General features: G+C 50.5%; 9 protein-coding genes and 1 non-coding gene across 11 annotated transcripts; 1 reads left to right on the top strand and 9 right to left on the bottom strand.

Moving 5' to 3' along the window:
• Nucleotides 1-8,477: 8,477 nt before the first annotated feature.
• LOC136323582 (keratin, type I cuticular Ha1) lies at nt 8,478-11,983 on the bottom strand. The gene is made up of 7 exons (XM_066255427.1): nt 11,636-11,983; nt 11,359-11,441; nt 10,838-10,994; nt 10,078-10,239; nt 9,859-9,984; nt 9,463-9,683; nt 8,478-8,825 (listed from the first exon to the last, which is right to left on the bottom strand). Exons 1-7 carry the CDS (start codon nt 11,981-11,983, stop codon nt 8,690-8,692), a joined length of 1,233 nt encoding a protein of 410 aa, XP_066111524.1. The 3' UTR covers nt 8,478-8,689.
• An 8,008-nt stretch (nt 11,984-19,991) lies between these two features.
• On the bottom strand, nt 19,992-24,832 carry LOC136323580 (keratin, type I cuticular Ha7-like). Its single transcript, XM_066255426.1, has 7 exons — nt 24,404-24,832; nt 23,260-23,342; nt 22,113-22,269; nt 21,662-21,823; nt 21,447-21,572; nt 20,858-21,078; nt 19,992-20,127 (listed from the first exon to the last, which is right to left on the bottom strand). The coding sequence occupies exons 1-7, from the start codon at nt 24,830-24,832 to the stop codon at nt 19,992-19,994; spliced, it is 1,314 nt and encodes a 437-aa protein (XP_066111523.1).
• A 15,545-nt stretch (nt 24,833-40,377) lies between these two features.
• Nucleotides 40,378-44,121, bottom strand: LOC136322668 (keratin, type I cuticular Ha7-like). Its single transcript, XM_066254570.1, has 7 exons — nt 43,633-44,121; nt 43,372-43,454; nt 42,370-42,526; nt 41,845-42,006; nt 41,627-41,752; nt 40,885-41,105; nt 40,378-40,492 (listed from the first exon to the last, which is right to left on the bottom strand). The coding sequence occupies exons 1-7, from the start codon at nt 44,119-44,121 to the stop codon at nt 40,378-40,380; spliced, it is 1,353 nt and encodes a 450-aa protein (XP_066110667.1).
• An 8,175-nt stretch (nt 44,122-52,296) lies between these two features.
• Nucleotides 52,297-52,422, top strand: LOC136327540 (small nucleolar RNA SNORA38). The gene has a single exon (XR_010729737.1). It is a non-coding gene; the product is annotated as a small nucleolar RNA SNORA38 (small nucleolar RNA).
• A 5,031-nt stretch (nt 52,423-57,453) lies between these two features.
• KRT32 (keratin 32) lies at nt 57,454-64,002 on the bottom strand. Its single transcript, XM_066263658.1, has 7 exons — nt 63,550-64,002; nt 62,784-62,866; nt 62,478-62,634; nt 61,048-61,209; nt 60,842-60,967; nt 59,862-60,082; nt 57,454-57,910 (listed from the first exon to the last, which is right to left on the bottom strand). The coding sequence occupies exons 1-7, from the start codon at nt 64,000-64,002 to the stop codon at nt 57,781-57,783; spliced, it is 1,332 nt and encodes a 443-aa protein (XP_066119755.1). The 3' UTR covers nt 57,454-57,780.
• Nucleotides 64,003-70,385: 6,383 nt separating this feature from the next.
• On the bottom strand, nt 70,386-74,677 carry KRT35 (keratin 35). 2 transcript variants are annotated; one of them, XM_066263657.1, is made up of 7 exons: nt 74,160-74,677; nt 73,229-73,311; nt 72,884-73,040; nt 72,436-72,597; nt 72,017-72,146; nt 71,317-71,533; nt 70,386-70,840 (listed from the first exon to the last, which is right to left on the bottom strand). In XM_066263657.1, the coding sequence occupies exons 1-7, from the start codon at nt 74,628-74,630 to the stop codon at nt 70,693-70,695; spliced, it is 1,368 nt and encodes a 455-aa protein (XP_066119754.1). In that variant the 5' UTR covers nt 74,631-74,677; the 3' UTR covers nt 70,386-70,692. The 2 variants fall into 2 exon arrangements, with proteins under 2 accessions (XP_066119754.1, XP_066119753.1); XM_066263656.1 differs by having other exon boundaries at nt 71,317-71,537; nt 72,021-72,146.
• A 5,463-nt stretch (nt 74,678-80,140) lies between these two features.
• KRT36 (keratin 36) lies at nt 80,141-83,939 on the bottom strand. The gene is made up of 7 exons (XM_066263659.1): nt 83,426-83,939; nt 82,678-82,760; nt 82,262-82,418; nt 81,539-81,700; nt 81,310-81,435; nt 80,907-81,127; nt 80,141-80,540 (listed from the first exon to the last, which is right to left on the bottom strand). The coding sequence occupies exons 1-7, from the start codon at nt 83,882-83,884 to the stop codon at nt 80,486-80,488; spliced, it is 1,263 nt and encodes a 420-aa protein (XP_066119756.1). The 5' UTR covers nt 83,885-83,939; the 3' UTR covers nt 80,141-80,485.
• Nucleotides 83,940-92,429: 8,490 nt separating this feature from the next.
• On the bottom strand, nt 92,430-96,624 carry LOC136326975 (keratin, type I cytoskeletal 13-like). The gene is made up of 8 exons (XM_066263655.1): nt 96,074-96,624; nt 94,949-95,031; nt 94,603-94,759; nt 94,260-94,421; nt 94,046-94,171; nt 93,736-93,956; nt 93,074-93,099; nt 92,430-92,783 (listed from the first exon to the last, which is right to left on the bottom strand). The coding sequence occupies exons 1-8, from the start codon at nt 96,548-96,550 to the stop codon at nt 92,707-92,709; spliced, it is 1,329 nt and encodes a 442-aa protein (XP_066119752.1). The 5' UTR covers nt 96,551-96,624; the 3' UTR covers nt 92,430-92,706.
• Nucleotides 96,625-104,801: 8,177 nt separating this feature from the next.
• Nucleotides 104,802-109,214, bottom strand: LOC136326974 (keratin, type I cytoskeletal 15). Its single transcript, XM_066263654.1, has 8 exons — nt 108,622-109,214; nt 107,620-107,702; nt 107,336-107,492; nt 106,744-106,905; nt 106,534-106,659; nt 106,132-106,352; nt 105,656-105,681; nt 104,802-105,145 (listed from the first exon to the last, which is right to left on the bottom strand). The coding sequence occupies exons 1-8, from the start codon at nt 109,096-109,098 to the stop codon at nt 105,051-105,053; spliced, it is 1,347 nt and encodes a 448-aa protein (XP_066119751.1). The 5' UTR covers nt 109,099-109,214; the 3' UTR covers nt 104,802-105,050.
• A 5,849-nt stretch (nt 109,215-115,063) lies between these two features.
• On the bottom strand, nt 115,064-119,834 carry KRT19 (keratin 19). Its single transcript, XM_066263653.1, has 6 exons — nt 119,309-119,834; nt 117,036-117,118; nt 116,685-116,841; nt 116,235-116,396; nt 116,001-116,126; nt 115,064-115,859 (listed from the first exon to the last, which is right to left on the bottom strand). Exons 1-6 carry the CDS (start codon nt 119,726-119,728, stop codon nt 115,605-115,607), a joined length of 1,203 nt encoding a protein of 400 aa, XP_066119750.1. The 5' UTR covers nt 119,729-119,834; the 3' UTR covers nt 115,064-115,604.
• Between the last annotated feature and the right edge of the window lie 17,038 nt (nt 119,835-136,872).

The following is a 136,872-nucleotide window of genomic DNA, read 5'->3' as shown; positions in this document are numbered from 1 at the left end:
ACCCAGCTACTATTTGTAAGGTCGGCTGAAGGAGGACACCTGAGTTCAGGCAAGAAAAGTTTATTAGGGGGTCATCGGCCAGGCTGACCTCTAAGGCGAGCAACCAGTTCTCTAACAGGTAGGGTTAAATAGAGGATTCAAGGGTGGGGGCTCATAGTTGTTACAGGGTGGGGGGAGGATTAACCATAAGTAAGCTAGGGGACCTTCCACACCCGGGTGAGTCAATCCGAATGTCTGGGGGGAGGTGATCTGGAATGTCCAGTTTTTTTAATGTCCTTTCATCTACTTAAGGGAGGAGTGGGTCATGGCCCCTGCCTGAAACTCTATCACTATCTACGGTACCATCCTGAACCAAGACCACTTAGTAGCTTTTCTCTACAGGGAAACGGCCGCCCTTTGTCATAATTGGTTGATATGTCCCGGTTGGAAATTAAATTGTGGGTTTTTTTGTGGTTTTTTAAGTATCTAAACAAATAAAAATGCACAATGGCACAACCTGAGGTGATTTAGAATCTAGGTGAAAACCTACCTGCCTTGCTATGAACGTTTAACCCTGTAAAAAGTTCACTTCATCAGTAAGTTCCATGTCCTAGAGTCATAAAATTCTTTTTTTTTTAGGTGAGAGGAGGGGAGATAAAGAGACAGACTCCCACATGCGCCCCAACCGAGATCCACCCGGCAGCCCCATCTGGGACTGATTCTTGAGTATCAAGCCATTTTCACCGCCTGAAACTAATGTGCTCCAATGGCTCTATCCTCAGTGCCCAGGACCGCACTCAAACCAACTAAGCTGCTGGTTGCAGAAGGGAAAAAGGGAGAGAAGGGGGAGAGGAAGAGGTTGCTTCTCCTGTGTGCCCTGACTGGGAATAAAACCCGGGATGTCCATTCGCCAGGCCAATGTTCTGTTCACTGAGCCACCAGCCAGGGCAAGTCAAAGAAGTCTATAGCTAGAAGGACTTGAGTTTATGGAAGAGAATACTGAGGCACAGTGAGATAGTAAGGAAATGAATATCAACAGGTATAATTATACTTTCTAGTCAAGTAATCTGTAGGACCCTTCACACATAGTGTTTCCATCTCACCCCAGAGTATGAATTCCATTATTGTCACCAATGTCAGAGATGAAGGACTTAGACAGTGGGATAAAAATCAACTTGTCCAAATGACACAGGCAGGTAGATCCAAGTCTGCGGAGCCATCACACCTTGTTGTGAATTAGACAAGATGCTGCCCAGGTCAGGGTGTGTCGAAGTGCATGGACTAGGAGAAAACACTGAAGCAAGATTACGAATTTAGATGCCAGCTCTGAGGACAGACAGCAGGACACACCTAGGCTTCCTGCATATTGCTTTGCTCCTTAGTAGAATGGGGGTTAAAAAGTGACATATCCCACAAGCTCGTGATGAGGTATGACTCCTGGAAGTAATGAAATGGGCTTTTATAGAGGAAAACGCCGAGGACTCCTGGGCAGCGCTGCCCTTCCTGTAGAAGCTCACACAGCCTCGGGCCTCAGAGAACTCAACAATGACTCGGAGCCCAGATACTAGGATGAGAAAGAAGTGCCTTAGCTCTATCCCATGACAAATGTAAAAATTTCAGGGAAACAGAAAGGAAAAGACAAAGTATTCAAGATGTAAGCCTGAGGAAAAGTTAAACATCTGGGAGTGCTATGCCCCAGTGGGCTAAAAGTTCAGACCAAGACAGCTCAGGAGTCAATAACACAGATCACCAAAGAGCATTGGACATGCCAACTGGGAAGGGCCCTGGGCCTCCGTCAGAAGAGGAGCCTGGGGCCAAAGAGTATCACACAGACCTGTGTTGAAGAGAGGCCTCCGTCAGAAGAGGAGCCTGAGACCAAAGAGTATCACACAGACCTGTGTTGAAGAGAGGCCTCTGTCAGAAGAGGAGGCTGGGACCAAAAAGTATCACACAGACCTGTGTTGAAGAGAGGCCTCCATCAGAAGAGGAGCCTGGGACCAAAGAGTATCACACAGACCTGTGTTGAAGAGAGATGCCTGGTGCATGCTAAGTGGGAGATGTAGAGATGAGAGAAACAACTGCAAGAAAGACAACAGGATGGCCACCTGACCAGGTGGTGATGCAGTGGCTAGAGCATTGGCCTGAGATGCTGAGGACCAAGGTTCAAAACCCCAAGGTTGCTGGCTTTTTTTTTTTTTTTTTTTTTTTTTTGTATTTTTCTGAAGTTGGAAACGGGGAGAGACAGTCAGACAGACTCCCGCATGTGCCCGACCGGGATCCACCTGGCATGCCCACCAGGGGCGACGCTCTGCCCACCAGAGGGCGATGCTCTGCCCCTCCGGGGCGTCGCTCTGCCACGACCAGAGCCACTCTAGCGCCTGGGGCAGAGGCCAACGAGCCATCCCCAGCGCCTGGGCCATCTTTGCTCCAATGGAGCCTTGGCTGCGGGAGGGGAAGAGAGAGAGAGAGAGGAAGGAGGGGGGGTGGAGAAGCAAATGGGTGCTTCTCCTATGTGCCCTGGCCGGGAATCGAACCCAGGTCCCCTGCACACCAGGCTGACGCTCTACCGCTGAGCCAACCAGCCAGGGCCAGGTTGCTGGCTTTAACGCAGGCTCATCTGGCTGGAGCGCTGGGTCACCAGCTTGAACGCAGGGTTGCCAGCTTGAGCAAGGGGTCACTGGCTCTACTGGAGCACATATGAGGAAGCAATCAATGAACAACTAAGGTGCTGCAATGAAGAATTGGTGCTTCTCATGTCTCTCCCTTGCTGTCTATCCCTCTCTCTGTCTCTTTCTTGCTAAAAACAAACAAAAAAAACACAAACAAACAAACAAAGAAACAGGATGGTGTATAAATTCTACTGTTGGCCATAAAACCAAAAATTTTTTTTCAAAAGAAACCATCTGCTTCTCCACCTCTCCCTCTCTCTCCCTTCTCTCTCTCTCTCTCTCTCTCTCTCTCTCTCTCTCTCTCTCTCTCCCCTTCTCGCAGCCATGGCTCAGTTGGAGTGAGTTGGCCTCAGGCACAGAGGATGGCTCCATGGCCTCTGCCACAGACACTAAAAAGAGCTTGGTTGCTGAGCAACAGAGCAATGCCCCAGATAGGCAGAACATCACCCCTTAGTGGGCTTTCCAGGTGGATCCTGGTCAAGGCACATGCAGGAGTCTGTCTCTGACTCCCCTCCTTTCACTGAATAAGAAAAATAAAAAAATTTAAAAAGCTTAACTATGTGTTTAAAGTCAGTGATCATTGGCCCTGGCCGGTTGGCTCAGCGGTAGAGCATCGGCCTGGCGTGCGGGGGACCCGGGTTCGATTCCCGGGTTCGATTCCCGGCCAGGGCACATAGGAGAAGCGCCCATTTGCTTCTCCACGCCCCCCCCCTTCTTCTCTGTCTCTCTCTTCCCCTCTCACAGCCAAGGCTCCATTGGAGCAAAGATGGCCTGGGCGCTGGGGATGGCTCCTTGGCCTCTGCCCCAGGCGCTAGAGTGTCTCTGGTCGAGGCAGAGCGACACCCTGGAGGGGCAGACCCTCACCCCTGGTGGGCGTGCGGGTGGATCCCGGTAGGGCGCATGCGGGAGTCTGTCTGACTGTCTCTCCCCATTTCCAGCTTCAGAAATATACAAAAAAAAAAAAAAGTCAGTGATCATCAAAATTATCAATAATCCTAATAGAAATATAGGTTTACAAAGTGTTTCCATAAACCTCTTGGCAAATGTATAAAGTGGGTAAGGAAGAGATTGTTACCTCCACTTTACCTTTGGGAAAACTGAGGCTTCAAGAAGCTCCTATCTTGCTCAAAGACCCCGCTGATGAGAGGATAAGTCAGAAATAAAGATGCAACCTGGCTCATTAGAATGACCTCTAGAGCTTCTAAAACTCCCGGTTGCCAGGCTGCACCCTATAGACCAGGAGTCCCCAAACTAGAGCCCGCTGGCCGCATGCGGCCCTCTGAGGCCATTTATCTGCCCCTCCGCACTTGCAGAAGGGGCTACTCTTTCACTGGTGGTCAGTGAGAGGAGCACATTGACCATCTCAGCCAAAGCAGGCCCATAGTTCCCATTGAAATACTGGTCAGTTTGTTGATTTAAATTTACTTGTTCTTTATTTTAAATATTGTATAAATATTTGTTCCATTTTGGTTTTTTACTTTAAAATAAGATATGTGTAGTGTCCATAGGGATTTGTTCATAGTTTTTGGGTGTTTTGTTGTTGTTGTTGTTCGGCCCTCCAATGGTCTGAGGGACAGTGAACTGGCCCCCTGTGTAAAAAGTTTGGGGACCCCGGCTATAGACCAATGAAATCAGACTCTCCAATGCCTCAACATTTTTTTAAGTTCCCCAGATGATTCCAAAGCACAACCAAGGTTAAAACCACTGTCCTTGGCTGTGAGTTTGATGATGATAACAGAGAACCTGGAAACAAGTAAAAAGCCACATGGAAATGTTTTAGAAAATGGAGAACACATTTACAAAATTAAGATTGCTAATTAAGATTTTTGTTTTTAAAAAAGCAAGGCAGAATTTACAGATCCTGAAAGCTTTCCCCCAGGTCAGCAGGCTCCTTCACTCCAGCAATGCTCTCTCTGCTCAAAGCATGCCTGGAGCTCTTTCTTTAGCCACATTCATACCTTTACAATATCCAGTTGGGGATAGTACACTTTTGTCTTTTAAGGATGGGTTTGATATTTTTGAAACCTTTCAAAGAGAAACCTTGTGAATAAGATAAACAATCGAGTTATTTTTTTTTAGTCTTGATTAATTGTGGCTTGTAATTGACTCGAAAGCCAAAAATTAGTTGGAAACTGTGTAGAGGACAATTCTGAACAAGGTCAGTGCCTGGATGTATTATTCTGCTCTGATTTTTAAATTGTTCTCCATACCTTGTAGTGGTGTCTTATGTGCAACTCTAGATAGACTCAGATTTAAATCCTATAATTGCTAATAACCAACTGTGATTTTGAGCAAAATCACAGTTTAAGCAATGGCTCAGTTTCCTCATCTGGAAAATGGGTCTCATTTGCATCGTTGACATAAAGATTAATTAATACAAGCTCCCAATATTTTGCTAGAGCCATACTTAATGTTCAATAGCTGTGAGCTGCACTGGTTTCCTATTGCTGCTGTCATAAATCACCACATTTTTAGTGGCTTAAAACAACATAGATTTATTATCTTAATGTTCTATCAGTAAGAGGTCCAACATGTGTCTAAAATCAAGGTTTTATTCTGGGTTCAAGAAATGTTTTTAAGTTGCATTTCTATGCACTAGCAATAAACAACCTGTAAAGCCAGTAGCCACGGCCACCATCACAACTGCCTGGCCCATGCATGTTCGCATTTGATTCAGACAGACGGTAATGAAACAATGGAGCCAAGAACTGGTGGATCATTAGCTTTAATCCTAGCTTGCACCCGGCGGGCAAGAAATATACACAGTGGGAAAACACTTCCCTTTCCATTCAGGGCTCCTAAAGCCATTGACTTATCCGAGTTTCCTAGAATCAAAGGTTTCTACCTCACCAGCCTTATTCCCCTCTGTTCCCCATCTCCTTCTCTCTGCACAAACTTTGCACAAACTGGCTTCTTTTTCACTCCACCATCTTGGCTGCTTTCCTTTCCTCCATGTGGCCTTTCTCTGCTCTTTTCCAGCATGGGCTCCTCTGCCCCATTTTATAGTGTAGAAATCAAAATCTTTAATCCAATATACAAACAAGGATGTCTCTGATACAAAGTCACTTATCTGAGGCATAATGAGAGTGCACCACCCCACATCATGCAACAGTCAAGGGTGTGGGAAAAAGCTTAGTTTTGAAGAGATCTTAGTATTAAAAGGGTGGGAAAGGCTTAGTCTTAAAACTAAGCCTTAGGCTATACCCACCCTGCCTGCTTACAGCCTGTCCCCTACGCCTAATGCAAACTATAAGTGAGCAAACATATGTATCACATTTACAAACTTATTTGACCAACACAACCCAAAAAGAGAACTAAGAAGAATTACATTTATAATAGCATCAAAGAAATTAAAATATTAAAAATGAACATAACCAAGGAGTCAAAAGGCTGGCACACTAAGAACTACTATAAAACATTTCAGAAAGAAATCTTAAAAGGCACAAATAAGTGAAAAGATATCTTGTGTTTGTGAATTGGAAGATTTTATTTGTTAAAATGACAATACTACCCAAGCCAACCTACAGATTTAATACAATTCCTATCAAAATCTAAGTTATGCCTTTTGCAGAAATAGAAAACCCACAGCAAAATTCAGATGAGATTTCAACGTACCCTTAAATATCCAAAATAATCTTAAATAGAAGAATAAAGTTAAAAAGGACACATATTATGAGAATACACCTGAAATAATCAAATTCATACAGACAGGTAGAATAGGGGTTGTCAGGGGCTTGGGGCAGGGGGATCAGGGAGTTTAATGAGTGCAGAGTTTCCCTTCGGGGTCATGGAAAAGTTCTGGAAATGGATAGTGGTGATAGCCACATAACAATGTGAATGCATTAAGTGGCCCTGAATTGTACACGAAACATGGTTAAAGTGGGAAAATTTATGTTTTGTGTATGTTACCATAATGAAAAAATAATCAAGATATGGGCAGGGCTGTGCTCCTCTCTGGAGGCTCCAGGGGAGAACCCATTCCCTTGCCTTCTTCAACAAGCAGACGCTGCCTGCATTCCTTGGCTTGGGGCCCCCTTGCTCCATCCTCAACTCTTGCAGTGATGGCTCAGGTCCTCATGTCGCATTGCTCTGGCCTGTGCCCACAGTCACATTGCCTTCTCACTCTCTCCTGCCTCCTCCTTCCACTTTTAAGAACCCTTGTGATTACCCTGGGCCTGTCAGATAATAGAAGATAATCTCCCATTTTAAGGTCAACTGATAAGCAATTTTACTTCCATCTACAGCTTAATTTCCCTCTGTGCATGAACTAACGTACTCTAGGTTCCAGGAATATGAGCCCCTTGGCAGGGGAGGGGAGCAATTATTCTGCCTCTCATAGAAGCTGTTAGACTTACTTCTGCATAATTGTAAAATAATATAAGTATGCAGGATGCGCAAGAACAGAACAGGTAAAATTAAGCTTGATCTCTGAAGCAAGCTTGACCTTGGATTTGGAGGAAATCACAGACATGGTGGCAAACCACATTTGAGAAGGAAGTCCAAGGGACGGACAAGCCAAGCAGCAAAATGTGCAAATCTGAATCCATCCTGGAATTTGAGCTTCAGAAATAAGGATCAAGGGGAAAGTTATTGTTGGGCAGATAAAATATATTATGCTCACTTTGTTAAAAATAGCGCTGCCCACATGAGGCCATCGCCCAGGTGATATTAATGTGTGTTGAGAATCCTTGTAGGCTGGGGCTTGGTGTTGGGATTAAGCCTTTCCCACCCTTTTTGATGTGAGGTGGTACAATCCAATCATGCCTCAGAGAAGTGACTTTGTATTAGAGACTTCCCTATTTTGTATATTGGATTAAAGGTTTGGAATCTACACTATAAAATAGGGGCAGAAAGGGAGCTTGCTCTTGGTTCCTGAGATTATCATTAGAGGAGAGAGCAGAGCAGAGAGCAGAAGGAGGCCACGTGGAGTAGGCCAGGAGAAGCAGCCAAGATGGCGGAGTGCTGAGTGAGATGCCAGTTTGTGCAGTTTGACACTGGAGAAGGAAGGAGATGGGGAACTGAGGAGAATAAGGCTGGTGAGCTAGAAACCTTTGATTCTAGGAAACTCGGATAAGTCAGTGGCTTTGTGAGCGGGTTTTGGAGCCCAGTGTATGTTTTTACTTGCCCGCCGGTGCTAGCTAGGATTAAAGAAAATGGCCTATCAGTGTTTGGCTCCATTGTTTCTTTACCGACTGTCCAAATCTAATGCGAACCTGCAAGAGCCGGGCGACCGTGATGGTAGCCCTGGCCATGGCCTACTGGCTTTACAGTTATAATAAAAGAATAAATAGTTTCTTTATCAAAAAATATATGTGCCACCTATGCAGGAAGAAGTCCTGAGTACAGAAGGCAAGTCAGTCCCTTCGCTAGCTGTTCCTGAGGCCGCCGGGACCACCGGTAACCCAGATGGTACAGTGCTGGATCCTGAAACTTCCTGCCTAGAAAAGACAGGCATTCCAGAGCCTCTCTCTGCCCCCAGCTCATGCCTCCTCACTTTGGATTAGGATACAAGCAGCTTTAGGAGATGTCCAGGTCAAGGGGGACAGTGGGAGGGGGGAGGGGGGCTGTGGCCTTGCGGCTGCCTTGCCCTCCTTCCTGCCACTCCCATGGGTCCAGGGGGCTAAGCCAGCCCTCCACCCACCAGGCACAGAATGGCTCTGTATCCAAGAGTCAGGTCATTATCTGGCCTGACTTTCAAGTGGCTTTTGATAGAGTGCTTGAGTGATGGGCGTGGCGAAACAAATGAATACCAATGAGAAAGGCCTCTGCTTTGCAGGGGAATCAAGTTTATTAGGAAGCTCCTTGAGGGAAGGCTGCCGGCACGTGGGAGGGTCCTCTGAACAAGCGAAGAGGAACAGACCCCAGCGAAGGAACAGGAAGAGGAGGCAGGGAATGGCCTGGTGAGTTTCTTGGCTGGCCCACTTGGGCAGCGCCAGCCTCACCAATTGTGTCTTTAGGCCCCTATGTTGAGAGATCCGGGGCCGGTTCGAAGCTCTGGAGCCCTGGGTCCTGCCATCTTCTTCCTCTGGCAGCCCTCGTCTCTAGCGCACAAAGGAGCTACAGGGTCCGCAGCGGGGGCGGGGGACACAAGGTGTGCAGGGGGCGCAGGGATTGGAGACGCAGGGCCCAATGGGCTTGCCACATGCATTGGTTGTAGCGCAGGGGTTACAGGGCAGCCTGGAGGAAGAGAATGATGTGGAAAGTGGATTGAGGGAGGCATATAATATATACCAGGGAAACCCCAAGAATGGAATGCCTGTCAGGACTGGGCCTGACCTATAAAAGACAAGTTACAGGCTCAGCTGATGCAAAGCTCACATTCAAATTTCTCACGGTCTCCCTATCATATAGGACCAACATTCTAGACAGAAACTCTGAAACTCTGGCTTTGACTCCCAACAGGCTGTATTCCTAGCTAGTGACCTTGGGAAAGTCCCTTAACCTATCTATGCCCCAGTCTCTTCACCTGCCTGGTCTTAACCGTATATAAGGCCAGATGTGGTAGTGTATAGAAATGTACTTTCTACAAAATACAGTGGCGTAAAATATAAGAAATATCACTGCTCTTGTATCAATATTATCAGAGTCGAATGCAAAGAATTGGCTGTACAATTTCAGTCTGTACGTCAAATAGTTCTTGCCATTTTATGTTTTTAACGATGGCTATATTGTGTTTTCTGAGTTCTGTTTGAGCATGTCTGGTGTGAAGGCATAATTTCCTTTCCAGAATATGCAATCTTTTCCTGGAGTCCAACTAAGAAGTATGCTTCTGTGTGTGCATGACTTCACCAAACACCTCCCGCCAGGTACTCACTTGCAGTCCTCGCTCTCCAGCAGGCCCCGGTACGTGCTGATCTCACACTCCAGCCGCGCCCGCACGTCCAGCAGCACCTGGTACTCCTGGTTCTGCCGCTCCAGGTCGCTCCTGATCTCCGCCAGCTGGGACTCCACGTTGGTGACCATACACTGCACCTGGGACAGCTGGGAGCTGTAGCGGGCCTCGGTCTCCGTCAGCGTGTTCTCCAGTGAGTCTCTCTGTGGGAAGACGGGGGATGTCACACAGCTGCTCCTTGACCAGGTGCCTCTACAGTCTTCCTTCCACAGAACTCACAAGCTTCAAGAGTCAAGGAGACTGGGACCTCAAGGGCATCTCTGTGACTCTGATTCCCCGACCTGACCCTTGTCACCTGGAGGTCTGAGCGACACCCACCAGGTTGTGCTGGGCCTGCAGCTCGATCTCCAGGGCGTTGACCGTGCGTCTCAGCTCGATGATCTCCGCCTGGCAGGTCTGCAGCTGCTCTGCGCTGGACACCACCTGCTTGTCCAGCTCCTGGGTCTGAAACACCGAAGGTGACACACAGGATCAGGCCCTGCCCTAAGGGCCGTAATGGGCCTTGGGTTCTGAGTGGCCATGCGCCGAGATGCCCACCTGGTTGGTATACCATTCCTCCACATCCCTGCGGTTGGTCTCCACCATGGCCTCATACTGACACCTGGTCTCGTTGAGCACGCGGTTCAAGTCCACGGTGGGGGCAGCGTCCACCTCCACGTTGAGGCGGTCTCCAATCTGGCAGCGCAGGGTGTTGACTTCCTGTGGATGCATAAAAGCAAGAGTGACTATCCTCAACGAACAGTAGGCTGAAAGAAATGGCATTTTGCTTATTGAAACCCTGTTATTCTGTTGTCTCAGAAAAGAAACTTAGTGGGACAATCCCTGACAGTTCAAGGCCAACTCATCTGTGCTCCATGTGGCCCAGCTCCCTCCTCCCCAGGACTGTGAGGATTCAGACACATTCCCAAGGATTTGTTTGGATACCACTGAAGGACAGACTTATGCCCCCCTTCCCCACTTTGTAGATTGGCTGAAGATGACCTCATAGTACAAAGACTAGGTTATATTATCAAATATTTCTTGCCATCAAGTAAGAGACTCAGTTCATGGCCCTCCCAGGACAGGGAAGGAACCCAAGAGTATTCTCCACCAAGGCTTTGAAAGAGCAGAGACTCTGACCTTCAAGGGTGAGAAATGACTTTGCACAACATGAATACGACAATGTAGGGTGTCATTCTGCAATTCAGCAACCAATCACAAACTGGTGAGGGTGTTCTGGGAAGCTCAGTTTTGAGCGAAAGAGACATCTTCTCTGGAAACAGGAATAGGTTTCTTCATTTTTCATTTCTGGTCTCACCTCCTCGTGGTTCCTCTTGAGGCAGAGCAGCTCCTCCTTCAGGGACTCCACCTGGGCCTCCAGGTCGGCCTTGCACAGGGTCAGCTCGTCCAGGATCCTGCGCAGGCCGTTTATGTCCGACTCCACCAGCTGCCGCAAGCCCAGCTCTGTATCGTACCTGCGCGAGGACAGGATCAGAGCAGTAACTGGCAAGACTCACAGGGATGATCTTTGGTAACTCCGCCCAGCTTGTCTTTCCACTTTCTGCAATGAGTGAAACCAGGAGACTGAGGATTCTAGAGGCTATCAAGACCCAATATTGGTCAAAAAAAATCAACAGATTGATTTGAGTGCTCATCTATTTTTGTGATTCCTTTGGGTTCACAATCAATCGATAGAGCTGGGTTCCCCTCAATCTCTGCAGAATCCTTCATGACTAATGGATGAAACCATTGTTCAGTAAAGCTACAGGAATCCCTTTTCTTTAACTGGAGATTAAACAAAAGATGTGGACCCCCAGCGTGCATCCTGAGCAAACTCACTTGGTCCTGAAGTCGTCCGCAGCCAGCTTGGCGTTGTCAATCTGCACCACCAGCCGGGCGTTCTCCGCCTTGCTGCACAGGATCTGAAGAATGAGAGGTTCCTTAGTGAGGACTGAAAATAAATGCAAAACCATCAACTTCTTTTAAAAGAAGCCGTTCTGAAAGTAAAAGAGAAAAGCAAGAGTCATGGCATAAAAACAAGAAACACACTTCTCGACCGCAGGCTGAGAACTGTGGCAAACCCCCCTTGCTCAGAGACGACCACAAGGCCCCGCACCTTCTGCTGGAGCTCCTCGATGGTCCGGAAGTAGGACTGGTAGCTGGGGCACAGCAGGGGCTCCTGCTGCTGGCAGCGCTCCTGGATGCGGCACTCCAGCTCCGCGTTCTCCCGCTCCAGCTGCCGCACCTTCTCCAGGTAGCTGGCCAGGCGGTCGTTCAGGATCTGCATGGTCTCCTTCTCGCTGCCATTGAAGGAGCCCTCGCAGAACCAGCCGCAGTTGCCCACGTTGGCGGGGATGTTGCAGGCCCCGGGCAGGGGGATGCTGTGGCAGCTGGGGGCCACGCAGGGCCGGGAGGGGCAGCCGGAGCGGCAGCTGAGGTTGGGCAGGCAGCAGTTGTAAGGCATGGTGCCGGGAGGGAGCGGAGCGCCCGGCTGAAGACACAGTCCCGGTTCTCCAGGGAGCTTGTGGGTCTCCTACTTCTGGGAGCATTTATACCCTCTCCAGGGAGGGTGTGGGCAGAGTGTGTGTGCAAAGTCTTTTTTCCCTTTTACATCTTCACTACTTTCAAATGCCTTCCCTTCAGTCTGTTATTTGCTTTCCTCAGAAGAGTCCTTGTCCCATAAAATTCTTTACTTGGGCGTCTTGCTAAGTCAGGACTCCTCTTCAGGCAGTATACCCATGAAATCAGAGTTTTGTGGTAGACCTTCAAAGAGGCCATGCAGGCTAGCCCAACTGACTGGCCTTGTGAATTTGGAGTCGGTCTGTCCAGTGACATTCTTTCGTGTCACGTGATCCGGTAAACCCATAATCAGACTCCTGGCCTGGCCTACCTGGCATCTCTAGGGAGGGGCTGGGACTGAGTCAGGGAAGAAGGTGTGAGAAGCGGCAGCAACAGACACCCTTTCCATTTGCCTTTGAGAAGAATCCTTCAGCACTGTAGCACCCAAGCCTTGGGCGCCTGGAGGGGGATGAGGACTGGCTGAGAAGGGTGGACAGCTGTGTAACACCTTCTGTGTATCACCTAAAAGGATTGTAGGGGAATTTTAAAGGCAGAGGCTTTGATAGTTAGTTTGAGATCAGGGAAGGTTCTGGAGGAAGAGATCATTTTGAAAAAGAGTTGGGAAAAAAATGCAAGCTGAGGGGTCCATATAAACACATTTCAGTTACGTGGGAGGCAGGTGAGAAAGGACTAAGGAGGAGCTTGTGGGACTTTTCCACAGGGCGCCCACAGCTTTAGGACAGGGTGGACAGGGAACTGCAAAAGCCAAGACCTACTCACCAGCCCAAAGGGACCGCAAGCACAAACCCTTGGAAGGCGATCTTAAAGCATCGCATGGATCGACTCCATATTCCATAGTATACCCATGTTGACTTTAACAGAAAAAACTGTTCCAAAACTGCTTAATGTTTTGCCTAGTTCTCTAAGTGAATCTGATACACCAGGGAGCTGCACTGACCCTGGGCCAGGCTTCCACCCCCAGCCTTACAGGGTTACTCGTAACCCAATTCTTTTAAGAACCGAGGGTTAAAAGATACCCTCTGTGGTCATGTAATGAATTCAAGGACCTGGCGACTGTAGAGAAAATCCTGAGACACAGCATAAGCAGAGGACTTACCAAAGCAGGATTGGAGTGTTTGGGGTTGATCTGAGGGATGAAGGACTGAGGAAGAGGCGGCCAGAGTTCTGAATATTTATATAAGTTGCATAATTATATGCATCACTGGGTACCACTTGTATCTTGGGTAGCAGCACCACCACCACCACCGTGACTCTGGCTGCCAGCCAGAGTGGCAGTTTTATTGACAACTCACTGGAGTCCTCCCCAGTGAGCTCTCATGATAATATTCTTGCGGCTCTCCATTTGCGTCACAGATAAAAGTCTCCATCTACCTCCACCAAGGCCATTATTGCCACTTATTTTAATGCCATTAAGATGCCCCACTGCACTACAAAGATGCCCCAGGCTTATAATAAAATCAAATTTTCTTTGTTTTCCTCCAAGGCAATTAAAAGAGGGAGACACAGATGGGTCCCACGGCAGGCATCACCGGGACCGTCCAGAGGAAGGAAGGACGCCGGGCTGGGCAGCGGCCGTCAGCAGGAAGCTTCCATCTCACTTCATCTGGGCTGAGGACAAACGGAAAGGCCCGCAGACCTGCCTGATGAGTGTTTGCCCGTAGAGAGCAGCTCGGACCTCCTGCCTCTGACGTGTCCGCCTGCTCTGCAGCACCGGCTCCCCAGTAAGGAGCCATTTCCTCAGTCGTGGCCTGCCTCTCTGCCACCTGGGGAGGTCTTCCCCGAGCACAGACTCAACATCAGCAGCACCCGCCAAGCTCTTTGGTCTTATCTACTGACGGGCCAGCTTTAGGCAAAGGAGGATGTGCAGGTTCTAAGTATGAGAAGATTCAAGGACTGGGTTGACCAGTAAGCCAAAACAGAATTTGTGTACAATGCAGAGAGATCAGAGAGATGGGGGGGGGGGGGGAGAAATGGAAATAGGGAGAGTTGTGTTTCATAAGAGAGGTAAGAATGTAAAGATGTAAAGGAGAAGGAGGGAGGAGACCTACAGGGAATCCTCAGAACCACACGGGGCCACGCATATCAGCAAAGCTACTCCGTCCTCACAGAGTGAACCTGGAGGTGCAGAACTGAGATGTAACCGTGACAACCTACATTGGTGGCTGGAAAAGTGGCCTGCCCTGCTGAGTGGCAATGTAAGTGGCGATGACTTGGAGATCTATGCCCACGAGACCACAGCTTCTGAGGCCTCTGCAAGAAGTGACGTTCCGAGGTGTCAGACCAGAGCATCACCTCCCTGATCCCGTCTGAGATTTGCCTGCAGCTGAAAAACACACTGTTGTTTGCACTCGGTAGCAGAAATCCAACGGGGGGCGAGGCTACCTGTTCCTGAACGAAAGAGGGGTGTGGAGAGGAGCAAGGAAGAAGAGAGCAGAGGAAGCCAGACCTGCCTGGGCTTCCGTTCACGGCTAATCAACAGCCACACAGAGGATGCGGAAAAGAACAAGTTACCCATGTTACCTGGAGATTCCTCTATCCCCTGCGGATGGGGAAATGGCACAAGAATTCTGGATGGAGAAGGCAGCTGGCCTGGCTGGTGAGTAAACCTAATGCTGCCATCCCTTGTAAACTTAGCCTCTTTCTTGCGGAGTTTCCAAAATATCCATAGGCTCGAGTGAAGGTGGCATCGTAAGGTCTCCACGACCTCCCACAGGTTAGGATCAGACTTCACCTACTCTTTGATTTCCTAATTGAAATAGGTAGCTGCAAATTTTATTCATTCCAAGAGAAATTGAGCAGTCAATGGACTATCAGAACCACGTTCCTTATTTAATATAATTTTGTTTAAAATGCATTAACTGAGCGGCTTCTTGGTGCCGGGCATGGGACTAAAGTGACAGAAGAACCATTGTCCCGGGAGAGGATGGTCTTCTGACAAGCAGTTCAGGCTAATATGGGTCCAAAAAATATGTGCAAGCAAATAGAAACATGAGAAGGTGCGATATTTAAAAGCTGAGAGATGGACATTTGGAAATATGTTTCATGTAATTAGAGGACTGTATGGGTGACATTAAGGCAAGCAGTCATTTGCTGAACATCTGCCAAGCACCTGGCACAGTCCCAGGGCTGGGGACAGGAGGACAGGGGGACAGTAGAGAGATGGCTTGCCCCTGCTCTCCATGAGCTCTCTGTTCTGTGGAACAGACAGTTCCACAACTAACTCTAATATAAGGTGATATAACTGGGCCCTTAACCCCCCAAAAAAGTTTCTTCTTTCCCCCTTCCTACTTCTTTCCACACCTGTTTCTACCCCAAACCCCAGTTAGGGATGTTCAACCCAGTTCACGATCCTCAGCCAGGGACTGAGGGATGAGGCCGTTTCAGATGGTTTACTTATATCCCGAAGGCGTAGTGGTGACCCACTCCAGGTGGGTGACTCGGGTAGGATTCAAACAACCGATCTCATTAGAATCCTAATCCCTTTAAGGATCTCTGCTTCAATCAGGCCTGGTAATTCAGTGTTTTGATATTTGATTCTTGTTGTTTTGGAGACAAGAGAGGGCAGCGGCGCTGACTAGCCAACGCTTCAGCCCTACAACGTGCCCATAGGAGTTGAGTTAGAAAGGCTTCCGGGATGTGGTATGGGGCAGAGGAAAGAAAAGCAGCAACGCTGAACCAGAGGTTAAAGAAGAACTAGGAAGGGGAACGAGGCCAGTGGAGAGAAATGGAGGTGACACCTGCTGGTGAGCAGACACAGCTCTGCCCCCCTCGGGATCAGACCCTCCTGTGGCTGGAGGCATTGTGGTGGAGAGCATCGGAAGCCAGTGTGAGTGACTGAGGCACATGCTGAGGACATCTGACAACCAGGGAAGGAGGAGGAGGAGGGGAGCCAAGGGAGATTTGGGTACAAAACCAGCATAAAGGGGGGGGGGGGTAGGGCTCAGCTGAAGGAGGCCAGAAGACAGCCAAAGACCAGAGACTTGGTCTGAATGTGATTGGGTGGGGAGCACATTGCAGGGTGGGGAAAAGCACCAGGAACATTATCCTTGGAGGACCCCAGGCCCTGCAGTACCTTTTCCAGGGACATGTATCTCAGCCACCCTTCCCCAGCACTGAGAGCGGGTCTGAATGGGAAGTGTTATGCAGACGTACCTCCAGCAAAGCCCTCGGTGGTTCAGTGCAGGAAAGGGCAATGGACCGGGAATATGAAGGCTTGGGCTTGAGTGAGACCAGCTGTGACACTTAGGGGTCATCTCACCTCCCTAACCCTGAACTCTTCCGGCTGCACAATGGCGATGATGATACCTGTTCTGTCTCTCTCAGGGTTTGGCAGGGGGCTCACAAACATTGAATAACACTTATGAAAGTGCTTTGTAAATGGTAAAATAATGAACATATATAAGGAGTCTGACTTTGTTTCCTTCTCCTCCTCTTCCTCGATAGACAAAGTGGTTTTAATAATGGCAGGGGGTGGCTGGACCTTCTTTGGTGATTCTCAGGCATTAAAATGGCCAGGGTCCTCCAGCTATTTTGAGATTGTATAGAAATTCTACTCCTTATACCACCTTTTGTGGCATAAATCCTCAGAAATGGATCCTCTAGCGTAAACTCTTCTGTTTCCTTGAAGAAGAAAACATTGGGGATAATTAAAGTTCAGCTGATACAATCTGAGGCTTAGCATCTGTACAGCGCAGAGGTTCAGAGAAGTTGTGAGAGGCAGACTGTCTGGATCTGAATCCTGGCTTCAAAACCTAGTAGCTGTGTAGTCTTGGGTGTGTTACCTAACCTCTCTGAGACTTGGTTCCTCATCTGAGAAGTGGGGCTAGCAAAAGCATTAGCTTCATAGAATTGCTGTAAGGATTAAATGAACTTATGTATATGTATATAAGCTTATCTGTAACTTGGTGCCTGGCTTATATGAAGAACTCAATGAATGTGAGCTTTGATTACAACGTGATAATGAAGATATGTGGTGATGGTGATGATGATGATGATGATAAAAAGAAAAGAAGAAGAGGAAGAGGAGGAGGAAGGAGAGGAAGGAGGAGGAGAAGGAGAAGAAGGAGGAAGAAGGAGAAGGAGAAAGAAGAAGAAGAGGAGGAGGAAAAGGAAGAAGATGAGGAAGAGGAAGAAGAAGAAGGAAGAGGAGAGGAAGAAGAAGAGGAAGAAGAAAAAGAGGAGGAGGAGGAGAAGAAGGAGAAGGAAAAGAAGAAGAAAAAGAGGAGGAGGAGGAAGAGGAAGAGGAAGAAGAAGAAGGAGGAGGAGGAAGAGGAAGAGGAGGAGGAGGAGGAGAAGAGGAAAAAGAAGAGGAAGAGGAAGAAGGAGGAGGAGGAGGAGAGGAAGAGGAAGAGGAAGAGGAAGAAGAAGAAGAAGAAGAAGAAGAGGAAGAGAAGAAGGAGAAGGAGGAAGAAAGAAGAAGAAAATGACTGTGGTGAGGTGATAGTGATGATGGTAATTATGGGCTGTTTGAATTTCAGGGATGCTCTTCACACCTCCCCAAGCATAATGGACCCCTCTTCCCCGCATTTCTTCTCAGGAAACAAAACCATTTCACACACGTGCACATACACAAACAATGTCTCATCAAAGCTAATCTTATTATTATAAATGACAGGGCACTGGATGTGAACTTAAGAAATACAGGTCAATGACCCTGGGGCCCTGTTGACTCATTACCTGTCTCCAGAAGAATCCCTCAACCACTGAATGACTCACCTTCTCTCCCTGTCCTTAAATGGGAAGAACAATGCTTGCCTACTCTGTCCTGTGCAAGACTGAGTGAGTTTATTTTGTTAGACAGCTTTGAACTTGTTGGATGAAAGGAGCTATTTAAGTACAAAGGAGGAGGTAAAGGTGTTTGGGCCAGGTGCTAAGTTAAGACTAATCAAAATTTCTCTTTCTTATTGGGAACTACTCTTGGGTAAGTGCCTCAGGGGTATGTCACCTGTGCCCAAATACCTCCACCACTTGGGGGAAAACATAGAGGCACAGTGGAGGGGAGAGGAAGGCATGACAGCTTCTGACCCTTACAAAGCTTCCTATGATAGGAGTCCTGATGCCTCCCAAGCAAATCAGTCCTGTCTACACAGACAGTAGCCAACAGGTAGGCTAAGAGCAGTTGGAGGCAGAGCAACCAGGTCCTGGCTTAGCTTTCTCCACCCCTGGGGCTTGGGACTATGGTCACTCCTCTACCAGGGTGAGCCAGATTCAGCAGCCATCAGCTAGACTCTATAAATGTCTCAGCAAGCAGCCTTATTCAAAGAGTTCACAGAGCAGAGGGCAGTCTGTTGGCTCCACTTTAACACTTATGGTTTCACTGATGAATGAGACCTAGAAAGCAGGGAGTCATAGAATTTGGGGACTCGAAGACTGTCTACAATCGCCTCATCCAGACACATCAGATACCTGAGTCCCCACCTCAACATCCCACCAGATGTTTGCAAAGGCTCTGCTTGAATGTCTTCAATGATGGGGAACTCACTGCCTCCCATATTTGGCCAGTTGCAATGATGCTTTCAAGAGACATGCTGTTCTCGGCCATGGCTGCCTAAATATGGAGCCTCTAGTCCGTGTGTCTAGTGCCTACAAGTTACAAGCTCAGCCGCTGCCAGAAGAACCTGCTAGTGGAGCCTGTTGAGGAGCTTGAGCAGGTCAGTTTTATTGACCCTTTCTAGACGATAGTCTGACAGGCTCAGCTATCACCATCATTTAACATGTCCAGAGTTTCGTGATGTGCAAAGGAAACGCATTATCTCAATGGTCTGAGGGGTTCCTCGCCCATGGGACTTACCAGGAGAGCAAGGCCAACCCCTCTGCAGTGTCTGGCCAGGCAGCAGCTCACTTCCCAAACTAACCCCCTAACCCAGTGATTCTCAAACATGAGAGTACACAGAATCATCTGGACGTCTTGGTTAACCAGACTACCGATTCAGAAAGTCTGGGGTGGGGCTCCAGAATTTGAATTTTCAACAAGTTTCCAGATAATGCTGGTGCTGCTGGTTGGAGGACCACACTTTAAGAACCACCACGCTGAACCTTCTCGTGTTTAATTTTTTCTCTTTCAAAGCTTCCAGAGAATGGGCTCTGGATGTCGTTCAAAGAGACTGAGGTTCAAGTCTGGACTCAGCCACCGGCTGAGAACAGTGACGGCCGCTCCCGTTGGCAGGGTTTCTGTGGGACCCTGGTCACAATGTCTGTAAAGCCCAGCTCAGGGCCTTGCTCACGATGAACATGAGATCACAAAAGCTGGCCTCATGCGCGGTATTCCCAGGAAACCTGGCCGAGCCTCTGGATGGAGCTTTTCCTTTGCACAAGAGCCATGTTGTTTCATCCAGATAAAGGGCGGATTTTTATTTAGTGTTTGTGTCTTAAAAGCTCTGTGAATCTGGCTCTAAATAGGCTTGGTCAGGTCAAGAGCCAGGATCTCTCTCGTCCGTGCCGTTTTGCTGAAGTCCCAGTTTAACCCGGTTGTCTCCGGCTTTGCCGTCCCCCAGAACCACTCTGGCCAGTGAGCCCCAAGCCCCGCCTCCGTGGGAACCGCGGGCTCAAGGCGCTCCTGGCAACGCACTCGGCACCAGAGGGAGAAACGGAGACCCACTGGCATTGGGCTCCCTATGCTGCAAGAGTGAAATTTATTAGTAAAATAAAAACAAGGCTACCTACCACATCTCAGAGAGACCAGGGGGTAAGGGAAGAGAGAAAGCAGAAGAGAGAAGAGGAACCACAAATCCAGGGACCGGAGCCGAGCTGCTGGTCTGGAAAGCTGGCCAACAGAGAAGCTCCGCCCTCCTGGCTTCAGTCTCCTGGTTGGCTGAGGACCAAGGTGAGTGGCAGGCCAGGTGGGGCCTAAGGGACGGGTTTCTGCTCCCTGGTACCTCCGACTGGGGAATATGTCAGCATCGAGGCAACGAGCAGGGCCCACAGGAGGCCTGAGAAGGCCCGGAAAGGCAGGAAGAGTGGGAGGTCCAGCCTGCAGGGGCTGGACAAGGGATGCTGGAGGCTGGAGTCGTACACGGGTTACCAGGAAGCCTGCAGAGAGGAAATAGCTCTTTGTGGCATTAACATCAGAGGTACACAAAAGGCAAAAGTAATAGGCACTTCAGAATTGGAGGAGCAAACAGGATTTTAGACCGTAGAGGTCCCTCTAGAAAGGGGAGTGATTGCCCAGAGTCCACAGTGGAGCTGCGGCCCGAGCTCCTAGCACCCTATGTAAAATAAGTGTTACCTGCCATGTGGAAAGGCACACGGCAGAGAGAAAGGCAGAAAGACTGATGGACAAGAGCAGGACAGACATCGTCCATGCCCTTAATTTAAACACAGCCCCTGATCTTGTTCCTCATTGCGTTAAGTGTTATGGAATGCATCTTCCCTTTTCCACTACACTATTGAAGAACTAAATGAGAGACAGGTAATATTGCCCTGTGCAGTATTATTTTTAATGTTGAGTGTGAGGATCCCTGCTGCTGGAGTACCTTTTCCAGGGAGAACTTAGTAAACCCTACATGCACTGAGCTGTCCATCGCAGCCCCTGTGGCGGGGACTAGCATCTAGGAGAGTAACGTGGTCAACACAATGGGCGGCATGAGCTGAAAAAGTCCTGCACAGTCTCCTCTGCATCCAGGCAGCTCACCAGGCTGACCAGGTAGCAACTTTGCCTTCAAGGACCTCATCCACTATGCCATCTCTTCCTATTAGGTCATTGCCAGTAAGGGGTCTCTGCTCTTACACATGACACGGACACAGACATCAGAGGACATACTTGCAGTCCTCGCTCTCCAGAAGGTTCTGGTACGTGGCAATCTCATCCTCCAGCCGGGCCCGGATGTCCAGCAGCACCTGGTACTCCTGGTTCTGCCGCTCCAGGTCAGCCCGGATCTCGGCCAGCTGGGCCTCCACGGTGCTGGTCAGGCACTGCATCTGGGCCAGCTCGGTGCCGTAGCGGGCCTCCGCCTCACACAGGGAGTTCTGCAGACAGTCCTTCTGTGGTGCCAAAGGAAAAATCACGGGTTTCTGCTCTCAGGCTCTGCAGTCAGACCGTGACACCCCCAGCCGTTGCCAGGCCTGGAGGACAGTCCAGATCCTGTCAGCAGTCTCCAGGCGGAGGCACTGACAACGTGCTGTGGCTCCTCATCGTAGACCTTAGGCTAGGTTTGCAGAGCCTCCCTCATCTGGATTAGTGTTCATTTCCTCAGCATTCACGTCTATGAGCATGTTCAATGCGAAGGGGATGAGATCAAGATTAAGGAGATGTGCCCTGGTCTGTATTTAAGGTAAACATATACTAAACTGGGAACTACTCATGGGAGTGGGAGCCCAACTGAGTCTTCCATGCATGCAAAGCAGCTCACCAGGTTGTGCTGAGCCTGAAGCTCCACCTCCAGGGCATTCACCCTGCGTCTCAGCTCCAGGATCTCCGACTGGCAGCACTGCAGCTCCTCAGAGCAGGACGTGGCCTGCAGGCTGAAGCCCTCGGACTGAAGCACAGTGCACGGAGACGTGATCGCCTCCCTGCCCACATGAAGGCAGGGCTCCCCCTGCGCCCCGCTCTGCAGCCCCACCTCACCTGAGCTTGGAACCACTGCTCTACGTCATGGCGGTTGGTCTCCACCATGGCCTCGTACTGACAGCGCATCTCCCCCAGCACCCGGTGCAGGTCCACGGGGGGCTCGGAGTCCAGCTCAATCTGGAGCCTGTCCCCCAGCTGACACCTCAGAGTGTGGACTTCCTGTGGGCACAGGAGGAGGACGTCCCATTCATGGAGCCCCCACTGCACCCCACCCAGAGCCTCGGCAGTCTCCTGCCGCCCACCATCCCCAGTGATTCCCCTGCACTCCTCTGTGGCTGAAAAACATGCTCCCACTGAGAGAGCACCCTTCATAGCTTATGAGGTTTAACCACAGGGCACGGCCTGCAGAGCTTCCATCCTGAGCAAGAGGAAGAGCCTCATTTCTTCCCCCCAATGAGCCTGAGTTCACTCCCCAGGAGTCTACGTGCTCACGCAGAGGGCCACCCACCTGCTCATGGTTCTTCTTGAGGCAGAGCAGCTCCTCCTTCAGGGACTCCACCTGGGCCTCCAGGTCGCACTTGGCGAGTGTGAGGTCATCCAGCGCCCTGCGCAGGCCACAGATGTCGGCCTCCACCAGCTGGTGGAGTGAGTGCTCCATCTGGTACCTTTACCAGGGTGGGTGCAGGAGTTGGAGTTCAAGAGCAGAGGAGGCCCCAGCACCCAGCTTATCGCCATAACCTCACTGGCCTCTCTCTGCTGTCTAACCGTGAGTTGGCATTTCCTGTGTAGTGCACTCACAACCAGAAAGCGACAGGATGATCCCCACTCATTCAACACTAAGCACCTAAGATAAACCAGGCAGAGTGGCCGGTACTGGGGGACCGGAACGGACGCACGGTGATGGCCGAAGGGGCGGCAGCAGAGTACTCAGGCAGTTGCAGTGCAGTGTGATCGCCGCAGACCCCCCCCCCATCCATTTTCCCTGTTGAGGTGGACCCTGGACTCCCGCTCAGATTGGAAGCCAAACTGCCAGAAGGGGTGGAAGAAAACGGCTTATTTTAGCTCTAGAGGATTGAGCCTTCCACAATTCCCTGAAGAAAGACAATAAAACGTAATGCGCCCTCCTGCTCCCGGGTGAGACCTTCTCGGGTGGTGTGAAGCCTTTGACTTTCACGTGCCTCCACGGCATCAGGTATTATTAGTGCTCGCAAACTGGACAAGCTGCAGTGTGGGATCACGTCCTCCCTGAGGCAGCAGAGTTTCACAGGAAATGGCTGCAGGATAGGAGATTGGGGGCCAAGTTCTAGTTCTGACACTCAGTAGCCACGTGACTTCTGGCAAGTCACTTCAGCGCTCTGAGCTTCCCTGACCTCATAAAGGAACGCTGTCACTGCCCGGCCTGCCTCACAAGGTTCTTCTTACAGTCGAATCAAGAGGCTAATGATTCTAAATCATGCTGTAGACTATAAGAGCTAAACAAGCACAGTGGGGAACTTGGGTTCCTTCCAAGATCTTGCGTTTAATGCCCTTTGTTTTCTCTTGCTGGAACTGTTGGTTTGTGTCCTGACCAATCTCTGAGACTAACTGCATCACAAGAGAGAAGACACCAGGGGAGGCCTCTGGCTTCTCCTCTTCCCCGTCCGACCACAACTCACTTGGTCCTGAAGTCATCTGCAGCCAGCTTGGCATTGTCAATCTGCACGACCAGCCTGTTGTTCTCAGCTTTGATGCACAGGACCTAGGGAAAGAACCACAGGACCTCAGTGCTTCACTGTACTCAGACCGTCTGTGGCCTCAGGTCAAAGGAAGTTCTGTTGCCTAGGGTTCAAACTGCAGCATCCCCTTGGACGATACAAACTCCCCAACATGTTGGAGATGCTTGTATGGTGAGAGGCAGGAAAGGACAAAATGTAAGAGGATGCTTGGCTGAGGAGCCAGGAGGCAGAAGGAAGTAGCAAACTGAACACAGAATAAAGAGAGTTTATTTTGCCAGCTCTGATACTTAGCTAGAAACAAGATCTGAAGTCTAGACCAGAGAACAGTGGCTGGTTATTAAAGTTTTAGATAAGGTGGGATCCATTCCTAATATGAAGACCTTTGCGCTGGTTGGTCCGCCTCCCCAGAGGTCTTCTCTGAATCTAGCCAGATTTCCGTGGCCCCTGTTCTGACATTGTTTGTCTTCCTGTCTCCACAACTAAGATGAAGGCTCTTAAGAAGCCTTGACTTGATAATCAGAGGGGACAGCAGATGTGCATAAGAGGCCAGTGCTCCTAAATGGATACACACTGGCTAAGATAGGAATTAGAACATAGTCCTCTGACCCTTTTACCAGAAGCTGGGTTGCACTGTTTTTGCAGCTACAATTTAGGAATTGTAAGTACTGAAACTAAGTAAGTATAATCTCAGGACCCTGGAGAGTCAAGCCCTACGTCTTGTCCTTCATACATCCCCTTTCATCTTCACTGAAGAGGTCCTCTTCCCACAATCTACACAACACTTCAGCTGTTACTGCTTCTATTGCCAATTCAGGCTCTGGACATTTAGTGCAAGGGTCAGTAAGCTTTTTCTGTAAAGGGCCAGATAATAAATATCAATATCTTAGGCTTTGCAGACCATGAGTCTCTGTCATGACTGCTCCACTCTGCCGTTGTAGCACAAAGCAGCCATGGACCGTACATACATCAATGAATGAGCAGCGCTGTAGCAATAAAACTTTATTTGCAAAATCAGACAGCAGACTGGATTTGGCCCATGGGCCATAGTTTGCCAACTCATGATCTGAAGCACCACAAACCTCACCTTCTGCTGGAGCTCCTCAATGGTCCGAAAGTAGCCCTGGTAGTTGGGACACACGGTGGTCTCATGGCATTTGCTCCACTCTCGGATCTTGGTCTCCAGCTCCGCATTCTCCCACTCCAGCTGCCGCACCTTCTCCAGGTAGCTGGCCAGGCGGTCGTTCAGGAACTGCATGGTCTCCTTCTCGTGGCCGTTCAGCGTGCCTTCACCATAGGTCCCACAGATTTCGATGTTGGCAGGAATGTGGCAGGTCCCTGGCAAAGGGCAAGCAGTGTGGCAGCTGTGGGGCAGACAGAGATTGGGTCGGCCCAGAGGGGTCGTGCCCACACGGACTCGGTTGGCATGTGCCAGGGTGGCAGAGAGACCCAGGGAGGCGGCCTTGGCCTCTGAAACCTGCCCACTGAGGAGAGAACTACAACAGTCGGAAGTCATGGTGCTAAAAGGCGAGACTCCTGCTTTGTCCACGGTTGGATTTGCTTGAGCTACAGCCTCCCTTCTTCAGCTCTTATATAGGCCTGTAGTGGGAGTTGGTGCAAAAAAACTGGCATTTTGCTCATTAATATTTATGTCAAATGCTGTACGATCACTCGGTTAGTCAGAGATTTTTGTCTCCTATAAAGAGTTAATGAGTTATGACAGAGGTCTAACCCACACAGATTGCTTCCCATCCATGCAGAGTCCTAGCACACAGAGAAAAAGGCTCTTCGCTGAGCTGCCCACCTTCTGGGGCTGTGAACTCTTTGCCTATGTCAGCTTATATCTGTGAAATAATCTAAACCCAGAGACACCCAATGTTTCCTCAGAATCTCTGTCACTCCTCTAGTCTTTTCTTACCTTGGAATGTCCTCATCGTGGCAAAGTCTAAAATATTAGTCAATCAGGCACATTGAGGAAGAAGGAAGACCATGGTTAGTCTGTTTCCGCAGATATCTATGGAGGGCTCAGAAGGGACACTGCCTGAAGAGAGGGAGGGAGGTTTTAATAAGAGAGATAAGAAACTAAATAGCCTTGATTTTTTTTTTTTTTTTTTTTTTTGTATTTTTCTGAAGCTGGAAACGAGGAGAGAAAGTCAGACAGACTCCCGCATGCGCCCGACCGGGATCCACCCGGCATGCCCGCCAGGGGGCGACGCTCTGCCCACCAGGGGACGATGCTCTGCCCCTCCGGGGCGTTGCTCTGCCTCGACCAGAGCCACTCTAGCGCCTGGGGCAGAGGCCAAGGAGCCATCCCCAGCGCCCGGGCCATCTTTGCTCCAATGGAGCCTTGGCTGCAGGAGGGGAAGAGAGAGACAGAGAGGAAGGAGGGGGGGGGTGGAGAAATAAATGGGCGCTTCTCCTATGTGCCCTGGCCAGGAATCGAACCCGGGTCTCCCACATGCCAGGCCGACGCTCTACCGCTGAGCCAACCAACCAGGGCTAAATAGCCTTGATATTATAAAGGCAATAGGAGGAGTGTTCAAAACAATTTTTTTAAATACAAGAGCTGTGAAGATTTTAAGAAGAGAGCAGATTGAGAGACCAGAAAAAGACTTCACAGAATAGGGAACATTTAAAACGTTTTTTGAATGATGGTTTCCATGAGGGATTGGGGAGAGAGGATCTCTCACAGGGAACAAAATGAACAGAATCAAACATGTTTGGGAAATGGAAAAAGGTCTACCTGCATTGGTGCTTACAGTGAAGATGTACATGCCAGCCCCAGAAAGTTGTGTTCAGTCCAGACTGCAGGAAGCCTTCAGTGCCAGGACCATCCTAGTCGTCAGAGAAAGACAAGCCAACAACGAGATCCACCCACCCCTGGTAGCTGACCTTCCTCAAATAGGAAGAAAAATAGCCAGGTTCCTCTGGAAGGAAAGTAACACGAAAGAGAAAGAAGTTTCCTGTGTAAATATTAGGGGGAAACACTAGGCTAGAAAAATGAAAGAGAAACCTCAATTCTAAACTGATTTTTGGCAGTTTGAAAACTAACACTCTTTAGTAACCCACAGGTCTAAGAAGAAATCAAAGAGAAATTAAAAGTATTTTGAACTGAATTAAAATGAAAATACAACGTATCAAACTGATTAGGGCAGTTAAGACATTCCCTGTGCAAGGGTAAAGCGGATCAACAGTTTCGGAAGTGGGTAAAACTTGGGAATGAAACTGGGTGATTTGTGATTCCCGAGAAATAAAATGCTGTCCTTGTGTATTGGAATCTACAGTCTAATTAGGGCGGGCAGTGAATTATACTTTAGGGTGTCTGTTCTCAGGCAACTCCCCATGCTTTCCGGGCATTTTTCCTTGTTAGACACTGATGCTCCCAACCACTGAGTCCCTCCCATCTTATTTTAAACGATACATACTCAAGAACTTTGATCTTTCATCTTTGGAGACTTCTTGCATTTCTTTTGAAATGCAACCACCTACCTTGATTATCCATTACTTAGGAGACTCTAGAACAAAATTTAAATTTCCTTAATCCTCAGACGCACTCAGAGCATCAGAAGTTTTATGGCTTTCTCTATTCCTGGAACAAAAAAGCCAGTGGCCAGTTGTTTAATAAGCCCTGGGAGAGGGCAGCCAGCCAGCCTCCAGACTATGCTAACGAAGACGCTGCTTTGACCCCATTTTTTGAGATGAATGAATCCACCAGGAGGGCCCTTGAGGAGGCAGTACATGTTATAGCTGGCTCCAAAACGTAAGTTCCCCCAGCCAAAAAGGATCTGTCAGTCCTCTAGTCTAGGACCCTATGGTATTAAATCCCTTCTGATTATTGCAGAAATCAAAGGAGGACAGAAACGCCCAGACAACTCGATGAAGGAAGTAGGATTTATTCAGCCGGCAGAGCTGCGTGATCCCAAAAGAGGCCACAAAACACATGCTCCCCGAAGTTAGATTTCTCACATCTTATATACCTTTGCAGCTTTAGCTTTCCGTGACACATGCCTGATTTCTATGACTTCTTTGTTTGCAGGGCTACATGACTTTCATGTCTTAGGGAGGGGAAGGGGAGAGGAGGTGGGAGGGTCAGTCCTTGATCATTTTATTACTTATTCTTCTTGCTTGGAGCTGCAAGTTCATTTCAAGGAACTGATAACCAGCAAGGTCCATACCCGTGGTTTGTTATTTTTCAAACTTTTCTGTCTGCCCTTGTTCCCTCAGTCAAGAACACTGAGGTCAGCATAAGACCCCAGACATTGCAGGTCCCCCTCTCCTCTGCATTCTTCTGGTTTCTCCTCCCTCATGATAACCTCTCTCTAACTAGTTGCCCGGACCACCATTTTCCAGGGCAACTTATCGCATCATTCTCCAGCTCAGCCCCTGTGGCTCACAGTATCCCAGACTTTGTGCAAGACAGTGGGATCAAGGGATAAATGACAGCAAGCTTTGCCTTAGAGACTTACAACATAAGGATTATTAAATAGTTCTTTTTTTTTTTTTTTTTTTGTATTTTTCTGAAGCTGGAAATGGGGAGAGACAGACAGACTCCCGCATGCGCCCGACTGGGATCCACCCGGCACGCCCACCAGGGGCGAGGCTCTGCTCACCAGGGGGCGATGCTGTGCCCCTCCGGGGCGTGGCTCTGTTGCGACCAGAGCCACTCTAGCGCCTGGGGCAGAGGCCAAGGAGCCATCCCCAGCGCCCGGGCCATCTTTGCTCCAATGGAGCCTTGGCTGCGGGAGGGGAAGAGAGAGACAGAGAGGAAAGAGAGGGGGAGGGGTAGAGAAGCAGATGGGCGTTTCTCCTGTGTGCCCTGGCTGGAATCGAACCCGGGACTTCTGCACGCCAGGCCGATGCTCTACCACTGAGCCAACCAGCCAGGGCCTTAAATAGTTCTTGATGCAAAATCTACCTCCCTGCTATTTCTACCTCTTGTTTTCATTTGTTCTTTTATTCATTCATTCAACAATGATTTATTGAGCGCCTACCTGTGCCAAGCAGGCCCTGGTGCTGGACCTTCGTGGTACATTAGCGAGTAAGTCACAGAGTTTGCCCTTCAGTTAATTTACTCTCTCATTCTATCCATGGAGCCCCAGAGAGGATAAATCCAGCCATTCTGCCCCATAGCAGACCTCCAGCTCTTTGTGACTGCTGTGTGGGTGCTCGTTCCTGGTCCACGGTTAACATGGTTCCCAGATCCCTTGCCGCCCTCCCGAGTACATTCCTCTGAATACATTCCCCAAAGTTCCTATCACCCTGAAGTGGGGCCTTAGAATAAAATTTCTGATGACTTTGGACTGAGGGGCTGCCAGTAGGTGTATACAGATGTATACAGATGTGGGCAATATTCACCAAGGCAGGGTTTACCACCATCAGTGACCTTGCCAGTGACCTATTCCAGGTGATCCAATGGTCAGGAGCTCCTGTCAGAGTGACACCCTCTCAAGGCACCACGGAGGGTGAAGAGCTGAATGAGGGAAGCTCCCATTTTGTGAAAACTTGAGGGCAATAGAGACAGGCCGTGCAACTCAGAGGAGGAAGAGGTCAGAGGGTGTTCCAGATGTAGAGTATCAAAGAGGCTTGACCTGGAACCTGAAAGATAGGCAGGTGGAGGGTCTTGTGAGAACCCTGGCAGAAGGTACTGGAAACCAAATCCCGCTGCCACAGGGTCCACAGGAAGGAAGGGACAGAGAACAGGGACGTTACAAAAGGATTCTATAAGGCTGAGTAATTCACTGTATATGGGAGATCCAAGGAGGGAGGGACACCACAATGTCCTTGAGGTCACCCCTGGGTTCCTGGGACAATAATGTGATGGGAAAAGAAGCTGGCAAGTCAAGGCAAAGAGCTCTGGCTCAAGGGAGATAAGTGGGATTCAAGTTTGGAGAATGTGAAATGTAGTCAGGGGGACTGCCTCCGGGGGTGGGGGGTGGGAGGTAACTGCCTGGAGCCAGGAGAGAGTGGCCTGAGCTGTTTGGACCACTGAGAAACCCTCCTGAGTGACTGAGGTTTCTTACACCTGGCAGGTAGGTAGGGAGGTCAAGTTAGCCCAGGGGCTCACACCTGAACAGGAGCCCTGTTTCTCAGTGAGGGAAGAACACTCCAGGGCATTTAGAATCCAAAGCAGATTGGCAGGGAAGATATTTAGGATAGAGCGAGTGCCATTTGAAAGCAAACACAACCTGTATCCTAAATGAGCCATCTTTTAGTCATAAAATTAGTTTGGTATTTATATTTTTGAAACTTAAAAAGCATTCATTGAGAAGATGCGAGTTTTGTTTTTTTTATAATAATTTTATTTTTTTAATGAGGTGACATCAATACATCAGGATATATATATTCAAAGAAAACATGTCCAGGTTATCTTGTCATTCAATTATGTTGCATACCCATCACCAAAAGTCAGATTGTACTCTCTCACCTTCTATCTAGTTTTCTTTGTGCCCCTCCCCCTCCCCCTTACCCTCTCCCTCTCCCCCTCCTCCCGTAACCACCACACTCTTATCAATGTCTCTTAGTCTCACTTTTATGTCCCACCTACGTATGGAATAATGCAGTTTCTGGTTATTTCTGATTTACTTATTTCACTTAGTATAATGTTATCAAGATCCCATTATTTTGCTGTAAATGATCCGATGTCATCATTTCCTATGGCTGAGTAGTATTCCATAGTGTATATGTGCCACATCTTCTTTATCCAGTCATCTATTGACGGGCTTTTTGGTTGTTTCCATGTCCTGGCCACTGTGAACAATGCTGCAATGAACATGGGGCTGCATGTGTCTTTACGTATCAATGTTTCTGAGTGTTTGGGGTATATACCCAGTAGAGGGATTGCTGGGTCATAAGGTAGTTCTATTTTCAGTTTTTTGATGAACCACTATACTTTCTTCAATAATGGTTGTACTACTTTACATTCCCACCAACAGTGAATGAGTGTTCCTTTTTCTCCACAGCCTCGCCAACATTTGCTATTACCTGTCTTGTTAATAATAGCTAATCTAACAGGTGTGAGGTGGTATCTCATTGCAGTTTTGATTTGCATTTCTCTAATAACTAAAGAAGATGAGCATCTTTTCATATATCTGTTGTCCATTTGTATTTCTTCCTGGGAAAGTGTCTGTTCATGTCCTCTTCCCATTTTTTTATTGGATTGTTTGTTTGTTTGTTGTTGAGTTTTATGAGTTCTTTGTATATTTTGGATATTAGGCCCTTATCTGAGCTGTTGTTTGAAAATATCATTTCCCATTTAGTTGGCTTTCTGTTTATTTTGTTATCAGTTTCTCTTGCTGAGCAAAAACTTCTTAGTCTGATGTAGTCCCATTCATTAATTTTTGCCTTCACTTCTCGTGCCTTTGGAGTCAAATTCATAAAATGCTCTTTAAAACCCAGGTCCATGAGTTTAGTACCTATGTCTTCTTCTATGTACTTTATTGTTTCAGGTCTTATGTTTAGATATTTGATCCATTTTGAGTTAATTTTAGTACAGGGGACAAACTGTAGTCCAGTTTCATTCTTTTGCATGTGGCTTTCCAATTTTCCCAACACCATTTGTTGAAGAGGCTTTCTTTTCTCCATTGTGTGTTGTTGCCACTTTATCAAAAATTATTTGACTATATATATGTGGTTTTATTTCTGGACTTTCTATTCTGTTCCATTGGTCTGAGTGTCTATTTTTCTGTCAATACCATGTTGTTTTGATTGTCGTGGCCCTATAATATAGTTTGAAGTCAGGTATTGTAATGCCCCCAGCTTCATTCTTTTTCTTTAGGATTGCTTTGGCTATTCAGGGTTTTTTATAGTTCCATATAAATCTGATGATTTTTTGCTCCATTTCTTTTAAAAAATGTCATTGGAATTTTGATGGGAATTGCATTAAATTTGTATATTGCTTTGGGTAATATGTCCATCTTGATTATATTTATTCTTCCTAACCAAGAACAAGGAATATTCTTCCATCTCATTATATCTTTTTCGATTTCCCTTAACAATGGTTTATAGTTTTCATTATATAAGTCCTTTACATTCTTTATTATGTTTATTCCTAGGTATTTTATTCTGGGATGAATCCCACTTGATCATGATGTATTATTTTTTTAATATATTGTTGTATTCGATTTGCTAGTATTTTGTTTAGTATTTTAGCATCTGTATTCATTAAAGATATTGGTCTGTAGTTTTCTTTTTTTGTGCCATCCTTGCCTGGTTTTGGTATGAGGGTTATGTTGGCCTCATAAAATGTGTTTGGAAGTATTGCTTCTTCTTCAATTTTTTGTAAGACTTTCAGTAGAATAGGAACCAAGTCTTCTTTGAATGTTTGATAAAATTTGCTGGTATAGCCGTCTGGGCCTGGACTTTTATTTTTGGGGAGGTTTTTAATGGTTTTTTCTATTTCTTCTCTACTAATAGGTCTGTTTAGGCTTTCTGCTTCTTCTTGACTCAGTCTAGGAAGGTTGTATTGTTCTAGGAATTTATCCATTTCTTCTAGGTTGTTGAATTTAGTGGCATAAAGTTTTTCATAGTATTCTACAATAATTCTTTGTATATCTATGGTGTCCGTGGTGATTTCTCCTCTTTCATTTTGGATTTTGTTTATATGAGTTCTTTCTCTTTTTTCCTTGGTAAGTCTTGCCAAGGGTTTGTCAATTTTGTTGATCTTTTCAAAGAACCAGTTCCTTGTTCTATTAATTTTTTCTATAGTTTTTCTGTTCTCTATTTCATTTATTTCTGCTCTGATTTTTATTATCTCCTTTCTTCGGCTGGTTCTGGGTTGTCTTTGTTCTTCTTTTTCTAGTTCCTTAAGGTGTGAAGTTAAGTGGTTCACTTGGGCTCTCTCTTGTTTGTTCATATATGCCTGAAGTGATATGAACTTCCCTCTTATCACTGCTTTTGCTGCATCCCATAGATTCTGATATGTCGTATTGTCGTTTTCATTTGTCTGTATATATCTTTTGATCTCTGCACTTATTTCTTCTTTGACCCATTCATTTTTTAAAAGTATGTTGTTTAGTTTCCACATTTTTGTGGGATTTTTTCTCTTTTTTGCAGTTGAATTCTAGTTTCAAGGCTTTATGATCAGAAAATATGCTTGGTACAACTTCGATTTTTCTGAATTTGCTAATGTTGTTTTTGTGGCCCAACATATGGTCAATTCTTGAGAATGATCCATGTACACTGGAGAAAAATGTATACTCAGTCACTTTGGGATGAAGTGTCCTGTAGATGTCTATCATATCCAGGTGCTCTAGTGTTTTGTTTAAGGCCACTATATCTTTGTTGATTCTCTGTTTGGAAAACCGATCTAGAGCCGTCAGCAGTGTATTGAGGTCTCCAAGTATGATTGTATTTTTGTCAGTTTTTGTTTTAAGGTCAATAAGTAGCTGTCTTATATATTTTGGTGCTCCTTGGTTTGATGCATATTTATTAAGAATTGTTATGTCTTCTTGATTCAGTGTCCCCTTAGCCATTATAAAATGGCTATTTTTGTCTCTGACTACTTTTGCTGTCTTGTAATCAGCATTATCAGATATGAGTATTGCTACGCCTGCTTTTTTATGGATGTTATTTGCTTGGAGTATTGTTTTCCAGCCTTTCACTTTGAATTTGTTTTTATCCTTGTTGCTTAGATGAGTTTCTTGTAGGCAGCATACAGTTGGATTTTTTTTAATCCATTCTGCTACTCTGTGCCTTTTTATTGGTGAGTTTAATCCATTTACATTTAGTGTAATTATTGACACTTGTGAGTTCCCTATTGCCATTTTATAAATTGTTTTCTGTTAGTTTTGTGTCTTGTTTGATCCTTCTCTTTCGTTTTTCTATCTTTTGTTTTTATTTGGTTGTATTCCATACATCTTTCCTCTGTCGCTATCTTTTTTAAATCATGTGCTTCTCTGGTGGTTTTTTCAATGGTGGTTACCATTAAGTAATGAAAAGGGTTCCTACCCTGTTCATTGTAGTGCACTATTTTATGGGTACTTTTGCACTCCATCGTTCTTTGCTACTGTTAATCTCCATCCTCTCCTCCCCCTTTCTTTTTGTTGTTGTCACAGTTTAAATTTGGTTTTGTTGTGTTCTTCTTGGAGCTTTTACTTGTGGCTTTGTTTTTTTTTGTTGTTGTTGTTCTTTGTATCTGATTGGAGAACCCTCTTTTGTAATTCCTGGAGTGGGGGTTTTCTGATGATAAATTCCCTCATCTTTTCTGTATCTGTGAATGTTTTTATTTCTCCTTCATATTTGAAGGATAGCTTTGATGGGTATAGTATTCGTGGCTGAAAGTTCCTCTCTTTCAGAACTTTAAATATTGGGGTCCACTCTCTTCTAGCTTGTAGAGTTTCTGTTGAGAAATCTGATGATAATCTAGTGGGCCTTCCTGTATATGTTATATTCTTCTTTATCCTGGCTGCCTTGAGAATTTTTCTTTGCCGTTGGTTTGTGCCAATTTTATTATGATATACCTTGGAGTAGGTTTGCTGGGGTTAAGAAAACTCGGAGTTCTGTTTGCTTCTTGAATTTGAGGCTTTAGTTCTTTCCACAGGCTTGGGAAGTTCTCATCTATTATTTGTTTGAGTATGTTCTCCATTCTATTTTCTCTCTCTTCTCCCTCTGATATACCTATTATTCTTATGTTATTCTTTTTGATGGAGTCAGATAATTCCTGTAGGGCTATCTCATTTTTTTTTTAATTTTTGAGTCTCTTTCTTCTTCTCTCTGTTGTACCTCAAGTTGCTTGTCTTCTATTTCACTAATCCTACCTTCTGTCTGGCCTGTTCTATTAGCTAAGCTTGTTACCTCGTTTTTCAGCTTGTGATTTGAGTTTTTCATCTCTGTTGGATTTGTTTTTATAGTTTCAATTTCCTTGGAAATATATTCTTTTTGTTCATTGAGTTGTTTTCTGAGCTCCCTAAATTGCCTTTATGTGTTTTCTTGTATATCTCTGAGTATTTTTAGGATTTCTATTTTAAATTCTCTGTCGTTTAACTCCAGGGTTTCCAATATATTAAATTTTTTCTCCATAGATTTTTTCCTCATCTATCTGTGTTACCTCTCTTTCTTTTGTATCCATGATATTTGATTTTCTCTTCCTTAATGGCATCTGAGGGTGGTTTTGTTGATAGTATTAATGAAATTTAATAAAGAATAAAAAGTTTAAAAAATAAAAAATCAAAGAGTTTTTTTAGTTAATAATTAAATAAAGAAAAATAAAATAAAATAAAAATTAAATAAAAGAAAATTATTCCTCCCTCCTTTTTTCCTCTCCTCTCCTCTCCCCTCTTTCTTGAGAAAATCTTGTGGTGAACTGTGAATTATATTGTACTTAACAGAACAAACAATGCCTGTAATGGAGGGCCTGAACTGGGGAGAAGTAATAAAGGGGCAAAAAAAAAAGGGTATGGCCCCATAAAAAGCAAATAAGGAAAATATTTGGGTCAAGAATAAAATGATTTGCTTTTAGGTGTTGGTTGACTAAGAGATATGATGAGAGGAATAAGAGGGAAACAGGAAAATGGGGGGGGGGGGAATTAAAGAATTACTATTGTATTTAGTGGAATAAGAACTAGATAAAATGGAGAGCCAGGGATGGGAGCTCTGCTAGTGAGTTAAAAAGGTGAAGTATAAAACCCCAAAATGCCACAAACATAAGTTTGAGTCCCAGATAAGGTAATTTGTTCATTTTTGAGTTTTTAATGAGAGGAGACGTAAAGTAGAAAGGAAGAAACTAATATAGAGGGAGAAAAGAAAGAGAGAAGAAAAAAAAAGAGGGAACCACTAAAAGAAGAAAAAATAAAAAAGAAGAGAGAGAGAGAGAGTTAAGGGTTTTGGAGTGCAACCCTCATTGAGAGAAATGAAGAGGAAAGAAAAGATAATGGGAGATGTAACACTTATGGGTAGTGTAGTTCAAGGAGAGGAGAGAGTAAGACCAGCAGAGAGTTAATCAGCCAAATTGGAGGAGGGGGAAAAAAAGAAATTAAGAATGAAGATAAGAGAAACAAACGAACAAATATAATAAAATGGGATAGGTTATAAAGTCTGCAGATTATTCTTGATTTTGAAAGCTTATCTTCCTGCTTTTTCTTTTCTCTCCCTCTTCCTGGTCGGTGACTCTGTACCCCGGGTTCTGCCCCTGTGGCATGCTCAGGTAGAGGTTTGCAGTTGATAAGTCTCTATGGCGATGTCATGTATTGGGCTTCAGTCTCGTTGGCACTCGAGGCTCATTAGCATTTATAGGCTCCAACAGTGAGAGAGTCCATGTTCCCAGAGCCTCTCTCCTAGTCTTTCCTTCCTCAATTAGAAGCCTGATAATCCAGCTATGGGTTTGCTGCTGCCTCTGCCTGGATAGTAAGAGGCTCAAAGAGCTGGAAACTCCCCACTCTATTCCCACTCAGCACAGGGCTCTGGGTAAGGCTCAGTCAGTCAGAGCTGCTAGCATAATCAGGTGGGGCTTCCGCCCATTCAAAGACCTCTGGCTCTGCCACTCTGTCCAGTAACACAGGTGGGCACCCACTCCCGGGGTGCTCATAGGAAACTCTCACTCACTATCTGTGTGCGCAGACCAAGATATCAGGCCGGCAGTCTCACACTTTGAGTGAAACCCCCGCCTGCACGGAAAAGTTCCAGCATTGGAATTGGCTCTCGCTCCCTCCCCATGCGTGGCTTTTTCAGGGCGCTGGGGCGGCCTGGAGATTCTGCTTTTGGCCCACACAAAGGCCCCTGACTCTGCCTCTCCATGGGGTAACACAAGCGCCCACTGCCGAGGCACTCGGAGGAATCTCTTGCCCACTCTCTGTGCGCGCCAACCAGGATATCAGGCCAGCTGCCTCACACTTTTAGTGAAACCCCCACCTGCACGGAAAAGTTCCAGCGTTGGAATTGGCTCTGCTCCCTCCCCATGCGTGGCTTTTTCAGGGTGCTGGGGCGGCCTGGAAATTCCACTTTCGGCCCACACAAAGGCCCCTGACTCTGCCTCTCTGTGGGGTAACATGGGCGCCCACTCTTGAGGTCCTCGGAGGAATCTCTTGCCCACTCTCTGTGCGTGCTTACCAGGATATCAGGCCGGCCACCTCACACTTTGAGTGAGACCCCCACCTGCACGGAAAAGTTCCAGCATTGGAATTAGCTCTCGCTCCCTCCCCGTGCACAGCTTTTTCAGGGCACTGGGGCGGCCCGGAGATTCCACTTTTGGCCCACACAAAGGCCCCTGACTCTGCCCCTCTTTGGGATAACACGGGCGCCCATTCCCGGGGCTTTCGAAGGAATCTCTCGCCCACTATCTGCGCGTGCCGACCAGGAGTTCGGGGCGAATGGCTGCCCCACTTGTCTTTCTTTGTCTGGGTTTGGCGCGAGTGTTAGCTTGTATTGCCTGGGTTGCCACAGGAACAGTTTTTCCTCGGCTTGGATCTCCGTGCCACAGCCTGATTCGGCCGTTTGTGCCATGGCCTGGATCTATTCACCCCCTTTGCCTGCCTTAGTTTCTATACTCTCAGTTCCCAGTGAAAGCAGCCCTATTTAGGTTAGTGAGGAAGGCAGAGAATTTCTTATTCCCTATTTCCTTTGGGGTTTGATGATATATTTAGCCAATTTTTCGCTCGACCATACCTTCGGGTGTATTGTGAATCATCTGGAGGCTCCAAGGATAGGTTTTTCTGTTTCTGGTTGAAGATCTTGTTGAGTTTTGGGGGAGATTTATCAGTATCGCTTCCTACCACGCCATTACTCTGACGTCACTCGATGTGAGTTTTTTAAATGCTCATTAAATGAAAAGCCATGGATGAGAAAAGGGTTGAGAAATACTGAATTAGATGAAAAAAGACAAATGATTCAACAAGATGAACTTGTGAAGATTATAAGCGGACATCAGAAGGGACAAATTTGATTCTGTTCTTAGAAGAAAGGAAGGTGATGAAGAGAGGCCAAGGCAGGGCCTTAGCTGGCACTCGTGATGGGCCAGAGAAAAACTAGTGTCTGAATATAAAATCTCCTGTTCTGGAAAGTCCAGAATTCCACCTGGATTGTCTTGGTTTCTGGGTGTGGACAGTGGTAGGTGCAGGGGTATGGGTCCCTTCCCAGAGCACTCTCAGTGACTGCCGGCATCTGTCCCCAAGGGCCCACCGCCAGCCAGCCTACTCCTTTCCATTTCTCTGGGATTTAAGGAAAATGGCATTTGAAGGAGAAAAAAAAATAGATGGTGGATGGAGGGGCCCGAAGAGACCCACTGAAGGAAATATATAAACCAGCATTTGGGTGCAGGGCTGGTTAACTGAAGACTGACCAGGTGGCTCAAAACTGGACCTGGTCTCAAGCCAAAGCAGCAAATGTCTCAGGGAGGAATATTGTCCACCTGGCTGAGATGATTGTGACCAAAGCCAAAACAAATACCACAGCTAGGACCAGTCTGTGAGAGTGTGGTGGTGCGGCCAGGCCACGGAGGGGACCGTGATGTGCTGATGGAAGAATCAGCCTGAGGAAGGGGTGCTTGGACTTGGTACCAGCGGGAGCCCTGAGCCCTCAGGCTGTAATAATGGCTGTGAGTAAAACCACAAAGCCCAAGTGTCCTGAGCCAGCCACCTGCCAGCGTCCCTAACCTGCAGTCCCCCCTGTGTCTGAGTCACCTTTCCTGCCACCCCTAGTAGCCACGGGGGTCCCACAATTAGAGTTCATTCGGGGTGTGACCTGGTTGGGGAAGTGGGAGACAAATGAGATTTCCACGGCCCTGGCACAGGAAGGGGCCATGGCCACTCCTTAAAATATATGACCCTTGGGTGTTACTTGATAGAAGGAGCCCAAAGGAGCCCAATGGATGCCCTTGTCCTCTGACAGCCCAAAGAATATATATATATATATATAATATTTTTTAATTTCAGTTAGGCCACATGGAGTGGGAAATTGAGCTCCAGTAATAAAAGTGGACGTTTTTTGTTGTTGTTTTGTGTTTTTTGTTTTGCTGTGTTTGTTTTTCTTGATTTTTAGAAAGAGAAAGAAGAAGAGACAGAGAAACCAATTTGTTGTTCCATTCATGCTGTCATTGGTTCTTTTTTATTATTATTTATTGAATAATTTTAGAGAGACAGAGAGGGAGACAGAGAGAAAGGGAAGCATTCATTTGTTGTTGCAGTTAGTGATGCATTCATTATCTGCTTCCCGTATGTGCCTGACTAGGTATCGAACTCATAACCCTGGTGTTTCAGGATGACGCTATAGCCAAGTGAGCTAACCGGCCAGGGCTGAATAATTTTCATGACTGTTTATAAGTGGGCAGGAGCATGAACACACTTCCAGGGCACCAACACGGGCATATGTGGACCCTGGTGCTGCCAATGGCTTCTTCCACCACCTCGTCAGCTCCTCTTTCCCTTGAGGAAGAAAAGATTATCCCTGCTGATCTGAGGGAGCCCCATAAACCAATATGAGGGACTTCTGTATGCTGGGAACATGATATGGATTATCCCTCGACATCAGTGAGAGGGAAATAGACTTATTCTCATTTTACAGCTGAGGAATAGGTCTCAAGAGATTGTAGTGACCTGGCCAACTGCACTCAGCTGGTGTCACAGAGGTGAGATTTGAGCCCAGCTTTGCTGATTCTAGAACGCATGCTCTTGCCACCATACTGTGCTACCACGAAGAAGGACCGAGTTTGCACTCATCTTTGGACCCAGGGATGGGGGCAAGCTGAGATCTGAGAGCCTCCTTCTTCTGGACACACCCAGCACTTGCCAAAAAGTGAAATTGACAAGCACAGCATGAAGGGGGCCTCCTAGTGCTGCTCCCCAGGTGCTCTCCCACCGACTCTGGCCGTGAACCTCCTTGGCCCGTGCCAGAGCCACGTCCGAGAGGCAGGCAGGCGTTCAGGCGTCCGGAGCTCCCGTGGCAACAGCGGTCCCCACCCCAGCACTTGGAAGGCGGCAGCAGAGTGAGGCAAGCACGTACATCAATGACAGCATCTCTCTAGGGAAAACCACAGCCCAAAAGTGGGCCAGGACCGGGACAACTGTTCCCAGGGCCCGATCTGGGCCTCCAGGTCTAAGGCCAGAAAGAAATTCCATGCCTCCGTGAAGGGGTCAGTCTGACTGCAAGAAGAAACAAAACTTTGCAACTTTTCCAAGGCAGTCCCAAACACGACCTCCCTTTGACTGGACTGGAGCTCTAATTTATGTGATTTTGCTCTTGAACAAAATACCAAGAGGCTGACGATGCTGAAAGCACTGTAGGGACACGTTAGTTCGGAGCTGTTCTGAAGGAATTCACACTTGGCAGCCAGCACGGCTTCCTTTCACCAGTCTGCAGGGGTCGATGGACAGAGGAATGACGGGCCCAGTGTCAGCACAGAGCCTTCCTGCCGAGGCGCAGGCCCCGTGCCCCTGCCACACGTCAGGGCCTGCGGCCACCGAGGGCTTGAGGGCCAGGGCTCTTGGTCACAGCACATATACTGCCAAACACAGCAAGGACAGCACTGGCACAGGAACAGGTTTATTAACCAGGTAATACAGGAGCCCGATTACATTTTAGAAGATTCTGAAGCACTGGCATAGAACCAAAACCCCAGAAGAGAGACTGGGGGGAAAAACAGTAGTTTAAGTGGAAGACAATACAATATTGAAAAAAAATCGCCTAAAGCAGCAACTTTACACCTTTTTATCTCATGGCATACATAAAATATGATAATTACTAAAATTCTGCAGCACACCAACAAAAAAAATAATATTTTTGCCAATCTGTCAAAAGAAAGTAGGCATAATTGTGATTTATTCACACCAGATGGCTATTATTGTGTTGGCTGTTGTCAATTTTTTTTTAATTTGACAATCTTTGGGGGAAAAGGTCAGTGCCCCTGACTAAATAGTCAGGTATTGCATACTTTAAATTTTTTTGTGGCACACTAGTTGAAAAATCGCTGGCCTAAGGCACAAACAGGAAGCCACTACGTGGAAGTACCCGCTACCCTTTGATTAACTGACAAGGCCTCCAGTGGGTTTGGTGTTTCTAGAGGAAGGCTGAGCAGGGCGAGGGCACTCCTAGCCCCAGTGTGCACGGCCCCGACCTCCTGGGGTGGAACTCAGACCGTCAGAAGCGGCTCTCAGCCCGGGCTCGACCAGCTGAGGAAGACCTGCAGGTCGGGGGGCCACAGCTTGGATGAAGGCCGCAGGAGGCAGGCGTAGAGCAGGGGTTGCAGGGGAGTCTACACGGAGAGAGGGAAGGAAGGGTTAGACACGGGAAGTAAAAAGACGTTGCAGTGATGGAGACAGAAAAGGTCAAACCAAAATGGCATAGGAAGGGTCTGCCACAAACAAATCACACAGCCCGCAGAACCTCTTCCATCAGTCCCACTTCCACACTCAGCTGTGTCTTTCCATACCCAGGCGTCCTCTGGGGGGACTTGGCTTAGGGACCCTGCTACCATTTGTGATCCATTTTCTCATCAGCACAATGGGCTCACACCAGCTATGGAAATGAGTCACTAAGCGAGGCATGTTCTTTAGGATGAGAGCTTCCACAAGCATGTCAGTTATCCCTGAGAAGCCTGACAGTCAGGTATGTGGCTTGGCCAGAAATTACCAAGGTCACACATACTTGCAGTCCTCACTCTCCAGAAGGTTCTGGTACATGCTGATCTCACTCTCCAGCCGGGCCCGGACGTCCAGCAGCACCTGGTACTCCTGGTTCTGCCGCTCCAGGTCAGCCCGGATCTCGGCCAGCTGCTCCTCCACGGTGCTGATCAGGCACTGCATCTGGGCCAGCTCGGTGCCATAGCGGGCCTCGGACTCACACAGGGAGTTCTGCAGACAGTCCTTCTGTGATGGGAAATAGTGGGGGAGGAGTCCCAGAGGACAAAAAATTCAGCAATGGAAATCATGGCCAAATCACCAGGCAGGGGGCAAATTCCAAGAAGTCATAGGACATTCCCAGAGCTCTGGAGAAAGCATTGTCAAAATGACTGTGACTTTCTACACACACACGCACGCACGCACGCACACACACACACACACACTCACACACTCTAACTTGAATTGTGTTGTGTTCCTCCCTAATATCTCCAACACCTGACATGAAGTAGACACCCATAAAAATCTTGTGAAATGACTTCCTGGACCTCCACACTTTATTCGGAAGGAAGTGGAGTTGACTTTTAATAGGAACCATTTTTCTGGGTCAAACTAGCCTTACCAGCGAATCGTCCCCACTAGGGAGGGAGGGGCCTAGATCAAGCTCCAACTTAGTGTTAACTGAACTGATGAGGGAGACTTCTCAGAGATGCTGCCGCTGGACACAGCTGTGGCATTCGGATGCGGTGATGGCGAAGGAAGACCCGTACCAGGTTGTGCTGGGCCTGGCGCTCCACCTCCAGGGCGTTCACCTTGCATCTCAGCTCCAGGATCTCCGACTGGCAGCACTGCAGCTCCTCAGAGCAGGACGTGGCCTGCAGGCTGAAGCCCTCGGACTGAAGCACAGTGCACGGAGACGTGATCGCCTCCCCGCCCACACGGAGGCCGGGCTCCCCCTGCGCCCTCCTGCTCTGCGGCCCCGCCTCACCTGAGCTTGGAACCACTGCTCTACGTCATGGCGGTTGGTCTCCACCATGGCCTCGTACTGACAGCGCATCTCCCCCAGCACCCGGTGCAGGTCCACGGGGGGCTCGGAGTCCAGCTCAATCTGGAGCCTGTCCCCCAGCTGACACCTCAGAGTGTGGACTTCCTGCAGGGACAGAAGGACCGACACTAAAGTGAGAAAAGGGCTTTTGACGGAGCCGACAGCACTGATCCCTCTCCTGACCGGCAGTATGGGGAGTGGGGCCACACACCCGCTGGCCGGAGAGGTCTGCTTGCCAGGGCCGATGGGAAGAGCCCCTCTGGAGACCTGCCCAAACCCACAAGGCAAGTGTTTAGAGAAGAAACTCCCTCTCTGCCACATCCCCCAGAGTCAGCCTGACTCGGCCCCAGATCAGCGCATTATCCTGATGCCCACTGAGCCCAGGTTCCGCTCTATGAGCCGCAGGGTAGGCGGTGCGCCCTTTGAGCCTCTGTCCTCCCCCACGAGTGCGCAGCCACAGGGCCAGACCTGCTCATGGTTGCTCTTGAGGCAGAGCTGCTCCTGCGTCAGGGACTCCTGCTGGGCCTCCAGGTCGGCCTTGGCCAGGCTCAGATCGTCCAGGAGTTTGTGCAGCCCGCACATGTCCGCCTCCACCAGCAGGCGCAAGGAGTGCTCGCTCTCGTGCCTGCATCACAGGAGGTGCAGGGTCAACAAGGTGCCAAGGGGAGCCCCTCCCGGCTGACCCCGGTCCCCACCTGCTCACCACCTTGGATCCTCGTTTCCTCACCTGATCAACAATCTCTGGGTTGGACCCTGTAGCTACAGAGCTCATGGTCAGGATTTGTATCACTATGCCCATTGACTGATGGAAACTGAGTCTCAGAATAAGGAGAGGTCTAGGATTATATACCTTAGTTAATAGTAAATCATGGACTCAACCTAAGTGTTCAGACTTCAAATGTACTATTCATTCTGCCATAAAGAAGGCAGTTAGCCAGAAAAAGAAATGGGTTAAAAATAAGCCTTCTGGACCTACAGTTTGATGCTTCACCCATTGGATTAATTATTTTGCATTGTTTTTCTAATTTTTTTTTTCATTGCAACTCTTAATACAAGAAGCTACAGTGACAGTGCTTCCCAGTGAGGGATTAGACCAAGGGTCAGTGAGTCAGGGACAAATGCACTGAAAGTTTATTCTTGCAATGACTTGATTTTGTGTGTAGTTATGACACAAAGCCCTCTTATCTTCTAGATATGGGGAGAAAATGACATAGGATCTAACCAGTCTAGACTCTACCTCCTTTTTTATTCTAATGCTTTTGTTCTCTTCCACCCTATATAATGACCATTTGTAATAGTAGGTTAAATTATGGTTTGGAGAGGAAGAAAGGGGACACTTATTCATTGATTCACTCATTCTTCTTGTCAACAATTATTTTTGAATAGCTCCTTTGTGCCAAGTATTCTGATGGGCAAATAGAAAGAACAGAGGAGAGGCGTCACCCTCAGCCCTCTTCAGTCTTGACTTACTTGATCCTGAAGTCATCGGCAGCCAGCTTGGCATTGTCAATTTGGGTAATCAGCCTGGCATTCTCCGCCTTGCTGCACAGGATCTGAGGCAAACCAGGAAGATAGTTCACACACTAGCATCACATTCTGGGCTCAGCCCTATGTGTGGTGGCAACACCCCTGCTCAAGAAAACCCAAAACCCCCAAACTCTATGAGCCTTCAGTGGTTTTTGCCCGCATGCCCTCCACCTCCCTCAGACCCCAGGCTACTCCAAACCTCACCTTCTGCTGGAGCTCCTCAATGGTCTGAAAGTAGCCCTGGTAGTTGGGACACACGGTGGTCTCATGGCATTTGCTCCACTCTCGGATCTTGGTCTCCAGCTCCGCGTTCTCCCGCTCCAGCTGCCGCACCTTCTCCAGGTAGCTGGCCAGGCGGTCGTTCAGGAACTGCATGGTCTCCTTCTCGTGGCCGTTCAGCGTGCCTTCACCATAGGTCCCACAGATTCCGATGTTGGCAGGAATGTGGCAGGTCCCTGGCAAAGGGCAAGCAGTGTGGCAGCTGTGGGGCAGACAGAGATTGGGTCGGCCCAGAGGGGTCGTGCCCACACGGACTCGGTTGGCGTGTGCCAGGGTGGCAGAGAGGCCCAGGGAGGCGGCCTTGTTCTCTACCCCAGGCTGGCCCCCAACCTCAGGGAGGGGGACGCAGACATTTCTTTCTCCAGGAGTCCTGCTGCCCAGAGTCTGGCATGAGCTGACGTAGAAGGAAGTCATGGTGCGGGCTGATGCTACACAGGAAGTTCAGAGCAGCTGGGAAGCCAAGACACTGAGTCTGAGAACCCCCTTCCCGCCTCGGCCTTTTATACCCTGTTCCAGGTGGGTGTTGGCTCAGAGCTTTGACTTCAGCACCTTGATTCCCAACCTGTTGTTGTGCCTGTTACTCAGCTGTTGGGTTCCTCACCTCGTTAAAGGAACGTTGATGATCTGAGGTGCCTCTTGGCTCTTTGATATCAGGTTGTCTATAGGGGAGAGGTCAGAAGTTTTTGTTATTTTTCAAAGAAAAAAGTCCTCTTAGCCTTCGGATGTCTACACCTTGACGGGGTTGGCTTCCTTGTTGATGTGCCCACTCTGAGGCGTGACAGTTCCTGCTGGTCCCTGTAGTGGCAGGAGAGACAAGCCCCCCGACTACAGTGGCCCTCTCTGGGTTAGGACTCAACCAGCCTTCCTCGTGCTGGTTCTTGGTTGGTAGATGTTATGATTTCAATTAGCAATAAGTCCTACATTTCTTCTTTCTTCAGTTGTTTGCCTTTCAGACTCACTCGAAGAGTGATAAGGTTTTAGTAAGTGCACTTGTTCAATGTGAACTTCCTGGCCCATCTGATACGCTGAGCACTGTGCCACACACCTGATGCAAAGTCCATCAGGAAGCAGCCACAGCTCGGTTAGCCAGGGGTGTCTGAGAGGCTCATCAGTATGAGGGTGACCCTCAAAACCATGTCTGATCTGGATCAAGGAAGGTGAGCTCAAGAAGCCGGAAACAAACAAAAGGGAACAAAAATTCTTTTTGAATCTCTAATAAGAACTTGCCATGAAATTCAAAGGATGTTGAATTATCAGAGTCACTATGGGTTCTCCTCCTGCCTTATTGCTTTGATTCTAAATTCTGCTATCAAACACCTATAGTATTAGAGGATTGTTCAATGATAGTGTTTAATTCTTCTTACCATCCTGCAGGTGTGTATTATTATCTTAATTTTATAAAAGAAAGAAAGAACTAGGCACTGAAGACCAGAGATGGGAAGTTATTATTCTAAGATCAACCCCGTCATAAATTGGCAAAGCCTGAGCTCAGTCTCAGTTTCTTTCGACTTCAGAGGCTATTCTTGTTCTCTTCAACTTGACCGCCAGCCCCTCCCCCACTCCATCCCTCACCCCGACAGGAGAACAACTATGTCATTGCCAGAACTAAGAAGAATTAAAAAGCCTACAAGCTGGGCAAGAAGTTGAAATTAAGAGATAAAACAGCCTGACCAGGCGGTGGTGCAGTGGGTGGAGCGTCGGACTGGGATGCAGAGGACCCAGGTTCGAGACCCCGAGGTCGCCAGCTTGAGCGCGGGCTCATCTGGTTTGAGCAAAAGCCCACCAGCTTGAACCCAAGGTCGCTGGCTCCAGCAGGGGGTTGCTAGGTCTGCTGAAGGCCCGTGGTCAAGGCACATATGAGAAAGCAATCAATGAACAACTTAAGGTGTTGCAATGCACAATGAAAAACTAATGATTGATGCTTCTCATCTCTCTCCATTTCTGTCTGTCTGTCCCTGTCTATCCCTCTTTCTGACTCACTCTCTGTCTCTGTAAAAAATAAATAAATTTTTAAAAAAGAGATAAAACAAGAATCTGACATTCTGTATTATTCTTCTTTGTGTCTCAGAAAATACAGATGTTGGGGTATGAGAGCAATAAGGCAGGGTTTCTCCAAGGATCCTGCAGGAAGATGCCCAGAAGAATGTTCTGTTTCCAAATGTTTTACACTAAATTGCACACCCTACTAGCTCTTGGTACCAGGGAACCAAGATAGCTGACTAGTAAGGTCCTGAAAGATTTTCTCTTAAAATCTGTGACAGGAGGTAGAGAGGCTTCTAAGACTGAACACAACCTAATGTGGAGTATGACACCCCTAAAGTGGTTACAAAAAGATCTTTAAGAATCTGAATATTTACCAGTGCTTAGAGCCTTGTGCCAAAAGCTGAAGAGACATCTGTATAAGGACAAGCTATGTGTACGTGCAACATGAGCTATTGCAGTTCTTCTATCAAGAGGAAATACAGAATTTGAAAATTCTGTCCAAATTGGGTTTAAAGGAAAAGTAACTAGTAGTCTGCTCTGGTTTAGGAGTACTTAGAGCTCATCAGTGAACAACCCTTCACAGACACCATAATTAGAAGACATTACCAGGCAAAGCCATCCCATTTTTCAGAGGGTTCTGGGTGCGATCTGCATAGGTTACATCTTCAAATACCTTTGCTACTCTCCTCTACCTCATCACATAGCAACAAGTTTCTCTGTGAGCTAGAAAACTTGACTTTCAAAGCCGTGTCTTTTGACTTGTTAAGTAGGATTCATCTTCTGACCTTACTCTCTGGCAGGATTCATTCATTGGCTAAAGTCTCTGGTTTCTTCCATCCCAACATAAAGAAGACTCCCTACTTAATAGCATCACTGCTGAAGCTTTATTATGTTTGGATGATGCTCTTCTCTACTGAAGCTCCATTATGGTCCTGGCTTGGGCTTCCACTGAGTATGCTGTTTTGCATAATGACACTGAATTTGCATGAACCTTTGTAAGGTTGCTTGGTTCTACTGATTTGCATTTTTCTCAAAGGAGATGAGTGCGGGGTGGGGATCCTTGCCCTCATACCTAAGACTGCCTTTCTTCTTCACCCTTTAAAAAGAGTCCCTGTGGCCGTTGGTGACCAAATATGAGCCAGGTTCAGTGACAAGAAGTGGTGAGGAGAGAATGAGAGATGGATGGGAGCCTCCCACCCCCCTTTATTTACCTGTATGCACCAAGTTCTCTGGGCTGACTGTGACTTTAGAAATACTAGTCTCAGCCCTGGCCAGTAGGTTCATTGGATAGAGCATTAGCCCAGTGTGCGGACATCCCAGGTTTGCTCCCCAGTCAGGGCACACATAAGAAGTGACCATCTGCTTCTCCTCCCCTCCCTCTCCCCTTTCTCACTCTCTTCTCCTCTCATAGCCAGTGGTTCAATTGGTTCAAACGTCAGTCAGCCCTGGGTGCTGAGAATGGCTCTGTTGGTCCAAGTATTGGCCTCGGGTGCTGAGAATAGCTCAGGTAATTCAAGCATCGTCCCCAGATGGGGGTTGCCTGGTAGACCCCAGTTGGGATGCATGCAGAAGTCTATCTCTCTATCTGCTTCCTCTCACTTAAAAAAAAAAAAAGAAAAGAAAAGAAAAAGAAATACTAGTCTCCAGAGGCAGAAAATCTAGTGCAGATGGAAGTTAAGGAGCTATGGTCTCAGGATGCTATTTTCAAACATGGTGTTGTTACCTATGGATGTATCTCAACCAGTGGGAGAGAAAGATGTGGAGTTGCAGGCTAGCACCTGGAATTTGTGTCTAACCAATAGCCTACCTTTCTATGCTGCAGGACGATGTATGGGAGCATCCAAGGATGCGTGCCCTGTATGGAAACATCCCCCATCACACACTGCAGTGGATGCAAAGATTGAAAACAGCTCCTGTGTATAGAGCCTCTTACTGCCATGTCTCCTAGGGGTTAGAAAGTGGTGTCAAAGGAAATCATAGGTCAAGAAAACCATAAAAACTGTTAAGAGAAGACACTGAACATATCAATTTGTTATTCTAGCTATGCAACTCTGGAAGCTTTGATGAATGGAAAAGGCACCATTTCTTGCAAATTACATAGGATTTTACCTTCCGATTTCTGAGATCCAGCCCCATAACCCATAGCATTTACTCACGATCAGTGTTCTTTTTCCACCAACCATGACATACTCTGGACACTAGGAGTGCATCTAGAAAAGACACAGCCCCTGCCTTAGAGAGGAGGAAACATTTGTGACAAAGCTCCACACTGGGCCTGTGAGGGTGGTGCCACACTCACTCTGAGGTCTTTAGACATGTCCCCATCTTCCTTCCTGTTACCTGTCGGTGGCCCAAGAGCAGATCAAAGTGGGGACTAGCTTTCTTTTGTAACTGTCTAGAAAATGCACTCCTGGTTTTTTATTTATTCTTCTATTCACAACACTCCCGACATCAGATATATGGGCTTTCCGCGCACCAAGCAATCTCTGTGACATCGTCGGAATGTCCTATAATTTTTAACATCATCTGCCTCCTCTTCAGACACCTATTGCAATTCTCAGACTGTCACTTGTACTTCCGATTGACTGTCTCTAAACTCAGGTTCCCACCGTCCCCTCTTGGGGTTTGATAATTTCGTAGAATGGCTCAAAGAACTCAGGGAAGCATTTACTTACATTTACCGATTTATTAAAAAGAATATAATAAAAGAACAGCCAGCTAACGAGACACATAAGGAAATATTTGTGAGAAGGTCCTGGGGTTTTATGCAGGGTTTATCCAGCAGGCATGATTGATCATTAACTCAGTCTCTAGTCCCTCTCCCCTTCCTGGAGGACAGATGGGGAGGGACAGGTGGAAGGGCCCACACTTCCAATTATAGCTTGGTCTTTCTGGTGACCAGCCCCCATCCAGGAATCTTACCAAGAGTGGCCTCATTTGAACAAAAGACACTCCTCTCACCCAGAAAACTGCAGGGGATTTAGAAGCTCTGAGTCAGGAACCAGGGTCAGAGACCAAATATTGGAACAAAAGGAGCTCTTAGTGTCCTGATCACTTAGGGAATGACAGGGTTTTAGGAGCCTTGTGCCAGGAATGAGGACAGGGACCGATACATACATTTTTCTCTTATTTCACAGCAATAGAACTAGAAAATACCAAAACTCTCCATTTCTGAGCTGCCTGACCTGAACCAAGATACTTAACCTTTAAATACTCATTAAAGGTACTCAATAAAGATGCACTTGTTTTTAAATAAAGTAGAAACAATGATATTCACCTCAGAGGGTGTTGAAAGCGTTCAAAGGGATAATATCTGAGAAAATTCCCAGCCCAGCCTGGACAGCTAGTAGAATCAAGGGTGATGTCAGAAATATCACTGTGGGCAGCAGCCGAAAAGGAGACCAGTGGAAACAGCCACAGGGGAGAATGGGGAGTCCCAGCTGAATACTGCACTGCAGAGAAAATGCTAAATAACTGTGATTCAGTTTTTTCTCCAGTGAAGCTAGGTGTTTCATCCTTCTCACCACCTTGTGTAGAATAGGGACTCCAAAGCAGAACAGAAAGATGAAAAGGCCATAACAGACGTTCAGATATGGGGCTGGGGGTGTTCAGAGGTGGCTGAGACCCCTCCCCGTGGGGCTCCCCTCTAGAAAGGCTTCCAGGAGGTGGTGGCAGGCCACCTGGGTTGCGAAGCCCAGCTAGAATCTGGACATGCAAAGATGAGAAGGATAACATTACACCAATGAGCAAACGTCTTGGGGGTGGCAAGGCATTTTAGCAGAAGCAGTGGGGAGCAGAACATGGCGGCCTTGAATGCCAAGCTTCACTCGACAGGCAGTGTCTGCCCCACAGCGCCTAGAACAGACTCACTGAGAGCTGATGCTCTCTCATGGTGCGTGCACGTTGACAAGTCCTCAAATAAGGCAGATCTGGAGTGTGAAGAAGGAACCCTGACCAGCAGCCTCTCGTCGCAGTTGGCAGCAGCGGTGCGTGGTGCATGGAACTAGGTGTAGGACCAGGTGGTAGGGCCTCTGGCCCAGACTTCGTTTCTGGCATATGCAGTGCATCTCCGTGAACATTTACGGACTGCCGTCCCCCAGGCCACCCCTCCATCCCCCTGACACCAGTATTCACCCCTCTCTCCCTGCCACTGATGCCCGAGCTCCAGGCCGCACCTTACCTTCTGTGGCAGCTCTTTACTGGTCTCAAAGTGTGGGTGCTGATTGGAGCAGATGTTGGGGACCTGCCATTTCCTGGGTCTCAGCCCCCAGCTCCTCATTCTCCTGCTCCACCTGCTGAACCTTCGGTCGAGAACTGGCCAGGTGATCATTCTGGAACTGCCTGAGCTCTTTCTTGCTGCCACTGAGGTAGGGAAGTTGTTGGTCCCTAGCAGAAGACAAGCTGGGTGACCACTGAAAGGGTCAGGCTGGACTAGCCATGAACCACAGGATCCGGGAGTTTGACTGCTAGAGAGTGGCCGCTCTCCTTCAGGCGGGCCCCAGCGCGGCGCTGGAGGCTGGGCACAGAGTCCCTGCAGCAGCCGCTCGCACAGCCTGCCTGGAGCTCGGAGCCCTCGTACAGACTTCACAGAGCTTGAAGAGCGACGGTTTCTGCTACAGCGAGAAGCCATGGTCCTAGAAGGCTGAGTCGTAGGTTGGTTACCAGAGCTAAACACACAAATGTGAGCATTCTTCCTTGCCTGGATCTCTTATCTATCCACGTGGGTGCAGATGCAATCTGCAAGTTTCCTCCATGCTGCCCTCCTGTCCACTGCCATCAGGACAGCCATCAGTCAGTCACTCAGTCTCTAGAAGTAGCTCCCGCCTCATAAAAGAGAGAGGTAGTCGCCCTTGGACTCTGTTGCTAAGAGGGATGTTTTGTGTTATCTCTTTAAAGATACCCCACGGGAAAATTCTCCCTGAGTGACCACCTGGCATCTCTCTGGAGTGGCATGACCTTGAATAAGCAGTGGTCCTCTTGGAAGAGGCAGGGCTCACTGAGCATGGGGTCCTCTAGCCTCAGGACAGGAGCCTCAGAGAGACTGGGCAAGAATGACAGGGTGCTATGGTGTTACTAAGTGCAGAGCTAATTCCACCCCTTCCTGCTTCAGGTGGAGAAGAGAGAGGGGCTGCGAGCTCCACGGGGCGAGTCAGCCGCAGGCCAGACGGGACCGGGGCTCCTAACTCCAGCATGTCCTCTCTCCTCTGCATCAAACCCTTTCTATTAAAAGGCCAAATGGTAGATATTTCAGGCTTTGCATGCAGCCTCTTTGCACCACAGCTGCTCAACGCTGCCCTTGCAGCACAACACCGGCAGAGATGATGTGGAAGCCACGGTGTGGCCGTGTTCCTGTGGAATTTTATTCCCCGAAACAGGCAGCAGCTGTATCTGACTGTGAACAGTGGTCTGCTGACCACCACTCTACACAGCAGCAGCACAGTGAATGAGGCCTAAAACTTGGATCCCAGCCCTGGTCGGTTGGCTCAGTGGTAGAGCGTCGGCCTGGCGTGCAAGGGGTCCCAGGTTCGATTCCCGGCCAGGGCACACAGGAGAAGCGCCCATCTGCTTCTCCACCCCTCCCCCCCTCCTTCCTCTCTGTCTCTCTCTTCCCCTCCCGCAGCCAAGGCTCCATTGGAGCAAAGATGGACCGGGCGCTGGGGATGGCTCCTTGGCCTCTGCCCCAGGCGCTAGAGTGGCTCTGGTCGCGACAGAGTGACGCCCCAGAGGGGCAGAGCATCGCCCCCTGGTGGGCAGAGCGTCGCCCCCTGGTGGGCGTGCCAGGTGGATCCTGGTCGGGCGCATGCGGGAGTCTGTCTGACTGTCTCTCCCCGTTTCCAGTTTCGGAAAAATACAAAAAAAAAAAAAAAAACTTGGATCCCTCGGAGCACGTGGGGGGAGCTTTAGTCTGCTCCGGAGCCAGGGGAGGGTTCCAGAGTCCCAAGGGGACCCTAGAGCTGGACTCTGGGCCTCAGATACTGGACCTTCCACTTTGCTGAGGCATTTGGATCAAGACAGGACGTCTACCTGGATAGTCGATAACCTCGGAGCAGAACAGAGTCGTCCGTGTGTTGTGGTGGTGCTGCTGCTGCTGTTATCTCTGAAACCTGAGTTTCTAATGCCTCAGAAAAGTGACTCAGCTGCCACAGTCCCTGGGAAAACCAGGAGACGGGGGCACTCGTTGCCAAAGCAGATCTTCCTCAACCAGCCTTGTATGGAGCACTCACAGCACACTGGCATCGTGGTAGGCACTGCAGATGCACTCTGTCCCAGTGACTCTGGGAAGGAGGTAGAATTACCCCATTTGCAAAGGGGGAAATGAGGCTGAGATACACAGAGGTTAGGGGACCGCCCAAATCTCACAGCATGTTCGTAGTAGAGTTGGGATGCCAGCCCAGGTTTCTGAAGCCAGCAGTCCCAATGGTTTCCAATCCGGCAAGGTGCTCATCGGTGTGCTTGGCTACTTTACTTATGGCTAAGGGAGAGGACTGTGTGGAAATAAACTTTTCTCAACCAGGGGTTCAAAAAAAGATAAGACATTAAATGATCTTAGGAACTTTCCATTTAGCAAAATTGATATCATTGTATTCACGTGCTAAAACTTGTGAAACCCAAAAAGAGAATTGATCGTTCCCTGTCTTTGGATATGTAAGAATTGGAGGCAAAGAAATGTGGACTTGAGAGGTCTGCGGCCAGCTTGCTCCGCACAGGCTCAAGATCAACCATCCCACATAGAATGAAAAAAAAAAAGAGAGAGAATTGTTTTATTGCTGATGATTTCCTCAGTTAACGCCTGGCATATCCTTTTTTTTTTTTTTTTTTTTTTGTATTTTTCTGAAGTTGGAAATGGGGAGGCAGTCAGACTCCCGCATGCACCCGACCAGGATCCACCCGGCAATGCCCACCAGGGGACGATGCTCTGTTGCAACCAGAGCCATTCTAGCAGCTGAGGCAGAGGCCATGGAGCCATCCTCAGTGCCTGGGACAACTTTGCTCCAATGGAGCCTTGGCTGCGGGAGGGGAAGAAAGAGACAGAGAGGAAGAAGAGGGGGAGGGATGGAGAAGCAGATGGGCGCTTCTCCTGTGTGCCCTGGCCAGGAATCAAACCTGGGACTCCTGCACGCCAGGCCGACGCTCTACCTCTGAGCCAACCGGCCAGGGCTGGCATATCCTTTTTTGATCACGTTCCCAATATATAGTATGGAGCGGGGTGTGGGTGAGAACATTCTAGTGCATATCAGTCCACAATTCGCCCTGTCTCCCAATCACTGTTCCGACTCCTGGGCCTTTCTCTCTGGGACCATAGACCTCTGGCCAGGCTTTCTGGAGGCAGCTCTGCCCAGTGGGTCCTCACTCCCATCTCAGAAAGGGCCTCACTCTCGGACAGTGAGGGGCAGACATGAGTCCTGGATTCTTAAATGGCCTCAGGGAAAGTTGCGCCTTTGAAACCCAGTTCTTTCTTTCCCACTCAGGGAGGATCCAGCTACCTGTGGGAGTTTCTCCCAAACATCAAATGTGCCAGAGGTTTTATTATTTTACCATAGCCCTGACTAAGTTTTCCTATAAACCAGAGTTAATTAAAGCCAAATGGTTTGATATGAGGACACAGTTTCTTTGAGAATCCCCATATGCGTAGCACTGAGAACAGTTTCCAGAAGGTCCTGGTGCTGGTGGGCCTGTTTCCCAAATTCTATCCCTCTGGCTTCTTTGTCCATCAAATAAGAGAGGTGGGCTCTGCAGGAGGATAGCTCAAGGGGTCTTTAGCTTGGAAGTACCATCCAAACAACAAAGAGGGTGGCCATCCATGTCCAGCAGGGGGCGACACTCCTGGCCCTGGGCTGTGGGGGTTGGTTTCACATAAAAAGCTTTAACGGGCATTTGGGTCGTCAGACAGGTCTTGGCAAGTGGGAGTAAGACACAGGTGTGGGAACAAGGACCAGGTTAGACTGGACAATATGTGCTGCAGGGGGAAAGGAGCCTGCAGAAGTCTGTGTAAGGTCCAGGGGCCGGGACTCCCAGCCAGCAACTCCCGTGGGATCATTTCTGCTGCAGCTCTGGCCACAGCCTGAGGTCCACGCTTTTACTGAGCCAGATGCTCAAAGGACGAGGAGATTCCAAGTTTGGAGGTTGTTATTTAAAAGGGAGCTATATTCCCAGGAAAGAGTTTCAGCATCTCAGAGACAATGTCTGTATTCCTAGGGATATGAAGAAGGGAAAAGAGGAAATATTTATGAGCCTGAAAGAATAATAAACCTTAATGCTTGGAGACAGCGTAACGAGCGTGGAGAGACCCGCTAGGCTTGGCATCGGAACACTTGGCTCTGATTCCCACCTGTTAGTTGTGTGTCTGTGAGCACATCTTTCCACCAACCTGGGCCTCTAGACTCCTTGTCTGTGAATGGGGAGGCTGAGCCAGATCATCTGTAAGGCTCCTTTGAGCCCCAACCTGTTGGCTCAGTGGATAGAGCATCCGCCCAGCGTATGACATCCAGGTTTGATTCAGTCAGGACACAGAAGAGAAGCAACAATCTGCTCCTCTCCTCTCACTCCCCATTTTCTCCCTCTTCTCCTCCCTTAGCCAGTGGCTTGACTGGTTCGAGCACCAGTTGGGCACTGAGGATAACTTGTTGGTCTGAGCATCAGCCTCAGATGCTAAAAATAGCTTGATTGATTGGAGCATCGGCCCCAGACAGGGATTGCCGTGTGGATCCTGGTTGGGGTGCATGCAACAGTTTGTCTATCTCCCCTCCTCTCACTTAAAAAAAAAAAAAAAGACTCCTTTGGGTTCTGCCGGTTTAGGACAGCACCATGCAATAAACTTTCTATAGCAATGGTAATATTCCCCATCTGCACTGTACAATGCAGTACCACACGAAGGCATTGAGCACTTGAAATGTGGCTAGTACAGCTGAGGCACTGAAGACTTCAATTTCACTTAATTTTTTTTTATTTATTTATTTTTTTTTAGAGAGAGGGATAGACAGGGACAAACAGACAGGAACGGAGAGAGATGAGAAGCATCAATCATTAGTTTTTCGTTGCGCGTTGCAACACCTTAGTTCTTCATTGATTGCTTTCGCATACGTGCCTTGACCACAGGCCTTCAGCAGACCTAGCAACCCCCTGCTGGAGCCAGCGACCTTGGGTTCAAGCTGGTGGGCTTTTTGCTCAAACCAGATGAGCCTGCGCTCAAGCTGGTGACCTCTGGGTCTCGAACCTGGGTCTTCTGCATCCCAGTCCAACTCTCTATCCACTGTGCCACCGCCTGGTCAGGCTCACTTAATTTTATTTAGTTAAAATTTAACCCTGGCCGGTTGGCTCAGCGGTAGAGCGTCGGCCTGGTGTGCGGGGCACCCGGGTTCGATTCCCAGCCAGGGCACATAGGAGAAGCGTCCATTTGCTTCTTCACCCCCCCCCTCCTTCCTCTCTGTCTCTCTCTTCCCCTCCCACAGCCAAGGCTCCATTGGAGCAAAGATGGCCCGGGCGCTGGGGATGGCTTCTTGGCCTCTGCCCCAGGCGCTAGAGTGGCTCTGGTATTGGTAGAGCGACGCCCCCTGGTGGGCAGAGCGAAGCCCTGGTGGGCGTGCCGGGTGGATCCCGGTCGGGCGCATGTGGGAGTCTGTCTGACTGTCTCTCCCCATTTCCAGCTTCAGAAAAATACAAAAAAAATTTAAATAGCCCCGTGGAGTTAGTGGCTGCCATTTTGGACAGCATAGGCCTGGGATTCTAGAACGAAAGATTTGGTTCTGTTCGATCTATTGTGTTTATCAAGCTAAGCACGTTCAAGACAAATTTTTCACAGGAACTGAAATGAAGGAGTGCTGGTTTGTACTCGGTTATTAGCACATCCAGTCAGCCAGAACCCCCTCCCCCCTGCCTTGGCATTCCAGCTCATTGAAATTTTGTACACGCACACGCACATGCACACACAACCAGGAACCACAGCCGCTGAGCAGTGTGATTGTGTTTCCAGTCAGGCTCATGACCTCGAATGCCAGGCAAGTGGAATCACGTCTGAACGGCCCCAGGCAGCTTCGGGACCCAATCCGTTTCTCATACTTTCTTGGCCAAGTCCAGAGGGCAGATCCTTAATAGAAACTTCGCCTCAGCTCATTAAGGAAGAACTATGTGTTTGGAGGGCCAGGTTCCAAAAGGTGTTCAAGACTCCTGTTTCCTGCTTTCTCCTCTTTATCTGTCATCGCCAGCCATGGCCAAGTGGGCTCCTTCTCTGAGTTCCTCACATCAATCCCTCATTTTTCCATTCCCGCTGCCATCGCCTCAGCTGAGACCCCTTCAGCGTCCTCCACACCCTTCATCGGCATTCCCCCCGGCCTCTTGGCCAGCCTGTTTACACTCCTTGGTGAAACTTTCTAAAATACCCCACCAGTCGTGTCATCCTTGGGCTCAACTCCTGTGGCAGCCCTCCCAATGCCCTCAGGATGGTGTCCAGGCTCTTTGCGGGGTGGCCAAGGCCCCCCGCGGTCTGACGCCTTCCTAGCGCTCCAGCCTTCTTTCCACCGGTCTTTCACGGGAGCCTATGGCACCAGCCAGCGGGGCCACTCAAGCCCGCCGGCATGACCTCTGCCTTGCGGCTGACCCTCTCTTGCTCTGTAGACATCCTCTTCAGCCTCCCAGGTCAATCTCCAGTGCCACCAGCTACATGACGCCTTCTCTGCTCTCCCCGAGCCAGTGCTTCCTCCCAGGCTTGGTCAGCATGTATACTCTTTCCGGGTAGGAATTTGGTCTTGTAGCAGAGTGGTTAGAATAATGCTAACAAGTAGAAGAAACTGGACCTGGGTCCAAATCTTTGTCCTTGCATATAACCTTGGGCAACTGACTACATCATTCTCTGCACCTCCGTTTCTCATCTCTAAGATGGGCACAATTCCTGCCTTACAAGGTGGCCATGGAAACAGCCTGTTAATGTATGTAATATTCTCAGCACAATGCCAGGTGCATCACAAGTGCTCAGTAAGTGGTAGACATGGTTATTATTATTATTATTATTATTATTATTATTATGTTAGTGTTAGGCCCTTATTGAGGAAGGTGTGAGGCCTTACACACATTGGTCTTAGCTGCCTCTCTAACTAGAAGTGTCTGGATGGTGGGGATTGCTTGCATTTTTGGTATTCCTTTGCACCCAACTAGAGTTTGCAAATAGTGAAGACTCGGAATATGAATTGGTTGAGCATCTCTAGAGCCTGAAGGCCGATATTTGAGTCCTGGGTCTACCACTTACTAACTGTGATCTTGAGCAAGTTTCTTAACCTCTCTGGGTCTCAGTTTCCTCATCTGTAAAGTGGAGAAAATAACAGTTCCTTTTCCATAGATTGTTGCTAGGATTAATTGGGGCATTAACAAGGTTTCTGGGGGCCTATCACCTGGGTTAACCACCTGTGATGTAGAACCTAGACCCCCTAGGCAATCGTGAGGGTATTATGAATGAATGATCCCATTGTACCAGCTGCAATGAGGTTTAGGGGTGGGGCTATAACAGTAATATTCTCATTTACAGTTGCTTGGCTTCGGTTTCTGGCATAAGTATCTTTCTACTCTTTTCATGCTTTTATTACTTGGCTCTGAACCAACTGGCTGGTTTGAACTGGTTTCTGGCATGTGGGCCTTTTGGGTAAATGCCTCTCAAGCCTCAGTGGGAGCAGAGGGGCATAAAACAAACATAGAATTTGGCCACATTCTTCTTGATGCCAACTGAGTAGTAGTACTGGCTGATGGGTACAGCATCATAAATGACAAAGACATTTGCAGGGCCACTGAAGCAGCCTTTATTTGCCAGGTGACTAAGAACACGTACTCTTGAGGCAGAACTAGAAATATCAGTAAAGACGATTAGCCCGTGGGGATGAGAGAGGCTGTTTTAAGAGACGGAGGCCAGGGCGCCCACTGCAGTATCAGAGCGCCTTGCGGACCGACAGCACCCCCCCCCCCGCCCCCGGCACTGCTCACAGTCTTCCTCGCTGGCCGCACTGGCCCCGCCCTCTCTGCGGCCACTGAACTGAGGTCAGGCGGGGCCTGCGCAGGCAGCCCCTGCCCAGCTCTGGTCCTCCCAGGATCCACCAGCACTGAGGGGCTTCAGTAGCGGCCGGGGGGGCAGGGCACACAGGGCACACAGACAGTGTGGGGCACACAGACAGTGCGGGGCACACTGGGGGAGGGCGCACAGGGGGCACACGCAGGAGTGGAGCAGGGGTTGCAGGGCAGCCTGCGGAAGAAAGGCACACGAAGAAATTAAAGAAGCCGGAGTGGACAACAAGTTCAGCCAGTTCTGCCCCCACAGCCTCCCAAGTTCACCCACTGCTCACCTTCTCCACTCACTTCCCTAGTCCCAACCTTCATCATCGTCACCTATGTGGCACCAGTGGCCTCCTAACTGGTTTTCCAACCCCAGTCTTGCCTCTCCTCACCATCACCGTCAATTTGGTGGCCAGAGTGATCTTCTACAAACACAAATCTAATCATCTCCCTCCCCAGCCTAAGACCTTCAGAGGCTCCCATTGGTACTCGGGATAAAGAGCAGCTTCCTTCAATTCAACTGTCACGTCCTCCTTGAAGCCCCCCTGGATATCACTGTGTGAAATACCCCTTTGGTACCATGTCCCTCCTTCCAGAGATATTTGTGAATTTCCAATTATGATCTCTCTCCCCACTGGGCAGTGAGGTCAGCAGACAAGCCCACCTGCACACCTGGCATAGAGCAAGCACTTAATAAGAATGTATTGAACAATAAATTAGTCAATTAATATAGAAGAAACATGTGGCAAAAGGGAAAAGGTTGATCGGAGACTGACAGGTGTGGACTCAAAACCAAAAACAACACACTGGATATTGGATGGACACCAAGGAGCCCAGAGACCAGACAGGCAGCCCCAGGCCACATCCAGCTTGAAAGGTGTTTCATTTGGCTGGCACTAGATTGGTTTTTTCTTTTTTAATTGTTGAAAATATTTCAAATTTAAGAGAATTTAACATTCAAAATAAATCCAGACTCCTGGCTTTCCTTGTTCAATCAGAAGAGCCAGCAATACTGCTGGTCTCATGTGACCAAATGACCCTGAGGGGACAGCAGCACCCTCATTGGACCGAGCCTGGTTCTCCACCGTCCTACATGAACCACGTCACTCACGTGTGCTAACAGCCTGGTCCTTGAAAAATATTTGACTTTCCTATTCTTGGCCCAGAGGACAAGATTCTGAATGACAGAGAGACAAGCTAAATGTAGAATAGGAAGCCACCTGTAACAGTAATCAGGCCACAGATGTCCATGGCCCACAGGTGTCCACGGCCAAGAGGTGTCTGGCACACAGATGACAACCAAGTCCTGCCAATTCTACCTGCACAGCATCTGGGGCTGATGCCTCCACTGACCTGACCCAGGCTGCCCCCTGTGGCTTATGGCTTATTACCTCCTAGAAGACCATGGCCCAGGTCTCCTGGACAGTCCCCTGCCTGACCCCTCCTGCCTCCTCCACTCAGCCCCTCCTGAGGAGCAGCTCTGAGTTCTCACTGACTCCATCAAGGAATGTTTACTGAGCCTCTGCTGTGTGTGCCAGGTGCCGGGGATAAAAACATTTTCTATTGTCTCTGAGCTCCGGGTATTTATTTGCTCTCTAGTGGGGGAGATCAGCAGTTAAGCAAATTCTAGCATTTCCTCCTCATAGAAAAGCAAGACCTCCCTCTCCAGCATGGTCTTCTTGGTTCTCTACGAATGGTCCCCGAATGACCTTCCCTGTCGTCTTCCCCAGCCCAGGTCATTACGTCATGACGTGGAGCCACTTATTGTCCTCCCAAGTGCTGAAAGCTCTTCCCCGGTGTGACTTCCAGTTGACTGCCTGCCTCCCTAGACCGGTGGAAACAGCTTGAGAATAGATGCCTTTCTAGCCTTCATCTCAGCCTTCCTCCGGCGCCTGGCACACGCCGGGTGCTTGGATGGAGTCTGTTGATTTGGAATGGAACAGAACAGTCGCCAATGACTTAGGGATTGGCAGCCGTGAGCGCCTGCCTGACTTTCTTCAGATCCTATCAGCCTCCTAATCGCTTCTTCACTGTGCCAGGTTCTACGATTTATCTGATGAATCAATCCATTTGCTTCCTGTGGCTTCCCCAACCCTCCCATCCATCCTTCTCCCTGCACAGCCTCAGCCGGGCCCACGTACTTGCTGTCCTCGCTCTCCAGCAGGCCCCGGTACGTGCTGATCTCACACTCCAGCCGCGCCCGCACGTCCAGCAGCACCTGGTACTCCTGGTTCTGCCGCTCCAGGTCGCAGCGGATCTCAGCCAGCTGGGCCTCCACGTTGCCGATCAGGCCCTGCATCTGGGCCAGCTGGGAGCTGTAGCGGGCCTCCGTCTCCGTCAGCGTGTTCTCCAGCGAGTCTCTCTGAGGCCAGAGGAAAGATAAAAATCACTGTGAGGAACAGATCTATTTTCCATGGCCTGATTCATAAAGGATCAGAAAGAGCCGATCTCTCTTTGGGATTGGGAATGACACCACCACCCCACCATCACCCCCGCCCCACACCTAAGTCACAGTGGACACTAAAGTCCAGAAAGTTTGAGTGACTTGTTCACGGTTAAACGGCTGGTGAGTGACAGACCAGGGTTTGAACAGGTCCAGGTGATCCTAAATCCCTTATTCCTTCCCCAACCTGACTCTGGCTTCAGGCTTTGGATCTGTGGTTCACAGGGCCCCTTCACTACAGCATTATTTAGAACAGTGGCCTTTAACCCTGGACACATGTTAGAGTCACATCAGAGCCTTTAAAACAGATGCCCAGGCCCGGGCCCCACCCCCAGAGACTCTGACTCCATTCTTCCAGGGAAGAACAAGGGCACGGCGTTTCTAAGTCTCCACAGGTAGGGTGGAGAAGCGTGGGTGTGGAAGGGCAGGCTACGCAGAGCACAGGCATTCCTGGGGATTCGTGCTGGACAGTGGCCACCTAAACTGTGTCAGATTTGGGACACCCGTTTCATCTCTGAGAGAAATCTCCTTCCAAGAGAGGCCAGCTGGGCGAGCAGCCATGGTGGCTAATCTGGTCCTCCTCCTCCTCCTCCTCCTTCCCGGATGCCTGCACCAGTGCTCGGTGCCACCAGGGGGGGGCCGGAGCTGGGGGAGTGGTGCCTGCCCAGCAGTACTCACCAGGCTGTGCTGGGCCTGCAGCTCGATCTCCAGAGTGTTGACTGTGCGTCTCAGGTCAATGATGTCCGACTGGTAGGTCTGAAGCTGCTCAGTGCTCGTGGCCACCTGCTGGTTAAGCTCCTCCATCTGCAGTGGGGGAGACAGAAGAGGCTGGGAGTGCCTTCTCAGGGGGTCCTGGGGAGGCCGGCCCCCCACGAGAGGCCCACCTGCGTGTTGAACCATTCCTCCAAGTCCCTGTGGTTGGTCTCCACGACCGTCTCGTACTGACACCGCATCTCCTCCAGCATCCTGGTCAGGTCCACAGGGGGCGCAGCATCCACCTCGATGTTAAGGCGGTCACCCAGCTGGCATCGGAGGGCACTGACCTCCTGAAAAGGAACAGAGCGCCAGGTGAGTATGAAGTTGCATGATCTGGGCTCACCTCCCCAGGCGATGTGGAAAGATAGAACAAAGATGCTAAAATTCTACGTTGGAAGGGCCCCTTGGGGACTGCAGTCTGCTCTGTAGTATCGCGATGGTCTTCCAGCTCCAACTGGACACCCTCATGATGGGAAAGGCACTCGGCTAAACCCTTCCTGTCACTTTGGCAGAAGCCAAGAGCAGCATCAAGTCGGTTTAATCCATTTGAGCTAAGATGGGAAACCCATGCCCCTGAGCCCCTTGCCACCCTCCCCACCCATGTTTATCTGGGAAGGAGGGCGGCTGAAGCCTGGCTTCACTTCGTTCAAGGCCAGGTTAGAGCCGGCGCCTTGCGGGCCTCACTGCCAGAGAGAGAAAGTTGTCGCTGAGGCTCTGGGGTGTGTGATAACGCCTCATTAGCGGCTCTTGGTTCAGGTCCCAGTTCTCTGATGAGGTGGGATGAGTCAGGTGCCTTAGGGCACTTGGCAAACATGCGGTGACTGATTATTACTTTACACTTAAGCCTAAGGAAACCCAATCAGGATTCAGAGACACTTGTTCTTTCAGATGCCAAAGTCAAGAGGTTGAGAGTCAACCCAGGGAAGGAAGGAAAAAACACCAGCGCTCAGGGGGGCATTGCAGCACGCAGGTGCCCAGGATGGAGGACATTCCCCTCCCAGGACCTGCAGGGAGTGGAGGGGGAGGAAAAGTCAGAAAGTAAAGGGCTGACCTGAGGCCTCTAGATTATATGCAGAGAAGAGGAAGGGAGATGAAGAAAGGACGATAGAAAGAAGAAAGTCGTTGTAGTTCAGCTCCCCCTCAGGAGACAGGGGTCGCCCCAGCAGTCTGGCCCAGTGAAGTGGACAGGTGTGAGCTCCAGAGCACAGCCCTGGCTGTATGCAGCACCGTCCCCCTGGGGCGTGGCAAACAAACGCGGCGGGAAAGCACCGGCAGCTGCACGTCCAGGGAATGCAGGAAGGAAGGATCGCTAGCCTTTCTGAGCACCGACCAAGAAAGGCGTTTCAAATTCTCATTTCATTGTCTCCGCAACCTTGTCTGATAATGTTGTCCCCGTTTCACGGATGGAGAGGCTCAGCGAGGTTAAGTCAATTGGACAAAGTCCCAGCAACCGTATGTGGCAGGCCTGGGAATTTCAGCACACGTCTCTCCAACCCCAAAGCCCACATTCTTCCCACTCTGCTTTCCAGGGCCAGCTCAGCCTGACTTCAGGGCTCACCTCCTCGTGGTTCTTCTTGAGGCAGAGCAGCTCCTCCTTCAGGGACTCCACCTGGGCCTCCAGGTCGGCCTTGCACAGGGTCAGCTCGTCCAGGACCCTGCGCAGGCCGTTGGTGTCGGCCTCCACCAGCTGCCGCAGGGTCAGCTCTGTCTCGTACCTGCACAAGGACAGGGTCAGCAATGGGAGAATACAGAACTCAGGGGAGACCTTGAACTGCTGGCACTTTTCCAACTATGAAATTAATGGAAAGCTGCCCCAACCAAGTGCAGGGAGAGAGGGCACCCCCCAGCCCCTGGCCACACTCACTTGGTCCTGAAGTCGTCGGCAGCCAGCTTGGCATTATCAATGTGCACGATCATCCTGGCGTTCTCTGCCTTGGTGCACAGAACCTGGGGGCCAGAGCACACAGCGGGGGTCAGTTCAGGATAAGAAGAAGGACAAAGAACCCAAGTGAGGAGAAGACGGGGCTGGTGGGACTCGGCAGTCTTGCAGCCATCCCTATGGAAGCCCCTCTTCCCTGGAACTCTGGGGGGTACTTAGTGAACTGCTAGTCCTTGGAGACGTGAGATTTCTTTTATTAGCACCTGGGTCTTCATAAATCCAAATGCCCCATTTTGGATGCAATGAGCAATACATAAGGAAAGACTCATTAAGTCTGATGTCTTCATGTGACAGTTAGAAGGGTCCTTACTAAGCATTAACAATGACTAAAAACACCATGTTCCAGGGGCTTTGCTAAGCACTTTAGCTGCATCAACTTGTGGAATCCTCCTGGCAGCCCTATTAGGTAAAGACCATTATTATCCTCATTTCACAGATGAGGAAACTGAGGCCTGGCAAAGGGACAGGACTTCCCAAAGTCATGCAATGGATCCATGGTAGAACTGAGATTACATCCCGGGCCTCTGTCCTCAGGAAAGGCTCTGGCTGAGTGCTTGAATTATGAGATAATTGTATGTCGTAGGGAAGTCACATTTCCCTGAACAGAGCTTAGTAAACTATAAGGTTTAAGTCTGGAATGCCAGCCCTTCTAGTTGGCTTCCCAGTGAGACTGTCCAGCACTTGCCCTCACCTTCTGCTGGAGCTCTTCAATGGTCCTGAAATAAGACTGATAGTCAGGACACAGGGTGGGCATTTGAGACTGGCAGGCCTCTTGGATCTTGCTCTCCAGGTTGGCGTTCTCCTGCTCCAGCTGCCGCACCTTCTCCAAGTAGTTGGCCAGTCGGTCATTCAGGAACTGCATGGTCTCCTTCTCATTGCCATTGAAGGTCCCTTCACAATACCAGTTGCAGGAGCCCACGGAGCTGGTTGGCCGGCAGCTGCTGGGTCGGCAGGAGCTGGCTAGATAGGTCTTGGAGAGGCCGCTGGCCGGCCGGTAGGTGGTGGGCATGCAGACGGGAGGCACGCCGGTCGTGGGCTGGCAGACATAACCCAGGCACAGCTCGGGCCGGCAGCTCATGTTGCTGGAACAAACAGAGGAGGATCGGGGGAAGCTCTTGAGGGAGGCGGGTGAGCAGTTGGACATCATGGTGGGGGAGCCCTTTCTCCTCAGCTGCAGCTACCGGGATCGCCAAGACCTACAAGCCCCAGCCAGCTCAGGCCTTTTTATACCCTTGGAATGAGGGGGCTCATACTAGAAAGTCATGTGGGGTGCTGCTGATGTTTATACTCAGCCTCAGAAGAAGCTGCTAATTAATTTGTAATTTTGTTTCCATTAAGGAGTTCCTATCCTCATAAAGAGACCAAGCTTATCATTTGGCTAAAGCAGGACTCTGGCTCCTGTCATTGATCACCAGGGGAGAGCTTCAGGACACATCTTCAAAGGATCCACTCCCTGCCTGGGCCTTCATTACCAGGGCGGAGCCTCCAGGAGACCACAGCAGCCTGGCCCATGCGCCCCCGCCTGCCCCGGCCCTGAGAAAGGCCACAGTCCTGAGGGGCAGCAGCCACGCCTTTAACGAGAGCATTCCCTGTGGGAAGAGGCCTGGCCCTCCCTTAGGGAGGAAGAGTGTGGGTGACGGAAGCTGCATCGATACCAGCGGCGACAGAAACCCAATGACACGGGAAAGAGAACTCGGAGGCTTCCACGTAGCCGTCATCTTCCTACCCAGGGGAAGAACTAATACCTGGGAGGAGAGAACAAACTCAAGACACAGGCAGAAAGCCTAAGAACCAGGGATGTCTTTTCAGCTGGACACGACTGAGAAAGAGGTGTGAGGACCCCACGCTTGGAAAAGGAGGTCAATCATGAACCTCTTGGTGAAGCAGATGCTCTATCTTAACCGTCTCCTCATTTCTCACTGCTCCACGGTCAGAGTTGTCAAGATCGATTATTGCTTGTTGAACAGACTGAGGCTGGACAGGTTGGAACAGGCTCCACTCTCCCTCTCTGCGAAGGCGGGCAGGGAGGGCTTACTTCAGGACGGCGGAGACGGGAAGCTGTATGAATCAGCTCCCTTGTCACAGACACTTTGCAGCCCTTCGATGAGCTGAGCCTGGCGACCGGGAGCAGGTATCTCTGATTACGGAAGCCTTGGGCCTTCCTTAAGAAAGCAATAGGCAGGCCGGCGGTTTTCAGTCCTTGCCTGCAATGCCAGCTCCCACGCTTCGTGTTTAGTATGTGTGCTATGTAGCCACATCTGATTTGTTCATCTTCTCAACATCATATTGGAGTATACGCACTTGTCTTGTTTTTCATATATTTCTAGAAGTGTTGTGAAGAGGCAGGGAAAAGAAAATCCCACCCAGCCCTAGTTTCAGAATTCATTGCTTGAGAAAAGTCAAGATAAGAGATGTTACCTTTGCCCTGGCTGGTGGCACAGGGGATAGAGCAGCGGTTCTCAACCTGTGGGTCACGACCCCGGCGGGGGTCGAACGACCAAAACACAGGGGTCGCCTAAAGCCATCGGAGAATTTCAACCTGTCGCAACCCACAGGTTGAGAACCACTGGGATAGAGGATCATCCTGAGGGCACCAGCTTGACCCCGAGGCCACCAGTTCAATCCCCAGTCAGGGCATGTATGAGAAGCAAGCAGTGGGTGCACAACTACATGAAACAATGAGTTGATGCTTCTCTTCTCTAGCTAGCTAGCTTTCTCTCCCTTCCTCTCTCAAAACAAAACAAAATAAAACAAAAGGATATTACCTCTGAACTTGCTGTGTGACCTTGGGAAAGTCACTTTACCTCTCTGGGCCTCAGTTCCTTATGCAAATTGAAAAGGTTAGATTAAATATTTCCAGTCCCTTTGTCTGGATTAACTGTTTAGAGAAGACGGGAATCAGACAGGAGGATGTGTGATGGTGATCCTAGCTACATGGAATGAGTCTCATTGGACCAGGATTCAGTCATAACCAACGCAGACTGAAAGCATACAAGTGCCAGGCGCTGTGTTGGGTAGTTGGCATTAATTTGTCTATTTAATCCTCACTTTAAAAAATTATCATTTAGATTCACACAGAAAGCCCAAATTAAAAACAAAATAATAATAATAATAATAATAATAATATAATTAGTAGTGGAGTAAAGTGTGACAAAGCTTCTCAAAGTCTGGTCTGCAGACCAGCAGCATCAGCATCATGCAGGGACATGTCAGAAGTGCAATTTCTCAAGTCCATTCCAAACCAGCTGCAGCAGAAACTCAGAGGCTGGGGCCCAGCCACCTGAGTTTACAGGTCCTCCAAGCAGGTTTGAGAATTGAAGTATAAGAGCATACACATCTTAACACCTGCCACCAGGATTCCTCTTGCAGAAAAAAAAAAAAAAAAGAAAAGAAAAGAAAAAGATAAGATAAACTGTCTTTACTTGAAAAAATACATTAAGAAGTTCTTGAGATAAAAGATGGGACCCCAAGTGCCTTGATATTGGCTGAGGAGACATCAGAGGAAGAAAGTGGAAATGTTTGAAGTTCCCGGGACAACCGTGGCAGGAAGGGGTGAAACGAGAGGGGGCAGGAGCTGGGAGGAGAGGCACCAGGAAGGTGCTAAGAGGCTGTGCTCTGTGATGTAGTCCTACCCCGAGGTCCTCAAGAGATCTTTAGCCAAGTCCACTACAGCCAGAGGCAGTAAAGGAAAGCAGAGTATTCAAAGCCACAGCAGACCAGGGTTCCGGCTAACCTGCCGGCCTGGGTGTTTCACAGGTGGAGAGCGGGGGTGGAAAAAGGTTTTTCCAGGGCACACAGAGAGGAGAGGGCGCACAGCTGGCTTTCAAGCCCAGATCTATCTGAACCCACAGACTTCCCACTGTACCCCAGCCTCTCTGGGGCCACAGCAAACTATTGAACAAATATATTTAATAGAAAAATGGGGAGGTTAGGCCCTGGCCAGGTGGCTCAGTGAATAAAGCATCTACCTGGTGTGCCAGAGGCCATGGGTTTGACCCCCCTGGTCAGGGCACATGCAAGAAGCAATCAATGATTGAACGACTAAATGGAACTAAGTGAAACAGTGAGTTAATGCTTCTCTCTCTCTCTCTTCCTACCCCCTTCCTCCCTCTCTCTCAAATCAATGGAAATTTTTTTAAAAAAAAAAGAAAGAAAAATGAGAGGGTTTGAAGGGCAAGTGATATAGAAAAAACCAAGGAAGTGGGAGAAAACAAGAGGTACCAGTGACAGTTTGGAGCCAAATAGGTCCAGCGGCAGGACCTACATAAATAAATAAAGGGCAGATAGGATACACATCAAAGCTGGCTTAGGACTGTCTCCTTCCCTCCACTCTTTGGGAAAACAGAATGACCCCAGAGAAAAGACCTACAAAAAACAAATTTATATTAATAGTTCTGCTATCCAAAAAGCCAGTTTGCCAACCTGCCCGTACACGTGGCACCTTCCATTAGTTTTTTAGTGCCTTGCCATTACATAGAAGCAGCAGGACCACCATACATTTAAATTTCCAACATTAAAAACAGAGACAAAACAAGTAAACAAACAAAACAGTGAACAGGAATTTAAGGGAAAATGAAAATAATGCAGACTCTACAACAATCTGTTAAGATATATATGTGTATACTTTTCATGACCTCAGAGATAAGTATAGCAGTTACATCTTTGAAATAAGAGCTGGGCCCTAACTAGATGGCTCAGTTGGTTAGAGGATTGTACCGAAGCATGGAAGTTGCTGGTTTGATCCCCAATCAGGGCACATACAGGAATAGATTAATGCTCTTCTCTCTCTCTCTCTCTCTCTCTCTCTCTCTCTCTCACTCACTCACTAAAATCAATCAGTAAACATTTAAAATATAAACAAAAGCTAGGTGTTATAAAAGAAAAACAGGGAACAAAAAATAGCTTTTTGGAATTAAATATATGATAACTGCAATTAAAAATTCATGTCTGGCCTGACCAGACGGTGGCGCAGTGGATAGAGCGTTGAACTGGGACAGGGAGGACCCAGGTTCAAGACCCCAAGGTTGCCAACTTGAGCGCGGGCTCATCTGGTTTGAGCAAAGCTCACCAGCTTGAACTCAAGCTCGCTGGCTTGAGCAAGGGGTTACTCTGCTGAAGGCCCACGGTCAAGGCACATATGAGAAAGCAATCAATAAACAACTAAGGTGTCGCAACGAAAAACTAATGATTGATGCTTCTCATCTCTCTCCGTTCCTGTCTGTCTGTCTCTCTCTCTCTCTGACTCTCCCTCTGTCTCTGTAAAAAAAAAAAAAATTCATGTCTGAAATTAAAAGATGAAGGGAATAGGCCAGAACCCCTGAACTCCCAGCTGCCCAAAAGGGCTTTCAACCCTGTCTGCACATTGGAATCACTTGAAGAGCTTTTAAAAACCCCAACACAAGGCCATATTCTAGACCAACAAAGTCAGGATTTCAGGATTTTAGACCAGGCATCCATATTCTTTATTTGTTTTATTTTAGAGAGGGGGTGGGGAAGAGAGAAAGAGAGAGAAATACAGAGATCTACTTAGTACCCCACTTCTTTATGCATTCATTGCTTGATTCTTGTATGTGCCCTGAGTGGGAATCAAACCCATAACCTTAGCACATTGAGATGACACTCTAACCAATTGAGCTACCCAGCCAGAACAGGCATCCATATTTTTTGAAGCTCTCCAGGTCATTCTAATGTGCAGCCAAAGCTGAAGACTTCTGGCCAAATGGGAACAGCTTTATAATTTAAAAACACGGGCAAATAAAAAGTAATTTGAGGCGAGCTAGACAGGATCTGGTTAGCTCCATCTTGGAGGGCATTAGGTTAGGTCTGGAAGGGGCTTGTACTACGAAGAACACCGTAAAGAGGAAGAGTGTGGCGTATGTAAAACAGAGTTAACTCGAGCCATGTGCTCAAGAGAGCATGAGTGTACTGCTTGCCGACTGTGACTTCTCCCACCACTGTGCTCCAAGTCAGAATTAGCTAGTAAGTCATATAACTCTATATCCACTTTGTCTGGCCTGGTTTACCCTGGCCATGGCTACTTGGAAGGGAACCTCAGAAATTAAACCCTTGGCAGGGAAATAATGGATGCCCACTGTCAGAGCAATCCAGGCATCCAGCTAGAATAGAGAGTCCACAATATTGACCAGCTTTCAAATGCTCAGCCTATGCTTGGCATGGCCCCAGAGACATTGCAGCCCAATAAATGGCGTGTTCTGTTTTACAGACAATGAAACTGCGACCTACCCCCTGCTAAAGCTCCCACAGGCAGTAGATGGGGCCTAGATTTTAACTCAGGTCCGTCTGACTCAGGTTTGGAGCCCACGTTCATCACTCTAACACCATAGCCCCCTCTAGCTGGCCTCCTCCCACCACTTAGGAAGGGAGAGGGGCAGAGAATGGACTCCTCCCTGTCTCGTCCCAAGGCCTCCCTCCGAGGCCTGGCCCAGAACAGTACCCAGTAAGCATTTACTGAGTGAACTGAATGACCCTGAGACCAGCATCCTGTTTGGGTGGCTGAGCCTCAGCTACACCAGCCAAGGTGTTTGAAGAAACCCAAAGCTGAGGTGGTACAGGATGCTGGAGTGAGGGGCCTGGGAGAAACCAGGAGTTAGAAAGGGGAGGAGTCTAAAATTGAATAAGGGTGAACAATTTTGGACATCTTCCCCAATCTGTTCTCTACTAATATCCCTGAAACTCCTTAGCACGTTATTTTGGCATCTCACAAAGAGCACGTGGCCATCTGGGACAAGCCTCCTTCCTTTCCATCTCAGGAAGTATTGCCTTCAACCTTCCCCATCGCCCAACGGGATGAATGGAGCTTGGTGTTTGCCTGGTCTGTTGGGGGAGGACATTCTGGACACAAGTGAAAACCTTTGGGTCAAGATACTGGGAGCTCCCACGTTCATGCTGAACTGAGTCACTGTGTAGGGGTCACAGGCACACAGAACGTGATGAGCCTCTTAAGGACAAGAATCTCTGAACTGTGGGTGGGAGTCACGATGGCCACTCACTCTCGTGTCCCCTGCTTCTGATGGAGTGTGGGTTTTCAGGGGGTTGCTGCATAGGGAGGCCTGCGTGGAAGGGCTGCAATGAAGAGTGGGGTTGTTGTATGCCCACTCGTCAAAGTACCCTGGTGTGGGACTTCCTATAGCTGCTCTTATGAGGACCACAGACGTGAAGCTAACAAAGTGGTCTAAAATAATTCCCCTGGTCCTGGTCCCAGGTTCACCCACCCTCCTCTGGGCGCCCAGGATGGCGGTGTATAGTAGTAGTAAGAGGGGTCTGGTAACATCGGTCACTACACTGGACCCTTGGAGATAGATCATCAGGAAAGTGGAGCAAAAAGCCCCACTGTAGACCTCTCCCCACCCCAAAAAAGGGCATAGGAACCCTGTCATCCCAGCATCGTATGTGGCCAAACTCCCCCATTCACCTGCCCAAGAGTCACCCTTTCTCACCCAGCAGAGACACAAACCAACAATCTAGAATGATGCTACTTAGACATCAAAAGCCAGAGTACATGCGCTTTATTAACAAACCCCTCTGTTGCATTTCAGAACCCACTGAAACCGCACCTCACGGAAAATCCTCACCGAGGAGGCAGCCTGAGAACAGAGACCCTGTCACCCTTTGAAATGACGAGGAGTAGAGGCCGTCAGGAGCGGCCAGCCCTAGTGCTGGGCTCGGAGAACTTGCTGGGATTTGCAGTGAGGACTCCTAGGACCAGGCCCTGGGCCCTGCGTGGAGGGAAGGGATTGGGTTTTAGGGTTGGGTTAAGTAGAGGCCAACTCCAAGCCCTGGAGACAATGACCTTGACTTTCTGGGCCAGTCCTTCTTAGAACCGGCCCCCCGGGCAGGGCACACAAACGGGGCGGGGGCTGCAGGTTGTGCGGGCCACGCCAGGACCACAGGAGGCCACAGGAACACAGGGAAGGCACGACTTGGAGGGCGAGGGGTCAGGGGTACACGGGTTACAGGGCAGCCTAGGAGGAAGAAAATGATCAGATTAGTACGATTTTTCCAGTTGCTGTTTTCAATAACTCAGAGCACCTTAAAAATCACCTAGTCCTGCCTGACCTGTGATGGTGCAGTGGATAAAGCGTCAACCTGAAAATGCTGAGGTTGCCGGTTCAAAACCCTGGGTTTGCCTGGTCAAGGCACATATGGGAGTTGATGCTTCCTGCTCCTCCCTCCTTCTCTCTCTCTCTCTCCCCTCTCTATAATAAATAAATAAAATCTAAAAAAAAAAAAAAATCACCTAGTCCTGCCCCAGCATTTTACCAAAAGGGAAATAGAGGCCCAGGGAGAAAAAAAGATTTGCCATGGTCACGTGACGAATTTGTAATGAGACCAGAATGAAAACTCAGGGCTCCCAGCTGGGCTCTTCCCAGGCGCCCTGCTGTCTCCACAGAGCTTTGCAGATTGCATTCAGAAGAGGAGAGAGCACAGTGAGACTCACTTGCAGTCCTCGCTCTCCAGCAGGCCCCGGTAGGTGCTGATCTCACACTCCAGCCGCGCCCGCACGTCCAGCAGCACCTGGTACTCCTGGTTCTGCCGCTCCAGGTCACAGCGGATCTCCGCCAGCTGGGCCTCCACGTTGCCGATCAGGCCCTGCATCTGGGCCAGCTGGGAGCTGTAGCGGGCCTCGGTCTCCACCAGGGTGGATTCCAAAGCATCTCTCTATGAGGACAGGATTGGGTAGGGAGGAGGAAGGTCAAAGATCAGAGAAGGAACAAGGAAGATGCCCCTAATCCCTCCGGGTCTCACTGAGGCCTCAGAATCCAAGAACAGAAGCTCAGAGTATCACTTTGAGCCAGGATGAACCACAGTCAAACATCTCACTTGAGCCAATTAGTCCCTGCAGCCACCGTAGTCTGGAGAGTCTAAGCCTAAAAATGGTCTCTCTGAGGAACTGATAATTACTCAGAGAGAACCTGCTTACACAACACAGGAGCTGCTGCCTGGACATGTTGGTTGCTACAGGTCTCCTGTCTTTTACCAGTGGGGCATCTGTGATGGGGGTTACGCCCTCATTCCCTCTTCTCTGCACAGAAAATCTCTCATGCTCAAGACCTTGAACAACTGGAGCCTGTGTGTAGTCGGAGCGTGGAAATTGGGGCTCATGCGTAGCTGGGCTTGGTCCCCAGCAACCTCAGGACTCACCATGCTCTGCTGGGCCTGCAGCTCGATCTCCAGGGCGTTGACCGTGCGTCTCAGCTCGATGATCTCCGCCTGGCAGGTCTGCAGCTGCTCTGAGCTGGACACCACCTGCTGGTTCAGCTCCTCAGTCTAAAACACACACACACAGGAGCCGGTCAGGATCACTGGGGATGTAGCTTCAGAGAGCTACAGAGGCCGCTTAGAATCATGACCCAAGAAGGACCTTGCAGACCACCCAGCCCAAACTATTCATTTTACCCTTGAGGACATTGTTGCTTAGATGACAGCAACCTGCCCAAGATGCATGGTGAGGTCAAAACAGAGTGAGGACTCAAACTCAGCTTTCTTGGTTGGGAGCCCCAAGGTCACTTCTGTGTAACCCACAGGGTGTCTCTGCTGCACTGTTTTCAGCACCCACCTGGGTGTTGAACCAGTCTTCAGCATCCCGGCGGTTGTTCTCCACCAGGGTCTCATACTGGCACCTCATCTCATCCAGAACACGATTCAGGTCAACAGGTGGGGCAGCGTCCACCTCAACGTTGAGCCGGTCACCGAGCTGGCAGCGCAGTGAGTTCACTTCCTGTGGCAGCGACAAGGGTCAGCTCAAGCTTTCCCAGCTGCCTGCCTCACTCACCTCCTCCTCCATGTCTACCTGCTCTGCCATGTTCACCTGCTCCCCCATGCATACCTGTTCCCCATGCTCACCTGCTCCACCATGTTCACCTGCTCACCCATGCTCACCTGCTCCCCATGCTCACCTGCTCCACCATGCTCACCTGTTCCCCCATGCTCACCTGTTCCCCCATGCTCACCCCCTCCCCCATGCTCACCTGTTCCCCCATGCTCACCTGCTCCCCAATACCTACCTCCTCATGGTTTTTCTTGAGGCAGAGAAGCTCCTCCTTCAGGGACTCCACCTGGGCCTCCAGGTCGGCCTTGCACAGGGTCAGGTCATCCAGGATCCTGCGCAGGCCGTTCATGTCTGACTCCACCAGCTGCCGCATGGACACCTCCATCTCATACCTGGCAGGCACATAACAGGGCAGCTGAAGCTGCATTTCCTTTCTTTACCTAAGTCAGAGCCTACCCCAGACTGGCCTGGTGCTGTGTGTCCACCTTAATGCCTCAGCAACCTAATGCAGCCAAAGCCCTGAGTCTAGGCATCACCAATGTCCAGTTCTACCAACCACAGGGCAAGCGGGGCAACTCACTTGGTCCTGAAATCATCTGTGGCCAGCTTGGCGTTGTCGATCTGAACCACCAACCTGGCATTCTCTGCCTTGGAGCACAGGGCCTGGGGGGGAAAGTGACCTCAGTGAAAGAAAGAACATTCTGCTGGCTGGAGTGCCCCAAAGCAGGCATGAACTGCCTTTGGAGGAAGGGTGGAGCACCCATCCCTGGACTCTCGGCAGCTGAGGCTCCCTGAAGGCTTCTGGGCATGCCACATGGATCAGAGTAGGAAACCACTGAGGTCCCTTCCAATGCAGTGCGACTGCGCCCTGTAACCCGGAGTAGAAACAGGGAGGCGTGGAAACGCTGCAGGAAAGACCCGGCATGGCGGCTTCCTCTTGTCTCCCTGTCGCCTAGGCTACCAGGGTCTCTGGGCAGGTTATCACCAACAGCATGTTCATGATTCCTTGACCATAAATGGTCCTTCTCAGGACCTGCTGTGATTCGGGGTGTGGGCCGGGCAAGAAGGACACTTCAGACAGGCTTTTCCTTTCCTGAATTAGTTATAGGAAACCTGACCTGCACCAAACTCCTCAATCCAATCCCCCTAACCTTGAAGGAGAGAGAGGAGGTAGAGGAAGGACAGGAGGAAGAGGAGAGTTGGGCTGTGGTACCAAAGGTCACATGACCAGTTAGTTCACAGAGCCTGTGTGCAAGCTCTGGCTGCACTAACTGCCAGCTGGACCACTTTGAATAAGCCTGAGCCTCAGTAGTCTCATCTGTTAAATGGGCTGGTGCTACCTCCCTCGTTAGCTTTACTGAGAAGAGCAAATGAAGCCACAATGTGAGCATGCTCTGTGACCTCTGAAGTGCCCGGCAGGAACAGGGCTACCACCACAGATGCCCTGGCTGCCAGTCCAGTGCTGGTGACACCAGCCTGCTGAGCCACCAGCGCCACTCGAAATGGCTCACCTTCTTCTGGAGCTCCTCGATGGTCCGGAAGTAGGACTGGTAGTCAGGGCACAGGTAGGGCACCTGCTGCTCACACCACTCACGGATGCGGCTCTCCAGGCTGGCGTTCTCCTGCTCCAGCTGCCGCACCTTCTCCAGGTAGTTGGCCAGGCGGTCGTTCAGGAACTGCATGGTCTCCTTCTCGCTGCCGGTCAGGACGCCCTCTCCAAACCAGCCCCCGCCCACGCTGTAGCTGGTGGCAAAGCCTCCGGACGGGAGGCAGAGAGCAGGGAGGCAGCTGGCCGCCCTGCAGCTGCTCCTGCCCAGCCCAGCCGAGCACGCAGAGAAGCTGCGAGCCCCGCGGGACAGGCTTGGGAGCTTGCAGGAGCTGCTGGAGTACACAGCGGACAGGCGAGCGGCGCCCCCGCGGGTCCCGCCCGGGCCCTTCAGAGACCCTGAAGAAAAGCTGGCCTTGAGGCATTTGGAAGCCATGGCCTCAGCAGTCAGCCGGGACACAAGTGACAGATCTTCAAGGCTGATCACCCCCCGCTGCAGAGATGGTAGCTCCTTACCCGGGGTTTATACCTCCGACCTGGTGGGCGTTGGCCTTCACAAAGTGTTTTCTCCTCGTAAAGTTAATGGCACTTTCTATCAGAACCCCTCATTAGCCTGTTATTTAGCTTCCCGTGAACATTTCCCGGCCTTGTAAGAAAGGAGCCCCATTGGGCCGGCGGCTACGTCGAGACTCATCCCCACCGCCCCTGTTCCTGGGAAGACAGAGCCTCCGTCAGTTCTTCAAAGGGGCCTGTCATCAGAACCCGGACCTCAGCCTCCTGTTAGTCTTCTTTTATGGGCCTGAGGGAGTAGAGGAGGCCTCGGGGTTGGCTCCCGGGCATTGGAAGAACAAGCCTGGTTTTGCAGGAAGGCAGGGCCCCAAGCCAAGGAGACACAGAAGGCTCTAGACCGGCCCAGGAAATATGGCCAAGCATAACCAGCTATTTCATTTTCCGCAGGATCATTCCGGTTTTAGCGCTGAAAGCCTCATATCCCTGGGAATCCCTCAGTCCCGGGCAAAATGGTTGCGTTGGTCACACTGGCCATAGCCCCACATCCTCGCGCATCAGGAAGCCCACGCTGGCTGTGCAGCCTCGACTCCAGCCAAAATGGCTTGGGGTCAGCTCACTGGGCACCTGCCCATGGTGACACCTCCATGTGACGGGAGGCATGTCTTCCCGGGCCTTGGTTGCCTGGGGTCAGGGGGGAGTGGTCTTTGCTTCACAGACCTCCTGGGAAGGCCCAGAGAGCCTGGCTTTCAGTTTTATCTCTGCTACAGGAGTTGTCTGGGCTCATGCCCAGAAAGCTTGACAAGGGGTGGGTTCTGGTCCCAGAAAATTCAATCTTCCAAGCAAGTGGGACCTGGCCAAGGGGCTGGGAGCTGAGCAAGAGGGCCGTCGTTCCCGGGGTGGGGGCCTCGTCCGGTAGGCCGATGGGATTTGCCATCCGGCCTGCCCTGCCGTCTGGGGTCTCGCTCACTGTCCTCGGGCGTGTGTGATCCTTCCCCTCGGGGGGTCGGCTGGGAGCCCCACACCAGCCACTCTCCAGGCAGGGCGCTCATGCTGCTGTGCATGGTCTCACTTAATCCTCACGTTGCCCTGTGAGCCCAAGCTTATTATCCCATCTCAAAGCTGAGGAAACCAGGACTCAACGATGATAAAAGCTTGCTAAAGTGCCACCAGCTAGTGACAGGCAGAACCAACATGCCAGCCCGAGTGTGGGCTCACCCTCTCCACTACACCACCAGCCTCCGGGCTGCTCCGGGATCCCGTCCCAGGCTGCCAGATGTGGTCGGTCTCTGTGGAGAAAAGAAAGGACGGAAAAGAACGGGTTCCACAAGGGGACGACCGACAGCCACTGGTGTCCCAGAAGAAGCAGCACAGCATCATGGTTACCTGTTAACTCTGTGGGTTCAAATCCCAGCCCTGCCACATACCGACTGCTTGACTAAACTTCTCTCTATCCCTCTCTATTTTCTCCTCTGTAAACTGGGAAGATGACAACAGCACCTTCTTCCTAGGGCTGCTTTGAGGGTTACATGAGTGTGAAGACCCCTAGGATAGCACCTGCTCGTGGTACATGCTCAGTAAGGGCAGCCGCTATGATTGCTGGTCCTGCATGGGTTGGATCTTATTATAGTCACACTGCAGTAGTAAACAGCTCTCACCAGAGAGTGCAGTCTCTGAGCACATAGGCCACCATCCCACAGGCCAGGTGCATGTGTTTGGGGCCCTCAGATACAAAGCTTCCATGAGTCACCATGCCCTTCCCACACCTGGGGGCCTGGTGTGACCGGCACCTACCCGGCACCATCCCAGGCCCCCAATGCCTGCCTCGGCCTCTCCTCCCTGGAAATCCATGCCCCAGTGCAGGGATACAGTTGAGCTGAGAACCTGGATACACCTCCCTGGGTGTCTGTGCTTCCCACCCAGGTGAGTACAGGGCCCCGCCCAACCCCTGCTAAGCCACAGCCTCCTGGAGCCACCCTGGCACCCAGAAAGCTACAGCAGTGGAGGCCGGGAAGCCACATGCTGTTTATACAGCCCTGAGGTTTACGTGGGTTCCCAGGCAGGACTGCACACCCATGCTACCTGGAAGGGATTTCTCTCCCCCCATACAACCCTTTTAATAACAAGACTAATGGTACCAGCCCTCATTCACTGAGCACTTTGCACCTGCCGGGCCCCACACGGAGCTCTCTCCAAGCATTCTCTCATTCACTCCTTACAGCAACCTCACAAGATTGGCATCACCAATATCCCCATTTAGTAGATGAATAAACTGAGGCTTAGAATGTTTCTGGTGCTCACCCCCTGCTCCAGCCCTGTGTACCCTATCAGCTCCAAACATTCATGGCAGTGACTGAGGTTGAGCTGTTGGCCCTCCACTCACTGATATCCTCAGATTGTCTTGTGTTTCAGTCTTATCTTCCCAGGGAGACTGCAAGTTCTTGGGGGCAAGGACTGACCTGGTACTTCTTTTGAAATCTCTATAGTGCTAAGCACAGTGCTGGGCTTCTAAATGTCTCAGCATGAACAAATGAATGAATGAATGTTTGCCCATAATGAACTGTGCTAAGAAGCAAAGAAAGGATTTTGAGAAGATGGGTGCATAGAAAGGTAGGGAATAAGGAAAGAGGAGAAAAACTGGGTAGAAAACTGAAAGAGAAAGATACTTGCTAAGTCAGTCTTACATCCATACTCTTACAGATGAGGAAACCGAGACTTAGCAATAAAAGATTAGGCATCCCTGTGCGGGTGAGCAGCACCTGCTCAGACTAATCAGCCCTTTTGCAGAGAACAAAGTCTTCTCTAGGCAAAAAAAAACATTCTGCCCAAAGGGAGACAGACCCTTGAGCCAAGTCAGTGTGAAAGGTATAGTCAAACATTTTTTGATAAGTTTTTTAGATAGTTTTATAAAACATATAAGTAATATTTTTAAAGCTATGAATTATCCTGTAAATTATTCTGATCTATTTCCATTCTCTCTTATCATTCTTTTTAATTAGAACAAAGTAATTATCTAGAACCCCTTATCAGCAAGAACTAATGTTGTTGGCAAGTATCCTGATAATTTTCCCTACAGGAGCTTTGCACTCTGCTCATTTGAGCTCTGTGTTGTCCCCAGAACATCCCGCAGATATAATTGGCCATGCTCTCAAATACCCCTTGCCCTTCTTCCCCCTGCTTCTGCCCATCTGTCCAGGTTTCCATCAGTTCTAAATATCCCCTAAGCCTTTCCTGGTTGTCCCAGCTCTACATGATCTCTGACCCTCCCGAGAACCTGACAGCCTGCCCACGCCCACACCCGCCATCCCTGGCACAGTGGGGTTGTGCATGGGGTGTTCTCCCATTCTGGACTGTCGGCTCCTTGGGAACTGTGCCTGTTCTCTACACTTTGGGCAAGCTGATTCTCCACGCCTGCTTCTCCCTAATGAGCCCTTGCATGAGCACTGGGTTTTCCATGCATGTGGTCCATGCACATCTGTTGACTGAAGTCTGCCACTCATTATGTCAATGTCCAGTCACCAACAGAGTTGAATTCTGGTGTGCACACTGGTTAGTGATTTTAACTGGAACTCAGTTGAGGGTGTGTGAGAGGTTGAGAGTAGTAAGAAGAGGTTCCTTAAACAACACAGATTCTCTAAACAATTTAATTTAAAAAACTAGACAAAGCTACGTAAATAAAGCGCCTATGACACACGGGGCTGTTTGAGTGCATTGGACGAGGCTGTGCACACACTCTGTAAGCTGAGAGTGAGCACAGAAAGGAATGCACTGCCTGGCGCGAGGAGCTGCCATTGAGAGTATTTGTCAGGTCACAGCCTGTGTGGTCTGAGGTCTGTCCGCTCTGATGAGGTAGCCAGGCAGCCCGAGCTGCAGCCGGAACAGAAGGCTCAGTCCACCCCTCAATCCCTGGCTGCCTCCAGGTTCTAGCAAACAGGGGTGACATGTTCTGAGAGCCTGGCTGCCCACCTCTCATCTCCTGAGTCTCAGGCACAAGCCAAAAATGTAGCCCTCAGTCCCCGGAGCAGGAGGGAGAAGCACAGAGAGCAGCACGGCGGGAGGGTGAGACCCTGGAGAAGGGCCCTCCCACCCCAAAGCCAAGGGGGTCCTCTGAGGCCAAGGGTTGCAGGTTCACTGTCCAGCTCCGAGGCCGCTGCTGACCAGCAGCACAGGCCCCCGGCGTCCTGCTGTGTAACCAAGCAAAGAACTTGGGCCCACCTGGAGGGGCTTCCCATTCTCCACACTCAGCCCAGGGGCTCTTCACTGAACACGAATGTTGTTAGCTACTACTTCCTGAGTGCTATTCACACATTGAGCCTCCTGCAGCCCCATTTTACAGATAAACCAGCTGATACCAGAGAGGTCACATGACATGGCTGGGCACCCACTGCCAAGCAGAGCCAGGCTCAGTGTGGGATGCTCCAGTCTGCCCATGCGCTACTTCCCCTAAAGTCTGAGCTGTGTTTGCTGCAGCTCTGGTTGAGCACATCAGTCAAGGCCACGTCTTCCCCTGGGATGTCTTGGGCTCAAGTCAGAGCCCAGAGGCAGAAAAGAAGAGACAGAAACAGACACAGAGAGAGAGGTGAGAACTGTGCGCTGAGAAGAGCATCAGAGTTAGTCTCAAAGCTACACAATGGCCTGTGTCTCTCTCCACTGTGTGACCCGGGGCAAGGGACTGCCCTCCCTGGGCCTGGGTTCTCAGCTGAAGAATGAGGCAGGAGATCCAGAAGGCATGGGGGCCTCAGACTTCCCACAGGCCACACTCCGTTGCTCAGAGGGGTACAGAGCCGGGCACGGATGGGCTCAATGCCCAGATGGACATGGCTTAACCAGTGGAATCCAGGGCACTGTGGACTCGGCCCCCTTGTGAGGTTCCTGCCCCCTGCCCCGTGTCACCCCCCCACACACGTCATGTCCCCACCACCTTCCACTTCAGATCTGTACCCAGTGCTGCTGACACGGATTCACACCCCACCCTCATCCCCCAGATGACTTCAACTCCCCTTCCCAGGGGTGGCCCCTCTCTGGCTGGTCCCAGAACCCCCTCTCCTGAAGGGTCCCTGGTATCAGGTCTGAGGGTAGGCAAGCAGGGTAAAGGGAGGTGGACACGGGAGAGAGAACCACCGGATCCAGGCAGGGCTACTGAGGAGGCCTGGCCTGGGAGCCTTTGCCTCCTCTGGGTCACCCCAGGTGGGTACCCACAGGCAGGGCTGACAAGCCGTGGGTCATGGCTGGCGCCCAGTCGGATTGGGCCAGGGTCTGATCTTGTGGACCAGGGCCTTACGTGTCCCTGTAATTAAATATTTTTCTTCACCTTGTCACTTCCTATCACCCAGAGCCAGAGGAGACAGACCTGAAACCAAAACCCTCAACCTAACTGCAGCCCCTGCTCAAACAATCCTGCTGGCTAACCGCTCGAAAATAGACAGAGCCGGCTTTGCTATGCCAAAAGAACACGCTTTATTGGGTCAATTCCCAGGGGAACCTAGTTTTGCATGCATAAAAGCAGTAAAGTCCAGAAACACAATATAAGAAGTATTTTTGGTAGAAAAATCTGCTGAGCAGGGAGCCCCTCTAGGGAAGATGGAGGTCGTTTAAAGCCAGGAGCCACAGGGATGTCCTCCTTCCTGTGGCCCAGGGCCGACCTGGTGGGCTGGGCAGCTGGGGACAGTGGGCGAGGTGACACGTGCTCCCTGGAGGAAATGCCTTTCCTTCTCCGATCTCCTCCGGGATGGTGCGGACCTGGGCGCTGCCCGGGGACGCCGGAGCGCAGGGCACGCTCAAGACTTAAGAAATTCTAATGGCAGGCTTGCATTCCGTGGCACAAGGGTGGGCAGGCAGCCTGAGGAAATGAAATCTTATCAGGTTGTGTGTGGCATCAGGTCATTGAACTGACACGGTGTTAAATAGACTTAGGGGATTGCATGAGACAGGTGGGTGATAACAGCCAATGGCCTCAGAAAGTGCCTCTGAAATCCCTGAGGGCTGCAGGGAGGAAGACTAGAAACTCCCAGCCAAAACAACAGTTGGACCATCTTGTCCCCCTGTCAATGACCAAAGTCCAGGGCTGGAAGGAACTGCTCTCGAGAGGCTTTGGATCAGTCCCCCTTTCATCTGTGTAATAGCCCGTTCCGGGGCTGATGCTGCCAGCAAGGCACTGCGGGTGGGTCTAGGTGAGCCTGGCTCCCCAGGGCCCAGGGCCACTCACTTGCAGTCTTCTCCCTCCAGCAGGCGGCGGTAGGTGGCGATCTCCGACTCCAACCGGGCCTTGACGTCCAGGAGGACTTGGTACTCGTGGTTCTGCCGCTCCAGGTCACAGCGGATCTCGGCCAGCTGGGCCTCCACGTTGCTGATCAGGCACTGCATCTGGGCCAGCTGGGAGCTGTAGCGGGCCTCCGTCTCCGCCAGGGTGCACTCCAGGGAGTTCCGCTGCAGCGGGGAAAGGGGAGGAGCTGCCAACAGGAGGGAGACCCACCCACATACCTACGGCCCTGGGATTCTGTGTGTGTCACTGTGATCACACCTCGTGATCATCTGAAGGCTGAGGCCGGAGGATCAGGGAGCCTGCCTACCACCTGCGGCGGCCAGCCACTCAGGCAGGGGCCACTCACCATGCTCTGCTGGGCCTGCAGCTCGATCTCCAGGGCATTGACTGTGCGTCTCAGCTCGATGATCTCCGTCTGGCAGCACTGAAGCTGCTCCGAGCTGGACACCACCTGCTGGTTCAGCTCCTCAGTCTGAGAAACGAGAGGGTCCAGGGCACGGTCAGACCCACCGGAGCTACTGGCAAGCGTAACCTCACGCCAGGAGCTGGCGGTCCTGGGCTGCCCCCGGCCCCACCTGGGTGTTGAACCAGGCCTCCACATCTCGGCGGTTGTTCTCCACCAGGGCCTCATACTGGCATCTCATGTCATCCAGGATCTTGGTGAGATCCACTGGGGGGGCGGCGTCCACCTCCACATTCAGTCGGTCCCCAAGCTGGCAGCGGAGGGTGCCGACTTCCTGCAGAGAGTAGAAAGATGGCAGAGGTGACGAAGAGGATGCAGGATGTTGGTTTCAACTGAGCGGCATTCAAACCTTTTCCTGCGGACATCAGCTATGTGACATTAAACAGGATACTCAACCTCTCTGAGCCTCGGTCTCCTCACAGACTTGTACCCACCTCCTCAGGGGCTTTGGAAGAGTAGGTGAGAGTAAGGTGAGAGGACGCAGGTACCAGGTAAACTGAATTGTCTGCGGGCACTACAGTCTAAATGTAGATTTAGCATCATGGTTAGGGTGTGGGATCTGTGGTGTGTGACCTCAGGCGAGTGACTTAACCTCTTTGTGCCTCAGTTTTCTCGTCTGTAGAGTGGAGCTTATAATAGTATATCCCTCCTGGGATTGTTGTGAGGATTAAATAAAATGAAAATGGAATGCAAACTGCTTTGCATAGTTCCTGGCACACAGTAAGTCATAAATTAATGTTAGCTGGAGTCACGTGGCAGTTGTTGCCACAGTTGTTATGCCCAAGACTCCCCGCCGGACAGGAAACCCTGGGAGGCCACGTGGTACCAGCCTTACCTCCTCGTGGTTCTTCTTGAGGCAGAGCAGCTCCTCCTTCAGGGACTCCACCTGGGCCTCCAGGTCGGCCTTGCACAGGGTCAGCTCATCCAGGATCCTGCGCAGGCCGTTCATGTCTGACTCCACCAGCTGCCGCAAGCCCAGCTCCGTCTCGTACCTGCACACAGAGAACCCTGCCAAGTCTGCGGCAAAGGAGCCGTGCACAGGGAGGGCCCCTGCCCTGCTATCCAGCTCAGTGGCTGATTTGGAGAGAGTAGCACAGTGGCCCTTTCCCTTGACCCAGAAGGATCCAGAGCCAATGCTGCATTTTGCACTTCCACCTTCACCTGACCTCACTGCCACCTCCCCAGCTCCCCGGGGCAAGGGACAGAATTCAAGGGAGCAGCACAGACACCTCCCTGATCAGGCCCACTCACTTGGTCCGGAAGTCATCGGCAGCCAGCTTGGCGTTGTCAATTTGCAGGACCAGCCTGGCGTTCTCAGCCCTGGTGCACAGGATCTGGGGAACAAGGGCATCCCATGACCTGGAGGAGGCCCAGCGGGGTGGGGGCGGGTGGGAAGGGGTCGCCCAGCTCACAGAGGCCACTCCTCCAAGTGCCACCAGCACCTTCAGCATCTCTAGCCCTGAGCCCCAGTATGAAGGGAGCACCAGTCCTAGGAGGGATGCCAGTGGCCATCAGTCCTGACATCTGTAGCCCGCAGAGTGGGAAACACTAGGGTGAGTGGAGAGAAGCAGGCCGAGCTGAAGTCGGGTTCTGCACCCAACACTGACAGGTTGTCTGATCTTGGGCAAGTTACTGAACCTCCCTAAAATTCAACTTGCACATCTGTTAAACAGGTCTAGTAATGCCCATCTCTCCAAGATAAGGAATAAATAAGCCATGGAGAGGAACGTGTGGGCACAGTGTCTGTGTCCAACAGGGGCATGGTGCACGTTACTGCCCTTCCTCTAGCGGAGACAGCGAGGGGAGGGGAGGAATGACTGGCAAGAAATTACAAGCTGCAGAGCGGTCTGGGCCGTCCAAAGAATCAGGAGCCCGAAGAGACAAGCTTGGCTTGATAGACTTCCCTAAAAGCTCTAGTTTCACCTGTAGCCCTTCAGGGTGAGCAGACCTCCTCCAGGGACAGGGCTGCCCACCCAGACAAGGACCAGGTCGTCATTACCTTCTGCTGAAGATCCTCGATGACCTTGAAGTACGACTGGTAGTCTGGGCAGATGTACGGGATCTGAGACTCATACCACTCTCGGATCTTGGTCTCCAGCTCCGCGTTCTCCCGCTCCAGCTGCCGCACCTTCTCCAGGTAGTTGGCCAGGCGGTCATTCAGGAACTGCATGGTCTCCTTCTCGCTGCCATTGAAGGAGCCCTCGCAGAACCAGCTCCCACTCCCCGCAAAGCTGGAGGGGTGGCACCCAGAGGACAGGTAGGAGCCAGGCAAGCAGCTCCCAAGGCTAGAGATGCCCAGCCTGGCAGAGGAAGAAGACCCCGCAGCACCGGCAAGACTGGGGACCCTGCAGGAGCCCACAGAACGGACGGAGGACACCCGAGAGATGCTGCCTGCTGTACCACAGAGGCCCTTGACAGACCCAGAAGAGAAGATCGGGGAGCAGACCTGCGTGGCCATGATGCTAGCAGAGAAAGGTTGCAGCTTAGCAAGAGCTGGGGTTCTGGGTTCTCAGGGCCTCTCTGAGGCATTTATATACCCTCTTTGTGGGGTGTTGACACGTTACTCTTGGGAAAGCCTATTCCTATGACAGAAAACTAATCTCACTAGAATGTGATTTTTGCTAATCCAGAGTTCCCTGTCTTGTAAAAAAAATAATTTTTGTTCAATTGAGTTTGCTAAGTCAGGACTCTCAGCTGTTGTCACTTTGTAACAGAATATGAATTTTATTGCCTCTTCAAAGACTTTGCACCACATCCCATAAATCGGGAGTGGCCTCACAAATGACATTTGGTTCCTGCCCTGTCTGCATGCCTTCCACTGAGGAGCCCAACCTGTCCATGTCACCATCATCCACTACCCCCACCCCTCATAGCTGCTGACCTGGGCCCTGGACCACATGGATGGTGAAGAAGGAGCAAAGAAACTAAAATTCATGGAGCACCTATTATGTGCCAAGCTATAGTTATTTCATTTACAATTCACAACAATCCTGGGAAGCAGCCAATATGGTCTCCATTTTACCAGTATGGAAACTGAGGCTCAGCATGGTTAGAACATAAATATTGATAAATAAAGGCTTGCTTAAGGTAAATAGGCAGTGAATAAAGAGCCGGGATCTAAAATCAGGGCTCTCATGTCCTGGCCTGGTAGCTCAGTTGGTTAGAGTGTTGTCCCAACACGCCAAGGATGTGAGTTCGATCCCCAGTCAGGGCACATTCAAAAAATCAACCAATGAATGCATAAATTAGTGAACCAACAATCAATGTTTCTAAATAAATAAATAAATAAAACCAGGGCTTTCGTGCCCCAAATCTCACACCCTCGTCCCCCACACAACCAAGGTCAAAGGCCTGAACCCAGAATTTAGGGACAGGGACCAAAGTTCAAATCCAGGCTCTGCTGATATCTGCTGAGCACATCACCCCTCACTGTCTTCATCGTGACAGTAGAGATCACCAGCCTGCCATGCCTACTTCACACAGATACGAGGAGGAGCAAAAGTCAGAAGTAAATGTGTTTTGAAAACCATCGGGTATGATGGAGATGTTAGTTAGGCTAAGAGAATAAACAGTTTTTGTTGGTTGTTTATGGCTGTGGCCAGCAAAGGATCATGGGAGTGAGCCTGCAAATGGGGCTGCTTTGGAGAGCAGTTTGCTTTGTGGACCCCAGTTCTTTAAAACGAGGTGAGTAGAATCAAGACCCCCAAGGCAGCCCGCTCTGACCCCCCAGTCCCTGAACTGGGTACGGAGATGGTCAATGCAGACTGTGGGCCGGGAAGGAATGAGCACAAACAAAGCCCTGCAGACAGGCGAGCGAGCCGGGAGGAGAGCCTAGGGATTCAGGAACGAACGTAGATGCAGTCTTCTGCTCACCACACGGGCTTTCCCAAGGCGTGGGCAACCTGCTCACTCCTCTCCCACGCAGACTGGGTTTGCAAGGCTGGCATTTATGGAGGCATTTATGTGCTTCTGGAGTTGTAATTTACCAACCTCTTAAAACACTTTATAAGCTTCTCTCTGAAATTACTCAGGAGGGTTGGCTATAGTGCACAACACCTCACCCAGGGCAGGGGACACCTCGACAGGACGGCCAGAGCAGCCTGGTGGGCGCCTCTTGGGAGGGAGAGCAGGGCAGCCGGCCTCCAGCTCCTCAGGCTGCCCACCCTCCCTGCTCTGCTGGCGGGGCCGCGGGTGGGCCTCTCAGGGGTCCTCAGCCTCAGCACTACTGACGGCACAGACTGTATGATCCTCTGTCATGGGGGCTTCCTGTGCACTGTAAACTGTTAGCAGCATCCCTGGACTCTATGACCAGGTGCCAGTCACAATCTCCTCCGCCAGTTGTGACAACCAAGAATGTCACTAGACATTGCCCAATATCCACTGGGGGGGGAGAGGGGGGCAAAACCATTCTCAGTTGAACCCATGGGACTACCAGGATAGGGGCTGGGGCTCTGATCAGACCTTTAATAAACACCCCTTTGTTTTCTAGGACAATTAGTGGTCCCTGTGGGACCCTCTCAGGCAAGTTCTCCACACACCCGTGCCTCAATTTACCTCATTTGTGACACAGCAGGCTTGTCCTGCAGACAGCCCTTACTGAGCCCCTGGCACGGCTCTTTTCTGTCTGTAGCCTCTGGCTGAAGTTGACGTTCTCACTTCTCTTCAACCCCTCCCCTGTGAAATCCAGGTCTGAAGCTGATCCCAGGTTTCTCTCGGGGCAGCGGAACACGGGGTCTGCTGCTCTGGCTGACCCCACTCTCAGCCTGGGCGTCAGGAGAGCCACGTGGGCCAGCGTCCATGCAGGTGTCTCCAGGGCTGAGGAGAGGCACCTGGAGCAGGTGACAAGCTGGCAGAGGAGGCCTTGCAGTCACCCTCAGTCCCCTGCCTTTCGCCATGCTGTAGACTTCAAGGCCACCTCTTGGAGGTGAGTGTGGAGGGAGCCTCCTGGGAAGATTTCTCTGTTCCCTTCTACCCAGAAGCCTGGATCGTCGTGGGATGGTGGGGGCCCACGTGGAACAAATGCTCTACCTGTATGAGAGGAGAGAACCTGCACTCAGAGCTGCTCATCTCCCAGGACAGCACAGGTGGCCGCCTACCCTCCCCCCTATGGTGACCAACCCTGGAGAAAACCCACCTGTTCAGTGTTTAGTAAATGGGGGCTGCCCACTCATCAGGTTTTATTTCAAAATAGGATCCTATTCTGAGACCATTCCTTCTAACATTATTCAAAAATACACTGGGCCTGACCAGGCGGTGGCGCAGTGGATAGAGCGTCGGACTGGGATGTGGAGGACCCAGGTTCTAGACCCTGAGGTCGCCAGCTTGAGCGTGGGCTCATCTGGTTTGAGCAAAAACCCACCAGCTTGAACCCAAGGTTGCTAGCTCGAGCAAGGGGTCACTCGGTCTGCTATAGCCCCACGGTCAAGGCACATATGAGAAAGCAATCAATGAACAACTAAGGTGTCACAGCGAAAAACTGATGATTGATGCTTCTCATCTCTCTCTTCGTTCCTGTCTGTCCCTATCTATCCCTCTCTCTGACTCTCTCTGTCCCTGTAGAAAAAAAAAAATACACTGGGCTAAGGGGTCAGGGAACCTGGACTCTGCCCCAAACTCCCTGTGTGAGCCCCGCCCACACTAGGCCCCAAAGTCCCATTCTGAACAGGAGGGACCTGGACAAGGTGCATTTGAGGCCATTACATCTCAGACATTATAGGATTTGAGGCCCAAGCATTTCCTGTGGAGATAACCAAGAGTCACTTGGATGTGTCTGTGACTCATTCACCATCTCCCACAGTCACCGTCCCTTCCCTGTCACTGACCCACAGAATAAAGAGGAAATATGAAGATTCCTTTCCATGACACCATGGGGTTTTCCTTTCTTTGCAAAGCGCCATGGACCTCAGGTCTCCCTTGGCCTCTAGGCCTGCACACCATGCAAGAGCAATGGTCTAGGATACCTCCTGACCATCCTTCGAAGGTTGAGGCAGCATTAACCACCTCCCATGACTGTTGCCCAGAAGGCCCCATTCGGATGTGCAGTGTCATCAGGATGTGAAGCGGGCATCCCAGCATGTCCAGGTTAAAACAACATCTCTGGCCTACTGAGCCAAGGACTTGGCTTCGCAGAAGGGGCTCAGAGAATGTCGAGCCAGACAGCAGGGGCCCTGGGCCGGGACTCAGCCAGACCTCAGTTCAAGCTATTCAATCCATCTGAACCTCAGTCTTCCCAAGGGGTGAATGGAGATCATAATACCACATTCATAGGATTGTGGGAACGATAGTGAAATGTTATTAAACAGGAACTCATTTCACAGATTTAAGAGATCAAAACTGTTCTTAGAGCCCGTGTAGTCCGAGCCCCGGTCAATACTAATTCCAGTCCACAAACCACTCGTCCTGGTTTCACAGGATGCTGACTCAGAGGCCTGACTCAGCTGTGCTGGGAAATACAGCTGCTCGCAGAGGTGGTGTCTGGCCCTGTAGAGCTAAAGGGAGCCCATCAGCCAGGGCTCCCTGACTGGCTCCTGAGGCTCCCGACCCTTATTCCAGAAGCTTCCCAAAGCCCCTCTCCCTTTGCGGGCACAGGTTCTGGTCTTAGGCCTCCCGAGCTGGCAGGCTGTTCTCTGCCCACGTGGCCCCAGCGTCACGGGCCGGGGGTGAGAGGAGATGTTCTGCAGGAACAGAAGACACCCTGGCTTTTCCCAGGCCCATAATGGAAGGCCACCAAGTTCAAAGTCAACCACTGAGTTGTGGCTTCTTCTTTGGTAGAAAGAAGCCTCCATCCTTAAATGAGCTTCTGTCTGAAAGCCAAGGTTCTCCATAGGCAAAGAGCCAAGAAATCCAGCCCAAGCCTCCTTCGGCCCAGCTCTCCTGCCAGCCCCTTCAGTGCAGAAAGCAGCAGGCACAGCCCCTCACGGTGTACCCAAAGCGGAAGTGAGGTCTCTGAGCAGGATCCCCTTTCCCAGCTTCTCTGGGCTGTGGCCGGAGTGTGCGAGCCACCAGCCACCACACCACAGTGTCCCAGAGACACCAGAGGAGGCAGACAGTGGACCATGGAGCAGCCAAGTCACCTACAACTGGGCACTAAGGGGACTGAGCTCATTCAAGAAGTCCATGGCTGCCTCTCCTGGTGTCCTGCTGGCTTAGGCTTCATCTTCCTGGTGGCATCCTGCTGCCTGTCCCACCCTTGATGTCCACACACACAGATCCTGCAGAATTTCCCACCATAACAAGCACCTAAGAAATACTGATCCCATGTCTCAACTCGTTTAGACCCTACCCAGCAGTCACCAGAAATGGGGTGGCTCACACTGAGCTCCTGTACACACACACACACACACACACACACACATACACACACACACACACACACCTGCTTTTCCCTTGTAATGAAAATTTTGTTCAAGTGACAAAGCACCTGAGATTCCTGGCCCCTCCCAGAAAAGCACGGTTGCTACATATTCTGTGACAAATAACCACATCAATATCTCATGCCAAAACTACTGCCCTCTGATGTTAGGTTCTAGTACAGACATGCAGAAACAAGCACACAAAGTTGAAGAAAGCATTATGGGAGGGGAACAAATTTTCAATTAAGACATTTAAGCTACCAATTTAATCTGTCCAGAGACCTGGAGAACGGTCTCGCTTCTTCTGTTTCAGTGGTGGAAAACTCGGGCCTATTTTCAGACCAACAAGGACAGGGTTGCCAGATTTAGCAAATAAAAATCCAGGCGTTGTTTGGGACATACTTATACTAGAAAATTATTCATCATCTATCTGCAATTCCGATTCCACTGGGTGTCCCGCATGCCACGGGCAGTCCTTGGGTGGGAAGCACCCCAGGCTGAAAGCCTGAGCCGAAAAGTTGCAGCTTTTTTCCCCCTCCTCCTCCTGTGGCCTGTGACCGTGACTGGCTGGTCTTGGGGACAGATATATCTGGCTTCCCTTGGAAAATCATGCCTTTTTGTCCTTTATGCATTATTCTCAGTGGCTGCATTTTTGCCTTCACAGGCCTGGCAAGTGGGATTCAGACGTACAGTACTGAGTTGTCCTCACTCTTGTCCTGGCCACCTCGGTGACCCTGATGGCAGCTGCCTTGAGCAGGGTGACTCAGACCTTCCTAGGCAAGATTTGGCAAGTCCCTCTCTGCTCCATTTCCCCCAGCCTGTGTCCCCAATCTCTGCTTACCCCCTGCTGTCTCCAGGCCTCAGCAAACTGAAGACAGTCTGGACATACAGCAGGTGATCAAAGAGGTCTTTGCGCCCTCCCTCTACAGAGCCCAGAGTCCCTGCTCAGGGGCCTCAGGATAACTGACGAGTTGGCCATGACCCTGAGCAGTAAAGCTCTAGGGTCCGCAGGGTTCCTGGGCATCCAACTTCCCACATGCCACTCTGTACATGGTCCTGAGTCCCCACTGGGCCTAGACCTTAACCTGATTAAGCCTCAAAACTCCCCTTGTACCAGGACAGAATTGCCTTGGACTCTAATCTCCCCCAAAATACAAAGGTATTTTTTCTCCCCAGTTTCTCTGCTCCAAACAGCTGTTGCCATGGGGGAGGCTGAGAGAGCCACCCTGACCCCACCTGCAGCCATACCTCTCCGGGTTTCTCACGCCAAGCTCTGCCTCCTGGCCTACAGGCCAGATCTTCCTGCACAGCTGCACTGGCTGGCAGCTACCATCCAGAGGAGCCGGGGCCTTCTGCTCAGAGCCACTCAGTCCCCAACTCCCCCCACCCAGCTTTTATGGAGAATTCCAGAGCTGTCACCACTCTCCCTGCTGTGCCTAGAGAACCTGTGGTTTGTGGGAGACGCACAGCCAGGCCCACTGGGAGAAAGAAGCTGGTACCTCAGTCTCCCTTGATTCAGGTGCCACTTAACTGAACCACAGAGCAAATTTCTCCATTTGATTGGGTTCCATCATCTACGTTTACAGAGGCTGGTGTGCAGTGGATCTCACAGCGTGTCTGCAAACCAGACTGTGGGCTCCAGGTTGTAATTAACCATGTTTTATACTGTGAACTCTACTTTCAACCTGGTCTGAGATCCCTGGATGAAAGAAGCCACAGAGTTATAATGGCCATCTATAAAAATGAGCCAGAAGAGTGAATGCCAGTTCTTGGCACCCAACAGCAGCATCCACCCACCCATCCACCTGATTCTTCCCAAACTCTGCAGCTCCCAGAGGAGCTGCTCAAAGGGAAGCCATCCACACACCCTGCCCCACTCCAGCCATCAAAGCCTCAGGGACATCATCCAACAGGGAGCCAAGCCTCCAGTAGCCCCATGATGTACTGACCCAGATAGGAAGGGACAAAGGCCCCTGTAGCTGACACAGGAAAGCAGGAACAGTGTCATTGGCTACAGCCTTCCTGTGATATCTTTCTTCTCTTCCCCGAGCTTCCTTGAGTATGGGGAGGGGAGGGACAGGAAGACCTGGACACCTTTATCTCATAATCTAGGTCCTATGTGGGCCCTCAAGGCTGTCAACCAAAACAGAGGGACAATAGGCATTCAAGGGGGTCTCGGGGATACAGCTCTGTCCTCAGCCATGCCCTGCTCGCCCCAGTGCCCATGTTGGGACCAGGCCAAGGTAGAACCAGGTCTAGAGCCCTATCCCTTCACTCTGTCCCAGCAGCTGACTTTAAAGGCATTGGCCTGCTTTCTGGAATGAGCCTGCCCCCTGCAGGACCCAGGCAGGACAAGCAACCCCACGGGGAGTGCAAAGTGCACTGGCGATCCCCCTGGGCGGAGCCTTGGGGAGAAGGAGGAGCATTTTGCCAGGATGAGAAGGAAGATGACAGAGCAGCCAGGAGTCACAGGCAGTACAGCAATTAGTCAAGTTTGTGCAGTACCTGCGTGCAGACATGCTTCGCTCTGGAGCTCTGAGGCACTAGACACCATGAGAATGTTCTGTGGTTGATGTCTTTGTCCCCTAAGCACTGGGGCTTAAGAGAGAATCCCATCTCTTCCCCCAGATTCCCAGAGCTGAATTCCCATAAGCTTGACTTTGACAAGGGGTCAGCCACAATCTTGGAAAGCACTTTGGGACATGGACAGCACCTCTCACGATGAGCAGGTGACTTTACCAGTCTGAGCCTCAGCCGTCAGATGTGTACAATGGACACAATGGTGTCAACTCATGGATTATTGTAAGATAAAATGAAACCAAGAATGGAAGGAGCTCTGTACAGAGTGAGCACTGGGCACATCATTACTTTCCCTTTTGTTCTCGTCTTAGAAGTTCTTGCATTAACATACAACATTAATGTTCTCATTTGCAAACAATCAGACAAGAGGAAAGGGAGAAGAGAGCCAGTGCCAGAGTCCAGGAGACCTGTCACCGTGTAAGGAATGAACTGAGCAAGAGGAGGCTACAAGTCTGAGCTGGGACATTCAGAGAGGTGGTGAGGGGGCGGGGACGGGGTAAAGGGGGAAGCAGGGAGGAGAGACAGTGCAGAGAGGTTACCCGCTGAGTTCTACAGTTGGTTCACTGAGTGGTTGGGAATAGCAGAACCCTGGGGCAGGCTGAGGCGGGGACCTCAGGTCTGGGTGGCCATCATCTCTGCAGGAAGCAGGGAGGCAGCAGGCTGGGGCAATTGTCCTGGTGCCCTTCTCCCTGAAGGAGCCCAGCACTGGCCCCTCGCATCCCGCCGCAGCACCTGCCGTACCCCTCATCCACATCTCCCCATTCACTGACTCAACTAGAATCCATTGGTACCTTATCACTGGACATAGGATGTTGAACTGGCTCACATGCCCCCCCCCCGCGCGCATGTCTTTGGTTCGCCCCAGTTAACCATGTCTACTGGGGCCATCTTCCGTGAACCACCTGTGCCCCCTGTGTCTGTCGTTGCTGCACCTGTGTGCTCCTGACATGCCCAGGTGCCTGTGTCTTTCCCCAGTGGGAGCTCCCCGGGCTGGATTTGTCAGCGTGACGGGCTCACCCACAGCCTCAAACTGGCAGGCTCCACCCACAGAAACCAGGCCAGAATCAAAAGTGCATTTGCAAAAAGGCAGGAAACTTTATTGAGTTATCTTTTCTTTTTAGCAGAGAAGCTGAGAAATCAAGCGGCCAGATTGGGAAGAAAAGGAAGCAGGGGAAAGAGCAGGGAGCGCCCGCCCTAGGGGATGTGGGGGCGTGGCTTGGGAGGATGGGGGCGGGGCCTGGGAGCAGAGAGGCTGGGCTCCCCGCAGGCCCTCCCTCTCTCCTGCAGGAATCATCAGCTGTCTCCTCCTCTAGGTGCTGAAGACAGAGGGAGGGGATGTCGGGCAGATTTAAGTCCGACGGGCATCTGAAGTGCGGCGAGCAGCGGGGGCAGCAGCCGTGGGGCTGCTTGTAGTAGTGGTGGTTCCTGGGAAACAGGAGGCAAGAGATGCTCAGGCTGGAGAAGTCTACTCACCTCCCTCCGTCCAGATGAGCCTCATTGGTCAGGTGAGGGATTAGTTCATGGAGACTCTGTATGACTGTCCCCAAAGCTAGCTCCCTCCAAAACAACCCAGTGGCTCTATGGAGCAGAGCCATCTATGTTGAACAGAAAACAGAGGAGCAAATAACCACTTGCACTGCAGCTCCCTCCCTATGCACCTCCCTCCCCAACCCCTGGGCAGTGCATGGAAACCTCTCCCACCCCTGTGTCCTTACCTCCTGATGAAGTGGGGCCAGTCATCCTGGAAGAGAGGGGGGAGGGGAGAGGCAGCCGTGAGCAGAAAGACAGCTGGGGACAGCTGCTCACTGTCCTCAGATGGAACAACTCAGACCATCATTTGGAGCCCCTGAGTTGGGCTTTTTAACTTAACTGTGCCCCAGGGGCAGCAGCATCAGATAACTGCCAAATCTATCTGTCTGTCTGTCTGTCTGTCTGTGGCTCAGCAGAAGATATCATTGGCCCCAAAATGCAGGACATTTGCCAGAAGTTTTGTCCTCCCTCTGGTCTACTCAGTCCCACCCCCACCCCAGCCTAAGCCCACAAGGATGGTCTGATCTTTACAAACAGTCTGAAGGCAGTTAAATCGCCATTTTAATAGCTTTGTTGGTCTGACCTGAATCCAAACTACTTTTCTAGTATGAGATATTACTTCATGGTCCCAAAGGTATTGACTCTGCAGCCTGCAGAGGAAATGCCCCCACAGTCTGGTGCAAGAGGACAGGGGAACTCTGGTCCTGGATCTTCGTCCAGGCTGTTGAAGCTAAGTCAGGTCCCCTCCCATCTAGGACAAAAGGACCTGATCTCTAAGACACTGCTTGCTCTGACAGCCAAGGGTCCTGCAGTCACTTTCCCAAGAGGGAGGCTGGTGAGGACCTACTTGGCATCCTGGCCCTCGAGCAGGCTGCGGTAGGTGGCGATCTCCTGCTCCAGCCGTGACTTGATGTCCATGAGCTGCCTGTACTCCAGGTTCTGCCGCTCGGTGTCGGCACGCACATCACTCAGCTGGGCTTCCATACTGCTGATCAGTTCCTGGATCTGTACCAACTGCGTGGCGAAGCGGCACTCCGTTTCTGCCACCGTGCTCTCCAGCCCGGCTTTCTGGTGAGGCAATAGAGAAGTTATAAGAGGAGCCAGACCTAGGGAAGGCCTGGGGGTGGTGGCCGCTGGACAGGGGGCAGCAGGGGTACCATGCTGAGCTGAGACTGCAGCTCGATCTCCAGGCCCTGGAGCGTCCGCCTGAGCTCCGTGATCTCCGTCTTGCTGGTCTGAATCATGGCAGTGTTGGAAGACACCTCCTTGTTCAGCTCTGCGCTCTGAAATTCAAACAGGAAGACGGTGATGGAGCAGCCTGGATGGCAGGCTTGACACCCCCTGACTCCACAGGGTAAGAGGACCGGGCACCTTGCTATTGAACCATTCCTCGGCGTCTCGGCGGTTCTTCTCAGCCATGGCCTCGTACTGCGCCCTCATCTCCGCCAGCACGCGGGTCAGGTCCACGCCTGGGGTGGCGTCCATCTCCACGTTGACCTGGCCGACCACCTGGTTGCCGAGCTCCTTCATCTCCTGTGGGGATGGGAAGGGAAGCGGTATGAAGCTCCTCGCCTTCCCTCTACCCGGTTCTGGATGCTCCTGAAGTGTCTGGAAAGCCCTTCCAGGTCCCACAGGGGAGGCCTGAGGCTGGCCATTGGACTCCCCTTTCTCACTGGGGGTGATGCAGCTGCAGCAGGCACATGCCCCCTCTCACCTCCTCGTGGTTCTTCTTCATGTAGGCCAGCTCCTCGTTCAGGCTCTCAATCTGCATCTCCAGGTCGGTCTTGGCCAGGGTCAGCTCGTCCAGCACCCGGCGCAGGCCGTTGATGTCGGCCTCCACGCTCTGGCGCAGGGCCAGCTCGTTCTCATACCTAAAGGATTTTTTTTTTAATTGAAAAAGCAATACCTAGGGGATATTAGACACTCCCCTTGCCTCTGCACTGAGCTCTGCTGCTTCTCCAAAACATTTACTCCTGGGAAGCTCCGATTTCAGTGTTCAGATGAGCCCTTGTCTAAAACAAGAGGCTGCTAGAAAAAGTGAATGAGAAAAACAAACTCACTTGAGCCTGAAGTCGTCCGCAGCCAGCCTGGCGTTGTCAATCTCCAGGATGACCCGGTTGTTCTCGATGGTGGCCGCCAGGATCTGCAAAACAGAACCAGTAACTGCTGGAGGTCCCAAGGGCTTGGGGAGGAGGGCTGAGAAAACGTGGGTGGGACTGGTTGTCACCAGACTTTTCCATGTCAGCGAGGCCTCGGTTCCTATTCTGTAAAGCGAGGGGCCAGCCGGACCCCTTCAGTTTGCGTCCATGCCCTGCGCTCTAGTCATGATGGGGAAGATCAGGAAGGACATTTCGAGGAACAACCCCACCAAGAACATCTTTGGATGGTCAGGTCTCCACAGCCTCAGACTAGCAACCTCTCCAGGCCACTGTCTTGAGGTCCCTCTCCCCCAGCCAGGAGGGAGTCAACCTGGTGCACGGTTCAGAGCTGCTCAGGAGCTGGTCTGCCAGCAGAGCACAGGGGAAAGCCAACAAATACACCATCCGTTTGAATGCCTCATCTAATCTTTTCTATTCCAAAGCACTTGAAATCCATTTCACATAGCTGAGACTTAGCCCAGGCAGGTGGATTTCTGTTCCAACAAGCTGGCATCACAGCATGATGGACAGGCTTGGAGGGAATCTCGGCTTAGCGCTACCTAAGCCTCTGCCTCCATCTCCCCCACCTGGTCGCAACCAATTGAGAAGAACAGTTTCAATGGGGCCCTTACAAAATGGACTAGTATTCCTAGACCAGTTGAATGAACTTGCGTCCCTTTTCTCTACCGATGGTAGTCTTTCTTGGTGGCTTTTGAAACTGTCATGGTTTCCATAAATAACTCCGTGAGTTAGAACTATAGAGATTGAGTCACTGCTAACATAACTGTTCGGAAACGAATAAAGATGTTTACATAAGTACTAACAACAGTAAAACGAAGAATGGGAGAAAACTCATGTGGGGAGTCATGGCATGAGAAAGCCCATCAGGAGTAGAGATGCTTGGTAGTAAAAGGCTAGAATTTTCCCCTGCAGGAAGGGTGAGAATTCCATCCACACTGCATCTTCTGGTCCTCTGGATACTGCATTTCCTGGCCTTTTCAGCTCTGTCCTGCACAGAGGAACCCTCCTTGCCATTCAAGGGCTCACCTTGTCCCGCAGGTCCTCGATGGTCTTATAGTACTGGCTGTAGTCACGCTCCGGGCTGACCGGGGTCTGCTTCTGGTGCCAGTCCCGGATCTTCACCTCCAGGTCGGCGTTGGCCTCCTCCAGGGCACGCACTTTCTCCAGGTAGGAGGCCAGGCGGTCGTTGAGGTTCTGCATGGTGATCTTCTCATTGCCAGTGAGGAGTCCGCCATCGCCACAACCGAAGTCACCAAAGCCACCACCAAAACCCCCGCCGAAGGCACCTCCGAAGCCAGACCCAAAGCCACCACCAGCACCTCCACCGAAGCCGCAGCTCATGCCGCCAGCACCTCCACCGAAGCCGCAGCTCATGCCGCCGCCATAGCTCCCAGCTGATCCCCCAGAGACAAATCGGTTGGAGCAGGTGGAGATACTGCGGCCTCCTCCCATCCCGAAACCACCTCCATAGCTGGCGGAGGAGCTCTGCAGGCGACAGGTCATGATGAGAGCAAGATGGAGAGCAGGTGCAGGCAGGAGCTTAGCTTGGCTTGGCCTGGATGGAGGACTGTGGCTCTTCCCGCAGTGAATGCCTTTTATACACACTCCACAGGGGTTGGACAGTCGCCTGTCTCCCCTCCTCCCTTCCCCACCCTCTGACTGGTGTCAGCTGTGCGTGTTTGTTTCCCACAAGCCCAGTTACCTCTGCCCTTCAGGGTGGGTTGTGCCTTGAGGGGGGAGACTTTTTTTTTTTAAATCCTTAACAAAAGGGATGATTCAGAGGGAACGGTGTTCTGCTTGAGATTGCCATTTGACAACTGAATTCTGTTTCACCTCTCCACTTAAGGAACTCACTCCGGAGGCTCTCGGCCCCACCCGGTATTGGAATGGGGACCAAGCTGCAAAGACTTTGCAGGGAGCCTCTGTGAAGGGAGAGGTGGCTTCACAGTGGCCCTGTACTTTGCGAGGTCACAGCGGCCCTCAGCCTCCCTTCTTCCTATTTCTAAAACTTCCGACCAGAATGTTTTGCATCTTTCTTAGCATTACCTCTACCTCTACCCCAGTGCTTCCAGCAACTCTGATGACAAATTTTGCTTGGTCCTGCAGAATCAATGACCTTAAAAGTAAGCTAAGAAGAAAATGGCCCCAAGACCATCAGATAAAGTCACGGTATCAGAGATCTTAAGAACCATCCAACGCAGCTGGGGAAACTGAGGCACAGAAAGAGAAAGCAACCTTATACCTTATAATAGATCATACCCTCAAGTCTTTCACCACATGCAGGCACTGGGCTATGAACTTTATCCTAGTGACTCTAAAGAAGTTTAATAATTGCCTGGCCAGGCCGTGGTGCAGTGGATAGAGCATCAGATTGGGATGCGGAGGACCCAAGTACGAGACCCCGAGGTCGCCAGCTTGAGCGTGGGCTCATCTGGTTTGAGCAAAGCTCACCAGCTTGGACCCAAGGTTTCTGGCTCGAGCAAGGCATTACTTGGTCTGCTGAAGGCCCACGGTCAAGGCACATATGAGAAAGCAATCAATGAACAACTAAGGTGTCGCAATGAGAAACTGATGATTGATGCTTCTTATCTCTCTCTGTTCCTGTCTGTCTGTCCCTATCTATCCCTCTCTCTGACTCTCTCTCTGTCTCCGTAAAAAAAAAAAAAAAAAAAAAAAAGTTTAATCTTTGCAACAACTAGTGAGATGGGTCCTACTGTTATCCTCATTTTACACAGGAGGAAACTGAGCTCAAAGGTGGAGCCAGGACTGAAACCCAAGTCTGGTTCTGTCTGACATTAACGCTCATTTCTTAGGCATAGTTTTCATATAATAAATGTGCAAATCATGTGTCTAATTTAAAGCATTTTTACTTAAGTATGAAGTTTTAAGGATGTGTCCACCTCGATGACCGCCACCCAAAACCTTCCAGCACTCCATAAGCTCCTGTGCCTTCTCCCACACCCCACACCCCTAAGACAACCACATTCCAGTTTCTGTCACCGTAGATCAAGCCAGAGGTTCTCAGTCTCGGGGCTATTTTACTCCCCAGGGGACATTGGACAATGTCTAGAAACATGGTTGTCACTACAGGGGGCTGCTCCTGGTATCTGGAGGACAGAAGCGAGGATTGCTGTTAAACATCCTACGTGCACAGAACAACCCCACAATAAAGAATTCCCTCGCCCGAAGGGTCAATAGTATCGCGGTTGAGAAGCCCTGGACCAGCCTGACCCGCGTGTGTCAGGCCGCCATTGCACCAGCTGCCTCCGACGCGCAGCCCGGAAAGAAGGCCTTGCAGTACCGCAGGACACCTGTCTCAGCTTGTGAGTATTTGACTGTGAGGCCACATTAGAGGATGTGATCCAGGGCCTGGGGCCAGGGTCTCTCCTGAAAAGTGGATGCAACTCAGTCACTGCTTAGTAACCCAGCCAGAGGTTTCCTCACCGCTCAGGCTGGAAGAAAAGGACCTTGAGGTGACCACTCAGAGCCTAGGATAGAAGGAGAAGGTTCCAGGTCTGAGAATGGAGGACCCTGGACTTGGGGCCAGCGTTGTTGTGAATGACTGCTTGGGAGCAGTCTTCCGGCCCATACCAGCCAGAGGGAGGGTCTGGATGGGACCGGGCCAGAAGATGGCGTAGGGTGGCACAGGCTGGAGGTTATTCTAGAAACCCCTGGCTGATTCAGCAAGCAAGACCAGAAAGGAGGGATCTGAGTCAGGGCTCTCTTGCCCTTTGTTTTCTGCAGGGAGAGAATCCAGCCTGTGTTTTACCCAACAGGTTATCAGCACCAGGGAGAGAGGCAGGGAGCGCCATGGGCACTCAGAGACCTCTGAGAGCCCAGGGATTTGGGCTGCCCCTGAGCTGCCCCCGCCCTGCTGCCCCAACCTGATGGCTCAGCTCTCCCTCTGAAAAGGTTTGATTCAGCCCGAAGCAGGAGCTCTGGCTCTCTCAGTAAAGGATCAAAACTGACAAAAAGGTGATTAATGGAACCTGCCAGGCCTGGAGTGACGATCCTCCCGGGGCTGCCGAGCAGGTTCTGGCCAACGCCCCTCAGAGGAACAATGCCACAGATCCTGCAAAGCCCCACAGTGCAAACACGGGGTGGTCATGACATGCCTCCCTTCACGGGGTCAAGGCACGGCCCCTCCTCTCCCCACCCCGGAGGGACTTGTGCTGCTTTGACACAGGAATGCCGTCCTCTGACCCATGGTGAACCCCAGGGCCCACAGCATTTGGGGACACATGACAGGCTTTCCTGGGGGAAACTGGGCAGAGTCCCACCCTGGCGACCCAGTTTCCCCTCTCCTGGTTCTGGTTCTAATTGGGCAGGACTGGGCTGAGGTACTGCTCGCGTGTCTTGAGCTTTCTATTTTGCTTTCTGGTGAAATCACACCAAATTCAGTCCCCTCCCCAGTAAGTTTCAGGGAGGGAGAAGGAATGAGGTATTCGTGAGCGCCCCTACAAATGAGGCTGCGCTCAGCACATTGTCTTTGAGTCCATACAGCAACCAGAGAAGTGTTTACCGGCCCCATTTTATAGATGAGGTCCTAGGAGAACAAGCCACTAGACCAAGGTCACCATGAAGTCAAGATTTAAACTTGGCCTCTGTCTGGCTCTACCCCACCTGATGTCTTAGAGACTTCCTGTGAACTCCATGTATGATCGCTGCGTGTTCCGTTCTATATGTGTTAAAAGATAATAAATTAACGCTAACATTTCTTGAACACTCTATCTGCATGACTTCATTTGGTCTTCAACACAACATGACTACTTTAATCATACCCTTTTTTTCAGATGAGGGAAACTGAGGCCCAGAGAAGTTAAATACATTGCCCGAACTTGATTGTGTCAGAGCCAAGATTTAAAGCTCTGTCTCCAGGGTCTGTGCCCTTAGCCTCTAGCTGGTAAATCCCTTTCAGGCCAGTGTTAATGCCATCCTATCCAAACAGGGGTGTCTTCTGTTGACTTCTCCAGTCCCAGGCCCCCATCACCCGGGGTCTGGCTGATAGATGGTCCTGCTTCTCACAGTGACAAAGACTGTGCAGCCAATGGCCTAATGGGTCAGCCTGTCTGATGTCCGTCTCTGGCGTGAGTTCCAAAGCTCAGAGCTAATGAGAATACTCACAGTGCAGAATGTCAGAGACAAATTGTCGTAGAACTTTCCCATCCAGTCCCCTCATTTCACATGTGGGGAAACTGAGGCCCAGAATGCCAAGGCCCAGGGCAGTGGGGCACAAGAAGAAATGCCTGTATGTACAACTCAACTCATTATAGGCCTTACACTGGAAAGACTTCTTAAGTTTCCTCCATAATTTCCTTTCTGAGTCTCTGGTTCTCAAAGTTTGCCCGTGGTCACCAGATTGTTCATCTGCAGATCAGAGTCTTACACACTGTCCCCAAGCTCCAAATCCAGGGTTCCTTGCTTGGATCTCGGATCCTCCCTCCCTGGACCACAGGAGGCCTGGAGCCCAGGATGGCTGACCCACCTCCCAAAGAGCCTTGAGGTGCTCCCACAAGGGAGGGGCCTCTCCTGAAAGGCAGACCCTTCCAGGCACCAGACCAGGCCCTCTGGGCAACGCCCTGCCCCAGAAATGCCTGCTTGACCCAGCAATGCCCAGGAGCCTTCTGCAGACTAGCCTCGGTGCTCCAGACCCTTACTTCTCTGTAGTACCCGCCTTTCTAAAATCCTTTTTATGCCACCAGAGCTTCCCAGAAACCCAGCAAGATCAGCAAAAGCTTTAAATTAGGTGGGCTTGAGTTTCAACCTTACATCCGCCATCGACTAGCTGTGTGACCTTGGAAATGTTACTCAGCCTTCAGTGCCTGAGGGGCTGCAGCTGAAAAACAGGTATTAGATGAGTTTGTATTTGAGAAGCACGTGACATGGGGGCGCTGGCCGGGCCGGTGGAAGGCTGCTCTCACCACCCTTTTACAGATGAGGCGATGCCAAGCTCAGAGTTGTTAGGTGACCAGGCCGAAAATTCTCCTCGGCCTCCATCCTGTGCCATCACATTGCTTTGCCTCCCTCTCTGGTCCCTGCAGCCAGCATGGCACTCACAACAACCAGACAAGTGACAGTCAGTGGCATTCCTATTTTATTCCCCCACTCGGTCTTCCGTCCCCTGAGGACAAGGTCTTTGTCTAATAAACCTCCGCACACTGCTCCTGGCACAGGGAAGCTCTCCACGGAGGCCTGAGAAGCCGTCCCACGGGCACGCTGGCTGCCAGCTCTCAGTGAGGAGTGGCAAACTGAAGTGGCATCCAGTGGGGTCACCCCAGCTTCAGACCTCATGGAAAAAGCTGTCATCTCATTTCCCAGGTGCCACCAGCTGCCCACGGAGGGACAGGCAAGCACCAGGTGGGAGCACACCGAAAATGCTAGTAAACATCCAGCGTCACATCCAAGGCAGGAAAGCAAAGGAGAAGCGAGTGTGCACATTAGTGTGGCGTTTGTGCAGCGCCGCGCTGAGAACACAGCCATGCTCTGGGCGGACACGGCCCTGCTGTCGCAGATCTCGCTGCATGGACTCCCCGCTGAGCTCCGAGATCGACTCACAGAGACCTTGAGATCATCGTGTCGGGGAAACTGAGACCCAGAGAGGAACAAGGACCAGCCGAAGTCCTCAGGGAGAGAGTAGCGGGCACGTCCCATGCTTGCTCTAGGAAGCCCAGCCTGAGCCAAGGACACTCCCAGGGCCCTAATCCCGAGTCCCTAAACTGTCCTCTCTGTGGGGAAAAGGGAGGCTCAATGCCTGCTTCTCAGATTGGCTGGAATCCAAGCCCAACCCCAGCCCAGGGGCAGGCAGAAGGCGGGACATCTCTGCCACAGACTATTTAAGGGCTCAGCCTGGCATGAGCTAGCCCTGGGTGTGGGCATCTCACTCTAGGGTCAGGTAAGGGACAGGACTTGACAAGTTCAAGGACCTCTCTCACAGCTTCTTCTGGCATCCCAGGAGAGCAGGAACGGGTCCTCCAGGGAGAGAGAAACTGCTCCCCTCTCCCCTGGCTCAGGGTCCAGCCCTGAGACAAGGCCTGCAGAATGAGGGCCAAGCCTTGCCTTGCCTCTCTGTACCTTTTCAGGGGTTGTTATTCCTGCAAATTAAAGGCTGGAAACTGCTTTGCTGACTGCTTAGAAGGCTGAGGATTTTCTCAACAGGGGCCCTGAGGGGGTGAGGCAGGGGCAAGAGCCAGGCCATTGGGTCCGAGAGTCTCAGGAAGGAGCCTGGCTGCTCCCAGGATGTTGGAGACATGCACCTGGTGCTTTGGGCTTCAGCATAAGCTTAATCCACAGCATGAGAGACCAAGCTTAGATGCAAGGACAATCCTTCTGACCATATGGCTGTATGACACTTGAATGGCTGCCCACAAAGGTTAAGGAGTGGGTTTCAGATGAGAACATCCTGGTAAGAAAGGTATGTCCATCTTCTGTCACCCTCCTGACGTCAGGGGAGAGCAAGGGTCTGGAATCAGAGAGACAGGTCTTGGATTCAGTTTCGCTATTCCCCAGTTTATGACTTTATTCAAGTGTCTTAACTTCCCTGGGCCTCCATTTCCTCTTCTGAAATCTGACTCTGAAGGCAGAGCTGTTGGGAGAGTAAATGAGATGCCATCTATTGAATGCCCTGCCCAGAGCCTGGCACGGTGCAGAAACTCCATAAATTTCGTTTCCTCCCTCCAGCCCCAGGGAAACCTGGTCTCAAAGTGTGTACTCAGGAGACGCATTCTAGATTAAATCTCCACAGATGCACAGGCGTCAGCTTCTCTCCAACCAGGGCTGCTGGGCAAGGAGTTTCGCACAGCAAGACCCAAGGGGCCCCTCAGAGGGTTTGGTTCTCCCCCAAAGTGATCAGATTCTCAGGATAACAGAGGCACCCCAACCTGCTCTTTCCAGCAGGACTAGGAAACCAGTTCTCCCTCTCCCCACTCACCCAGCCCAGCCACCCAGAGTTCTCCACTTCCTCATTCCCTGCCCTCTTTCCAGGGCTGAGAATACCAGAGGAACCAGCCCCAGACCAGAGGCACCAAATCAGATGTGCATGGATGGCATTGCTCTGATAGGCCTGAGAGTGGAGACTGGGGTCAGGAGTGGGATTTGGACAGAGGAGGTCAATAGAGGCTGGTGTTGCTTTGGATTTAAGCTTAGGGAAATCAGGGAGGGCTTCCTGGAGCTGGTGTCTTTCTTCCTGGGCACTTTAAGTGCTTTCTGCAGAGGAGATGGTGGCTTCAGGGGAAATGAGGGCCAGCTTTGTAGGAGGGTAGAGATGGGAACTGGCTCTGCCACACTGGAGGTGACATGTGCCAGGCTGGGAAGAAGGGAGGTTCAAATAACACATGTGGCGAGGGCCGGAAGTGAGGAGGAAGATCCTGGCAATGAGCTGTGAAGGGCTGGGGCCTGAGGTCCCAGAAGAAGCCCTGGTCTGGGAGTCATACAAATGCGAGGCTCAGTCCCAGCCTGGCCCCTTACTAGTCATCCATGAGGCCACTGGGAGAGTCCTGCACCTCTCCACCTTCATCTCTAAGTTTCCTCATCTTTTTTTTTTATTATTATTGCCTTTTTATTTTTATTTTTATTTTTTTAGAGATAGAGAAAGACAGGAAGGGAGAGAGAGAAAAAGGAGAGACAGAAAAGCATTAACTCGTAATTGCTTCACTTTTGTTGTTCGTTGATTGCTTTTTGTACATGCAAAATGGCGAGGCGGATTGGGGGGTGGGGTGTTGAGGGGCTCTAGCCCAGCCAGTGACCCCTTGCTCAAGCCAGTGACCTTGGGCTTCAAGCCAGTGACCTTTGGGATTATGTCTATGGTCCCATGCTCAAGACAGCAACCACACACTCAAGCTGGAAAGCCTGCACTCAAGCCGATGAGCCTCCGCTCTAGCCAGCGACCTCAGGGTTTCGAATCAGGGACCTCAGCATTCTGGATCAACACTCTATCCACTGCACCACGGCTGGTTAAGTTCCAAGTTTTCTCATCTTTAAGATGAGAGTAATCAATCCCGACCACCCACAGTTGTGAGTATTGAATGAGACCCATGGGTGGGTGTGCCTAGCACAGTGCCAACCATACAGTGGTGAACCAGTGCCATCCATGCAGCCAGTCATTGGGTAAATAATTAGTCAGTATGTCAAGTTCTGTGCTAAGTTGACAAAACTGCTTTGAGTAACCACCTCCTCACCCACCCCCACCTCCCGCTTCCATGAGGACCAAATGGAGTAAGTCAGAACAGCAAGTCACCTGAGCAGCATGGATTTGTCCCAGGCACTCTGGGGACCCTAACGAATGAATTATGACCATGCAGGGAAGAGGCCAAAGTGGGGAGAGATGTCAACATGTGGGCCCTGGGCCTCCTCAGAGACCTCAACAAGAAAAAGAGATATTTGAGCCTGACCAGGCAGTGGCATAATGGATAGAGCATTGACCTGGGACGCTGAGAACCCAGGTTTGAAATGCCCAGGTCACAGGCTTGAGGACGGGTTCAATCGGCTTGAGTGCATGCTCGCCAACTTGAGTGTGGGGTCACCGGCTTGAACCTTGGGATCAACATGATCCCAAGGTTGCTGTCTTGAAGACTAAGGTCACCGGCTTGAGCAAGGAGTCACTGGCTTGGCTGGAATCCCCTGGTCAGGCACGAATGAGAAGCAATCAATGAACGACTAAAGTACTGCAACTAGGAGTTGCTGCTTCTCATATCTCTCTCTTCTCTCTCTCTCTCTTTTTCTCTCTCTCTCAAAAAGAAAAAAAAGAAGAGGAAAGATATTTGATAAAGGAAAAATAATTTTTTATTGCATGGACAGACACAAAACAAGAGAACTTGTTACACAAAGGTGGGGAGAGCTGAAGGGCAGAGAGAGGGGAGCAAGCAAAACTACAAACAAGGCAACAAGAGAGCTCTTGAGCTGGACTCTCTGGCAGAAACGAGTTTGCTTTTCCAGCCGCTCTGGTCAGTCCTCTGCTCAGCCTGGGGAGGACGGGCGTGGCGAGGGACATCTCTTCTGCGCTGGGCACTTAGATTTCTCCCTTTCGGGAAGAAACCACCTTCCCATCCACTGACTCCTCAACGTTGATGCGGAGTTTGCTGCCACCGCCACCTCCCAGGGAGGCTGGAAAGAAGGAGCAAGCTTTAGAGTGCGGCACCCTCCCTGCCCTCCACTCCCACGGGGGTCAGGACCTTGGCTGAGCTCTGGGAGAGCTGGACAGCACCCCTGACAGTGGCCATGGGCCTATCCTTCAACAGCTGCCAAAAGGGCTGGTGCTGAATTACTCATCGTAGAGATGGGAGGTGGCAGCATCAAGTGTGCCCCGCAGTGAGCAAGTCAGGGTTTTAAACTGCACGTGACCAGGGAGCAAGCCTGGCATCTTAATGTTAAGTGCATGAAGGTGGGGCCTGGGGAAGCTACACCCTGGACAGCCTGGAAGGTTCTCACTAAATCTTCAACCCCACTTCTCATATCATATAATAGAAGCTTCCACTGGGGAAGAGATATCGAATGGAATGGGCATGTCCCTGCTCCACTGGGATGATTGGCATATTTCTCCTTCTTCCCCATTCCAAGGGGAATGGTGGTTTCAACCACTCCCCTCCCCATTCAGGAAGAGCTAAGCCTTCTTACCTTCTCTGGTGCCAACGCCAGCCATCCTGAAATGGGGGGGCGGGGGGCAGATGTAAGCAAAGGCAGAAGCTCAGGTCTCCTTAAGGAAGGCTCCGGGAGCCAGCTCAGCAGGCCTCCCCGGCCCCCCTACCTCCACCACCCCCACAGCTGAGTTCTCTAGAGGCTGAGAGAGTGTCCAGACAAGCCACCCCCTGCAGACAGACTCTGACCTACACTAACACCACCTGTTTCGTGCATGGAATGGAACCAGCACTAGCCCAATGGCTGTCATTTACAGAACACACACAGGTCCAAGAGAGAGGGGATAGGACCTGCTCAAGGTAGCATCCAAAGACCAGAGTGCAGAATCCGGAGCCCTTCCTCCTCCTCACCCAGCTCTCCTCCGCTGCTGCACGATCAACCCCCAGGTGACTCTCCGCCCCGACCACACCTGGCCCCGTCCTGTCCTCATTCCTCCCTCTGGGCCCTGCCCCTGCCTGGCATCCTGGCCCTCCAGCAGGTCGCGGTAGGTGGCGATCTCCTGCTCCAGCCGCGTCTTGATGTCCAGCAGGAGCTTGTACTCCTGGTTCTGACCCTCCATCTCGCAGCGGAGCTCGCCCAGCTGGGTCTCCAGGCCGCTGATGAGCCCCTGGATCTGCTGCAGCTGCGTGGCGTAGCGGCACTCCGTCTCCGCCAGCGAGCTCTCCAGCCCGGCTTTCTGGTGGGGCAACAGATCGACAGACAGCACGTCAGGCTAGAAGGAAGCACCAGGGGCACGGGGAGAGGCGTGGAATGGACGCAGGGAACCCCCACGGTGGGGGCTTGGGAATGATTGGCTTAACCAGCCACGGAAGGTGGGATAGGTGAGGGTGGGGTGGGGTGGGGTGGCGTGGCCATACCATGCTGAGCTGGGACTGCAGCTCGATCTCCAGCCCCTGCAAGGTGCGCCTCAGGTCTGTGACCTCTGTCTTGCTGGTCTGGATCATCTCTGTGCTGGAGGCCACCTCCTTGTTCAGCTCCTCAGTCTGTAGGTCACACACAGAGAAGTGAGCCCCGTGGACTTCCTGGGGGACCTGGGGAGCTGGGGCCGGCCGGGAGGTCAGGCTCACCTTGCTGAAGAACCAGGCCTCCGCATCTCGGCGGTTCTTCTCAGCCATGGCCTCGTACTGCTCCCTCATCTCCGCCAGCACGCGGGTCAGGTCCACGCCCGGGGCTGCGTCCATCTCCACGTTGACCTGGCCGGCCAGCTGGCTGCTGAACTCCCTCATCTCCTGCAGCGTGGTGACAGAGGGCAGGGGAGAGGGAAAGGGATGACCAGGTCCCACCTGCCGATCCTGATCATCCCTAACTCACTACGTGACCTGGCTCGCCCCCTGTACCCAGCCAGCCTCTGTTTCCCACCGCTCAGGAAAAGGTTCGATCGCATGTCCCCCTCCCCCTCCGAGCTCTCGGGGTCTCTCCCCCTCTCTAGCTGCTACCAGGGAGGACCGCAAGACAGTAGGGCCCTTGCAGCAGCTCCTAGAGCAGATCAGGAGAGCAGTTCCCCCTGGCTATGGATGAGAGAGGGAAAGGGGTCTGGGACACCGGAAAACAGTGTCCTTCCTCTTCACGGGGACCCCTGTTGTGGCATGTGGGCTGCATGTCTGAACCACTAAGCCCTTCAGGCAACTACGCGGAGGTGCAGCGGACCCCTCATCTCACCTCCTCGTGGTTCTTCTTCAGGTAGGCCAGCTCCTCGTTCAGGCTCTCGATCTGCATCTCCAGGTCGGCCTTGGCCAGGGTCAGCTCATCCAGCACCCGGCGCAGGCCGTTGATGTCGGCCTCCACGCTCTGGCGCAGGGCCAGCTCGTTCTCATACCTGCGGAGAGAGAAGGAACCCAAAGTAAGGAAAGGGGGTGGGTCTCGGCTACTTGAGTTGGGAGGAGGAGAGAGGGCCAGAAAAGGGAGTGGGGGATGCAGAAAGGGAGAAGGGGTCAGGAACACACTTGAGCCTGAAGTCGTCCGCAGCCAGCCTGGCGTTGTCTATCTCCAGGATGACGCGGGAGTTGTCGATGGTGGCCGCCAGGATCTGCAGAGGGCAGAGTGCCAAGAGGATCCCTCGTTCTTCCCTGCTGCTCACCCTGCCCTGTGCTCCAAGTCAGCCCCTCTCACTGACAACCTCTCCTCTGCCACCTCCCACAGAAGCCTAGAGGGTCCCTGGGGCAGAGTCCAACGTTATCTCAGGTGCCCACTACTTGCTCTGCCCCTGCCTCCGGGGCAAGGACCAAGGAGCCAGGATTGCCTGGCATCACCCGTAGGAATTGCCGGGCCAGGAGTGGAGTGGGTAGAGTGTGGGGGGGTGCTATGACAACAGCCCTCTCAGGGGTACTCCACCAGCCTCCCTTTGGACAGCTCGGAGTCACTGGCCCCCTGCACACCTTGACACAGCCAAGAACCTTTAGAACATTCCAGCCAGTAGGAGGAACCTGGAGGGCAGCTGAGGAAGACATTTTACAGCTGAGGGAATGGGTCCAGGTAAGTGACAGGGTGAGTGAGTGGGAAGCACAACCCATCGCAAGTTCCAGGTCTTCTAAGTCCCAACAGCGCTTTTAGCACCAAAGCCATCCTCAGGGTGTGGCAGGAAGCCCTGGTACTCGGGGCTTCCAAAGCTACACTCATTCTTGGGAAAGAAGCAAGGGACGCTTGTGCAGAGTCCTGCAGGGCGTGCGGTCAGGGAGAGTGGTGGCTCTCTGTCATTTCCCCCGCTGTGGCCACCACTGGTCCTGACCAGGTTCCCAGGATCCGCCCAGCACTGCCACGTTGAGCAGATGGGCACCGGCGTGCACACCGGGAAAGCACTCCCCAGGCTGCAGGTTTGCCCAGGTTGCTGGCGGGCTGTCACTGCCGGGGCAGGAAAGGGTTTCCTCAAGGCAGCAGGAGCACTGATGTTAGAGATGTGGGCAGGGCACCTGCCACCTGCCCCCTCTCTCTGACCCTTGAGGGCTCACCTTGTCCCGGAGCTCCTCCATGGTCTTGAAGTAGCGGCTGTAGTCACGCTCCGGGCTGGCCGGGCTCTGCTTCTGGTACCAGTCCCGGATCTTCACCTCCAGGTCGGCGTTGGCCTCCTCCAGGGCACGCACCTTGTCCAGGTAGGAGGCCAGGCGGTCGTTGAGGTTCTGCATGGTGATCTTCTCATTGCCAGAAAGGAGGCCCCCATCGCCGCCACCGAAGTCACCAAAGCCACCTCTGCACCCTCCACCAAAACCACTACCAGCCCCTCCACCGAAGCCGAAGCTTGTGCCGCCCCCAAAGCCCCCTCCTGACCCCGAAGAGACAAACCTTGCAGAAGAAGCTGAGATGCTTCGGTTTCCACCACCCCCATAGAGACTCCCTCCACCAAAGCCGCCTCCCCCAACCCAGTGGGAACCCCCCCGGGCAGAGCCACCCCCAAAGGTGGAGGAAGTCTGCAGAAACGTGGTGCTCATGGCCAGGCGGCGGCTGGTGCGATCTCAGCCAGCACAGGAGATGCCGGTGGGAGGTACAGGCTGCTCTGAAACCAGAGTGCTGTGCCTGTCACCCCCCTGGCCTGGGGCTCCTTATATACCCCTTGGAGGGTGTTGTGGGTTCACGTCTCCTCCCCCAAAGAGGAGCCAACTCCTTCTGCATTCCAAACGCAGCTGCCTGCACACCTCAATGTGGCTGGTACGGAGTTTTTTTCTTTCTTTCTTTCTTTCTTTTTTTTTTTTTTTTAATGCAACAAAAGATGATTCAGAATGAATGGTGTTTGCCCCAGGCCATGGTTTTAACACTTGGATTTCAGGTTCATTCCTACACTCCACGCTGAGCGAGTAGGGAGCAGGGAGCTAAGCGGCACCAGGCCACAGCAGTTAGAGAAGCTCGAAGGCCCAGCCCTCAGCCGGGCTCCTCTGCTGCTGGCAGCCCGGGACCCTCACCCATAGGAGCCAGCTACCTGCTCGCAGGGCCCATCCCCGCTCTGTGTTGGCCCGCTCACAGACCCTGCGTGTGTGCCTACAGGGCTCAGGGGAAGCCATGGCCTCTGGGGATCGGTGGGCAGAGGCACGTGGAGGGATGCAGCGCCCATGGGGACAGGCTGGGGATAGGGGCCGGGGTCTTGAGTTAAGTTCCAGCTAAAGTGACCAGAAGAAACAGCATCTGTCGCTACCCTGACGGCTCAAATGGACGCTCCTCCTCCTCCCCCTCCCCAGCGCCAGCCCCGTGGCACTGGCACCCTCACAAAAGCCAGCAGGCTCCAGGCTGACAAGGGGCTGATTGATAATCCCACCACCTGCCAACCGCACATATCACTGGAACTTTGCTTACTCCTGGGACACGCTGGGGCAAACCTCTGCAGATAAGACTGGGACGAGTTTCAGGAAGCCCCTGCCTTCCCCAGGGAGAGGCATGTCGCTGCACAGCTGGGCCAGATTAACGCTGCAAGGCTGGGGGAGTAGGGGGGGGGACCTGACCCAGAGGGCTCTACGTGCCTGAGCGGTGGGAGGGAGGAGACAGGGAGGCCGGGCAGGCAGGCTGAGATCCTGAGGCAGAGGCACCACTTCACAGAGCAGGACGCTGAGGCCACCAGCTCAGGGATACCTGGACTCCTGTGGGCAGTGCCACTGGGAGGTGTGGATCCAGGCTTAGGAAGAACAGGGTTTGGGGAAGTATGCAAGACTGAACTGAAGGTGGTGTTATATTGAGTTGTACACTGGAAACCTGTGTGGTTTGGCAAACCATGTAAACCCAATAAATTATTAATAAAATAAAATGTTTATACCCCCCAAAAAAGTAAAGAATGGAAAAGACTGAAGAGAGAAGTCAGGAGGAAGGTTCCTGGCCCAGGCTGCACCACAGTGCAGTGTACAGGGCTCTCGCGCCCCTCGGACCAGGGTTCAAACCCTGCCTCTCTCAGTTACTGCCTTGAACCTTCAAGTCTCAGTTCCCTTGTGGCAAATGGGCACTTTCAGTTCCTACTTCCCAGGAAGCCCTGAGGCCCAAATGGCCCCCGTCAGGCCTCCTCCTGGCTCCCCATCTTCTGAGGGTCCAGGTAGTGGGGTAAATATCCATCACCTAGGACTCCTGAGGACACTCAGCAAAGGGACTTTTGTCCCTGGGCATCAGCTTGTGCCCTGTGAGCAGCATCACTGCCCCACGTTCTTCCATAACCAGTGGCTAATGGGCAACGCAGATCATCGTTATTATTGCTCTAATAACAGTAACCCCTTACTTCCACTGCACGCTTCACAGTTCACAAAGTCGTTTTGCATCCAACACCTCCTCTAATCCTAGTTCACAGAAGATGATCCCTGATTCTGTTTCAGAAGGAATGAAATTGGGACTCAGAGAGGGGAAGCGATTTGGACAAGGTGGCACAGCCAGTAAGGGGCAGCGCCAGGCCTCAAATGGGCCTCTGACCCCCACTCAACCAGAGGCAGGAACAGAGGGCCCCTCTCATTGACCCCAGATTCCTGCACCTGAGTTAGGGTGGTGGGAGGGGGACCACAGGCCTGGGTGGGTGGGTGGGCTTGGGCTCCCCTCACTCAGCATCACAATGAGGTGGGGCTTCGGGTGCTGGGCCCAGACAGTGCGGTATTGTCTCATGGATGGAAGAATATTGTCTTACTCCAAAAGAAAAATAATCAAAGTCAGATTAGCAATAGCTCATTAAAGCCTCTGCAGACATTACGGCCCCAACAATTAACATGGAACAATTACGCACTACCACCCCCGGCGAGGGAGGGCTGGACCTTAGCCAGCCCCTCTTCTGCACCCTGGTTCCCCTTCAGCAGCCCCTTGGGGCAGCTTTCCCTCCACTCTCAGGCCCGGGCAGGGCAGCAGCTGCCCTAGTTGCAAACCCCTATTCCAGTCTCAATAGCTCCTTTGAGTTCCAGGTCCGGGTGGGGCCTTAGGGGGGTCTGCGAATTAGCACCAGGTGGGTTTGGATGGCCAGGGTGGAGATCAGGCCCCGTCTGGCTTGGCCCAGGCTGCAGCCTGTCCAGGATGCTGTTCCAGTTTCAGAACTTTGTCCACTGCCAACAGGCTGTCCCTAGAACTGGCCTTTCCTGCTTGAGAGGGGGCAATGCCGCCTGAAGGACAGAGCTCGGCTGGACTCCACCTCTGGTGTGATTAAACCTCAGTCAGGTTCCTGACTTAAAATTGGGCTATTCTTTTACTTGTAGGAGGTACTTAGCATAGTCAAAATCAGCCCTGGCCAATGGTGCAGTGGATAGAGCTCTTCCAAGTGCATCAGGGGCACCAGCTTGATCTCAAAGGCACTGGCTTGATCCTGAAGGTGCTGGCTAGACCCCAAGGTCACCGGTTCAAGCCCTGGTCAGGGCACGTACAAGAAGCAATCAATGGGTGCACAACTAAGTGGAAGGAGTTGATGCTTCTCTCTGTCTCTCTCCCTCCTTCTCTCCCTCTCAAAAAATAAATAACATTGTCAAAATCATGAAGACAGAAAGTGAAACCCTGGTTGCGGGGTGGGGGGTGACAATGGGGAGTTATTGTTTAATAGGTACAGAGTCTCAATTTTATAAGAGTTATGAGGATGGATGTTGGTGATGGTTACACAGCAATGTGTATGTACTTAGTACCACTGAACTGTACACTTAAAAATGGTTAAGATGGTAAAATGTATGTTATTTATTCTTACCACATTTTTTTTTAAAAGTTAGGCCTTAACACAGACAACAGCTACAGGGCCACAGTGAGCATTTGATGGCCACTACCCCCCCTCCCCCACCCCCCACCCTCAAACATAAGGGAGATGCTAGGGACAGAGAACATTACCTGGAGCCTGGAGACTTACTTTCACATTCTTCCTTTCTCATTTATTAGGTATGTGGCTTTGAATAATCATGTCACCTCTCTGTACCTCAGTCTACCAATCCAGAAAATAGATATAATTCCTGCCCAGTCTGACTCACAGTAATGGAGTGATAGGGTTGACGGTTGACAGGAAGTGCTTTGCAAAACTGAAGTGACCGTATGGCCAGCAGAGATGGAAAGACCTTGCCCTCCCTCCAATCCCTTCTCTATTTTTTTTCTTTTTTAATTCAGTGAGAGGAGGGGAGGCAGAGAGACAGACTCCCACATGTGCCTTGACCGGGATCCACCCGGCATGCCCACTAGGGGGTGACGCTCTGCCCATCTGGGGCATTGCTCCATTGCTCGGCAACCTAGCTCTTCTTAGCATCTGAGGCAGTCGCGGAGCCATCCTCAGCTTCTGGAGCCAACTCACTCCAATTGAGCCATGACTGCAGGAAGGGAAGAGAGAAAGACAGGGAGAGAGAGGAGTAAGAGAGGAAGGGGTGGAGAAGTAGATAGGCGCTTCTCCTGTGTGCCCTGACCAGGAATCAAACCAGGGACATCCACACACGAAGCCAACGCTCTACCACTGAGTCAACCGGCCAGGGCCCTTTCTCTCTTCTCTATCCCAGCTGCTTCTGTCAACAGTAATCCCTAGTTTCAGCTCCCAGACTGAGACAGAAAAGTGTCCCCACCCTTGCCCTCTCTCCCCCACTCACACACACAAAGGATGGCTTCATTCTCAACACTCAGACCTGTGACCCAGTCACTACCCCACCTGGAAGCCCCAGACCCGCCCCACAGCCACATTCCAGGGGCCTCTAGGGCAAGGGGCAGGGTTTCGGCTGTGACAACAGAGGCTTTCATGAACAGGGTACAAATATCTCGGGCAGTCCCAGCCTGGGGCTGCAGCCAGGTCTCCAGCCTGCAGTTCCAAGGCCTCCTGAGAAGTTAAGTGGGAGACAGGGGCTTTGGGTGCTGGAGGCCAGAGCAGGAAAACAGCTAGGGAGGTGGTCAAAGGGGCTCCTGGCCTGGGGGCTGCAGCAGCTGGGAGGGAAGCTGGGCTCTGGAATCACCAGCCCTGTGATTTAAAGCAAGCTAATCACTGCAAGACCCACAGGAAAACAGCAGAAGGAACACTTCCTTCAAGATGAACATGGGTGTTGGGCAGATAAAATATATTATGCTCACTTTGTTAAAGATGGTGCTGCCCACGTGGAAGCCCGTCACCCAGGTGATATTAATGTGTGTTGGGAGCGGGCTGTGGGCAGGCAGGATCCTTGTAGCCTGGGGCTTGATTTTAGGACTAAGCCTTTCCACCCTTTTTTGTATCAGAGACTTCCCTATTTTGTATATTGGATTGAAGATTTTGATTTCTGCACTATAAAGTGGGGCAGACCAGGAGCTTGCTCTCTCTCGGCTCCTGAGATTAGCATTAGAGGAGAGAGCAGAGAGAAGAGCAGAGAGAGGACACATGGTGGAGGCCAGGAGAAGCAGCCAAGATGGTGGAGTGCTGAGGGAGAAGCCAGTTTGTGCAGAGTTTGTGCAGAGAGGAGATGGGGAACAGAGGTGAATAAGTCTGGTGAGCTAGAAACCTTTGATTCTAGGAAATTTGGATAAGTTGGTAGCTTTGTGAGCACTGAATGAGTGCGTTTTGGAGCCCAGTGTGTGTTTTTACTTGCCTGCCGAGTGCAAGCTAGAATTAAAGATGATGGCCCACCAGTTCTTGGCTCCGTTTGTTTCATTACCATCTGTCTGAATCCAGTGCGAACCTGCATGGGCCAGGTGGCTATGATAGTGGCCCTGGATACTGGCTTTACATTGGGGAATGACAAGGTCACAGGCCTCCTCAGCACAGTGTAGGGCCCCGGCCAGCATTCCATTCTCCTGCACACCTCCTGGGGGCGTGTTCCTCACTTGCCACTTTCTCACAGGGCAGGCCTGCTGTCCCAGATCCATGGGACCTGAACAGATCCACCCAGCCTAATCCTCTCAGCCATGGTGAAGTGGGACTTATTTACCTTTAATTGGCCTCAGTGCTTGGCAACTAGGCTGTAAACCACAGGGGCAGGACCAAACCCACCTGAGGGCAGAGTTGTACCAGGAAGCTGGGACTTGCGTTCTGGCCCGGCCCCTGGCAAGACAGGTTGGGGGGTCTGTGTGGGAGGTCTGGGTCACATCTGGGTCCCCTTCCAGGCTCTGGGCCCAGGTATGGGATGGTGGGCGTAAGGGGCTTTTGTAGGACTGCCCAGGAATGGATGAATGTGTTAGTGCCTGCACCCCGACACACGCCAGCAGGCACTCTCCAGACCTGCTGAGTGGGATGCCCACCCCCCCCCCACTCCCTGGGCTCTCGCCCCGAAGCCTGTTTCTCCTGTCACATGGACAAATGTGTCAGCAGGAACTGCCCCAGGGGATCCCTATCCTAGGCCTCCACAGGGAACAAGACTGACAGGTACTGAGGACTTGGGACAAGTGGTGTCGATCTTAGGAGATATGGTGGACTGGCACTGTAGCTGGATTCTGGTCTTGACTTGACCACGTATTTGCTGTGTGGCCTTGGAAAAGTTGCCTAACCTCTGAGCCCATCTCCTGTATAAGATGCAGCTCATACTTACTACCTTTTAGGGTTGTTCTTTTTTTTTTATTAAAGGGCACATAGTAGGTGCTCAGTAAGCATTAATTTCATAAACACAAAAATCAGCCTTTGGAGGATAGTTGAAAGGAAACTAATCTGGAAGCAAAAACCAGTGTCAAATCCCACCTCTGCCGTGAATTAGAACAGTTACATATACAACAAACCGCCTCACCACTCAAAGCCTTGGTTTACCCCTCTGTAAAATGGGAGCAATGCTTATTTCATAAGCTTGTTTTAAGAAACAGGTTAATGAAGACTTCTGCAAACACGAATTATCATAACAGTCAAGAGTTTGTGAGTACCCTCCCTCTTCCCTCTCCTGGGACAAGGTGGACTCTGGCCCAAATAAAACTGAAACAGAGCCAAGGCCTGGCCCATTTCCATGAAATAATAAACCCAAGGTTCTCCCTCCCTTGGGCCATAATCTTTTATTGAAGAGCCAAGGGTAAGGGTCCCTCCCCGCCCATGCCCCTACCCAGAAGCATCCATCCCTCTGCTGGAGACAGGGAGCCCAGGAGACTGGACTCAGGCAGTCTTGCCGGTGGACAGGTTGCTGTAGTAGGCATCCTGGCCCTCGAGCAGGCTGCGGTAGGTGGCGATCTCCTGCTCCAGTCGCGTCTTGATGTCCATGAGCTGCTGGTACTCCAGGTTCTGCCGCTCGGTGTCCGCACGCACGTCACTCAGCTGGGCTTCGATGCTGCTGATCAACGCCTGGATCTGTGCCAGCTGGGCTCCAAAGCGAGCCTCTGTTTCCGCCAGCGTGCCTTCCAGGGCAGCTTTCTGAAGGCAGGGAGGGAAAAGGAGGCAACAGGCGATTCAGCGGAGCCTGGTTTCCAGGGAGAGCACGGGCACAGCCACTGCCCAGACTGCCCAAGTCCGCAAGGACATGTGTGTGCATCCCACAGGGAGGAGGGCACATACCATGCTGAGCTGAGACTGCAGCTCGATCTCCAGACTCTGGAGGGTGCGGCGCAGGTCAGTGACCTCCGTCTTGCTAATCTGCAGTTGCTCCGTGTGGCCAGCGACCTCCCGGTTCAGCTCTTCCGACTGTAGTGAGAGAGGAGGCGGGAAGATGAGCTCTGAAGCAAACCTACACCTCGGACCATCAAGCACTCTCTCCCTCCTTGCCACTTCCCCAAAGGGCACCCTTCATACCTGGCTGGTGAACCAGGCTTCAGCATCCTTCCGGTTCTTCTCAGCCATGACCTCATACTGGCTTCTCATGTCACTCAGGATCTTGGCTAGGTCAATGCCGGGAGCGGAATCCACCTCCACACTGACCTGGCCACCCACCTGGACCCTCAGAGCACTGATTTCCTGGAAAGACAGAGCAGAGATGGGCATGTCAGGGCCCAGAGACTGCTGGGGCTGGGCCAGGTCACTCCCCAACCCCTAAGGCCCAAGGGGGCTGATTTTCAGGTGCAGCCCTAGAAGCTGGCACTAGGGGGTAGACTGGGTTGCTGCCATCCCCTGCTGGAACCCTGGAAGCCATGCTCCACTCCTAGGGCCATGCTAAAGTTGCAGCAATTATGCCCATGGTCAGAGGATACAGGACACAAGTGTCCTCCGCCCTGGGAAGCTGGGGTGGCCCAGCCAGAAACCCACCTCCTCGTGGTTCTTCTTCAGGTAGGCCAGCTCTTCCTTCAAGCCTTCGATCTGCATCTCCAGGTCAGCTCTAGCTAGGGTCAGCTCGTCCAGCACCTTGCGCAGGCCATTGATGTCGGCCTCCACGCTCAGGCGCAGGGCCTGCTCTGTCTCGAACCTTTTAGAGGAAAGAGTTGCAGTGAGACCAGCATTTATTTCCTCTGTAGCTCTGAAGACCTCCCCACCTCCCCACTGGGGAGGGGGGGGTGCTTTGGACCAATCCCGCCCGCGGCACTGAGCCCCAAAAGGGCCTGGGATTGCCTCCCCCCCCCACCCCCTGCTCCTGCAGCCCACCAGGGTAGAGAGACTCACTTGGTTCGGAAGTCATCCGCAGCCAGACGGGCATTGTCAATCTGCAGGACAATCTTGGAGTTCTCGATGGTGGCACCAAGAATCTAGAAGGCAGAAAATTGGCAGTTCAGCACACAGACACTGCCCACCACTTACCCTTCAGAGAGAGGGGAGCAAATGAATGTCTTTGCTCCCAGGAGACAAGCCCCAGCCACCCCTCTACAGCCCACAGGCCTGCTCTCTGGAGGCCTTGGAATCAGTCCCTCTCCAGAAGCTGAAGCAGTGAATTCTCACCGCTGCCCAGGAGGCTGAGCCAGGGGCTAGGTGATGAATAGGGAAGGGCAGGCAGGTAAGCCTGGGAAGAAAATCCCTAAGCCCGTGCCCAAGGCAACTCAAAATGGTATCAAGGGGGAGCAGCCTCCAGTGATATGCAAACCAACCGGAGGCAGGGAAGACAGAGAGTATGGGGAGGGGTACTCCTTGTCTGTACCCCCCCACTCCAAGCATTCTGCCTCAGTAAAGGGAAGTCTGTTGGGCATCTATTAGGTGCTGGACACCTTACACTTCATTTTTCATGTCAAGTCACCTATTTCACGGAGGTGGGAAGTGAAGTTGAGAATTCCTTGTCCAAGTTCACCCCCACAATCAGGTCCTTCTGACCTGAGGGACATGGTCACACCATTGATTAAGCTACTTGCTTTCAGGTCATGACGCATTCATCGTTGTACTGGGTGGTGATTTGCATAGTTTTTAAGTGAAACAGAACAGAATATATCAGAAAGGATCGCTCAATTCAGGTCATGACACACTAGGCCTTGTATTGGGTGGTAATTTGCAGTTTTTAAGTGAAACAGAACAGAATATAAATAACATCAGAAGGGATAGTACACAGTAGGGCAGGGGTCCCCAAACTTTTTACACAGGGGGCCAGTTCACTGTCTCTCAGACCGTTGGAGGGCCAGACTATAAAAAAAACTATAAACAAATCCCTATGCACACTGCACGTATCTTATTTTAAAGTAAAAAAACAAAACAGGAACAAATACAATACTTAAAATAAAGAACAAGTAAATTTAAATCAACAAACTGACCAGTATTTCAATGGGAACTATGCTCCTCTCACTGACCACCAATGAAAGAGGTGTCCCTTCCGGAAGTGCGGCGGGGGCCGGATAAATGGCCTCAGGGGGCCACATGCGGCCGTAGTTTGGGGACCCCTGCAGTAGGGTAAGGATGTTTTCAAGGAACTTTTATCTTCACTGTATGTGTGTATGAGGCAGAATGTGAGGACACATCTTAAAATGCATTTCCTATCATAGGTCAAGATTTGCAAAGCGTGAAAGCCCTCCCTTCTTGTCTAAGGTGTGACCTATATACCCCCAGCTCCCAGCACCAGGCCAGGCACATGGTGAACACCGTGTTGTGGGGAGAACCAGCATGTGGGGCCATTAAATGTCTCACTGGCTTCCTATCTGTCTCCAGCAGGACAGAGGTCTAAGCTCTTCTCTGTGGTTGGAGACTAAGCCCCACCGTGCAGGCTCCCAGGTCACTCCAAAGAGCCTGTGGCTCAGACCCCAGTCTCCAGCCCAGGACACAGACAAGTGCGGCTGCACCCCGTCCTCGGACAGCAGTCTCCACAAGCAAAGAATCCCAGGGCCTCTGCGTCTGTCCCTCCTTTACCATGTCCAGGGGCCATAGCTTATGTCCTTTTTTAACCTGCCAGGGCCACTGCTGGCCTCTCTTGTTCTTTCCGGGGCTTCTCTCAAGCCCCTGGTGGTCCCTGGGCCTCAGAGGAGGGGCCTGAGTGTGATGGAAACCAGACCTGTCCAGTCAGAGAAAAGGAATGCAGAGGGCCCCACACTGGGGGAAGCAGGAGGTAGGGCTGGCCCGAAGAGGACCGGATTTCCCCCAGGCCAACTTTTCATTTCCCTGCTGCGACCACGAGGTGGTAGACTTCAGGACTGCCCACAATCGTCTCCCACGTCCTCCCACTCCTCGGGACCCCTTTTCCTAGGTCTCCCAGCCCTCCACCCTCACCCCCGCTACATGCCCCGCCCACTCGCCACCACGCCCCTCCCGTTAACCTACTCAACTCGTTCCACGCCCGTGTGCCCCCACCCGGCCTCCACTTCCGGCCCCACCGTCCATCCCTCCTCTCTGCTGGACCCTGCGGCGCCCCCCTCCCCCCGCCTGGACGGGACCCCTCCGCCTGCCGCCCGCCCGCCTCGCCTCGCCCCGCCCGCAGGTCTGGTTTGCGCCGCAGGTGCACTTCCCGCGTCTCGGCCGCCGCCCACCTTGTCCCGCAGCTCCTCGATGGTCTGGTAGTAGTGGCTGTAGTCGCGGGAGGGCCCAGGCCCCTGCTTCTGGTACCAGTCCCGGATCTTCACCTCTAGGTCGCCGTTGGCCGCCTCCAGGGCGCGCACCTTGTCCAGGTAGGAGGCCAGGCGGTCGTTGAGGTTCTGCATGGTCACCTTCTCGTTGCCCACCAGAAGCCCGTCGGACCCGGCCTGGACGCCCATATAGCCGCCGCCGTAGCCCCCAGAAGAGGACGAGGACACGAAGCGGGCGGAGGACATCGACACGCCACGGCCGCCGGAGCCCCCGTGGATGCTAGGCGCGCGGTAGGCGCCTCCCGCTCCAAAGCGCATGGCGCCACCGCCCAGGCCCCCGAAGGACGAGGAAGCAGACGACTGGCGATAGCTGTAGGAAGTCATATCTAAAGAGAACTGGGCGACACTGGCCGGAGGGACTGTGGTCGGAAGGAGGAGTGGCAAGGCGCTCACCTGGAGCTTTTTATGCCCGAGGCGGGCGGTGGGAGGGAGAGAGGTCGGGCGGATATCTGAGCCCCGAGGAATTTGCAGGCTCCTGAGTGCAAATACGGGCACTCTCCCCATTGGTCAGTACTGGTGGCTCTGCCTCCAACTCTCCCCGCCCAGAGCCCAGAGGCTCCTGCCCTGGAGGGAGCTGCCCCACCCAGCCCACTCCGGAGCCCTAATCACAGACTCACTTGTTCCCATCTTCACCCCCATCTCATACATTCTTAGACACCGTCTCCCAGTTCATTCTGACCCTCCCTTATTAAGGTCGCTCGGAGTTTGACATCCCCCAGGAATTAGGGTCCCTCTGAGAGTATATACCCCTCCACTCAGTCCTCCCCCAGGGATCACTTACTCAGAGTCTCCCTGTATAATCCTATTCTGAGCTCCTTCCTCATGAGCATTTGTGATCATAATTAACCCCCCAAAGTACGTTTACCAGATTCTTACACTCCACTCAGAATTACAGGCTTCCAGAGCCTACCCCTTGGAGATCATCTACACCTGACTCCCCTGCAGTCCCCCAGATGAGGGGGCTCTGAGCGGACCCCTTGATGGCCTCCTGAGACAAAGCTGCCCCACCCTTCTGTGTCCATACAAAGCCCCGAGGGGACAATGGGTTCCTGTGAACAGCTGCTGCTGGGAGCATTTCTGCAGCTGGACTGTCCTTTAAAGGACACCTTCACACTTGGGGCCTGAGCCCTCACTCCAGGTCTCTCACCTGCCCACCCCACCCCCCAGCAGGACAAGCCCTTACCCTCCAGCACCAAAAGCATACATTCACTCAAGGAGCCTTTAAAGGATGGTGTCCGAGGCTGAATCCTGGTATCTAACAGTCTCATCCTAGTACATGCATGGGTGCATGGATGGATGGGAGGGTTCTGCAATGATGCCCACTAAGTCGAGTTTGATCATAGAGGAAGGAACCCCTCCTCTCCACTCACAGCCCAGCCCTGCTCTTCATCCAGCTCAACAATTCCACCCACCTTTCTGATCGCTGTGGAAGGCCAGGCCCCCAGCCAGACACCACAGGACACTGCCAACACCTCCGCCCATTTACTGACACCAGGGACCTCACCTCTCCTCAGAATCATCCCCATGGTCCCGTCTGTCCTTATGTCAGAGCAGTCACCCTGTCTCAGAATAGAGGCCCTATAACCTTTTGACGGGGTATTAAGAAGATGGGCCAGCCCCTCCCTATCTCCAGGCCTCAGTTTCCCCCATGAAATATCAGCCCTCCTCTCTGCATATTATCATCTGGGTCACCTGTGGCTAAATGAAAACGTGTCCCCAAATTCTGAAACCAGTCCCCAATAAACTGTCGTAAGTCCACCAACTATCCAGGAACAGGAAACCCCCCACGATTCCTACCCCCCTCGCCCCAGGAGCACCCTGAGCCACTAAGAGGGCCAGCCTCAAGCTGTTTAAACAGTGAACCAGGTCTGCAAGTGGGTCGGTCCCCAATGGGGAAAAGGCAACAGTCATGAAAGCAGGGTGTGGCTGGGCCTTCACAAAGGTTGTAGCCTGTAGCCATCAGGGCTGATCTGGCATGAGTCACTCTCTTTATTTGGCCTCTGAGGAGGAGGCCTGCACCTTGTGGGGGAAGGGGAGATGGGCCAGATAGTTGCTATGTACACTAAACTCCAGCCGGAATGTCTGTTTTTCTGGCCTGATAAGAGGGTCTGGAAAAGGCGTTTGCATTAGGAAAAAAAAAAATAGAACCAACAGTTCTCCCCCAAAGATGGAGGGATTATGAGTTCCCTAACCTTCAGAGGAGCTTGGAGTCCCAGCTCCTCACCCCAAGGCCATAATCATTAGAATGATTAACTGTAGTATAGTAACTTCGACAAAGATTTTTCAAATCTCTTTAGACTCTCACAGCAGCCCAGTGGAAAGGGTATTCGCATCCTCAGTTTACAGATGAGGAAACAGGCTCCGAGGGCCAGTGACTTGCTGGAGGTCGTCTGCAGTCAGGAGTGGCAGATGCCAGCCTCCAGCCTCTTGACCCTCAGCCCCTGGCCTGGGTTCCTGAGTGTGACAAAGGCTCTGCTCCCCTTCCGAGGAAGTCCCAGTTCCAAAACAAGTCCTTTGAGTCCCTTCCCCCAAAATTCTTGTGTCAACACTGAGAGCAGTCAGCCCCAGACTAAACTGTAGGCTGTAAGCTGTAGTCCAGCAGAATCACCTGCTTCTAGTTGTGGCTCGAACAGTGCTTGGCACCTTCCACTATGAGCTGTGTGCCTTTTGAACACTTTTTGGGGAAAACCAGGAGAACAGGCTGTTCTCTCCACAGATGGAAATGAGGGTCAAACTTCTGTTCCCATTCAGTAAACAGACTGCCCATGACCAGGCAACTTCAATTTGCCTCTGGCTATGGAAGGGTGGAACCTGACCAGTGAAGCTCCCTTCTCAAGGCCGGGGCTGCGGGGGAGGGGCACACAGGCTCAGGAATGCCAAGAAGGGACTGTCAGAGCACAAAGAAATCCAGAGGATCCTGCCCAGCCTCCCCCAGTTCATTCTGCAGACCCCTGCATCAAGAGCCCTGTGTGCAAGGGGTCCATCATCAGGGAAGATCAGAATCGCTGCTTGTTCCAAATCCCTTGTAGAGAGTCACAATGCGCTGTACCAAAGGCTCTGAAAACCTGTCCCTCATTTGTAAAACAGAGATGATAATCAATAATAACAACCTATTGTGTGGAGTTGTTTTAAGGGTTAGATGCAGTGGTGCTTGTAAAGGGTTTATCATGGTGGCTGGCAAATAGTAAGCACTCAATGTTATTATTTTATTATATGTTCTTGCTAAATGGTATCTTATTATGATAATCATCACTGTAAGTATTATGACATGATTTCTTTAACCAACATTTCCCAAATATACTGGACCATGGAATCTTTTGTCAGGTAATGGCTATTAATAATTCATCCCCTAAATTAACCAATTCCTTTTGTGGATGTTTAGATTGTTACCAGTTTTGCTATTATATGCTGTGCTATGATGACCATCTTTATAGCTTAATTCTCCTTCCATTCTACTATTTATTTTTATATAAAATAAATGCAAATTCTTTTTAATCTACAGATGTGGAAATACTGGGGTAAAAATAATCCACGTATTACAGGAAATGCCAATCCAGTCCAAAGAAGCTCAGAGAGGTCGCATGACTTGCCTGAGGCCACAAGGCTAACTGACACAGAGCTGGGATTAGTTTCCAAATCCTGAAGACAAGGTCTGTTTCTGCATCTCCACCTGGACCTATAGTAGAAGCTTCTTACACTTAGCAAATGCAGATTGCAGTTCCTGGAAGGAAGAGATTAAGATTAAAGGTAGAGGAGTTTTAAACACTGGAAAGAAGCAGGGAATGAGAGTTCTAGTCCCTATGTAGAATGAAATGGTGTGATGATGCCCATGACAATAGTGACGGCAACGGTAATGATGATAGCCAACACCTACTGTGCCAGCTGTTACGTTAAACACACGATACACATCATTGCAACTAATCCTGTGAACTAAGTATTATCATCCCCATTTAACAGACAAGAAAAGTGAGGCTCAAAAAGGTTAATAACTGGTAGTGGTGCAGTGGATAGTCACCCTGGGACACTGAGATCCCAGGTTCAAAATCCTGAGGTTGCCTGACCAGGCGGTGGCGCAGTGGATAGAGCATCGGACTGGGATGCAGAGGACCCAGGTTCGAGACCTCGAGGTCGCCAGCTTCAGCACGGGCTCATCTGGTTTGAGCAAAGCTCAGAAGCTTGGACCCAAGGTCACTGGCTCGAGCAAGGGGTTACTCGGTCAGCTGTAGCCCCACGGTCAAGGCACATATGAGAAAGCAATCAATGAACAACTAAGGTGTCACAACGTGCAACGAAAAACTAATGATTGATGCTTCTCACCTCTCCGTTCCTGTCTGTCTGTCCCCGTCTATCCCTCTCTCTGACTCTCTGTCTCTGTAAAAAAAAAAAAAAAATTTTTTTTTTAAATTAAAAAAAAAAAACCCTGAGGTTACCAGCTTAAGCACAGGCTCGCAGGCTTGAACACAGGATCATTGATGTAAAGCCAGAAGCCACAGCCAGGGTCACTATCACAGCAGCCTTCTGGCTCATGCAGTTTCGCATTGAATTCGGACAGTTGGTAAAGAAACAACGGAGCCACAAACTGGTGGGCCATAGTCTTTAATCCTAGCTTGTACCCAGCGGGCAAGTAAAAAATACACACTGGGCTCCAAAACCCACTCACATTCAGTGCTCACAAAGCCACTGACTTATCCGAGTTTCCTAGAATCAAAGGTTTCTAGCTCACCAGCCTTATTCTCCTCAGTTCCCCATCTCCTTCATTATCCCAGATACAAACTCTGTACAAACTGGCATCTCACTCAGCACTCCGCTATTTTGGCTGCTTCTCCTGGCCTCCTCCACGTGGCCTCCTTCTGCTCTGCTCTCTCCTCTAATCATCCCAGGAACCAAGAGGGCAAGCTCCGGCTCCATCCCCATTTTATAGTGTAGCTTCCAAACCTTTAATCCAATATACAAAATAGGGAAGTCTCTAATACAAAGACACTTCTGAGGCATGATTGGATTGTACCGCCCCACATCAAAAAGGGTAGGAAAGGCTTAATCCCAAAACCAAGCCCCAGGCTACAAGGATTCTGCCTGCCTTTAGCCCACCCCAACACACATTAATATCACCTGGGCTAGGCCTCCTCGTGTTATCTTTAACAAAGTGAGCATAATACATTTTATCTGCCCAACGATTGACATGATCCCAAGGTTGTTGGCTGGCGGCCCAAGGTCACTGGCTTGTCACTGGCTCAAGACTAGCTAGTGTCTTGCAAGAGCAAGGGGTCACTAGCTAGTCTTGAGCCCCCTGGTCAAGACATATAACAAGCAATCAATGAACAACTAAAGTGATACAACTACGATTAGATGTTTCTCATCCCTCTTCCTTCCTGTCTGTGTGTGTGTCTCTCTCTCTTTGAAAAAAAAAAGGTTAATAACTTGACCAAGGTCACACAAGTCAGTAAGGCATTCAGGATTCAACCCAGATCTTTAACTCCCAAAGCCACAGTCCCAACCACTAATAGTGTCCCTCTTCTCATGGGATGGGTGTCAAGATGTCTTCCTCCACTGGCCTGGAGAAAGACTAAAATTGGGAAAGGCATACTTGTAACATGCCAAGGTCTTAACTTATCCTTCCCCCTTGGATACCCAGTTATTTATTTTGTCAGTCAATAAATCATAATAAACAAGGCTCAGAGCTCAGCCTAGCAGAGAAGATGGACTCATATATGTCAACTGAGCAGAATCCATAAGCTGGAGGAGAAAAAGCTAGAAGTGTGCAAGACTTCACAAACTTGCCATGTAAATAGGTAGCCCTTATAGACACCATCCTCTTCTTCAGGGACCATCCGCACAAGATGCTCAAGGTACTTTCTCACTGGCTCCTCCAATCAAGGAGCATGTACTAAGCCCTGGCCCCTGTGGGCCAAGTATGGTGCTAGGTGCAGGGCCACAGATGTAAATACAAGCTTTTCCTGCCTCTAAGGGGCTAAGGGTCTGACAGGAGATTGTAGACACATACTAGTTTTGACAAAATGTGGCACATTGAATACCCATGTTAATTTTTGCTCCTTCTTAAGAGGACAGAGGGAAAGGGGATGATAGGATGGGATAAAGCTGAAAGGAAGGGGGGAGGGCGCTATAGGGAGGGGGGCAAAGAAGATGTTGAGGGGAATACAGGGGAGGGGGGAAGCATTCGGGACAACACTAGAACCTATGTAAACACAATAAATTAAAATCAATTAAAAAAAAGGAAAAAGAAAAAAATTTTGCTTCTTCCAAAACTCTGTTAAGCTGACAGTTAATAAATATATTTTTTTAGAAAATTAAATTTAATGGAGTGAAATTGATCAATAAGAGTATATAGCTTTCAGGTGAACATCTCTATAGCATTTGAACTGTTGACTGTGCTGTGTGCCCATCACCCAAAGTCAAATCATTTTCTGTCACCGTATATTTGTCCCTCTTTACTCCCTTCCCCCTTCCCGCCCTCCCCCTGATAACCACTTCGCTTTTTATTTATTTTTTTAAAGATTTTATTTATTGATTTTACAGAGAGGGAAGAGGAACAAGAAGTATCAACACATAGTTGCTTCACTTTAGTTGTGCATTGATTGCTTGTCATATGTGCCTTGACCAGGCAAGCCCAGGGTTTTGAACCAGTGACCTCAGTGTTCCAGGTCAACACTCTATCCACTGTGCCACCACAAACCAGGCCGGGCAGTTAATGAATATTTAAAGGGAATAAAAGAAGAGACAACAGAAGATAAGAAATGTCCCAAAAAATCTCAAAGTTCAAAAATATAACTGATAATAGAGGAGAAGAAACTGAGACCTAGGACTTGGGAGCTTAGAAAAGGCAGAGGTGGGGAGGTCAGGAAGCTGCCAAAAACAAGCAGATTGTCCACACAAACCCAGAAGCTCAGAGATTGGGCGTCAGGGATCTGGTAAGGAAGAATGGATGATGGGACGGTGAACAGGGCTGCCTGGAAGTTTCTATAAACAACACCAGGCTTATTCCCAGACCCTCCACCCCACCCAGGCAGCCAGAAGAAATCAGGAGATTCACTCTTCCCCATTAGACAGGCAAAATTACAAAGTCTGATCATGTCAAGTGCTGGGGAAGCTGTGGACAAATGAACTCCCTCTAACACGTTGATGAGAGGTAGGTTATAGCAGCCACTTGGTGGAGCAGTTTGTCGGTATCTCCCATAAAACAACACACACCCTACAGGCCCCACACTCTTTCATGTTTACCCCACAGGACCCCTTGCCTCCGTAGTCAAGGAGGCATATTAAAGGATGCTCTCAGATGCATTGTTTCTAACAGTGGAAAGACCAAAACAGCCACTGGTAGAGAGACAGTAGAGTAAACTATGTAACACCCACATTATGCAAGAAGAAATTAAACAGAATGAGTAATGTCAATACACAGTGACATGGAAACCCTAAAGAACTAGTTACTGGGTAAAATAAAAGCAGCAGGGGAGCAGTCCGTATAATAAGATAAGTTAATGCAGAGATACACCTGAAAGATGACTTATTTCTCCAGGCACACATGACTGTGCTCATAAGCACATAAAGAAGGAGGAAACACCCCAGACTGACAACAGGGATTTCCGGAGAGAGGAGCTGGTTGAAGGATGTAGTCAAGGGGAGCCCCAGCTCATCTCTGCTGTTCTGATTTTTACAAGAGTGTATTTTTTGTGCTACTTGCTTACTAAAAATAAATAATTTCTTAAGAAACACAAAGTAGTCACAGGGATATAAAGTACAACACAGGGAATAAAGTTAATAATATTGTAGTAACTATATACATGGTGTCGGATGGGTATTAAACTTATCAAGGTGACCACTTCATTCATAATGTATATAAATGTCTAATCACTGGTTGTACACCTAAAGCTAATATAACATTGCATGTCAACTGTAATTTTTTTTTTTAATTTTAAAAAAACACTATATAATGGACATTTAGAATTGGCTGTATTTGATACAGTAAATAAATACCTCTTCCCCTCCCTGCGCACAACATGGGCATCTTCGTCCCCACTTATACACATGACACTCTAGACTTGAGTTAGAAGGAGTGGCGGATGTGGGAAGAAGAGAGGCTCCCCAAAAGGTTTCTAGGTTCCTGCCCTGCTGCTCCTTTACAGTGGTTTTCCTTCTACAAAGCAAGAAGGTGAAAGGGGACGAGAAGATGGCACACCTTTGCAAGAGGAACTTGGAAAGGGTTTGGGTGAAGGAGGGCTCCTTCATCTCGATGATTTGGACCTGGGGGGACAGGAGGATCAGAAGCTTTAGGAGCATATGGAGTCAGCCCTGCTGGCACCCACACAGTGTGCTCAGGCTGCCCCCAGTAGTGCACGTGGACCAGTGGGGCCGGAGCAGGAGGGATAGCAAAGTGAACCCCATGGAGCCAGCAGCCAGCAGCCACCATGTCAGCATAGGAGAGGCATTCCCCTGGGGTCTTTCTGAAATAACTGGGTGAGCTTTAGGGGTGCTGGAGCCAGCAGCCACTATGTCAACCACTGTTCTAGAACTATTGAGCCATTAGGCATTTAAGCCTCAAACAAACCATGATAATAAAGAGTGAACTGGCTAGGAATTGTGTCTGCACAGGATCAAGTAGCAGCAAAAGGAGGGAGCACTCACTTCTGCCCAGGAGCATGGAAAGATGTTTCACAAAGAGCATGACCTGCCAGGGTCCAGCCCCGGGGGGAATCCAGGGGTCCCACAGGAAGAGACGGCGGCGGTGGCACGAATTGAGTGAGAGAGCCGAACTCTTTTCTTTCTCTTCATTCTCTCTTTAGCATTTACTGCCAGGCATCTCTGCCAATGGCTGGTCTAACTTTACTTTTATACACACACACTAAGTTACAATCACATGATATTCTGAATACATTGATTAATCGTTTTTGTTTCACTATGGTTACATATTTCTAGGTAACAGTTAATTCATTTCTATAGGCTATAAATCAGATGGTAAGTCATTCAAAGTACAGTTATACAATAACTTGAATAGCAATAACAGTATTGGTACAAACTTCTAAAAGATCAGTACTGATTAATAACTCTACCTTACCTAAGATTCTATTGTCTAGTCAAATTTTATTTATCTACTATATTCATACACTAGTTAAGTTCTAACTTTATTCTTCTCAGAATGTTCCACCACCTGCAGGTCAGGTATGCAAGAAGAAAGGAAAGTTTCTTTACTCTGCCACATGAAAAGGCTAGGGAGGTAAAGTGATGAATTAAGTGAAGGCTGAAAGGTGCTCTGTGTATAGTTACTGTTTCCTACCTATTTATAAGTCACAATCTATTTTTTCTAACATGATTAATAAGAAGAAATTCTCCTACAAACTTAACCCTTTACGAGGGATATCATAGCCAGCCTCTTATGTTTATGAGCCCAGTTCAAGGAGCTTACAGGCTTTTCTGTGGAACTCACACCCTCTGTCTCATTTCCAAATAAATTACTACAAATCTACAGGGAAAGCACAGTACTATTATCCCTGTGCCATAAATGATAGCACACACCCAGAAAAAGGGGGGATATAAGGCCAGATTAATTCAAAAGGTCAAAGGGGGAAGTATCGTTGTGCCTTTCCTTTGTGGTGACTTTATCAACCAGCAGCCATTGGTCTTCTCTGCTGTGACTTTGTCAATCAGCAGTTTTTGATCTTCTCCTGCTGAGACCTTGTCAGCCAGCAGTCTTTGATCGGCTCCCCCTTTTTTATTTTTTAAATAAAGCTTTTGTATTTTCACCGCTGTTTCCCTGAGACCATTGTTTAAGAGTCTGAACATGACTGGAAGGACAAGAAAAGTGATAATTGCCACAGCTATTATTATGCCTATATCAGTAGCCAAAGAGATCAGGCCATGCAAAGAAAACATACTTTTAATGTTTTCAACAAATTGATCAGCTACTTCTGAGGCAGAGACTAAAGAGCCTGAATGTCCTAAGTTTTGTATTTGCTGATGTAATTCCCTCAAATCTAAACTAACATCACTATTATTCCATACACCTAACAAATGATTCTGTATATTATTCCATGCTATGATAGACTGATTGTATTCTAAAGGAGTCACACATATCCACTTGAATCCTGCATGGCATCTAAGAGTCATCCTAGCCTTCATAGCTAACAGCTCATTACCTATGTGAATAAAAGCCTCCTCTAAAGCATTCACTTTCATCTCTAACTTCCTATCTATAGTCTCCTGTACTGCTAAGGCAAGAGATACATTATGAGATAAACTATCTACATGAATTGCAGTGTGAACTGATTGAACTAAAGCAGTGGTGGAAGCAGCTACAGATCCTATAATAGCAATAAAAGCAGTAATTCCTAAAATCAATTCTGCAATAAATCGCTTTCCTCGATGGCGAGCAAGCGCTTCAGAAGCAGCCTGTAGTGCATGCAACCCTGGGTCATCATACAAAGGCTGAGACAGACTAACAGGTAACATCACATAAGGTGGCTGCTGCAAAATAAACATGACTTGAGCTTTGGTGTCATAAGATAGACAGTTTTTTAAAACACAGCGAGAGCAAGAAATGCTAAATATAGAATTATAAGTGCTAACAGAAAGATTACTGTCTATAGTAGCAATCAAGAGCACATAAGGAGCCTGTACACAAGCCTAAACAAAAATATTCTGAACAAGATAAGGGTGAGGCCTAACCATATATGCAGGTGCAGCAGCTGTAATTAGCTGCCAAAGCTTTGTTTGATACCTGGTGGTTGATTCATCCTGATAAGTCAGCTGTGCAGGTATCCATCCAGTAGACTGCCAACGTGTGATGATTTTATTTAAAGGATTATATTTATTTGACCAATTGTAAACGTCTTTCATTTCCTGCACTACTTTTCTATAATCATATTCAAAATAAGGACTAGACCAATCTTGTACAGTGAAATTAACAGCACATGTAGTATAATTCATAGAATTGGAATATGCACATTCTTGCCATGGGGGAAAACCAAGTCTATTCTCCACAGACCACCAGTAAGGCTCTTGAGCTGCCTTTTTTGGAGGATAAAGTTTACATGGGTGAAATCCCTTAGGAGGCAACGTAACAGGATTATACTCATGGGTGTCAGGGCCTCCAAGCATTAAAATTGTGAGAGACCATAAGTCTCTTGTAATATGTCCAGGTTTATTACTTTTAGGAGAGTCAGTCAAAATAGTCTTAAGTGTAGTAGGAAAACATTCAGAAATCTTGCGAGTATTATTAAACATAAAACATATAGGTACATTATCTGTTTTTCCATGAAATGAGAAATTTGAATCAGTTTCATGCATAATAAAAGAACTAGATGATCCTCCCAAAAACTTAGTATGATTATTAAACACAGGTATATCATCTCCTCCCCAAGTAACAGGCTTAACCAATGGTGGATTTGGAATATAAGCCCAATAAGATTTGTTTTGTCTAATAGCCTCAACATTAAGTACCTGAATTGAAAGTACAGCTAGCATAGCAATAAACATATTAGCAGGGTTACGATGTATATTTTGTTGATGACAAATTAAATCAGCCCTCTCAGACAATGCCTTCAACTGGCCCCAGGTTGGTGGGTTGACAGTTCGAGTAGAGCGAGCCATCCGTTGACCATGATAGGGAGGTCGTCCAGCTTCCTGTAGTGACAATCGCTGCATCACTCCAGTAACAGGATCATATGGAGAGTTTCTTGATGGCCTTTGCTGGGAAGTCACTGGTGACGTGGGTGGCACAGGAGTCTCCTCCTGGCTGGACGTACAAGGAAGAGGATGGAGATAAGGAGGGGGCAGCGGCAGCAGCGGAGACCTCCGGTGAGACATGGCGAATCAGCCGGTCTGGGATCCAGAGAGGCGAGCCAGCATCCCGTGGAAATACACAAGCACACCCTCTCCCCTGAGTTAGAATTACACCTGGTCCCTTCCATTGACCTGTCAATAAGTCCTTCCACTCTGCCATTGGTTTAGGCTTATCCAGATCCAGATTCCAGTGTCTCAGCATGCGAGTGTGGCCTTGATAGTCTGAATTAAGATTGTTAATAACAAACAAAGCATGATTTAAAAGCTGATGTGGGGAACTATATTTTAGCTCACTTTCCTGTAGTTTTTGAATCTGCATTTTCAGGGTCTAATGAGTCCTTTCTACTATACCTTGTCCCTGTGGATTGTAAGGGATGCCAGTAATATGTGAAATATTAAAAGTGTTACAAAACCTTTTAAAGGCAGCTGATGTATATGCTGGGGCATTATCAGTTTTAATAACCTTTGGCATTCCTAGAATAGCAAAGCAGTGAAAAAGATGTTGTACTACATCCTTAAAGGCCTCTCCAGTTCGTGCAGTACAAGCAACAACATTTGAAAAGGTATCAACACAAACATGCACATAGCAAAGTTTGCCAAAAGATGGAATATGACAGACATCCATCTGCCAAAGGTCATTGGGTCGGAGTCCTTGTGGGTTAACTCCAAAACTACGATTAGAAAAGTGAGAAGGGCAAGTGTTACAGCTACGCACGATAGCTCGAGCAGCTTCACAGGATAGTTGAAACTGCCATCGGAGTGCAGATGCATTCTGGTGATGTAAGGCATGTGAAAGTTTAGCTTCTTCCACTGCTGTAAACACTGTGTAAGAAAATCAGCAAGACGATTTCCTTCGTGTAGTGGTCCTGAAATAGAAGTGTGAGAGCGAATGTGGCCGATAAAGAAAGGGAGAGTTCTGGAATGAATCTGCTTTTGTAGGCTGCTTAAAAGTGAAAAAATAGTGGTTAAATGACCCTTGAGCAAGAGGATGAAAGACCAACCAGTAAGTGTTGGGGGGTGGGGGGTGGGGTTGAAGAGAACCAGAGCCTGGAAGAGTGAGCTTGGGAGACCATCTAGTGAGTGACTCAGTTTGATTGGGGGTGTTGGGCAGATAAGATATATTATGCTCACTTTGTTAAGGATGGTGCTGCCCATGTGGATGACCGTCACCTAGCCCTAGGTGATAATATTAATGCCCTTCTTGCTTGGGAGGGGGTGTGGTTGTGCTAATGTGTATTGGGGGAGGGCTTTTGCGCCAAAAGATTTTCAAAGGTGGAGGTAGGGGGCCATTTGGGGAGAGTGATTACATTCTCATAGATAGGAAGAGCCCATGGTGGCAGGGCAGGGAAGCCACCTGGAGGAGGCAGCCAAATAGGCGGAATGGGGGAAGGAGAAGCCTGTTCGTGGAGGAGAAGGAGATGGGGAACAGAGGTGAATAAGACTGGTGAGGTAGAAGCCTTTGATTCTAGGAAAACTCGGATGAGTCAGTGGCTTTGTGAGCACTGAATGAGTGGGTTTTGGAGCCCAGTGTGTGTTTTTTACTCTCTTGCCGGGTGCGAGCTAGAATAAAAAAAAATGGACCGCCAGTTTTCGGCTCTGTTGCTTCTTTTCCGTCTATCCGAATCAAATGCGAACCTGCATTGGCCAGGCGGCTGTGGTGGTCGCTGTGAATACTGGCTCTACAGGGGACATTTGGGGAGGGGGTGGGCTGAGGCCAAGGAAGATGTGGGTGGGGTGGTACCTCAGCCAAAGACTCGTTCAACTTTATGGAAAGTCACATGAATCAGGCATGTGATGTGGTCAATTTTATATTTTAGAAATCGCCATGGGTTCCATGTAGTGAGTGGGTTGGTGGGAGGAAGATAGGCATGATTAGGGGTAGGGAGGCCAGTGAAGGGCCTGCTGAAATAGTCCGTGGGTCAGGGGTAGGGAGGCCAGTGAAGGGTCTGCTGAAATAGTCCGTGGGTCAGGGGTAGGGAGGCCAGTGAAGGGTCTGCTGAAATAGTCCGTGGGTCAGGGGTAGGGAGGCCAGTGGAGGGTCTGCTGAAATAGTCCGTGGGTCAGGGGTAGGGAGGCCAGTGGAGGGTCTGCTGAAATAGTCCGTGTCAGAGAGAGAGGGCCTGAACTTCTCCTAGTGATGTATGAAGAGTTAAGGACAGAGACAAGAAAAACTGACCACGCTATAGCCAGCTCAAGGCCTTGCTCAGGCCAGGTGGGTCCATGAGGACCAAGGCCATCATCCCAGGTCTGTGGCAGCTCATTTTTGTCACCTCCCACAAGTGGAAACCCAGGAAAGGTGAGACAGGGCAGGCTGGGTCAGGATGACCCGGGGTGTTCCTCTTAGAGTCCCCAGAGGAGGAAAAACTAGGCTGACTGGAACCTGGGCCAGTCATGGGGGAGGGGAGAAAGTGCCCAATGCTAGGCAGCTACCCTTTGTCCAGCCCAGGGAGGGTCAGCTTCTCCCAGGGGTCACATTCCACATCCTGGGAAGACCAGGACCCCTCCCCGCGCCCCATGACTGAGAAACTGAGTATTGACTTGGCCAGGCTCCTCCACACAGGGAGGGGCCTGGCAGCCACTTGGTGGGGGGAGAAAGGGGCTTTGCTGCTTGGGCCTCATTTGGGGCCTTGTGCCACGCCTCTGCTCAAGCCACCTGGGCATGGGGAGAGCCAGACACGGGACAGAGAAGAAGAAAAATGTCCCAGTGCCTGTCCTCACTTCCTAGAGCTCACTGTTGTCCCCTGGGTGGGTCTGTGCTCCCTTTTTAGCCTGCCAACGTCCCTCCCACCAGGATCCTCTAGGGAAATAGCCTCCCTCAGGGACAAAGATCTAGGACCTGGCACTTTTTCTGTTTCAAAACTCCTCTGGCTGATCCCGTGAATCCCCAGTGAACCCTGCAGTCTTCCTGAGCTCACCCTAGCAAGGTTCCTGTCCAGGATCTGAACTTGTCCTCTTCGAAATCAGGTATGGCTCTGAGACCCCGCTCTCTCAGCAGTTTCACTGAACGCCGCCTGTGCACTAAGGACTGACACACGGCCGTGAGGTTGACATCCCCCACTCCAGGAGGGCCCAGGCCCTTCCTTCCCCAGGCCTGAAGCATTCTCCTTCCACACCTGCATCCTCCTTCTGTCACTGGAAAGGGGACCTGGCCCTTCGGGTCTGCTTAAGGCCAGTCAGTAGTGTGTGGGTTCTTGACTGCGTGCGAGTCCAGGTGACTTTGAGGGTAAGTTTATTGAATCTGGGGACAATGAAACAAGGAAAGGACGAGAATAGAAGATGCAACAGGAGAGCCCGGGTGAGGCTGCCTTGGCTCTCTAGAAACCTTATGGGAAAGAAATGAGCCTACAGCGGGGGGGTGAGAGAGAAGGAGGCCTTGGAGGCAGGTTCAGGGGTGAGCCCAAGACAAGCTGCCACTGCCCATGGCTCCCCGGTTGCAAGCCTCAAGGGGACAGTAAGAGTTTAGGAGATACACACCTGTTGGGGGGGGGGGGAGAAACAGGGAAGGGGGAAGGGAAAGGCATAGGCGTGCTCCCAGGAGGGAGAACACTGGGTCCTTTGTTTTGAAGATTTTTAAAGGCTGGAAGTTTAGGGGAGGATTTCAATAAAATATTCATCAGCTTTTCGAGGTGTGCCCTTTCAGAGTGGCAGTCTTTACTGACTGGTCAGCCCCAGGAGAGGGGCCATTACTCATTGTAGCTGGTTCTTGGTCCCCCACCTGGTTTTTCTGCTTTTCTGGGCCTGGATCTGAAATACAACTGAGGCCCAGATGTTATCTCTAGGGAAGGGAACTTCTGTATCTGGCTGTAAATTGCTTGGCCAGTTTGTTCAGCTCTTTATCTAAGTTTCCTCATTCTGCTTGCCAAAGAATTTTTCTAGCTTTTTACTATCCTGCCTCACCTCTGCCTGGATGCAGAGTAACTCCAGTTCCTCTTTCAGACTCAACTTGGGTGTCACCTCCTCCAGAAGGTTCACCCAGGCTGAGTCCATTCCACCCAGACATGCACACAGCCCCTGACTCACCCATCAAGTAACACAGCTCTGTCTCCCCGACTAGGCTTGGAGCTTCAGAGGGACACCTAGCCCCAGAGCTGATCCGGAGCTAATAAATGCATAATGATTATTTGCTGGAAAAGAGAGAAGCCCTTTTTATCACTCAACCAATAATCATGATTCACCCTCTACATCAGGGGTCCCCAAACTACGGCCCGCGGGCCACATGCGGCCCCCTGAGGCCATTTATCCGGCCCCGCCGCACTTCTGGAAGGGGCACCTCTTTCATTGGTGGTCAGTGAGAGGAGCATAGTTCCCATTGAAATACTGGTCAGTTGGTTGATTTAAATTTACTTGTTCTTTATTTTAAATATTGTATTTGTTCCCGTTTTGTTTTTTTTACTTTAAAATAAGATCTGTGCAGTGTGCATAGGGAGTTGTTCATAGTTTTTTTTATAGTCTGGCCCTCCAATGGTCTGAGGGACAGTGAACTGGCCCCCTGTGTAAAAAGTTTGGGGACCCCTGCTCTACATGCAGAGCACCTTCTGTTATCAAACACAGAGTTCGTCCAGCCAGCACTAACAGAGCCAAGCACTAAACACTGAGAACTGCAATGGAGGAATATTAGCTATTTTATTATGAATGGCGCCAGCCAGGAGAACAGGAAATTAATGCTCAAAACCCCAAAGTCAATGATGTGTGGGTTATAGATTATATAGGACAAAATCACATGAAATTCTGAAACATTAATTGTAAGATTAATCTAACTTTACCTGTTGTTGGCTATTTATTGCAGAGAAACTAAAAGAAATTTGGATCTGTTAACTAGTATGTCTTGTACTTTGTTTCCAAAAAATTATATTTATATTTGCCAATGAAAGAGCCTATGTTTTCAGAGGGTATGAAATGTATTTATAAATTTGCTGATCTAAAAAATACTAATTATTTTTAGTTATAATTAGAAATTAAGGTTTCTAAGAGTTAAAATTTCTAATAAAAATGTAAAGAAATGTATGTTTATGGTAAGAGAAGGTAGGTATAGAAGTACATTTTTTGGAGGAAATTAAAGAAACATGATTTCTCCTAAAATTGGTTATTCCTGATGAGTTAAGAGGAGGAAAAATAGGCCCTGGCTGGTTGGCTCAGTGGTAGAGCATCAGCCCAGCATGTAAAGTCCTGGGTTCAATTCCTGGTCAGGGCACACAGGAGGAGAAGCGACCATATGCTTATTCACACCTCTCCCTCTCCTCTCTCTCTCTCTCTTCCCCTCTGGCAACCATGGCTCAATTAATCCAACTGCTTTATGCCCAGGTGCTGAGGATGGTTCTGTGGAGCCCTTGCCTCAGGTGCTAAAGATAGCTCTGTTGTGAGCATGGCCCCAGATGGGCAGAGCATCAGCCCCAGAAGGTGTTGCCAAGTGGATCGTTGGTGCGCATGTAGGAGTCTGTCTCTATTTCCCCTCTTCTCACTTGGAAAAGAAGGAAAAAATTTAAGAAGAAAAAAAGAAGAAGAAGAAGAAGAAGAAGAAGAAGAGGAGGAGAAAGAGGAAGAGGAGGAGGAGGAAGTTAGAAAAGTTGTAGAAGGTTTGTAAAGAGAAATCTTGAGGAAATTTTATATATGGTTAAGCTGAATGAGATTGGAATAAACTTAACTAAATAAATAATTTAAATATCAAAAGTAAGCTAATA

Source organism: Saccopteryx bilineata, chromosome 2 (assembly GCF_036850765.1).
Source record: "Saccopteryx bilineata isolate mSacBil1 chromosome 2, mSacBil1_pri_phased_curated, whole genome shotgun sequence".
Taxonomy (NCBI): domain Eukaryota; kingdom Metazoa; phylum Chordata; class Mammalia; order Chiroptera; family Emballonuridae; genus Saccopteryx; species Saccopteryx bilineata.
Note: the sequence above shows the minus strand (reverse complement) of the source record. Positions and strands in the feature narration are given on the sequence as shown.

Bases quoted from the DNA above. Each gene is read 5' to 3' on its own strand.
- LOC136323582 (XM_066255427.1), bottom strand. From the start codon at position 11,983: ATGCCTTACAACTGCTGCCTGCCCAACCTCAGCTGCCGCTCCGGCTGC. The intron at 9,985-10,077 runs GTGGGCATCTCG...TCGGTGTTTCAG, and splicing joins AGGAATGGTATACCAACCAG to ACCCAGGAGCTGGACAAGCA. The intron at 8,826-9,462 runs GTGAGTACCTGG...CTCTTCCTCCAG, and splicing joins CTGGAGAGCGAGGACTGCAA to GCTGCCCTGTAACCCCTGCG.
- LOC136323580 (XM_066255426.1), bottom strand. From the start codon at position 24,832: ATGACTTCCGACTGTTGTAGTTCTCTCCTCAGTGGGCAGGTTTCAGAG. The intron at 21,824-22,112 runs GTGGGTGGCCCT...CTGTGCCCACAG, and splicing joins TCAAGAAGAACCATGAGCAG to GAAGTCCACACTCTGAGGTG. The intron at 21,079-21,446 runs GTGAGCTGCTTT...TTGGCACCACAG, and splicing joins TTCAGGCTCAGCACAACCTG to AAGGACTGTCTGCAGAACTC.
- LOC136322668 (XM_066254570.1), bottom strand. From the start codon at position 44,121: ATGACTTCCTTCTACGTCAGCTCATGCCAGACTCTGGGCAGCAGGACT. The intron at 42,527-43,371 runs GTAAGTCAAGAC...CCTGTGATGCAG, and splicing joins GCCGATGACTTCAGGATCAA to GCACGAGAGCGAGCACTCCT. The intron at 41,106-41,626 runs GTACGGGTCTTC...TTCCCATCACAG, and splicing joins GCCAGGCCCAGCACAACCTG to AAGGACTGTCTGCAGAACTC.
- KRT32 (XM_066263658.1), bottom strand. From the start codon at position 64,002: ATGTCCAACTGCTCACCCGCCTCCCTCAAGAGCTTCCCCCGATCCTCC. The intron at 62,635-62,783 runs GTGAGTGTGGCC...GTCCTTGTGCAG, and splicing joins GCCGACGACTTCAGGACCAA to GTACGAGACAGAGCTGACCC. The intron at 60,968-61,047 runs GTGGGCCTCTCG...CCCCCACTGCAG, and splicing joins AGGAATGGTTCAACACGCAG to ATGGAGGAGCTTAACCAGCA.
- KRT35 (XM_066263657.1), bottom strand. From the start codon at position 74,630: ATGGCTTCCAAATGCCTCAAGGCCAGCTTTTCTTCAGGGTCTCTGAAG. The intron at 72,598-72,883 runs GTAGGTATTGGG...TCGCTGCCACAG, and splicing joins TCAAGAAAAACCATGAGGAG to GAAGTGAACTCACTGCGCTG. The intron at 72,147-72,435 runs GTGGGTGCTGAA...TGTGTGTTTTAG, and splicing joins AAGACTGGTTCAACACCCAG to ACTGAGGAGCTGAACCAGCA.
- KRT36 (XM_066263659.1), bottom strand. From the start codon at position 83,884: ATGGCCACGCAGGTCTGCTCCCCGATCTTCTCTTCTGGGTCTGTCAAG. The intron at 81,701-82,261 runs GTAAGGCTGGTA...TACTCTCTGCAG, and splicing joins TCAAGAAGAACCACGAGGAG to GAAGTCGGCACCCTCCGCTG. The intron at 80,541-80,906 runs GTGAGTGGCCCT...TCATTTCCTCAG, and splicing joins CTGGAGGGAGAAGACTGCAA to GCTGCCTGCCCACCCTTGTG.
- LOC136326975 (XM_066263655.1), bottom strand. From the start codon at position 96,550: ATGACCTGTCGCCTGCAGAGCTCCTCCGCCAGCTATGGAGGTGGTTTC. The intron at 94,172-94,259 runs GTGCCCGGTCCT...TTTGAATTTCAG, and splicing joins AGGAATGGTTCAATAGCAAG to AGCGCAGAGCTGAACAAGGA. The intron at 93,100-93,735 runs GTAGGTCCTCAC...CCTCTCTTCCAG, and splicing joins CTCGAGGGCCAGGATGCCAA to GATGACTGGCCCCACTTCAT.
- LOC136326974 (XM_066263654.1), bottom strand. From the start codon at position 109,098: ATGAGCACCACGTTTCTGCAGACTTCCTCCACCTTTGGGGGTGGCTCT. The intron at 106,660-106,743 runs GTGAGCCTGACC...TGTGACCTACAG, and splicing joins AGGCCTGGTTCTTCAGCAAG to ACTGAGGAGCTGAACAAGGA. The intron at 106,353-106,533 runs GTATGGCCACGC...TTGCCCCACCAG, and splicing joins TGCAGTCCCAGCTCAGCATG to AAAGCCGGGCTGGAGAGCTC.
- KRT19 (XM_066263653.1), bottom strand. From the start codon at position 119,728: ATGACTTCCTACAGCTATCGCCAGTCGTCTGCTTCCTCGTCCTTCGGG. The intron at 117,119-119,308 runs GTGGGCGGCGGC...TCTGCCTTCTAG, and splicing joins TCGAGGAGCTGCGGGACAAG to ATTCTTGGTGCCACCATCGA. The intron at 116,842-117,035 runs GTGAGTCTCTCT...TTCCTCTAAAAG, and splicing joins GCGGATGACTTCCGAACCAA to GTTCGAGACAGAGCAGGCCC.